Source organism: Molothrus aeneus, chromosome 3, assembly GCF_037042795.1.
Source record: "Molothrus aeneus isolate 106 chromosome 3, BPBGC_Maene_1.0, whole genome shotgun sequence".
In the NCBI taxonomy this organism is placed as follows: Eukaryota; Metazoa; Chordata; class Aves; order Passeriformes; family Icteridae; genus Molothrus; species Molothrus aeneus.
Genome location: NC_089648.1, coordinates 4185226 through 4327747, shown reverse-complemented (window position 1 = coordinate 4327747; position 142522 = coordinate 4185226). Strand labels below are relative to the sequence as shown.

The following is a 142522-nucleotide window of genomic DNA, read 5'->3' as shown; positions in this document are numbered from 1 at the left end:
CCAGGGCAGGAGGGGTGGGGGAAAAAGGGACAGTTGGAAAAAGGTGCAAGCTGTGGTCTGCAAGAGCTGGGAGTGATCCCCAGCCAGGAGGAGACAACAGAGGCTGTCAAGTGTCTTCACTCTCCTGAGTTTGGTAATATAATTGTGAAAAACGCCAGTCACTTGTCTTTAAAATTCTAAAAGTTTAATAGTAATAAAATGGTTATTAAAATGGTAATATAATTAGAGTAATAATAATTTGGACCATTTGAATTAGGACAATATGAGACAATAGAGACAAAGAGTTACGGACAGTCTGGGTACCTCTTTCTGGGCAAAATAAGCCCAAAAAAAGACACAAGTTAACAGAGGATTAACCCTTATAAATAACAGCCTGTTGCATATTCATACACCTCATACATGATGCATAAATTCCATTCAAACACAGGATTCTGTCTGGCCAGTGTCAACTTCTTCCTCTGAATCCTGACAGCGCCTTAGAGGCAGGAAGAAGTTCATTTGTTCTGATAATGGGGCAATAAATTCCCTTTCTCTGAAAGATTGAAGTGTCCTGTGGCTGCTATCTCAGTGCCAGTCCTTTCTTTAAAAAAAGTATCCTACATAGCAAAGTTTCTATTTTAACATTTTGTTATAACCTAAAACTATATTTAACACACTACTAAAGAGAACTAATACAGCTTTACTTTCTAACACAACACCTATAATATTCATTTTAATATTTGCAAAAAGCCAATCATAAAATATGCATTTTTCACATGGTAGTTGTATAGAACTGATATCTATAATACCTCCCCTACCATTTGAATTTAATCCTAGATATTTGTAAGTCTTTTATTTTAATTTCTTCATTAAAAATTTTGCCCTGTGCAAAACCCATGAGCAATGTTGGTTTTCCAAAGTATGATTAAAAAGCAAGTTTCCCTCTGCTTTTGGGGGAAAAATGAAACGTGTGATTGGATTTCTGTCATTGCACTTCTGTGTTAGAAGGTGGTGCTGCTTTAGGAAGTGCCACCTCAGCTCACACTGTGCCCAGTCTGGAGTGATGTGGCCTCGGGGCTGTCACGGCTGGCAGAGACCTTGGATGCCTTCAGAAAGGCACTCGGAGTTTGGGTGAGGGTTGCACAGGCATCAGCACCATCAGAGATGTCACATGCACACAAAGAATAAATCACACCAATTTAAGCAGAATTCCCATCCTTCCAATGACTTCAAAGGATGTTCCTGGCAAGTGACTTGTCCAAGTGGCTAATCTTGGAGGGGATTGAGGCAGATTTATTTCTAAGCCTCTGCTTTAATTGCCAGGTTTTACATTACCTCTCTTAGTTGTTGGCATGAAAAAAATGTAAATTAACCCCCACCCCTCCCCCAAACCTTAGTTTTCAGTTCTTATTTTCTGCTTCTTCCACATATTCTGCATCATAGAGATCATGTGCTTGAGTAGTTCCAGTCAGGGATTTTAATATGAATTTACATGAGTATGATGAACATGGTCTATAGTATAGAAATGTCCATTTTTCCTGCATCAGGATAGATAGAATTAAAATATAACTTAACTGCACCACATTTCCTCTTTGGGTTTATCTGGTTATGCAGGCAGGGACTCATTTTTCTGCATCACCTTGGCTTCTCACTACATGAATGACATTTAAAAAACGGTTTAAGTCATTAATAAATAAATCTTCCATGTAAATACATGGAGAGTGAGAAATTTCCTGCTTGATGTGTCATAGAACAACCTTACACAGAATCATGGGGCAGTTCTTATATTAAAACTTACTTTTTAGGGAATGTATCTGCTGAATCCTCAACTTGCTTACAAGTCTATCATGCAGATAAATTTTCCCAATATTAAATTATGCAGCTTAATTTCTTTCAATTATCAAAAGCACACACTTAGCCTGAGTGAAAACACAGGACTTTTAGAAATCATGGCCTATATTTTCATTGATTAAATATATCACCCTGTAAAGGTTAATCTTGCTGGTTAGAGTGTAAGTTAATTTGTGGGGGTTTGTACACTGACTGCAAAATGTTTCTTCTTCCCCCTCCTCAGTTTTTGATGATGAAGAAGAAAGCAAGTTGTCATACACAGAAATTTATAAGGAGTACCAAGCTCTGGTGAGCATTATTCACTATCTGTGCTAATTTCTAAGCAAAAGAATTTAAAATGTTAAATGAGTATTTAGATGAACTTCTGAATGGGTCATTGTTGTTATTCAGTATTTTTCTATGTGTTATTTAGAAATCCTGGGAGTTGTAGTTGTCATATGCATTTATATGCCTAAAGACCAGGTACACAGAAAAGAAACTGTGACACAGTCACAGCTCTTAGGCTGTTTTACATATTCATCATTAAAATTAATATATCCACTACCTCCAAGATGGTATTTATAAGCTTGATAATGTTATTTTCTATCGAGTGAAAATGACAACCAGCAGGATGTCTGAGAACACTCACAACTTGGATTTTGTTCACTAACGAGTCTGGAAATTCTTTTGAATTATCTTTCAATTATCAGAAAAAACTGCAGGAGATTTTTGGAGCTTAAATAGCTATAAAATAGTGCATGCAGATTTCTAACACTTTCTGTAATGAGGCTGGGGAATACATATTAAAATATTAAATGATATTAAAAAACTTGGACTGAATAAATACAAACCAGCATTCATTTCTGCTGTGACCTCAAAGGCTTTCAGGCACAGACTGGCAAAAAGCCTTTTACTTTCACCAAAAAGCCATGAGGAATACTAGCCAGGAGTCTGGGGAAAAGGTACACGAGTGAGGGTCCTGGAAATTGGAGAAGATACATTAAGGAGCCATCAAATTTAGCAATAAAAATGCTCATTTTGAACAGTTCACGAAAGCAAATAAATGTTGAAATCAGAAAAGTCAGTTATGCTATTGTAGTGATTTTCCTTGGAGTTTATAAACCACAGCAGCAGAAAAGAATAGACAGTAATGACAAAAATTCCTCTGATTCTCAGGGAAAAAGCCTTCGAAGGTAAGGTATAACCTTATGCTTTCTCACAGGTGGAGAGATTACTAGAGGACTACCTTAAAGAAGTTGGAATTAATGAGGAGAAGTTTCAAGAAGCTTTTTCTTCTCCTCTTGCAAAGACCCACACCTCCCAGGTATTTGCCTTCGTTAAGGAATGTATGGATTTCATTCTTGATGTTTTCCCTAACACAGCTGGCAGGAGATGAAACCTGGAAAAGTTTTCACGGTGAAATTGTAATTTTCAGTTGAACTGCAGCTGTAAGTTGACACTGGGAAACCCAATTTTATCATAATATTCTAATATTGTCAGAATGTTACTGCAGGCATATTGATCTAAAGACATAACCCACCAAGTTATTTTCCTGACCATGAGCTCTTCTTGGATATCTGGAAAAACAGACAGATAGGAGAATGAAATATAATTATTAAAAACATGCTCCCCAGAAACTGAAAAATCAAGCTAATTTCAAACAGACTGAGCTGGTTAGGATTTCTGTGGGGGTTTAATTTTGTGCATATCTTTCCTCCCACAGGCCATTCTGCAAACAGTGTTGGCAGCAGAAGATTTTAGGCTATTTAAAAAAATGATGGTACAGAAAAATATTGAAATGCAACTGCAAGCAATTCGAATCATCAAAGAGAGAAATGGTGAGCAGTGGTGAATGTGGGGGTTCTCTGAAGGATTTCAGTGTTCTTTTGCTGGCTCTTTAAGCCATGCATAAACGAGTGTGGAAAGCTGGTTCTGCTCCAGTTACAGGAAAACAGCCAGCTGATGGTCCTGGGACAGGGATTCCATTATTTGGTGACAGTGACAGCTGTCTGTACTGTGAGGGTAGCAGATTTTTCAGGTCTGTTTGTCTGAATTTCTCTGTGAAAATTGACTGAGTTTTCTGTTGCAGAATTTTGGTGGCATTTCTGAGTTAAGGCAGTCAGAGCAGTTCCTCAAAAGGAGCAATATCAACAGCTGGAATTCTGCTCCCTGCATGGCAAGGATATTGTAGTGCCTGTTGTGCTTACTGTGCAATTCACACTGAAAATCCATTCAGGAGGCTCAAGTTAAGGCCTTCATCATCCTCATACATGCATGAGAAAGAAGGAAGAGAAAATAATCCACACCCAACTTTGCTGCTCTGATGATGCTTCTGCAAGGATTTTAATCCCACTCCTTCCTTCCATGTCTTTCATTTTACTCACTTCTTCCTGTATGAGTGTTCTTCAGAGAATAATTTTTGAATTTCACCTTTCACATAACAGCTACATTTGGGAGTGGTTCAGGTGGCTGAATTGCAACAGGAAATGCCACAAATGTCAGTGCAGAGCTTGGCTTAACCTTTGATGTCAAAACTTTCATTGCCAGAAATCTTTGCCTTTTTCCTAACAGGATTTAGGACGTTTTCCTGTAGGATCTTCGTGGAAACAGTTCACATGGCTTTGGTTTTGTGAGTGTGATTTTGTTTGGGTTTTTTTTTTTTAATTTTCTTTTCTTATCTGCCAACTGGAGCACAAAATCATTTTCCTCAGAATAATGCATAAATCTTGTTTTCTTCCAGGTGTAGTGCCTGAGTGTTTGACAGAGGGTTCTGATGTTTTTAGTGAAATTGAAGAGGAGGAAATGAAAATACTCAGGGAGGTTCTAAGGTAAGAAATCAATCAGTCCCACTTTGTTATTTTCAAATACAGGTCTGTAGGACCTAACTCTTCCAGCCTTTTGCAGGAAACTGCCTTCATCTTACAGGCAACAGGAATATTCTTGTCAACATCCAGCCTGAGGGAAAATGGGTGGTGCTGGGCAGTGGGTGTGCTCAGGAATATTGAAATAGTGAGGGAGAACTGTGGCTGTGATCTGAGATGTGTGGTACAAATTCTGCAGATTCTCCCCCACTCCCAGTTCACAGACACAGAAACAAATAATAGCAGATTAATATAAATAACAGTTATCTAATATAATATATATAACCATTATATATATATAAAATATATATCCCATATGTAACCATTATCTTATATAACCATCCAGGTTATATTAGATAATGCTGTTTTCCTTCTGGATTCTGGGAATAATTCCCTTCCTGTCTTTAAATTAGCAAATGAAATAAAGGGATAGGTAAGTCCTGGAAATTCTTACACAATTATTTTAGCACAGAGGTAGCTGAGGACAGTGGGCTCTTGTGTGTTTATCCCAATTATTTATTTCTGTTAAGACTTAAGTCATGGAAATATTTTGGATACTGACAAATTCACATTACCTTGTAATTGCTTTGATAGTCCTCAAATATTTAAGCAGTGTTAAATTTCCCTGAAAATCACTACCACTAAATGAGTTTTGAGTATTTCCTCATGTTTATTGTTACAGAAAATCTAAGGAAGAGTATGAAATAGAGCAAGAGAGAAAGAGGACTGAAGAAGTGAGTGTCTTACCTTTGTGTGTGAGTTATGGGGATGATTAAGGAATGCCCTGATATTCTGTCCCAGATCCCTTCCATCAGTGCAATGCCCCACAAGCAGCACATTCCCTGCTCAGCACCTGAACCCTGAAATCCTTTCAGATCCAGGGAGCAGCTGAATTGCTGATATTGTCAGGATCAAAGAGCCTTCAAGGTGTAAGCTGCTTGCAGATGGCAGCACTCCTAATCCCACAGGAATTCCCTTCAGGATCACTTGATGGACAGTGTAGTTATTCATTAAATGTTCACAAGAGAGAACTAATCACCAGCACGCAGAAATCCTCTCCAGGAGACCATCCCTTGGTGTCCATCAGAGTAAACCACAGAGAAAGGAAACTGAATGGAAGTGGGGACTGTCCAAATTGTGGAATCATGGCAATAAACCCCCCTTGACTGGGAGAACAGGCAGTTGTTGTCCAAATCTCTATAGAACACCAAGAACAGCAATATTCTTGATAAACAAGCCAGATTGCAGAGCCCCCAGTCCAGTTCACCTGGCCAGAGAAGGTGATGGTGTTCAGTGATACATTTTTTGTTAAAAGAATGTTTCAACACAAAATAATTTCATATATTCATGAATGGTGTGGGGTTCTGACATGAATGCCATGGTTGATCAACAGCACAGACAATTTCTAGGCAGAAGTTCTCAGAGAAGGGCTGGATTGTCTGTAGTGTAAACAATGCAGTTTTAATTGGAAGTTCTTGTGGGAGATTCCTTTGTGTGGACAGTTCAGTACCTGGGGTGCAGTGCCAGGAAATGCAACTCTTGGGTTTGTTTGTTTTCTAATTCAAGGCACATGCTAAACACAAAGCTCCTGATGTTGCCCACCATTTCCCAGGAGATTCAAGAGAAGCTGGAAAAGTTAAGGAATCCACTGAGGGAGCTGAGGATTCTGAAGAAAGTCCAAAATGCCCATTAGGTAACTTTGGGGGGAGTGCAGTGCTGAGTGGGCAACGTGATGCTGGTTTTAAATGATTCAAGAGTCCACTTGTATCAAGATTTTAAGAACATGGCTGGATAAGGCTGTGGGTAAAGTGTATTTGCCCTGCAGGAATGCCTTCCAACATGGGATGTTTTACTATTCCATGATGTTCTTTTCTGATTATTTTTATCTCATGTATTTCTATTCTTTCTAATTGTTTTCTGTGTAAAATTACTTAGAGGGATCTCATAAATCTACAAAAGAAGACCCCAAACCAGTTTGCCCAGTACAAAAAGGAACTGAAAACTTACCCCAGCCCTCTTGTACCAAGGGGAAAGAAGACACTAAGAAAAGGTCTGCTGGGAAAGGTTCAGAGAACACAGTGCAAAAAGCTGGGGTGAAAGAACCTGTAAGTTAAAAACAAATTTTTAAAAAAGCCAAACATAGAACTAGAATGCAAAAAGAGAGGATTACATGTAGAATATATATTTAAGATAGTATTATATTTAAATACAGAATTTCTGTTACTGTAATCAGCTAGATTGGGGTTATTTTGGGTTTTTTAAAAAACAAATATGTAAACACTCATTCACAGTTTAATTAGCACAAATTCAGCTCATGATTTCTGATTTCAGAGTAGAATTCAGCATTCAGTCCTTTGGTAATTTCTTAGGAGACAGCTCTGATTTGAAGCCTCAACTTGGATTTGTTTGCACCTGGTAATTTTGGAAGCAAATAGGATATAAATTGTGCTTTTCTTGCACAGGACATTGATACAAAAGAATGAATTTCAAAATTTTAAACTTTTTCCCCCAGGATTTATCAGAAAGTGAAAAGCAGCAGCTGAAGCAACGTGAGGATTACCTAAAGAAAAAACGAGACCTGCTGCTGGCTACGAAGAAAGACTCCGGAAATAATGCACCAGCACCCAACTCTGATCAGAAAGAGGAGGAATCCCCTCCCAAAGAGGTGAAGCACTTTCATATAAACCCCCAGGCTTTCACTGCAGGTGTCCATGCTGCTGCTGAAGAGTGGGAATGGGTTAAAAAGAACAAGGGGGGAAATATTTCCAACTTACTGGTTTTGCAGAAGTTTCAGTGATGGAGTTGGCATTGGTTGGCTTCAGCATCATCAACCCTGCTGATTAACTTCAGTTTATGAATGGATAAAATGCCACTTTGCTCCTAGTCCCTGACCTGCTGTTCGGGCTCCTCAAATCTCAGGGATTTTCTTTTTCTTTTGCAAATGCTTGAAAACTCCCTGAAAAAAGAGGAAAATACTAGAAGACCTTAAACCCCTCTTACATTACAAAACAATGTAGTAACTATTCTGTTTCTAACCCAAAATCACAACTCTCCTTTATAGAGCAAGTACCTAAGGCTGTGAACTAAAGTCTAAAGTCTTTCTGTTGCCTCAAATATTTTTCAGAGTTGCTGTGCATTTTATGATGCTCAGAAGGTGCTCCAAAATCTTTGTGCCTGGGGAGCCTTCAGCACAATTGCTGAGCAGGAGCTGAACTTGGGGCTCCCAAAACACAGATCAGGGCAGTGGGAGGGCAGGGTGGTGGAGGAGCCCCATCCTCCACCCCTCTGATGCATGGTGGGGCTGCTGGTTGCTCATTGCAGTGTTGTTTTCACTCTGTCTTTAGGAAATATCAGAAGAGAAGCAAAGGCTGCTCCAGAAGAGGAAGATGCTTGCAGAAAAGCTAAAAGAAGAAGTCATTAATAAGCGGTAGTTTTAAGAGGCTCATTGCTGACCCCAGGAACAGAGGGATGGTTTAGAATAAATTATCAGTAAGTGAAGGGATTTCCAATCTTGCCCTGGGATTTATAGAACTCTCAGACAAGCAGCTCAGTACCTGGTAACTCCCTATTGCAAATGCCACTGAACCACACCATGAACACTCATTTTCAGAGTGCTGGGAACTCCCTGACTGTCCAAGGCTGTGCCATCACTGCAGAGCACAGCCCTGCTCCAGCCCTGAGCCCTGAGGCACCTGCAGAGCTGGGAAAGGAATTCCTGTGGCAACAGCTCCGAGCTCAACATTGGAACTTTTTCATGTCAACAGTGCAGAACGTGGTTCCTTTCACTAGCCCATTATAAACAAATGGCTCTTTTTCAGCTGTGCAGTGAAATAAAATCTGGTTTCACAAGGAAGTGTACCCTCGACCACCTCATTTGTGAGAAAGCCAATGTACCTTGGGAGTCAGTACATTCACAAATTAACTCCAGGTTACAGAGGTTTCCAGGCTTTTGGGGCAGTTTTCCAGGTCCCAGTTTGCAATAAATGCAACTTTAAATAAAAGGAGTTGCTTTAGTGCAAAGCTGAGACTCTTCCCAGCAATTCACTGCCAGAGTAGCAGAAATATTTTAAAGTAAGTCCTTTACTGGTTTGGCTTTCACAGACTCAAAAAGAATCCAGGAGAGGTCACCCTGTGCCATTGGTCACCCTTGGCCACGACAGGCCACAGCTGTCACAGCAAAGAGACAAACCCACCCCTTCAAGTTTCATGGAGTTTTTATTAAAATAGTATTTATAACTGGTACACAGGTGAACATTGGTTGGCAGATGTTCTGTTCTTTCCCCAAAAGTGGCAGTGGAAGGGCCCAGAGAGGAGAACAAACGTGGCTGCCCACGAGGGCAGACGGAACCAGCACCGAGGGGTGACAGCCCCAGGGAAAAGCCAGAGAGAGCTGGGTCTCACCTTCTCCTGGGATTGCAGGCTGGTGTTTAACAGGATATCTACTGCCACTTCAGCCAGTCCTTTCCTAGGAACTGTAAAAATTCATGCCATTCTTGGTTCTGCTGTGAAGCCAGCTCCTGTTTGTGAGTGCTGTTAAAGCTCCTGCTGCACTGCAGCAGCGTTGGCGCCGTGAGGAGCAGAGCAAGGACCCACACTCCTCGGGAGTCCTGGGGAGAACTCGGCTTGGGAGGCTCTGAAGAGAGTCAGGAACAGGGGGTCCATGCTCCAGGTGATGCCTCTTCTGCTCCTCAGGTGAGTGAAGGCACATCCCAGGTACCTGCTGCTTTCATGGCCTGGGAATCTTCTTTACTGATGGAGACAGAACCCACTGGGAAGCAAAGCAGCTCCAGAGTGAGCGCACGAGGATGGTGCTGCAGCTTCTTTACCAGCAAACACTCCCTTGGCTCTGGAGCTGATGGCTGATCCCTCAGAGTCCTGTTCTGGGTGGCCTGGAGCTCTCTGGGGACAACACCACTGTCCCCAGGTCCATCAGAGCACCTGTGTCTTGCTCACACCTTGGGAAGAGCTCACCCACTCCCTCTGGGATTCCATCCAGTGCTATGGAGATACTTCTGAAACCTTAAACAATATCCTACAACAGCCACATTGAAAAGTCTGAGTTCACTTACCATGTGTAACAAACCAAACAAAAGCAGTGATTATGGAATTACAGGGTCACATTTTAATTCCTGAATTTTACAGTTCAGCATTAATATCACCACATGTATACAAATGGTGTAAAACAAGTACAGTGGTATCTTTAATACAAAATAAACTTCTGTTTTATGGAAAAAACTATACTTCATATCTACACAGACAGCCCATCTTTTCCAAACAAGAGCTAAAATTAAAACTAACTACAAAAATCTCCAAAACAGAGAAACTGCTTCAGTTTAAACTATTCCAGGAGAAATGGACCCATAACATGTATTACAAGAGTGATCTATGTGGTGGATTGCAGCTGGTTCCATCTCGAACATCTCTGACACAGTCGCTGGGAAATCTCTCACTCAGTCATGATCTCAGATCACATATGGGCAAACTAACATTAAAATATTTACAGTTCATGTGCTGCTCTTGAAAATAAAACCTGGACTGTTTGCCTCTGTCACCTTGCCATGAGCTCCCCTATTCCTGTCACAGTCACTCACCTATGTGGAATGTGCTTTTGTGTTTTAAAAAAGCAGCTTTTGTACCACCCCAGGTTCAGGTGCTGCTTGTGGATTCCATCTCCAAGCCCTCAAGGTGTTCTCCTGGCAATAATCCTGTCTTGGTCCAAACTGACTCTGGTGTTAAAATGCTGCTCAGTCCATCACTATGAAAAACCTGTGAGTGTTTCTTATTCCCACCTCAAGCATGCGGCTCCCAAACAGGGAAAGAGCTGCTCCAAGAGGAGGCAGCCCCTGGGACACCACGGAGCATGTTGGAATTCAGGTTCTGCCCAAGCTGAGGCCAAGAGCTGAGGGATGTGCTGGGTGCAGCCCCACTGTGACACGAGCAGCTCCTGCAGACCCTTGGGAAGCCTCTGCTCCTTGCCATAGGTATTTCTGGACGTCTCACTGACAAAACAAGCAAAACCTTCCATTTTGAATCCAGCTTCCATTCTCTCCTCTTGGAAAATACAAATTAAAACTTATTTTAACTGTTTTAAACAACTCAACATGCACTATAACTGCAGCGTCCCTCCCTCCAATCATGAGAAATGCAGTTTAGTTGGTAATAAATGGTCCCAAAATATGGATTGTTCTTATGCAAACAGAGTTAGTTTTCCCTTAAATTTTTTTTAAAAGAGGCATTGCTAAAAGAACACAACTGACAGCACCATTACAAAATTAAGATTACTGGGTTCAAAATTTAAGCTTGAATTTTTTTTTCCTAGTTCTGTTAAACAATGGGGAAACCCTGCAATATTTTTAAAAAAGTGTTACCATACCTTTCCCTCCCCCTTTCCCTCCCGACACCTGAGACTTTCCTTGCTGAGAAGCCATCATCCAGGTTCTGAGAATACTAACCCACCTTTTTTTTTAATTTTTCTTTTTTTTTTTGACAGCCTGAATGGCAGACTCCTTACTTTCTAGAAAGACATTAAGTTCCTTGGAAGATTTGTGTTTACAGAACTAACCCTTTCTAGCTGATACACTGAGTTTCTTTTGCTACTCCTTGTATTATCTTATGTACTCATGGGAGAAAGCTTTCTGATTCAGATTCTTTTTAGCTCTTAAAACAGTTGCAGCATTTGAAACCCCATAATAAAAGTTCTTATTCCAAAGTTTTGGTTTCTTTTATGAACCCAGACGAGGTCTTTTCCTTGGAGATGTCTCCTCCTCTTCATCATCATCTTCATCATCAGGATAATCCACTAGCCCAACTAGACTTCCCTGCCAATTATAAAAAGGAAAAAGGAAGTTTTTATATTGAAGAAGTACCTAGAAAGGTGCAAATTTTGAACAAAACCTCCAGCCAACCCATCCAGGGCACTCCAGCCTTTGGCATTCCAAGTCCCATTTGTCTGGAAAATGGGTTTGAACCTCAAACTGCAAAATGTACTGGAGCTTCCTCACCGCTCTGGGTCTGGATTGGGAATTGTTTAAAAACCACTTCCAGCTCAGTGGGACAGACAAAAAATCCAACGTGCAGCTGACATCCCTTTGGTGCTCAGCCTTAGAGTGGGCAATCAGTTCCTGCTACACTGTCCTGCAGTGCTCAGGAGCTCCAGGGCTGAGGATTCCAATAATGCCCAGCTCAGTCAGGCACCACCCAGGGCTCCCTCACTGCATTTGCCTCCTCAAAACCACTGGGCAATTCCCCAGCCAGCAGGGCACTAACAGAGTTCCCACAAACCCCAATTTCCTGTGTACATCAGATACACAGAGCAGCAAGTGAGCAGGAACAAAAAGCAGAAACAGTGAAACGATGCAGAGGCTGTGGGATGAGACTGCACCAACAGAGTCCAGCCCCACTGACACCTCCCTGGAGCAGTGAGGGATTCACTGCAGGGCTCAGGGTGAATTTATCCCCCCAGGGAGGTGCTGCTGTTGCCCTGGACAGCCCCACACGAGTTCTCCCACCTTGGGGGCCGGCACCGCGGGGCTCAGGGCCGTGCTCTTGGAAGAGGAGCCGTTGGAGCTGGCTGGTGATGTCTGAGCTGCCACGGATTTGCTGTTTGCACCATTCGCACCGTTAGCTGCGCTGGCTGAGTGGGAAAAAGTGAATTTGAATCCCCCAGCTGAAGTCCTTTTTGGAAGATTCTCTTTGTCTTCACTCTCCTTAGCTGAGGGACAAACATTGCCACACTTAGGTATCAGCTGCACACCAAGGAGTACAATCCACATCACAGTGCAATCGCAGGAGACAGCCAGCAGGTATTTTGGTTCCAATTCTGCTGCAATTCTCAGTTCCCCAACCAAGCCCATCCTGAGCCCACCAGCAGCAAACTGAGCAGGGCCTGGATGCTGAGGGCACGGGGACGTGGCTCACCTGGAGCACACAGGCACATTCAGAGTCCTGCTTTTGGATACCATTTAAACTCGTTACTTTAATCCTAAACTGGCTTGTGAAGACACATTGGGATGTCAGGACTCAATTACATGGAACACCCTGTGCTGCTGCTCGAGGTACAGAGCACAACCACGGATTAGTTTGGGTGACACTCCACAGATCTGCCATGGAGCACTTCCAGTGCCAACAAGCTCAAACAGAGTAAATACCTTTTTTAGTCTCCATAAATTTCTCATAGCTATCTGGAAAATCATCCTCCTGTTTTGACTTCTCAACTGGAGGTACAACAGCTTCGCCTTCTTCCTCTTCATCTTCATTGAACCACATTTCTTCATCCTCCTCCAAGGCTCTGGCATCCCTGCGGAATCTATTGCTACGCAATATGGATGGGACACTGTAAGAGACACACAGGGATCCCAGCTTGGCTGCTGCTTCAGGCTCGGGATCACAAATGCCTCCAGAGCTTTAGAGGGAATTCTGTGCATTTGAGAAGGCAACGCAGCTCCAGCTCTGCTTCTGCCCTCACTCCAAGACTCACCAACACCCCAGCTGATGATGAGCCTGACTGAATCCCAAATCAGAGTGACAGACCAACATTTTGCTCTTCTCTTAGAGACTTTTCTGAACATAACATTTATTCCACTGGCCAACATCAGCTCTGCAACACTTGGCCACAAGGAAAGGCAGATGGGGCTTTCCTCTAGTCCAAGAAGTTTTCACCAAGAATGAAACCCAACCCGTCCCAGCCTCCTGCTCCTGCTGCCCTCTGGGAAAGAGAAAAGCAAGGAGAAGAGCACAGCAGCAGCTCCTGCCAGGCTCAGGGCACAGAAACTGGGGCCCACCTGTTCAGCTTCTGGCTTTGTCGGTCCTTTTCCTGCTCATATTTTGTCTTCAGTCCCTTGAACGTTTGAACATACTCAATAGATTCAAGTGCATTGTAGAAGTTTTCAACTATATGTGCAATAAGGGACTTAATATCTTCCTGCAGAAGAACAAAACAGGGTTTCAGCTTCAAATGGGCACAAGCAGAAGTTCAGAAAGCTTTTGAGTTTACTTTGGAAAGTAACTGATTTCTTGCCCAGAGCCAAAGCATTATTGTACAACATTATACAAATGTGAAGCATGAAATCAGATTTATCCTTAATAAAAGAGACGAGATTGAGAAACAATTATTAGGCTTCCCATAGAAACAGACAATCGATTCAGCAGTGTCCCAACTGTATTTGTGACACTTCTGTTAAACAAAGATCTTTTATTCTTTTATGTAGGAGAGCTGTGCCCTGTCCTCCCCACAGGCTCCAGCTCTCCCCAGTTCTCAGCACCTACAGCAGCTCATGTGGGACCAGGAACCTTTTGGTCAGTCTCTCACCCTATCAGGCAAATCCTACAATTCCTAATGTTCTTCTTGCTGGAAAAGAGAGTAGCTACCATCCTACAACAAAACCACCCTTCACTTTCACAGACCACAAAGCCTCCCACACATGAAGGCACTGGCAGCAGTGGCTCAGGAGCTGCTGCAAGTCCTTTGCCAAGGAGCTGGGTGCTCCTGTGAGCACTGTCCTTTGTGCCAAGGAGCTGGGTGCTCCTGTGAGCACTGTCCTTTGTGCCAAGGAGATGGGTGCTCCTGTGAGCACTGTCCTTTCCCCAGGAGCTGGGTGCTCCTGTGAGCACTGTCCTTTCCCCAGGAGCTGGGTGCTCCTGTGAGCACTGTCCTTTGTGCCAGGGAGCTGGGTGCTCCTGTGAGCACTGTCCTTTCCCAGGGAGCTGGGTGCTCCTGTGAGCACTGTCCTTTCCCCAGGAGCTGGGTGCTCCTGTGAGCACTGTCCTTTCCCCAGGAGCTGGGTGCTCCTGTGAGCACTGTCCTTTCCCCAGGGCTGGGTGCTCCTGTGAGCACTGTCCTTTCCCAAGAGCTGGGTGCTCCTGTGAGCACTGTCCTTTCCCAAGGGCTGGGTGCTCCTGTGAGCACTGTCCTTTCCCAAGAGCTGGGTGCTCCTGTGAGCACTGTCCTTTCCCCAGGAGCTGGGTGCTCCTGTGAGCACTGTCCTTTCCCCAGGGCTGGGTGCTCCTGTGAGCACTGTCCTTTCCCAAGAGCTGGGTGCTCCTGTGAGCACTGTCCTTTCCCAAGGGCTGGGTGCTCCTGTGAGCACTGTCCTTTCCCAGGGAGCTGGGTGCTCCTGTGAGCACTGTCCTTTCCCAGGGAGCTGGGTGCTCCTGTGAGGGATGCAGCTGCACTCACCACTCGGATGAACTCGAAGAGCTCGATCACAGCAGAGTTGAGCAGGTTGTAGCGAGTGCCATTGTCCAGCAGGGCGTTGATCACGGGCTCAAAGAGGTTTCCCTTGGTGATGTAACGGTTGTAGAATTCATCTTTCAGCCCGATTATCCTCCTCATAAAGCGAAGAGCACCTGGGGGAAGAAAAATTCAAGGAGTTAATAACCACATGCCTTGTGGAAAGAACTGAAACCCCTCATGTTACCCAGAGGAAGACAGGCCCCTGTCACAGACATATTTTATGAAAAGTCCTTTTGCTAGGATTTTTTCTCCTGAGAAGCTGAGAGGCCTCAGGAACAAAATGATTAAACAATGGTTATCTGCTGCTGTGGAATGCAACAGGTGCATCTGGGATTGGTCTCATGTGGTTGTTTCTAATTAATGGCCAATTACAGTCCAGCTGTCTCTGACTCTCTGGTCAGTCACAAGATTTTATTATCATTCCAATTCTTTTTCATTCTTAGCCGGCCTTCTGATGAAATCCTTTCTTCTATTCTTTTAGTATAGTTGTAATGTATCATTTACTTTTAATACAATATATATCATAAAATAATAAATCAGCCTTCTGAAACATGGAGTCAATATTCTCATCTCTTGTCTCATCCTGGGACCCCTGTGAACACCACCACAGGCCCCCAAACCCAGAGCATTGCAATCTCACCCACATCCATTAACACAAATCCCAAGTGTACACTGAACACCTTCCACACAGCTCCACCATGCCTGGAGGAAGGAAATCAAAATAGCTCCATACTCACACAAGGCCAGAAATGTGTGTTTTGAATTCATCAATACCAGCACTCTTCTTAGCAAATCTTTGTTCATAATGTAATTCTTGATGTGATATGTGTGGTGTTCCACACAGAAAGTAAGCAGCTCCAAAATTAAGGCAAGTAGTTGTGCTGTTTGGTAATTATCTGCAAGAAAAATGAACAATTTCAACTTTCAGTAGCAAAGCTGACTAGGAAAAAAACCCCACTAACTTCAAAACAGATGAAAATGTTCCTTCAGCTTCCAGTCATCTCAAGTGAATCAAAGCTCCTGCATCTACCTCAGTAAAAAGTATTAAAAGAAATAAAATATGGGCATGCCTAACTTTTTTTTTTTAATAGACTACAATACACAGCACACAAGACAAGTTTCAAAACTCAAAGTCAATTCAGACTTACCAGGACAAATTGTATTACTCTTAGTGGATCCAACTACTGCATCTGATAAAAAGAAAACAAAAACAAAAATCAGAAAAAGATTTTCAAAGCTTCAAAGCACTGTCAAGATTTAAAAGATCAGGAAAAACAATCAATTCTACCAAGTGGTCAGACTTTTCATCAGATCAAACGTTTGTGAGCTACAGGGACATAAACACACAGCAGGAATGCAGCCAGGTGAGATTTCTGTATTTAATAGTTTTAAATCCATCTAGGTGAAAAAGTATAACCTAAACCTTGAAAATATGATATAGAATAAAAGCACCAATCCTAAATTTTTCAAATAATGCATTAAAATGAGTGCATTTTAATTTACAGACACTGCATTTGAATTACAGACACCCTCTGCTTTACAGGAAGTATTTTTAAAATGCAATTAATAATTATATATTAGCATGATTAACATCAAGGAAGTGCATCTTGCACAAAGCACAGCAGCACCCAGAGCTGCAGGGAAGAGCTGAGAGGTGCTGCCCACAGAACCCTGTCCCTGGGGGAGCAGCACTTTTCCACAAGCACATTCCCAGCTGGCATCTCAGGCTGATCCCTGGGACCAGCACTGTCAGTCACTGCCAAACACTACAGGCCTGAAAGGAAGAAAAAGAAAATGGAAATATTCAGTACCTTTTTCACATTTATCCTCTGATGTATTGGCCAGAAGTGGAGCAGTGAGAACGTGCATACAATGGTTGTAGAAGAAATTGAGAAATTCACTCTTTTCTGTTTTCTAAAAGAAAAATAACTCTATTAAACACTGGGATTCATACACAGGCTTTTAAAGAAGAAATAACAGTAACACAGGAAACAGCCCATACAGAATTCCACTGGCTCCTTCAGGTCTGCCTGTATATTTGTTGGGCCTGCAGGACTGTCTTTGCTCAAGGTCAGCTTTTGCATTTTAGAGGAACTCACCATCACCAAAAAATCCCCACCATGCAAACATCTACTGAAAAAACATCAACAACTCAAAAACTTTGACAAAACTTTTGTTAATAAACACCTGCACAATGGCCCAAAATGGAACCATGGAGCTTATTTTTGGCTTGTTTAAATTCAGTATCAGAGCAAACACAGAGAATGTCAGGTTTTCAGCTCTGCTGACACAGTGCAGCATCTGCACCCCCCACACCTCCTTACATTGGCTGTGGCCAGCATATTCTCTGGGTCAATCAGAGTTCTCAGCAGCCCCATTAACTGAACAGCTCCCCCGAGCTCCGGATCCGTGTCGCAGATCATCTGCTCAATGACCACGTTGATGAGGAGGATGTCCTGCAGAAAAATCCCAAACAAACACACCACCCAACTGTTAGACACACTTTCAAGGGTGGAAAGCAATTTCCATAGGCTCCATAATTTTCTGAAGACAATGTTAAATGAAACTGAAGAATTGAGAGCTGCATTTGGATACAGAAATTCTGGCAAGCACAGCCCTCCACACCTACAACCCTTGTTAGTCAGATTTCCAAAACTGTAAACTCATACAACAGCAACATGCTGAGAAATTTTTCTATATTTTGTTTGTATATTAAACCTACTTTTTCCTGTACTTCTAGAGGTTTGTTTTGCTGTTTTGTTTGTTTCCTCCTTGCCCAAAGACTCAACAAACTGCAAACCACTGTGACTTACATCATCACTCTGCTGGGCCTCTTGCATCACAAATTCTCGGACCATGGATGGGCTAAATTCTACCAGATAAGAAAATATATCTGTAGCAGCAGATCTAACTTGCAGATCATCCATTCCCTAATAGAGAGAGAAATTGATTAGCAAGAACAAATTAAGCTGGTATTTATTATCAAGTAAAGCTGAAAGTAACAGGTAGTTTTGACTTTTGGGAACATCTCATTACCAGAGTTTCTATGAGAAGCACAGTAATAGGGTTCCAGAAAAACAACAATAAATCAGCAAAATGAATTGCAATGTTGAGGCAGCAACAGCTGCTCCAACCACAGGAGTGAAAGAAATTCTGTTTTCCCACTGCTGATTAGGACAGATTAATCTGCTAACGACAGGATTACGGGATCTTTTGGGAGGAACCAGCCAACAGTTCAAGATTATCTAAAAATACTTCTTGGGCCCTGGGCCAGCAACAACCACAACAACAATCCAGCTGCATAAAGAGCCTCTGCCAGTTTTTACAGCCCCTTGTCCCAAGGACTGTGCTGACCACAGAGTGAAAATGCCCAGAGCAGCCAGGTCAGGCACTTCAGAGCTGGGGGCAGCCTCTGCACTGTGAATGCTCCAATCAACTCCCAGCATGGCAAAACTGCCACAGAGGGGCTCAGCAGAGCCAAAACTGCCTCAATGGCTGTAGCTCTTCTCCTTGGTTAAAATTAGCTTGAAGTTTCACTCACCATTACAATTTCAAGAGCTGGAAGAATTCCCAACTTTGCCAAGGTTTTGAAAAATGCATCTCTGTTCTGAGGTTGTAACGTCTGAGAAAAGGCGCAGAATTCCTTGAAGAAGTTCACCTGTTACACAGGGAAAAAGTAATTCGAGCATTTGGGTCAGAAAACTCTCTGGAAGGATGAAACAGTTACATTTTGTGGCAGAGTTTGTGTGCTGGCTGATCGTACAGAACTGACCCAGAGCCCTGGAGGCAGCACAGGGGGCTGGCACTTACCAGTTCACACCGTTTGTCATCGTCTGTAGCTTCGTCTGTCAATTGTGCAAAAACTTCTGATAAAAACTTCTCATCTTCCTGTGTAATACACAAAAGGAACACACCTTACTTACACAGAGCCTCTGGAAAACAACTTCCATCCCTACAGGAGCCAACCCTGCAGCAAGTCCAGCTCTCCATCCAAGTCATCCCAAAGAGACAATGTCAGAGCACACACCCAGTGGGATCTCTCCCAGGGCACTGTTTCAGCACTCGCTCTGAGCAGCAGCAGCAGCTCCAGGGGAGCAGAGCCAGGTGAAGCTGAGCTCAGTGATGGTCCTTAAAACTGCAACTACAAAGTGCCAGCCAAGGGACAGCTTTGCAGCCATGTCCCCAGTACCTTACTGACAGTAAAACAACCTCTCCCACTTGCACGTGCTCTGCTTTGCCAAGCTGGGAAACTTTATGGACTATTACTGGATTTTCACATTCACATTCTCTGTTACCAAGAGATATTTAAGTATACACAGGAACAGCTCACTTCTTGCAAAGCATTTCAGTTACCCCTCAAGATCAAGAGGTACCCAAAACCCAGGGTGAACATCAGCATCTCTCAAGGGCTCAGGCACTTTCTGCCCTTTGGTTACAATGCACTCTTTCACATTGAAAATAATGTTGGAGTTCTCTCAAATTCAAATGTTTCTGTTACCTTTTAAAGACAATATAGATCTGACAGCAAACAGTAACATGCTACAGCTTTACAAAATTTTGCATCACTGTACCAATTCAACCCAATAAACTTGTGCATTGAACAAAAATGAACAGAACAGCAACATTCCAATAAATATACATGAACTTGACATTGCAGAACACAGAGTGTGCTTACCTCTCTATTTTGCTGTGTGCTGGCACTAAAATCTGTCTGCTTTATTACAGTAACAATACAGAAATTTTACAGTTACAGCAATGCCAACCAAAAACTGGCAAACCTTTTCCTGACAATTTTCAGATGTGGGGATAGAAGTGCTTTACAAACAAATAATACCTGGAATCAACATCACAGGGAGTGCCACATACACAGATTTAGTAGTTTATTTTAAGCTTTGCTGGCTTAAACAGCTTAATTAAGCCTGGTACAAAAAAAAATCCAAACCACACTACAACCAACAGCAGATAGAGTAGAAAATCCCTACTGCAGAACAGCTGAGCACAGAAACATCTCCTGCTTGTCAAGGGCTGCTGCTCAGCCTATCCTGTGTCCTGAAGCATGGGATGGATGGATGGATGGATGGATGGATGGATGGATGGATGGATGGATGGATGGATGGATGGAGGTTCCTTTCCCATGTGGCTGCCCCTCCAGCAGCAGCAGCAGCAGCAGCACTGGGCTCTAGTGCTCTGTGGCACGTACAAAGGAGCTTTGCTGCCTGGCAAACACAATCTGCTGCTGCTCCTCTAAACTGCCTCCTCCCTGGGAGCTTTGCCAGTGTATTTAGGGTAACAGGATGTCCCATGTGTTCCCCAAACCCAAAGGAGCTTTGGAGTTCTTGTGCCCAACAAGCTGATTTACACCACAGGCCTGTGAAAGCAGTCCTGGACCTGAGGTCCCCATGATCTCAAGTGGGAATTTTCCTCAAGTGTGCTGTAACATCTTTTCCATGTGTGCTTTCTTCTCAACCTGTAATTCTCAAGGGTCAGCATTATGTGTGAATCACCACACATCTCATTTACAGGCTATAGAATCAGCAGGCAAACCTGTGTGCACATACTCCATCCATGATGGCAAACCCAGCAAGGAACTGTCAGAGAATTTCAGAACCTTCTGCCAGGAGTACTTGAGGTAACAGCAAATCAAAATTCTCTGTTACTGCACAATTAAATATTCTGTAGAGCCCCAATGAAAAAAAAGAATTCTATAGACTTAAAAATCTCTAAATGCAAACAGGACTGTGGTCTCAGGAGCATAATACTGAATTTATTTTTAGTTTTTGAAAATATATGCAAAAGAATTTAAAGGAAAATCTTTATTTGACACAAAGCTAATAATTTTGCAAGAGGGATTTAATTTTTGGTTTCTTTCTGCTATTGAGCCACAAAGATAGTAGAGAGAAGCCAAATAGCTTACTCATGCAATTCTCTACAATTACTCAGCTTTATCTTCCAGTCCTCTATTAAACTCTTTACCACATTTCACCCATATCTGAACTCATCAGTATATTCCATATGGATATGTTATGTCTCCAGTGCCCCTTTCTTTCCACCATTTTTACTCCCTTCCTCTTTTCCTCAACTTTTGGTGTTTCACAGAGGCTCTCCACACTCACCCCAGGAGTATGGGGTGAGTATGTGATGTATCCTACACAAATGGACCATTTCTGGACACAGATAATCAGAATAAAGCCACTTGAGTACCCAGGAGTTTGCACAACACAGCACCAACTGAAAACCCCAAAAAGCCATGAATTCACCGAGTTCTTCACTGAGGCCCCTTCCAGGGTCCCAACCACCTTGGAGCCTCTTCTGACTACAAAGTGTGCAGGACAGTTTTCCATAAAGTAACAGCTAGGTTATTTATTAATTAATACTTCTGGATATCTATATGAAAAAAACCCCAGCAACCAGTTACTTAATCTTTAAGACAAGAGGAACATTTGAAATTAGTACCATGATGTAACAGCAGTGTGACAGGAATGGTTCTGAACATGCTCTTTTGAATCACAGATCCAGAATTTGTCACAAAACTAGCACAATACAACAAGTTGCCTGCTCTCTAAATACCTACACAAACTTTATCAAAAATTGTATGTTGCTTGGGAATCAAGGAGAAAAATCTTCAGCTTTACAACCCATTAAAAAATATTATTATACTCACCTGAAATGTACCTCTTCAAAATACAAAATCAAAGGTATCAGAGAGCAGGGCAAGCATTCAAAACATTGTGCACATGACGTGTGTGATTAACTGCAATCCATTTTGAAACTAGAGCTACAGGTACCTACAAACAATCCATCTAGACCATATGAAGAACCACTTACCTGCAACATACTGACAATCTCAACTTTGTTGAAGAAAATAAAGGAAGTGAGGGTAGAAAGAAAATTCTCTTCAAAAACAGATGGTGTCGGCAAGATGATGTCCTGAATATACTGTACCCTGTAAGTCTGGTGGATTTTTTGCCTGAGTTCAGAGTCTGTAATAGGAATAACCTCCTTAAATTTTGCTGTTTTGGTCAAGAACTCCCTGTGCCGTTTTGGCTGAGCCAAAGCAGGATCATACTCGAGGCATCCGACCACATCCATAATACACTCGTCAGAGAACATCACCTCAAACAGAGTTGCTTTGTTGAGGAACAAAATCCCTCGAATAATTTCATACAAATGATGCAAACCTTCGGTGTTCTCTAAATTCTCACAGACTTGGAAAAGCTGCAGCAGTTTTTTAATGTAGCCTTCGTTCTCCAAGGCCAGGGCCAGCTTTTCCCTACGGATGGGTGAGGAAAGAACAGAGGTAACTAGGTCAGCAATCTCTTCAAGTTTGTTGAGTTCACAAGTAGGAAGGTCAATCAGAGGACTGGTTTCAGGCATTTCCTCGATGTGCTCCTCTTCTGACTCGATCAGGTCCTGCGTGACTTCCACCGAAGGATCCTTACCCTGAACCTAAGGAAAGAGTGCGCACAGTTACTGTCTGATCCCAAAAATGAGCAGGTCAGGAACCAAAGTAACAACACATCCCAGCTGCAATGGGATCTGAGCTCTCTGGTTCTTACAGCACATTGGCAGTTCCAGTGCACTCCAACAAGGGAGAGCTGCTTCCTGAGGCCGGCTGGGAGAAGGACAATTAAAGCTTGGAACTCTGGCAGTCCCTTTCTAGTAAACACAATCACACCAAGTGCCCCAGAACACTGACCACCTGAGTCTCACCATTACAGTGATTTTTCAAAGGCCTGACATTCAATCATAAAAACAACTGCTGCTCTAAGCAAGGGCAATTTAAGACCTTGCACAGAAAAGAACAAATATTTGCTTGCTTTACAAGCAGGTTTAAAAAGGATGCACAAATACATCAAGGGCACATTAAAAAGGGCACAAATACATCAAGTCACAGAAGACACTAAAACACCTGGAAAAAACAGCATGTTTCAATTTACTGTACCTGGCAGATTTTTTCCCAAATTTCATCACAGCCAGCTTTTTCTTGAAAACTCAGTGCTAAATCATAGTTCTCTGCTTCTGACCAAACAATCAGGGTGTCCTGTTTGAGATAAAATCAAGAAAGTAATTGTTTCTGAAACAGGTCTGCAGTACATATTAACCTCTATTCCTTTAAAGCCAATGTCTACAGAATAAATAATTTTAATTCAAGTTACACTTGTCAAAAAAAAGCATAAAACACTGAAATATTATATCACCTGTTCTGCTATACATCAACTTTCTTTCTTGCTATTTTATGACCACTACCTTACACAAAACCCATTTAAAGATACTATTTTTCATATCCAAGCCACTTATGATGGCATTTTTCTGCAAGATACATTTTTTGAGCCAACAGTCTTGAAATGGGAATGCACACACTAGATTAAGAAAACCTACAGTATAACAGGTTAAGCATTTTCATATTTAGTAAGATAGAAACAAATCCCCTAAGATTTCAGTTTTTCCCTCAAAAAGCATTTAAGACAGCCCTAGCTAAGTGAGATATAATGCCTAGCTAATGCTCAAATATTCCTTTCTGAATTAAAAGCCATACAGCCCGAATAATACAAAACTCCCAAGTTCCTACTAAAGTTACAACCACCTTGCCAGTTATTTTCATTTGAGCCAGGTTTTTCTTCCCTATTGCCTCCATCAATTCAATTTGTGCACTTGCACAGCAGACTGGGAGTTTTGATGGAATTTCTGAACAGGCTAAAAGGTTTTTGGAAGAGGCTTTATTAGGACACTTGCTGCTGTCCTGTAAGGAATGCAAGGCTGCACTTCAACATTCAGTTGAATATATATTCCAGACAATACAGAGTGGTTGTGGTTTAACCCAGCTGCCAAGGAAGTACCAAACAGCTGCTCACTCACTTCCTCCCACCACGGGGATGGGAAGGAGAATCAGGACAAGGTGAAACTTCTGTTCTTGAGGTAAGAACTGTTTCAAAAATGAAATAAAGTAAAATATAACAAGCAATTATAATAGATACAGAAAAAAAAAAAAAAAAAAAAGGAAGGGGAAGAAAGGAATAAACCCTGACAGGTAAGTGATGCTCAGCACCACCTGAGCAGTGATTGGCCCCTCCTGGCCACCCCCAGTTTATCCCTGCCCCTGTTATCCCAGGTGTGGAACATCCCTCTGGCCAGGTCAGCTGTCCTGGCCAGGTCCCTCACAGCTCCCTGGGCAGCTCCTCACTGCCAGAGCACAGGGAACTCACCAGTCTTTGAGTGAAGGGAAGCACTGCTCAGCAACAACTACAACATCCCTGTGCTGTCAGTGTCATTCTCATCCTAAATCCAACCACAGCACTGCACCAGCTGCTGGCAGGGAAATTAACTCTGTCCCAGACAAAAGCAGGAGAACAGTTCCCCATCCTACAGCAAACTCATCTTCATATAAAAATATCCAAACTAAGCAACTCTCTGCTAGTTCTCCAGAATATTTGATGAGCTCCAGCAAAACTGTTCAACATTCCAAGTCTTACTTCCACAGTTACCACAGATTTTTAAATACTGAAGTGTTTTTTAAACACTAGCAAGATCTCGCTTAATGGTCAGTAAGGTAATTAATTCCCATATTTACAACATTCAGTATTCACCATACAACTCATCAAGGCTGGTTAGTGAACACAAAATATTAAGAGTGGTATCTTTAAGCTCAGCAAGGAAACCCAAAGAAACACCTGATGATATTCCTTAGGAAGCTTCAGGGGCAGTAAGTTTGTAAATGCAGTTATGTGGGCTTACACAGGTCAGGGAACATTGCTCTACTTCCAGGTGTGAGGGGACTGACATCAGGGAAGGACTGCTGGCATGGGACAGCAGGGTCCCCCTTCCATCAGCAGTTATTTGGAACACACACATCTGTCTCAACAAACACCACTGGAACACAAATTAACATCCCCAGCACTGATGCAGCATTAATTCTTCATTTCTACAGCAATCCTAATTCCTCAATATCCATGGGGAGTTGTATATCTTGGAGGTTTTGGCTTTGCCCTCTTTTTCTTCGAAAATACATTTAAGAAAAACATCACCATTGACAAATGCCTACCAATAGATCCATTTCCTTCTCCCAAAATAATCACAGGCCACACTAAAAACAATGGAATTTGCACAGACAATTTTCTTCCTTTCTTACTGTTTTACACATTTCTTTAGAGAAACAAGGTTTCTCTATGTGGAAAGAACAGAATTCAATGAGTGAACAGAGTTCACTGTGGTTTCAGCACTGTTGTGAGTTGTTTATTTATATTACAGTGTCCTATATTACACTTGCACTTTTCTCCTACAGAGAAATATTAATAGGGAGCCTCTCTGCTGTCAGGCTCCACTCACAACTGCTCCAAGTTCTTAGAGCTGACATGGTTTTCACTCACAGCTGTCCCCCCTCGTCTCCAGCTCAGGACCTCTGGATCTCTGTATTTACCTTGTGCCATTTCAGAGTCAACAACTCAGCTGGGCTTCAAGGGAAAAATAATAATTGTCAACTGCATGCACTGAAAAGCCTCATCAGCTATCTGATCTGGTTCTTGTTCAGAGATAATTAAAAAAATAATTCTTAAGTACAATTTGATGGCTGCTACAGAATTCCAAATCTGAAATGTTTACCTTGAAACATTCTGTGCAAGTACTGATGCCCTGACACTCAACATCAATGCACTGCAGGTAAGCTGAGCCTCAGAGGTGCTTCACTGAACAAAGCAGGACACACACACTCAGCAGCCCTATTCATAGCCCAGGATGATTCAAGTAAGAGAATTAATGCAGTAACTTAAAATGACTCCAGGCACCCAGGGACTGCAGTCAAAAATTTGTGAAAAATCTCCAGTTACTGAATGGTACTTGTTACAATCTGTACTGCCCACACAAAGCAGAAGTTATATAAGCTTTTCCAAAAATATTTCAGAAAGACTGAAAGATGGTTTCAACAGAAAAGAATTGTCCAAAACCAATATAAGACGCACTCATCTGGCACACGCTTCCTGCATGACCTCAGACAACCCGCGAAGAGCAGACAGACAGACACCTTCCAGGCCAGGCTCCACCACTCCCACCTGCTTAGAGGCCATGCTGCTCCATCCACCAGCAACAGCAACGTTCCTTAATTCACTCAAGCACCAGTAAAGATCAAAAAAGATTAATTCTGAACAGAAGCCGAAACTCAGAGCTGTTCAAACCCTTCTCCAGTGCTGGTGTGCACAGTGTCTGCTACTCCACCCCGTCCCCATGCCAGCAGCAGTGCGCTGCACAGGGAAGCAGATGGGGAACACGTGGGGAGAAAACGAATCCAGCAGGAAGACATGTTTCAACTGACTCAGTCACACATCTAACCTGCCTCTGGATGAAACACCAGTGAAGAAGCCCTCTGGCAACTGCTGGGGCTGGCTTCAACAGCAGCCCTGCAAATGTGCTCAAGCCTGGCCACCAGGAACTCCTATTCTGCCTTGAGCAAAGCGTTCTGTTGTCACACAGTGATGGCAACTCTGGGCAAAAGACAGGATCTGCACTCGAGCTTCATCTCAGGGCTGCAAACAGAGCACACCCAAGCAAAGGTAACAGCAGAAGGCAGCACTCCCAGTAAGGATTTCTGCAGCATCTCCACATCTTTCAGCCATGGACTCGCTCTCCTGCCAGTTCTGCCAGGGAACAGTAACCTCAAGCAGAGGCTGAAACACCAAATGGGTGTGGTGCCAACCTTTAAAACCACTCCTGCCAGAGCCTCCAGAACACATCTGAGCCTGCCCTCTGGCTAACGTGGGGTGTCCAGCAGAGGTGTGTAACTCCCAAAGCCTACGCCCCAAAATCCAGGGGGACCTAAAGCTCTTCAGCCTCTCATGTTCTTTGCATTCATCTAACTAGAGATAATTTACATTGTATGTTGAGCAGCTTGGCACCTGTCTGACCCATCCAAGCCCAATTTCCCTTGAGAAAGGGAAAGTCGTGATCAGAGTGTGCCCAACACCTGGACACAATGAATTCCCCAGGAACCACAAACTCGACTGGAGCAGGGAGGTAACAGGCCTGTCCTGTTTGGGGTTAGTCAACAGCTGCAGCAGGACTTGGCACTAACAGTGCAATACTGGAAGTCACAGACTGGTGCACAGCACCGAAAAATCAGTGCTGGTTTCCTTTTTTCACAGGACGCTGTTACACAAACCACAATGAAGCGTTAAGTACCCTCTAAGTCCAGTCAAGTCATTTACATGACAGATGTGTAGGCAGGGCATGTTTCTTTGCCATCCAGCTGCACTACCCTGCAGCTTTCCCCAAATCCAAGACCATCAACTCCCCCCAATCCAAGACCATCAACTCCCCCCAATCCAAGACCATCAACTCCCCCCAAATCCAAGACCATCAACTCCCCCCAAATCCAAGACCATCAACTCCCCCCAATCCAAGACCATCAACTCCCCCAATCCAAGACCATCAACTCCCCCAATCCAAGACCATCAACTCCCCCAATCCAAGACCATCAACTCCCCCAAATCCAAGACCATCAACTCCCCCCAATCCAAGACCATCAACTCCCCCCAAATCCAAGACCATCAACTCCCCCAAATCCAAGACCATCAATTCCTCAAATCCAAGACCATCAACTCCCCCAAATCCAAGACCATCAACTCCCCCAAATCCAAGACCATCAACTCCCCCCAAATCCAAGACCATCAACTCCTCCCAAATCCAAGACCATCAACTCCCCCCAAATCCAAGACCATCAACTCCCCCCAAATCCAAGACTATCAATTCCTCAAATCCAAGACCATCAACTCCCCCCAAATCCAAGACCATCAACTCCCCCCAAATCCAAGACCATCAACTCCCCCCAAATCCAAGACCATCAACTCCCCCCAATCCAAGACCATCAACTCCCCCCAAATCCAAGACCATCAACTCCCCCCAAATCCAAGACCATCAACTCCCCCCAATCCAAGACCATCAACTCCCCCCAATCCAAGACCATCAACTCGAGGACAATGCTCTGGGTCAACTAAAAGCTGCAAGAGGTTTTACAAACCTTAAGGAGCAAACAGTGAAGAAAAAGCTTTAGGTCACATGGACACAAAAGCATTAGTATCAGAAATACAAGCCAGCCAAAATAAACCTCAGCTTGAGTGTTTTTAAATTATGATCTACTTTTTCCATAAGAAAAATGGTAACAAAAGCTACTTAAGTCACTCGAAACTTTGCTACCAATTAAGTAAAAAAGGCCTACAATTAATCAGTTGTAGTTTCAGGAAACAGGGTGTGAAGGGAAGCATTTTAAAACTTTACAGCAACAAAATCTGCATTTGTATTTCACTATGTATAGGTTTCCTCCATTAAACAGGAAACATTTCAAGACTCTTGGCTTCTGGAGCTCTGCAGAGCTCCTTCCTCAGCATGGCTCCACCAAGGAAAGCCTCCAGCCACCAACCCCTAGCAAGTGAAAAGCAGAAAGCATAGCAAACAGCCCCTGGAAAGGCTGGCCCAAAACCCCACCTCACTCCTAACCCAAAGCGAGCCAACCAATGCCCACAAGATAACAAAGTCTCCTCAAATTCTCACACTGTAACTTGTCACTATAACAGAATCCTCAACGATGTTATAGATGTGTCCCTCTGTGACTTAGGAAGAACAAAATTACTGTTTTCTACAGTGCTGAAACACTCCTGGATACCATAACGATAAAGAACAAGTATCAACCACTGGAGGAACAGAGACTCTACTGTAGAACAAAGGAACAGAGAGAAAAAACTCCAGAAAACCCATGAGAACAATGCGGGCAGAGACATCAAAAATGCATGCTGAAAAAGGGAAAACAATAAAAGCAGAAGAGATTCAGTAAGCTGATTTTTTTCAGTGGATGAAACAAAAATAACCTATTAACACAGCTCCCAACCGTTTTACTTCGTTTAGCAAGAGGTTTACCCCTAGGAAAAGTAACTCTCACCATGGCTTGTGGCCTTACCTAGGACAACAGGAGCTTTCAGGGCTTAAAATAAAAACTAAACAGCAACAACAAAGAAAGGAGTCCCATAAAGGCAAATTCCTTCATGTTATTTCCAGAAAAAGAATTCGATAAATAAATAAATACACTTCAACAGAGGTGGTCAAAGTTTTGCCTCCCTAATTTTGCAATTATTTCAGATGGCCTGGCACGGGAGACAAAAATTACACATACATGTTTCCAACTATCCTTCCTGCAATGATTTCAATATTTCTCCAAATTGCATATATTATCTTCAAAGCCTGAAGTCTAAAATGTATTTTTCTAGAAGACTCACATATTAATTTCTAGAATGAGAAGCGTTCAGCACCCACAGGCTTCTAAGAAATTTTTCATCTCTAAAAAACACCTATAAATTCTTTCACCTATAAAACCCACCATCAATAATTGCACGTCCTCCTGCATTTCCTTTTTTCCTGAAAAAATGCAATTACTCCAAGTACAAAACAATTCCTCAGCACCAGCAACCAGAGAAAGCAAACCCTAGCAATAATACTTGCCTGCTGTTTTTGATATGCAGTATTTGGATTTATCTTCGATTCTAACAGTAGTGAACCTGAAAAAGGTATGAAGAGAGATTTACTGAATCCAACAAAACAAACATCTCCACACAACTCATCACACCACTGCCCACGTGCCAGCCAACAGACTCTCAGCTTAATCCAAATCTCACAGAAAATCCACAAGAACCACCTCCTTTAAATATAATTTCCTAAAATAAGCCAGGTAAAACAAAATTCAACAGGAATATCCCTATTAAAATACATTTTTCTCTTCTACTTTAGTCTAAAATCCACTGTAGCACTCTTTTTTTCCTGAAATCTGGTGCAAGAAGCAGCTTTTTTAGTGGTCTTTTAGGTCAACTATACAAATTCCAGCAGGTAATGTGCTGCCCAGCATAAAAATGTTTTTGTCCAGAGAAGCCACGTGGGCCACTTGCTTTTATTCCCTTCAGCTGCCCTTCAGAAGTGAATCATCCAGCTACTATAAACGCGGGGACTTCATCTTGTGTATGCAAGTAGTGTATGTCTCCTGGCAACAGCTCCGGAGCAATTTATACCAGTCTTAGGTGGTTTATTTAGCACATTAGCACCTGTCGGCTGACAAAGTGGGGAGCACGTACCTCCCCCCTACAAAAAGGACCCTTTAAGGTGACTTTAAAGTGCAATAAAACACAAAGGATGCCACCCGACTGGAACACAAGCAGGGAATTCCTGAGGAGAAAAAGAGCAACAAACAAACAACTTTTTTCACAGCAGTAAGGAAGGGAGGAAAAGAGCACCTGAAAAGCAAAGGATATTGCTCTGAAAGAGAACAAAATGTCCTCACACGTCACGGCTTCAGCTCTGTTCAGGCCAGGGAGCTGCAGCTGGCTGGGGTAACAGCATGGGGCTGGGTCAGGGGAGGTTTAGGATGGATATCAGGGAAAGGTTCTCCCCCTGAGGGTGGTCGGGCACTGCCCAGGCTCCCCAGGAAATGGTCCCGAGGCTGCCAGAGCTGCAGGAGCGCCTGGACAACGCTCTCAGGGACACGGTGGGATTGTTGGGAGCTCCGTGCAGGGCCAGGAGATGGACTTTGATGATCCCGATAGGTCCCTTCCAGCTCAGCATATTCCATAATTCTATCAACTGGGAGGGGGAAAGTCTTAAGACCACGGTAGCAAACGCTGCTGTGGCTTGTGCGGTAAGGAAACTCCACACGATCCGCAAGATAGGGAAGGCACGGAGAGTGGAAATAATAACAATAACAACAATCATCCTCTGGGGAGTCCCAAGGGAAGACACCACCAGCCGAGCCCGGCGATGGCTGGGGGCGGCCCCGGCGGTCAGGGCCCGGAGCCGGGCGTGGGGCGAGGGGAAGCGGCCTGGGCAGCCCCGGCCACGCTCTCACCGTCCGACTCGGCGCGCACCAGCAGCGACATCCCCTTCAGCCGCTCCACGTAGCTGGAGGAGACGTGCCCGGTGCCCCTGTCGTCCCATTGCCGATCCTCGTTGAGCGTGTAGACCTTCACCCGCCGGCGGGTGTCCGACATGGTGCAGCCCCGGGCCCGCTCCGCCTCCGCGGGGGCGATGGAGCGAGGGCGCCGGGGAGCAAGCGGGGCCGCCGGGCCGCTCAGGGGCACCGCGGGGCCTTTAGCGCGCCGCTTCCCATGGCGAGTCAGCGCCGCCGCGCCCCAGCCCGGGCCTCGCTGGCGCCGCTCCGCCTCAGCAGCTACTACAGCGCCGCCGCCATCTTGTAACCCGGCTTGGGCCGCCTTTCTCTTCCTCCCCGCCCGGGCACGGGCTCCCCTCGCAGGGGCTACGGCGGCCGCCCGCTGCCGCCGCGCCGCCGACGGGACGGCGGCCACAGGGGCGGGGCCGCGGGGCGGGGCCCACGCGCGCTCCCTCACGGCGGCGAGGCGGGAACGGGGAGGGGGCGACAAAATGGCGGCTGCCCTCACTCACAGCCGGGTCTGGGCGCAGCGCTGCCTTTGAACGCTCGGGGCGTCTAAAGGGGGAATTGGGTCACATGTTCCCCCGATAAACTTAATTTTGTTTTTTCCTTTTCGTTTTCTTTTTTTAAAGTCTGTCTACAAGCTGGTGCCACCGCTGAGGAAACACACGCCTCCCTCCCTCACGCCACACAAAACGACGGGCGAGCTCCACGCCCCGGCCAGGGTATATTTAAACGGCACACGCAACTGAAACAGTTTCAATTTTTAAGACGAAAAGGTGTCCCCTGCATAACAAAGCGGCAGAAAGGTTAGTGAGCGGCATCTCCTTACGGCAAAAGCCATACTGTAACACGCCGTCTGTGCCTGCTTTGTACATCTCCACACAAGGCTCGAAAGCCAAACTGAAGGTGAAGCTTCAAAAAGGACAGAAATGCGCTTAATTAGCCCTTACAGCGTACAGTTTAAGACAGACCACTTGCCAAGCATTGTGGAGTCTGTATATATCTTAAGTTTTCAACGCTAAACACTATCTACACATTTCCTCTGTACTACAAATAAAAAAATAATTACATCTCCGTGCTTGGGTGAGAATAGGGAAAAAGGACCCAAAAGTGCTCAGGGAGTAAAGCTGTGTGAAACAGGGGGAAACTGGGGACGAGGAGAAGCCTGACTGTATCTCCAAACCCAATTTCTGAGGCTCTGAAGGGAAGGAGGACAAGTTCTCCTGAGGCCAGGGTGTGCCCCATTCCCAGACAAAGCCAGACTTTCCTGGCTCTTGCCTCACGGTGAAAGCAGTTCCACCGGTAGGGCTCCTATTCACACGACTGGCATTTCTCTGCTCTCAGGTTCAAATGAGGTTCCAGAGGAAGGGAAAGAAAGTGTTTCCAACAAACTCTGCCACTCAAAGTAGCTAGCTGCAATTTGTCCAAACATTCTCTGGGCAGATTTAGAAAACTTTTAACATCTAAGTAACATTCAAGTTTCAGCTTTTGCTCTGATATTCATTGTAGCAGGCCTCTAAAGTTCAGTCACCAAGAAAATACAAGATACACCTCTGAGAATTATCCTATACACTTCTATTTAGCTGTATAGGAGCACACCTTGGGACATGTGCATCGTTATGGATAATAGTGAGTCAGTAACTATAAAAAGACCATGTTAAGTGATTTCAAAACCCTGGACTGAGAGTCACATGAACCAGTTTACAGTCAGGTTCCAAACAAGCCTTCCCTGCTATGTTTTAGTGGCCTTTCCTCACGAGGTATTGCAAACTGAGCATATTTCTACCTTAGAGAAAGCTCAATAAAAAGCAAACACACAAAAAGGAACACAAACCCCAATGGCCACAGCATATTTCTGCCTCAGGACATCTGCTGCTCATGAACTCTCCCCTCTGCACGACTTCTGTGCGTGCTTTTGGGCTCTTCAAACCAAATGCACAAAAATAAAAGCATGACTTGTACTCATGATTAAATGCAGCACTACTCAGGATATATAAAACAGCAAGAAACCACAGCAGAGTGTTTTGGAGCAAATTCTTATGGTGAATAGCTACAGAAAGGAGATACATGAATTAGAATTGGCATGAAAAACTGTTTCTCAGGCTTCAGCTGTGAAATAAATCCATGATCTCTCCAGGCATGAACTCAATGACCTCTGTGGAAAAATACCACTCCAGAACACACTGGGATTGCACTCACTCAGGTGTGGGGCTTCTCTTTGCCCAAAACAGCATCCAGGGGTTTGGAAAGCCCAGCACGACCCTGCCATCCGTACCCACACACCAGCAAGTCAATTCTGGGGGCTTTGCCTGGATAAGGCACACAATACTTGCCCCAAAAAATGTCACATCCTGGATTTAAACCAGGCTAAGACCAGGAAAGCAGCAGAGGCTCTGCTCTTTAGGACACACAGAAAGCAAAGCAATGTTTTCCACGGTGGTGTTGCACCTGCCAGCAGCTCATCCTTCCCCATTTACCACCATCAAGTTATCATCAGTGTTGAGGATTCTCTGTTCTTCACCAAAGCAAAGGATTTCATAGGGTAGACAGCAGACAGAGCAACTCACAAGTGTCACTACATGAGCAGCAGAAAGCTCCTTTTTTTGTTTTCCCAAGCAAGACAAGCAACTCATTCCAAAATCACTTAAAATTTCTTGGAGTGAAATTAAGAGACCGTATCATTCCCTCTGGCAGGTAATCCCAGAAGTACAATTAGGCCACCTCTTACACTTTTATGATAGCACTTGTAATATTTATTGCTGGCATTTAAAGATACCCCAGCTCCTGACTCTTTGCACCTGCATGAAAACTTCAGACTTGTTCAATAAAGGCATTTCTGGCCCTGCTGAGCTGCTGCAATGCTGCACCTGCCCAGCTCCACTCTCCAAGGCAATTCCTTTCAATGGCTCCATTTAAGACAGGTCATTACAGAAGCTAATTATGCTGAGCAGTAAGAAAGAAGAAATAAATCACTATTTCAAACACAAGAAACCACCTGCTGCAAAAGGACTGAGCTTGCTCTCTGGAGCACTCTGCACCCACCTGGTTTCTGATCATGGCTGAGCCCACCTGAGAGCCGAGCTCCTCCAGCCTGGGATGTCCTTCCCTCCAGGAAGGGTGAGAGCAGCAGCACTCACTCAACTCCTGGCTGCCATGGAGCTGCTCTCCCTCCTCAGGTAAGAGAGCTGCTTTCTGCTCCTCCCAGCCACTTCCCAATGTGCTCTTCCCCGCCCCTTCCCATAGGGCCTAAAGCTGGTTCCAGATGCAGAAATCCAGGCTGACTGTACAGGTTCTGCCACAGCAACATTAAAGTCATTCTGCTCCTTTATCATCATCCACCAACCAGACAATGGCCCAGCACTGCAGGAGCTGCTTTACTGAGAGCAGCTCCACCACACAGCCTCAGAAATTAGTGTACAATAAAGGCAGATAAACCTTGGAGGTCCATTTCTGGGAAGAGCTACCCAGAAATGTAGCTCTTCCCAGAAATGGACCTCCAAGGTTTATTATAACAGAAATATGAGTTTCTGTTCAGGGACTTTAACATTGACCTACATAATTTTATTAACACTACTCATATGTAACAATCATGTATTAGTCAAGTGTCACAGTAAGAAGTGACATCTGAATTCTTACTAAGAAATAGTAAGACACAGCCCTCAAAGAGGAGGAAAAGATTGCCAAGGAAATCCTTCTTCAATCTTTCCAAACTTTTTTCAATTTTTCAGTCTTGCATGATGAAAGAGACAACTACAGCATACCAGTCACTTCTTTCTTCTTTAATACTTTAACTTAGAATAAAAAAAAGGAGTAATTTTTACTGTACATTGCCACTTCTCCTCTCCCCAGTGCTTTTTCTTTCAGGTGGTTCAGAGCCCACCTGCCACCCGGTTGGAAGCTGATTTTCTTATTAGTCCTGCACACAAATTGTTGAACATCAGAAGGACCCTGTTTGATTTTCAAAGTCTGCACCTCACAGTAGAAAAATGAGTCATTCTCATGAGCTCCTGGGAAATGTTTTGAAGTCTAAAAGAGATCAGTGAACTCACTGATGCAACATAATTAATAGAAGGATTAAGACACTCCTAATGAGAGTGTTTTAAGCAAAGATTTATCACATCAATTGTTCATTCCAAGAAATGAACAATTTCTTTAATTTTAATGTTTTAATTATGCATTTTAAAAGTCAGTGCTAATGAACCCAGGTGATAAGGGGTGATGTTTCAGCCAAGCTCTGCTCAGATATTGTAGCAGGTCTGAACATTTTGAGAATGATGTATTAATCTAAACCACCATCCATCATGTTAAAGGTGATACTTCCACGTCTTTATGTCTTGCTCCAAATTCTTGTACACTGAAAAGCCACTAAAACTTTGGCCAAGTGTGATTCTCGACCAAGCATACAGGATAATTCTTTCTCCCACAAAAGAGTTGTTCAGCTTTTACTTCTCATATTCACAGTTTTATTTTGAGTGGATAACTCAAAAGAGAATAACCTTTAGCACTGAAATATCTTCTCAGTCCACAGAATTCCATGTTCTTGTATTCCCATCTCAACCTTGCTACATAAGATGAGGGCATTGCTTGTTCCTGGTTTTATTTTAAAGTTTTTAATCAGTTTGAAGGCTTTGAAGTTCTACATCACCTTTAAGCATAAATAGTGTCTATTTTATAAATATGATTCACTCCCATCCACCTGCAGATTCTTGAGAAGGTTCTAGCAAAGGTCACTTGTATTTTCACCAACTATCACACCTTTTTTCCTGAAAGAGAGAAAACACTTTGTAACCAACTCATTATATCAAGGTACGAGATTCAAAAACGTTTCTTACAACCAAGATTTTTTTCAGTGAATTTTCCCTTCTTTTTATGCTGTCCATCATTCCTAGAAGGCTGCCACAGATTGCCTTGAGTTCCCACTGGTGCCCCGTGCATTTACCAATGTTGCTGTGTAACTGCTCCTAAATTTAACATCAGACACCTTCCTGTTCTAGCAGCTTTCTAAGAACGAGAAAACCCACACAAATTTTGGGAAAAGTTGAGGCATGAGCCTTCTGACAGTCAAACACATGCTGGAAAACTACTTCTAAGGAAGAGCTTTGGCCATTTCATTAATTGACTGAAATCTTCTCCACTGTTAACTTAACCAAGAAGCAGCTGCTTTTTTGTTCTTTTCCAATACCCTCTTTGGGTTTTTTCTTTAAAAGGCAGAGAAAAAGGATGTTGGAGATGAACAAGGAAGTTTGGTTTGGACAGAGGGGGCTCTCTAGACTGCCTGAGACTGTCAAGGCCATTTGAACCAATTTTATAAAATCAAATTTCCTACAGCTACAACGTGTGAAGGGCCAGTTGTTAACAGAGGGGTGAGTGCTCACTAGAAACCCAGAATCCTTCAGCAGAGCTGGCAGTGCAGGCCTGAGTCAGCTGGAGCTGCTCTGCTGGCCTTACCTGTCACTGGGATGAGGTGGATGTCTGTGGAACAGCCCCTCCCAGGACAATGCTGTTCTTTTCTGTCAGGGTTTTCAGGCTGCTGCTGGCTGGGGACTGCAGGACTTTACGGGAAAGCCTCATTCTGCCATCGGTGGGATCACGGCCAAAGTACTTCACCTGGTAAGGAAACAAAGCAAAGCAATCTCACACTGAGCAACTCCAAGAGCTGGAAATATGATTTTCCTTTAAAGATTGGGGGTAGGGTTTAAATATTTATTAAATTTTTATCAGTTTGATGCTAGAAATGTAATAAATAGGCATCCTTTAGCCTATATTGCTGTCAAATACTAGTGCTGCCTGGCTGGCAAGAGGATGACATTAAATAAGTCTAATTTGAATGATCAGGCCTTTAACTAGCACAGAAAGGGAATCCAATATGGAAAAATATTTTCTTCATAAACACTAAATAAATAATTAGAAAAAAAAGAGGAAATTTTAAAATATGAACAGCGTTTTATTAGCATTTTAGAATTTAAAAAATCATTACCTGAATTTCTTGTCCAACTTCTAATCCCAGGGCACTAGGGTGTTTAATCTGGAACACAGTGTTTTACAGAAATAAAATTATTAGAGTTTGTTCCAAAAATCCCTTCATTCAGGGGTTCTTCCTGCTACACTTCAGCCCAGTGGCTCAGCAGTACCTTAGGAACAACAGGTTTCTGAATATTAATGGAAAAGGGTATTTCAGAGCCAAAGAACTTGGTGTACAAACAACTGCAGGAGTCACACAGTTGATTCTTTGCAGTTTTAAGTACAGAGCAGGAAGAATTAGAACAAAAAGGTGCTGCTAATTATCAGCTTTTAACCTGGAAATAGACTGTGGAACACAGTAAAAGTGTGTTACAGCCATGCCAACTGGGTAAAATAAATCTAATTGCCCATTTTGTACCTGTTTGGGGATGGCTCACCTTTCTTTGATCCAGCTGTGAGTTATGAAGCAATACTGGGGTCATGTTTGGGTACAGTTTTACCATCACTCCAGAATCTCTGCAGCAGCAAACAGCACAGTTATTTCAAAGTGCTTCAAGAAAAATCCACTTTTCACTCTGTATATTGTTCCCAAAGCAAGCACTTCTAAACTTCTCATAAACAAAATTTTACTCATCCCCTTTAAAAAATTTTTTATCCACCATAACATGTCCACTCATTTTTCTTGAACTGAAAATAGATGAGAATTTCTTATTTCAGGGCAGTATTTCAGTACCACCCAAAATGTAATTTTTACAAGACAAACATGGTGATGAAAATTGGAAAGCAAACTCATATCATCCCTTTCAGATTCAAAGATGAAAAAGGCCTTAACTTTTATAACTTAGAGATATTCCAAAAACAAAACAAACAGCAAAAAAACACTCCAGCTTTATCAGGAAACAAAATATTTTCACCTGAGTATCATAAAATATCAGAAATCACGCAGGTGCCAATATTCTCAGCATAAATATGGCACTCTTAAAAAAATCATGATTATTTTACATCATACTACATAAATAAGTTTCAACTCCAAAGCATGCTTTTTATACCTTATTTCAGTAATTGTGGCTGTATAAATTGCCCCAAATTCCAAATTAACTTCTTGCTGTAGAAGAAAAAAAAAAAAGAAACCAGTAAGACAAAGCCACAAAGAGCAAACTTTGGAGTTGAGGGCAGAAGTGTGAGCTCACATCGTCCTTGCAGATCTCCCCGATGAATTCCCTGGCCTCGTGCATTGCCCCTGGCGTGGGGGCAAACACAGAATAGGTCTCCTCATCCAGCTGGCTCACAGTCACACCTGAAAAGGGGAGTGGGGACACAGTCAGGGCACACTGCAGAGAATCACACTCAGAAAAGACTTGCTCACAGCAGAAGGGGTTTGCACGCTCATTAAGAACTCCGACTTCTAACATTATTTAATTCTTCATTATTAACTTCTTCTATCATTATTTAATCTTATTCAATTTAGGCATTGAACAACTGCATTTGGCCACCACCTCCTTGCAAATACCTCAATAAACTTGTGGGCCATCAAAGAACAGAAAGTTATTTTTATAATCCTTTAAAGGCTGCAAAAAAATCCTGAATAAATGTTGATGGTTATGAATCAATTTCCCAGAGATTTTTAATAATACTTATGTTAATAGCTGAGGGAAATGAAAGTTTTTTGGAGCCAGAATGGTAAAAAGTTCTTTGCCCTTCTGGAGTTCTGTGGCCAGACCAGACAGGCTTCCAAGCAAAGGGAAATGGGATTTTTTTTCTCCTTTTCTCCACCCCAATCCCCTGAGAAGCATTAATCAAGTTCACCACAGCATTAAGGGTTTCAGGTCCAAAGCAGAGCATCTCCCTGTACTCTACAGATAGCAGAATTTTTTTCATTTTCAGTTTGTGCTGAGCACTGAAACAGCTTAACACACAAGTCTGAAACAAAAGGAACATGTGAGGATAAATTATCACAGGAATCAACAATGTCTCACCAGTCTGTGCTTGAAGTTTTTTCAAATTGTAAGCCCCAGGACCAACGAATCTCAATCTTTTTGATAATGGAACGTGGATGGTTTCTGAAAGAACATTTAGAAATCCTTTGAAGTGCTAAATAGAATCATCTTGAAAGCTATCACACAAAAGGGCACATTCCTGGAGCTTTTAATCTCTTACAGCTACCTGTGCTATCTGCTGAACAGGGATGTGATTACAGGTAAGAACTGAAATGAATGAAGACACAGAATAAACTCTGCTGACTGTAAATTACCTTAAGCCATACTGATACTCTCATCTACATCGATTCTGATTTTATGAGAGCTTCACATAACCTCACTTAAATTGTTTTCTGGTGTGCACTGAAATAGGAGTGCTGGCCCATGTGGCAATAACAATCCCCCCAAAATAACCAAAACCCCTCCACAAATTATCCCCACAGGACGAGGGCAAATATATATAACAATAAATCATTAAAAAAGGTATTTTAAGCAGTTTATTGGTAAAAAGGTAATTATGAAAGCTATAAATTTACACAATAACATTACCTACAACTGGTCCACTTTCTTTTCTGTTAGGTCTGGGTTTTGCCAGTGTTTGGTTCATTATTTGTAAAATCTCTCTCTTTGCAGCTAGAGGGAATAATTAAAAAAAAATCAGTAATTTTACATATGATTAAAATTAATATACGAAGTTTTTGTTATACAGTAGAAAAACATTCCTTGTCAAAACCTGTCTCCTGCCTACTGGAGAATGTCAGGCTGAAAGTTTTCCAACTCATTAAATCCTTATTAAACCACGTAGCTTCACTTTCTCATGTGCTTCAAGAATATTTTAGCTGCACATGTCAGAATACAGATGGCAGCAAGTTTCACTGGTAAATATAGCTGAATTGATGTGAAATGAGAGGAAGTTTGGTGTCATTTTTATAACATTATCCTGCTGAATTTCAACAAAGTCATGCAACGTGTGTTAGTCCAAATCATGCAATGGCTGAAGTTACTTTGAAGTTGGTTTGGAGCTTACTGATTAAGCCAAACCCATTTCATAAAGACAGGAGCTTGTTTTTTTCCCACAATGAGAACAAAAACTGAATAGTTAATTGTTTAGTTTCATACAACTTAATTCTATTTCTAATTTAATAGAATGAAATGGGTGTAAATGCAAGAACAGACCTACCTGTAGCTTGCTGAATAGCTTCCACCACAATTTTTATTGGTATTCCTGGCAGCTTCAGATCAACCTGACATGAGAAGAATTAAGTGTCATCAACATGTCAGGAAAGCTCTTTTAATACTCTCTCAGAGTTTCATCTGAGGAAAATTCCATCTCAATACCTGCAGTGCTGTTATCCCTTTATTGGTGCCTGCCATCTTGAAATCCATATCTCCATAATAATCTTCAATTCCCTGCCAGCACAGACAGACAAATCCAAGTTGGAGCAATTTCATCCCAGTACACCAAAAGAAGGAATTACTTTTGATACTTCCAAGTTTTCTTTAGCATTATTTTGCTGTTCAGGATTAACTGTTAAATGTTCCTTTCTCTCCTTGGAAATCAAGAGCTTTTGTGGACAAGTTTCTGATCCACAGCTGATCTTGTGCTGTCAGTGGCTGCACATTTTCCTCCCCAGCCCCTCTTTCAAGTGCTTGTTCTCCACCCAACATGTAATGTCTTTCAGTAAATTATTCATCATTTTCTCCCATGAGCAAAGACAAAATTAATTGGAAGGAGAAAGTTTATGAATGCTTAAATAACTAAAAACATGAGAATAAGAAACACAACTGGACATTTCACACAAATTTTTCAAAATGAAGGGGAAATTTGGGAGATGAAAACAAAAGATGAAACAAATTTGTCTAGGAGTTGTGGTGGTGTTTGCAGGGGTCAAAGAGATGAGAATCTTGACTCCATGTTTCAGAGGGCTGATTTATTATTTTATGATATATATTATATTAAAAGAAAATGATATACTAAAACTATACCAAAAGAATAGAAGAAAGGATTTCATCAGAAGGCTTGAAAGGAATAGGAAAGAATGACAATAAAATCTTGTGATTACCAGAGTCCTGATCCAGCTGGACCTTTGATTGGTCATTGATTAAAAACAACCACATGAGCCCAATCCCAGATGCACCTGTTGCATTCCACAGCAGCAGATAACCATTGGTTACATTTCATTTCTGAGGCCTCTCAGCTTCTCAGGAGAAAAATCCCATCAAAAGGATTTTCCATAAAATGGGTCTGTGACAAGGAGTGATGTTCTGGAATTGTCTGGCTAGAAGGTTCCAGAAGCAGCCACAGGAGGTGTTTCTCAGCAGTGAGCAGCACAACAGAATGAGAGGAGCACTCACCAGGATGTCTGTCAGCAAGCGATAATCCTCAATGTCTCCCTTGCCCTGACTGCACTTGGTAACGAGGCCTATGGCTACACCTGCCACTGCATTTGACACTGGAACTCCTAGGAATGGCAACAAAAATACATTTTTGAAGCCTTTGGTCGTGTCCAGATCCTGTAGCACATTATCACATGTGCTTTATCCTTTTAAGTGCCTTATTTTGTACCTGCATCCATTAATGCTAAACTTCCACCGCATGCAGAAGCCATCGAGGAGGAGCCTGGAGTTGGAATACAGGAATAAAACAGGGATTAAACACTGAAAAATGGGTCTCAATACAAGCTACAGTTATTTTCCTCATCCTGTAGCATAAAAGTGCCCCCAAATACCATTTTGAAAGCTCCATTCTTCATGAACGTGCTTTTTATTTTAAAATATTTCAGGTAATAGTTGTAAGAACGTTTAAACTGAAATCTATTATTTAGCATGCCTATAAATCAAGTTTGTCAAAACAAAGCTTTTTAAGAACCAAATGTAGTCTCCAGCACTAGGTGAGAAACAAGAAAATCTTAATACCATTGGATTCTAAGACTTCAGAAGTAACTCTGATTGTGAATGGGAAATCCTGGGGTATAACTGGTTTCAAAGCTCGTTCTGCCAGTGCACCTGTTTAAAAAAAAAACCAAAAAACCCCACTAAGTGATCCATGAATAAAAATCGGATAAAATATTGGAACTTTAAGCATGGCATTTCTCTAGTCTGGACTTACCATGTCCAAGCTCCCTTCTGTTCATCCCAGTAACTTTGCCAATCTCATTGGTTGCATAAGGTGGAAACTATGAAACAAAAAAATGTGCAGACACAAAATTAACCTGCTTTTCTTTTCCATTTTAAAACATACACTTAGAAAAAAAACATCTTTGAGGTTTTGGTGCATCTCAAAGTAAATATGCATTAAAAATAAAATAATCAAACCACCACATGACTTCTATCAGTCACTTGGTTTGCAAGCCAGGACCAGTTTAGGTAATGTTTAGTAAATGTTTTACTTCCACAAGACAAAAGAGAATAAAGCAGTAGCAAGGTAGCTAAGAGAGAACACAAGAAGCTTCCTCCAAAGAAACTTGTCAAACAACCTAGCAGAAATGTTATTTCTGTCAGAGATAATGGAACAAGATCTGCCTGTTGCCTGTAGGAAATACTTTGGGCAAGCTCCAAAGGCTGAGAGATCCAAGATGTAAAAGCATTTATTTACTATTGCTGTGCCATATCAGCTGAACATATTAATAGAGTTTACTAAAAATAATAGCACAGGTTAATCCTGCTTTCAGTAAGAACCTGTTCTGAAGGAGCTCACCTCACGTTATGGCATTAAAAAGCCTGTATAAACTGGCAATTTACAAATTACCTACTGCTTTACAGGAAACCAGTACTTCTGCTCATATCAATTCATGCATGAATTAGCATAAATACATTTTAGCAAATCTAGAGCTAATTTATAACCTTGGAAGGGATTAACTGCACCTTTAAAAGCAAGACATGAAGCCCTTCTGTGAACCATGCAGAAAGTTGTAACACAGGAGAAGTCTCACCTCATAATGCAGCATGAAGTTTTTATCTTTAATTCCACTATTAATTAAAAACAAGACCATGTCAAAACAGGAGCAGCCAATCATGTGTTACACACAACAGATAATTCAAACTAATTACAAATGGACCCAGCCAAAACCAACAAATCAATACATTTGCTGATCACCCACAGCTACCATAATTAGAGAATATTACAAACTCCTCTAGGTAACAAAGATTCAACTACAGTAAAGCTGAGACATTAAAATGTAAAAGCTCCCACACTGGGATGAAATCACTGGGGTGACATCACTGCAATGTGGCTCCAAAGGGAACCAATTTCACTTCAGCAATGAACTGAAAGCACAAGGACCAGCCTGCTACAACCCCAGTTAGACTTTCCACAAATATTTTAAATATAGAAACCAGACTGGATGTTCCCTTTAACACTCTCCAGTTTCAAATGTGGGCTATGGAATTAATGTCAGCCTAACACAATCCCACTGCCATGATCTCTGGAAAACAGGCCACTTCAAAGTCTAATTTTACACATTTTTCAGTCCTAAAAAAGTATCTATATGGAAGCTCAAGGGGATTTGATCAAATGTGCTTAAATGCTCACCCTCTTGTTACTACTGCCAAAGCACCAAGACATACATACCTCACTGCTGTGGAGATAACATCTGATTTCACACTGGATTCTAGAGAGTCAAATGTAACTGTACACAGAACCTAAAATGAAAATGAGCTAAAATAAAAATCAACTCCTCTTAAACCCTTCCAGCCTTCACAAATGTCACTGTTCATGAAGAATCAAAGGGAATGAGTTCAGTAGCACGAGATGCCATCAGCTACCACTTGTAGAACCCTTTTTCTTTATCACACAAATTTACTCTAATCTGTAAAGACCACACATTCTTACAAGTAGCCCCATTTAAAAATATTAATTTAATGCTCCTTAAGTAGGAGCCAAGAGCAGTTTTCCCCTAAGAAACATTTAAGGGACAGGGCCAGCTGCAAGCACAATGTTGTTTGTGCCTGTTTCCCACATGGACTTGCAGTGGGTGTTATTTTTAGTGGGATAAGAGGGGACAACACTGAGGAGTAAATCACTGCCTGCCACTGCCACCCTAACTCAGTGCAGTAAGAACTCAGATCCATGGCTGACAGTCTTCTAGCAAAGGGAGCTATAAAAGTACAGAAGAGCAAATCTTGAATATGATCTTAATTCAATCCTCCCAACAGCTGACACTTTTGGCAAAGAGGAGGAAAAAAATCCTCTCATTATTGCAAATTTTTAGGTAAAATTTCCCTATTTGGCTCAGGTTGAGTATGAAGCTGCTTTTAAAAGATTTCTCATGATGTGCCCAATTTAGCAGTGTCCCACATACCAATGTGCTTCCCAACCCACACACCACTTCTGCTTATTGCTATTTCAATGCGAAGAACAAGGAAACCTGGCATTTAAATGAAAGGCCCAAATCTCTCAGCTTTTGATAATTCATTGATAATTTCTGATGTTTAAGTGACATTACCTGTGTTTGACCTCTTTGAAACAAGGCTGATCCATGAAGCATTTTGAACATGTTCACTTCACATTTAATGTCTCTGAGGGAAGTCAAATCTCTCCCATCACACCTGAAGTGACAAAGAGAGATGAAGAGATCAGTTCAACCATAGTCTTGGATTAAAAGCTGACAGAAATATTATCAGTAGGAGTTTGACACACCCACCTTCTATATTCATTTAGCACAAGATTTCTAAAAATGTCCTTTGAAACCACATTGAAAGATTCCATGATTTCGTAAGGCTCTGCCTCCGGAAATTTTTCTGGGTATAGAAAAGAAATTGTATCTGAAGTTGGGAAATTAATTTTATAGAACTTTTACTAAAATAGCTTGCAACAAAGAGTTAGATACTCTAACTCCAAGCAGTGCTACCTCCATTGAAGCATTCTCAAAATATTAACAAAAAATAATACCTTTCAGCTGTTCTTCTGTTTCAAGCCTTATTTTGTTGATTGCCTCATCTCTCGAAATCTAGAACAGAGGATTTGCAACCAGTTAACTCTACAGGGCAGAACAACAGAGATTTGGGGCTGTTTGCTTTAAAGATCTGCAAAAATTTAAGGATTAAGAAACAGAACTGTCACACAACTTCAAAAATCAATAATGAGGTGGGAAGGGACCTCAGGGGTTATGTGGTCCAACCTTTCTTGGCAAGAGGAGTCTAGCAAGATGGCCCAGCACCCTCCCCATCTAAATCCTAAAAAATGTCCTAAACTGGGCAATCCACCTCTTCCCTGGGGAGATATCCCAGTGACTGATAATTTTGATAATTTTTCCCAAGCAGAACATTGCTCTTGTGCCCAACCTGCACCCATTTCTCCTCATCCTCTTCATGTGACTCCTCCAGAAAAGGGAGTCTCCACCTCCACATAATACAAGCAAATATTCTGGGCAGGTTAAGAACTTACAGAAAAATTTATTATTATTATTACAAATAGATGCAGGGAAGGAGACAAGCCTAAATTACACTAGCACTGAGGTTGGAAAAGACCCCTGAGATCATCGAGTCCAACCTATGATCACCACCTTGTCAACCAGGCCATGGCACATCCAGTGTTTCCTTAAAACACCTCCAGGGACAGAGCTTAAAGAGCTAAAAGTACTCAATCCTAGTACATTATGATATTAATTCAAAAAATAATTATATCACATTGATTACTTACTTTATCATGGCTTGAATCCGTGAACACTGCATAGATCTTGTTAGAAGCAAGTCTTTAGGGAGAAAAGGAAGAAGTTTTGAAAACACAGCTTAAAAAACACTTCCATAATTAGGGGTTTTTTTGGGGGACTAAATATTTGAAAAGTATTTAGTGAAATACCAATCTGATGAAAGCACCAGACTCACAAACATTCCTCCATCTGCATGATTTGTTCTGAACTTACTTCTTTGCAAGTTCCACGATCTCTTCAGGAGCAATAAATAATTTCTGGACAGTTCTCTTGACCACACCCCGCTCCTTCACCAGCTGCTGAATGCCCTGAATGATGTGCTGGGTCTGCTTCACCCCCACTTTGATGGCATGGCAGAAATCTTGCTGCAAGATGTTCTCAGCAGTTGCTTCCAACATAACTGGCAATGGAAAGATAAAAATTCAGTGAATTCCTGTGGTATTGTTCAACAGCAATCTAACATTAAAATGCATGAATATGAGGGAATCTACTTAACCAAAAGTTACCCATCACTGTTGTATAAAAATCCACATTTCAAAGATAAGAAAACATCTGCAAAGATTTCCAAGCCCTCAATAGACAACAATTAACTTACCAACTTGACTTTGTGGAGCTCCAGCAACAATTAAATTTAGAGTACTAGAGGCCATCTCTTTCCTAGTTGGATTGATAACAGTCTCTCCATCCACCAGCCCCACCCTCACTGCACCTGCAAAAGTAAATGACTCCAGAAAGTCATTTATTATTATAATAATTAAGTTCTTTAAGGCATCACTGTACTTTGGGAGTTACACAGCTAATAACAATAATTAAAGCTGCAGACTAATTTTAAAATATCAGCACGTTGACTGGATATTAAGAACAAATCTAGAAAACAAAATTGCCTATTCTGTTTTTAATTTGAGTACTATTGCTAGGGAGGGCAAATAATGCCAGTATTACACACAATGCTGTGAGTGTACTGGGAGTTTTTTGCCATTTCAGCACATATTTTCTAGGAAAAAAAAGGCAGCTGAAAGGAAGACACTTGTTCAATATTTGTTCTTGGGTAGATCTTTCCTCTTCCCAGAAAATACTCACAATGAAATAAATCTCTTTTTGAATTCCTTGAGAAAAAGTATTCTGAAGCAGCTATTTTCCAAACAATGCTTTTCATTAATATGTTTCTCTTATGAGAAAATTAATTTATTGGTCTCTATAGTACATTATTTCTATATTTTATTTCCTCTCAAAAGTGCATTTAGTCCAGAAAAAATAATCCCTTGAAGTGCAATAATACTATCCATTGTAAAATTATTTACAATGCTTGAAATTTAATGTTTAGATTCAGCTTTTACTTAAAAAAAAAAACAAGTGCAACCTGTGATCTAAATCTTCCATTCCATTAAAATCACCCATAATTTAAAAATATTTACTTACCAATAGGACCATTCCAGGGGATATCAGACAAGGCAAGTGCTGCAGAAGCTGAAAGGAAGACAAAAATCTGGATTAGGAAAAAACTGATGTCATTAAATCCCACCAAAGCACCAATTCCTCACAGCCTTCTTACCTCCATTAATTGCCAGAACATCAGGATCATTGACACCATCTACTGCTAAAAGATTACAAAGGATCTGGCATAAGATAAAAGACAATGAATAATTTTGACCTATACATTTTTATTAACTGTCAATACACAGCTAAGGACAATAATAAAACCCAGGTATCTACACAAGTCTATGTTTCACATGGAAATTTTTTCAGGTTTTTAAAATAGAAAGCTGACAATAAAGCCCCATTAATGGATAGTATTATATCACATCATATATAAAATATTTACTAGCATCTTTCCTCTTTGCTAAAGTATTACTTAGCATCTTTCCTCTGTTGTACAGAGGAGATTTTTGTTCCTGTACCTTGACAACAAAATTTGGAAAGTAGGATGTAATAATCAATTATTTAAGACAAGGAGATGACAAACTAAAAAGCAACATTATACTTGTTTGTGAAGTGCAAACCCTCCTCGATGTTAACAAAAATATTTTTTCTTAAAACAGGGCCTGTATAATGACATTTTCCTTGGCCATATCCAAGTTTTCCATTTTGAAGGTAGCATGACCTACCTGTGTATCATAAAAGTAGCCTGCTGGGAAGAGAGGTCTGATTGAGCGATCTGCAAAGGAAATAATCCAACTTTTCATAAGAATTCATAAGAAGTTGGGTTTCAGTAGTTAATACTCAGTTTGTCCTGCAATGACCCCACAAGAAACTGACAAAATGGGGTTTTTAAACAAAAAAAAAAAAAATAGACAAAAGGTAGAGAAACCAGAAATGTATTTAGCATGACATATATAAGCTAAAAATTTCAATCACATTGATAAACAAATGACATGTTTGTTTTCTGACAGCATTATAAATGGCTATTATAAATGGTATTTTCAAACACTCACAAGAAAATCACAACATTTTTAAAGTACATTGTAAATAAAAGGTTTCAGCCTACCTATTACTCTACTTGTAAGAATTTCCTTATCAGTGGAACCAAGCTCTCTTCTTAGATAATTTGTAGGAATTCTTCCTGCTGCAGCAGCCTTCTGCCGGTAGTCAACCTTCCAAAAAAAATTCAGGCATTATTAATGACAACTGATTATTTACTGCAGAGCCACAGAAAGCCTCACAAGGGACCCTTGGGATCATCCAGTTCCAACCCCAATTATCAACTTCTCACCCTTAACAATCCCAGCCCTTTGAGTCTCACAATCCCACCAGTTTTCCACACAAGCAAACCCCAACGCCTGAGCTTGGGTGGTCTGGCAAAGTCCACAAGGGCTTGGAAGAGAGCCTTGCTAAAGCCAAGGCAGGCAACATCCAGGGCTCAACAGGGATCCTTTTTATCATTATCCTTTTTATCATTTTATTTTATCAACTGCAATTCTGAAGTCCAGGCTCTGCCATCTACTGTTTGCATTGCCCACTCCCCCCAGCATCCTCAACTCCACCGTTTAAGGACTATGGCTGCTAAGTTCATCACTGATTAGCACAAAACTAATTCTTAATACTTAACTAATCATTAGTACTTACCACTAATGGCATGAACTGAGATGGAGAGGGCTTGGTTTTGCTGACTGCTGTGACCATCACTGCTGTGTCACCTAGCTGGGTTAAGAAAAATAGGTAAAAACTGAAGTTACCTGAAAAGAAAATCATTCCCGATTTTCTAAAAACCTATTCACAAACCAGTAATTCTTAAGAATTATACTCTGCAGAAAGCCACCACATAAATCCACAGTTCATGCCCTGTTTTTGCTTTTCAAACATAATTTTTTCCTATAAATTTTTTCCTTCCCTTTGTTAGGGATGAAGTTGCCCCTTGACACCCTATATCCCACAGGCTCTGATGCCCAGACAATGACTTTTAAGAGACAGGAATTTTGAGGCTACAGAGATTTTAACTATTTTTTGTTTTTACCTGAACAACAGCAGATCCATCTGCAAACTTGGCAAGTTTTCCAGAAGACAGCTCCATCTTTCTAAAGGAAAGAAAGAACCTGTTACATAAATTTATAGTGAATTCATGCACATTTCCCAGCAATTTCTGCATTCATCTGTAGCCTCAACTACACAGAATAAAGGCTGTGCTTCACAGGAAATACAAAAATCCTCCTTAGATAGAAAAATTGAAACTCTTTGAGCAAAAGTGACCAAATCCACTTAAGTTTCAAGCGTCCTGCTTCCTTTACCTTGAAGCAAAGCCTTTTAATTATCCCTAGGAGTTATAAAGGTGGCTCATCACCTGTTCCAGCTGGGGTTTAGCCAGTGGCAAACACCCTCAAGGCTGAGGGGAGCTGCTTGCACACTTCCCAGCACAGCTGCAGAATATTCCCTCCTTTGTGGCAGAGAAAGGACAGCAACGAGGCAATGAGGACACACTTGAGAGCAATATATAAAAATATGGATTATTTATTCCAGGCTTGTGCTGGTTGCTAGTGCACAAGGCCAGCACACCCTTCTGACTTTCCATGCCATTATTTATACACAGAAATCCAGAGCTGGTCCCTTCCCAAGCACAGCCCCTCTATTATGACTAGTCAGTAATTTTTATACAAGTTATCCCAGGTAAATTGTTCACATGCTCAGGGGAACACCTGGGCAAGGCCCTTATGACCTGTAGGTGTGATTTTTATTGTTATAATGAACATAATTCAGCTATAGAGTAACAGGATGGTTTGGGTGGGAAGGGACCCTGAAGATCACTGAGTTCCACCCCCCTCCACTATCCTAGGTTGCTCCAAGCTCCATCCAACCTGGCTTGAAACACATCCAGGGATGGGGCAGCCACAGCTTCTCTGTGCCAGGATCTCACAGAGATTTTTTCCCTAATATCCCATCTAAACTTACTGTCTTTCAATTTTAACCCGTTCCTCCTTGTCCTGCCACTGCACACCCTCACAAGTGCTCTGCACCTTTCCAGGCAGCTCCTAGAAGGCCACAATTAGGTCACCCCAAAGCTTTTCTTCTCCAGGCTGAACAATCCCAGCTCTCTCAGCCTTTCTTCGCCGGAGAGGTCTCCATCCCTCTGATCAACTTGGTGGCCTGGAATGTTTTGCTAAGTTGGCAATGAACACATAGACATCCATCAACATCTTCATTTATTACATCCTTAGGGCTCCTCAGCCCCTGACTCATCCATGACAGGGCTGATCGCACTGCTCCGGGCTCCCTTCTTGCTTGCCAGGACACCAAAATCCGACACCAAAGAACGTCCCGACTGAGGATAACCTCAGCTATAACCTCAGATAAGCTCGACACATCCCGCATTATGCACCAGTCTCCCCTCATGTTTGCGTTACTCTCCAGCCGGGCCGGCGCTCGGCCCTGCCGCCCCCACACCCCTCACCTGCCGCCCACCTCCACCGTCACGGCCCGCCCGGGTCCGGGCTTGGGACCCGCCGCGGCGCCGCGGGCACACACCCAGGGCAGGACGGGGCGGCCCGGGGGCAGGAGCCGCCGCCACCGCGCCACGGCCCCGCCGCCATCCCGGGCCAGCGCGCCCAGCGCGGCGCCGCCGCAGCTCGTGGCGGCCGCCATAGCGCCCCCGGCAGGAAAGGGCGGCCGCGCGATTGGCTGGGGTCAGCGACGCCGCGCAGTAAGGGCGGAGCGGATTGGCTGAGGCGCCGCCGCGCTGCTTTCGGTTCCGTACGGGCGCTACAGCGGCTGGCGAGGGTCAGCCGGCGCAGAGCGTGCGAATGCGGCCGCTTCGCCGCTCCCGAATCCTGAGGTGAAAAGCGGCGGAAAAATGCCCGAGGCGGCGCCTGAGGCGGCCTTGGAGCCACTTCGGGCTAGAATCTGAGGAAAAGCCGCTCGAACGGAGCGAGGAAGAGGACACCGGCACCGGGCTGCCGCCCCAGGAGTCCGGGAGGCGCCCGGAGGGTTGGTAACGTCATTGCCTGAGGGGCCCCACCCTGCCTGAGGGGCCGCCCCGCGGCCGGCTGGAATTCGTGAGGGGAAAAATACCTGTGTTTGGGATTGATTTACTCTGCAGACCTTGTTCTGTAATACACCCACCAGAAAAACCCCCAAAACAAAAACAAACCCAAAACCAACCAACCAACCAAACCTCCAACAACAGACCCTAAAAAACAACAAGGAAAAAATACCCCAAACCCCCAATCAACAATAAAAAAAGAACCAAAAAAAAAACCCCACAAAAAACCAAAATAACATAAACAACAAAACCACCCCTAAAATAGAGAAACAAACAAACAAAAAAAAAAACCCCAAAAGAATCCCACCAAAGAACCCTCAAAAAACAACCAGAGCAGCCCCTCCTACCCCCCAAAACATCACTAAAATCCAACCAAAAATACTTTTAAGCCAAGAACACGAAAATAATCTGCAATGTACAAGAAGAACAGAACAAAGATATTGCTTGTCAAAAACTTCTTGTGCTCTTCTTACGTGCTCAGAGTGCATCAGAATGTCACTCGGGGACAGTGGTTTTGTTAATTTATTAATTATTCCTCAGTGTAATCCAAAATAGATTAGTAATTAGTGTTAGTTATGTCTCTGAGGTGAGTGAACAATAATGTGATTGTGAAGATCTGATCACACCAACAGAGATAGTTTATATTCATTTAATCCCACGTGTATCTGTCACACATCACCTTGAACTCATCTGCCATCTGCATTTAACAATTTAAATTTGGCAAGTAATTATTAAAAATCCTAATAATTTACTACTATTTTATTTCTAAAGCTATTTTGATGTTGCTTGTTTCCTTAACTTGAGTTTTCTGTCCAAGCTCCTTTTATAGGAAACAGATTCAAGACTGGGAGAACAGTCCAAGCAATAATTTTTCTTTTGTGCCAACATGTTTCTTATCATTTTGGCAAGACACAAAAGAGAGAAGTAAAATGATCAGAAACTTGGGATTTGGCCTGGGCAAAAGGGCTGTTAACTTTATCCAGATTTACAATTTATTGGTACAGTTTTGTTTGGTACAAGAATGTATTAGGTGACAAAACAGAAATGTTTCTCATATTCTCTTGAATTCACATTCAAAGTAAATGACAAACAGACAACTGTTTGGAGTGTTTTTTATGTAATTATTGCAATTGCTATTCTCACACTCACCAAGATGATAAATGAATATTTCATTGCTGTCATGGACTAACAGAATATGGCCATGGAACCACTGTCATAGGAAAAGGATGCCAGAGCTTGGATTTCATTCAAGATTCTAGGCAGCAAACAAAATTAATATCTAACATCATGAAAGAAAGCAAAACTATAGTTCATTTATTAAGAAAGCTGTGCACTTAATTTCCCTCTTCATTAAATTTTCTCTGTTTTTTTTTTTTAATTCCACTATTGAAAATTCAAACAGAAACCCCAAAACAAGCCACAAAAAAAGATAATTATTAAAGCTTTCAGGAGAGCAGCAGTAGTTTTTGAGCCTTTTCTAGCAGCCTCTGCCACACTGAAATAAACATATTTAATATCTCCCTATGACATTATTCCATGGTTTTATGCTCTATGGCCCTACAGGTTGTTAATAAAAGTAGGGGTTTTATTTAGGAGCAGCTGAAGCAGCTCCTTTTGGCCACTGTGTCTGTGCCCCCTCCTCTCCAGCTCACTGTGCTGAAGTTTTCCAAGTTCCTTGAGGGAATTAGTTATCATTCACTTAGCCTCAAGCCACTTGTTTATTTTGCCATTTATTTATTTTGGTCAGGGTCCATCTGCAGCTGAGCACCCAAGTCTATCATCCCCATCCTGCAGCTCAGTAAATCTCTCACTTTGAGTACTACTTGTAAAAAAATGACGTGTGGCTATTTTAAGGAATGGTAAACATGCAACCAAGTGGCCTAGAAAGAGGCTGTGACCATTTTTCATGTACTCTTCCACTGGATGGCTTCTTATGGCTCTGTTTTCTCCTAGGTTCAAGTTTTTCTGTCAAACAAGATTAATTTGAGCCCCTTCCATAGTTTTGGCATAAAGCTCTACACACTTTTTTTTCCATTTATTATAACTTTATTTTAAAGAGCAACCCATTGTACAGACCTAGCTCTATAAAAGCAGTTCAATATAGAGCTTAAACTAAAACCAAACCCAACAAACAAACAGCCTGACAGTGATTAATTCCCCCTTTTTCCCATCATTGCTGATAGGAAATTGTACCTGCAGTTGTTCCAGGAAAGGTTCCCAGTAGTGTTCCAGCCATTCCACCGTGCCCAGGTAGGGCATCCCCTTCTGGCTTTATTGCAAATTGTGAAGAGCAATTAAGGCTTCATTAAATAGTCCTGGGAGCCCTGGGATGCTGCACCTGAGCAAGTAACTTCTTTGGATGATAAATTTGTTTCAGCAGGGTACAGATCTCTCATGCTAACTTTCTAAAGTAGCTTTGGGAGAATCCATTGAAATTGCATGACTTGAAACCAACTTATTTTCACTTGGTTTTCTGTCCTAATTCCTGTCCTGGTTAGCTTTACTTTAATTGAATTTCCTGCTGTATCTCTTGGGATGGCTTTCAGATGCCACTGGATTTCCTTAGCTGCTGTAACTCCAGTGGCTCAGTGCTCTTCAGAAAACTCCTGTGGATGAACTTTGCAATCACAATGGCTGTGGCAGGTGGGTGAAATCTTTGATTTGAGTGAAATAAAAAGGGGAGTTGATTGCATTTAATGAATTGCCCATCTGCCTCCTGGATCTTGTTGGGGCACCTGTGTCTCATCCTATTTTAGGGCAGCACCACCCCTCCTTCCTTTCTTCTCCAGGTTCCTGGGGGTTCTGTGCTGCTCTGCTCCCTGAGCAGGGGTGAAATTGCAGCATTCCTGTGCCCTGGGAATGGAAGGTGGATTCAAGTAGAAGGTCTAGGTGAGTAAACTGAAGCCTGTGCTCCTCCCTGTCAAGGAAGAAGAAGAAGGTGTGGGTGAGTAAACTGAAGCTGTGCTGTCCTGCCAATTAAGTTGGGGATTTCTACAACCATTTGTTTTATGGGACTGCTTGAACACATGAGAAAGAGTTAAAGATGCAAATCCCCTTTCCCTAACCAGTGCTGTGGTTTCTAAAGTGAGCTGGGTGTATTGGTTTTGGGGGTTTTTTTACATTTTATTTTTGTACTCTATAAGGAACAAGTAAGGCAGAAGGTTGAATACTTGTCAGAGCAAACTTATTTTCCAGAAAATTTGTTTGGATGTGTCAGTAGTCAAAGTGCAAGTGTATATAAAGCCTGTGTGTTGTGCCCACAGTGTAATAAACACATAAGGTATCATCTTTTTTTCTTTTTAGCAGCAAACTTTGAAACTATTTGCTTCAAAATTTTTATTGCTGTGCAGCCTAAACTTAGTGAAGGACTTCAGGAAAACTGTTGCTCCTTTTTTTTTTCCTTCTTGTGGTAGGAGACAACAGAAGAATAACTAAAGAAAATATGAGCTCTCTACTTGAACTAGTGGAGTCAACTCCTTCATGTTTTCTTGACCTCTCTTTTGTCTTAATTATTATCTTAAGCTGAGAGTTAAAGCATCTTATAAATCAATAAGCTGGGTTCAGCCAAGCCTTCCTGCTGGTGTATGGGATGTAATGTGAATCCACAGGCCAGCTCTTAAGTGGCTCAAGTGGAGGAAAAACCCAGACCTGGGCAATTGGAGCTTCTGGCAGGTCAAAACAGGCTCAGCAAAGGGTGGGAGCAGCCTCTGAAACGGAGGGGCTGGAGTGGAAACCTCTGTGTCCAGCTGCAGGGCCTTGTAGCTGTGCTGGGGATTGGCCTCAGGCCTGTTCTGTGAGCTGGCAGGGGCAGTTCTGCAGGGTGCTGGGCAGTGGGACCCCTGAGTGAGACCCCTCCATATTACTCAGACACAGAGCCTCTATGTTGTTCTTCCTTCCAGGAGTTTTCAGTGTCCTTGAGCAGGTACTCTGCTCTCTGAGAGCTTTGGATTTGGGTCCTTTGACACTTAAAACCACTTGAATTCCCTTGTCCAGTCTGGATTGTGCTGAAAGAATTAGGTGCATTGTATTAATGTGTATTTCTATCTAATGAAAGGAAAGCTCTTCTGTCTAACAAGCCCTGTGCTTTTAAAGGTGTTACCTTTGTATTTTATGCCTCCTTATTGAGCTGCTTTATCTTTCACCACCCCCCCTGGAACCAGGAATATTCTGGGTGAGTGGGACAGGTACCATGTGGAGGTTCTGCTTGTATATATTTACTTATTAAATACATAGACCTGTTTGTTGTGGTATGTGAGATTCTGCAAGTGTTTCTTTTATTTGCAGTGTGGTTTTGAAGGAAATGTGCTTCATTTGAAGAGGTTAATATACTTTGGCAGTGGGTGTTGAGCTGGGGGTCAGGTGGGGGCTGCTGGGGGCTGCCCCTGCCATTGGACAGAGGGAAGACATTAAGAGATGGGCCTGGAACACTGCCTGCACCAGGAAATCAGAGGGATGAGCAACCACAGTCAGAGTTAATTTGTTTTTTTAGCCATTTCACTGAATAACAAGTGTTTGAGGCAGTGTGAAATATCACATTTTAATTGCCCCATTTTCTTGGGGGGGTCTCCACCATGCCTGGCTTTTCTGTAGTACAGAAACTGAGAATAATGTGCCCACGTTGGCAAGAAGCTCTCTGAACAGAGTAAAACCCCCAAGTGCTTGGTTTGGTGCGTGTTTATTGAAAATAACCCTCCGCCATACGGTGGCACTGGCGAGCTGGGCACGGCGCGGGCCGGGCTCCGTTCTGGCTGTTCCCTGGTGGTGCCTGCAGGGTGCAGCTCCTGCCCACGCAACCCCTCCGTGGCTCGCTTGGAAACTTCCGAGGTTCCCTGAGTACTTATGGAGTAATAGAAAACAACGGCTTGGTTTTCTTAATTTGCATGGGTGAGTGATTGGCACAGAAAGGATTTTTTTATTTGAAGTCAAGAGATAGATCTACAGAAATAGTAGATTTTACAGAATTTGCTAGGGACAGTGCTCTTCCCTTTTTGTGTGCACTGGGAGTGGAGAGGGGCTGAAGAGACCTTAAATTGATGGGTTAAGGATGAGCACCTAGAGGTGCGGTTTTTAAGCCTTTTCAGGCATTTCTGTGAGCTCTGATCATTCAATGCTGTGCCTTTAACAAAGGAGTTGAGCAAAGCTGAATGCAAGAGCACTCTGCATGTGAGGGGTAATGTTCAGATTCCTGCTTTCTAAACTGAACCAGCACCACTTCTAACACTACAAATGGCTTTGAATGTAGTGTAAAAAATGTAAGTGAACATCATGCACAAAGCTTCCTGATATGTGTGCATGCTCTCTGTCAGGTGAGTTCTTGGGTGCCCAAGTTAAAATTATTTGTAGTCTAGCAAACACTCCAAAATCCCATTAGAGGGCTCAGCACTGCTCAGGGCTCCTCTCTGTGGCACCCTGAGAGGCCCTGCAGACTTTGTTGGCTGTGGAGAGCCAAAGCTCTAGTATTAAATGCATCTGATTGGAATTATGGTACATACCAAGTAATACAAGAAGGTCTGAAATGACCCAAGGCCCTGAATTCCTTGAGTGATTGAAGGGCAAACTGTGATTGGTCTGTAGTGTGTGTTGAGTGATGGCACAAAATCAGTCCAAAAAAGTGAATTTGGAACTCCTCAAACCCCAAGCTGAAAAGCTGTGATTATTTACCTGTGGATGTGCCATTTTGCAATAGCTATTTAATGGTTACTTACACCATTAAAAACTTAGTGTGTTAATTTTAATAGGCATTTTCAAGTAAGAGAAGCAAAAGCAAGACAGTGATTCATAGAGCCTCTCTAACAAAGAACAAAGCTCTGGAAACCTCCAAGCTGCTGGAGGTGCCAAGCAGAAAGGTCCAGATAGAGGAGAGTTTTTTGACTACAACTTGTCCATTGTTAAACTATCTCAGCCACTAAATCCCTTTTTTCTTTGCTCTCTGAGAAGCCCCAGGGAAAAGCCTTTGAAATCTTGTTAGAGGTTGGATGTTGATGAGGTCTGGACTCCCAGCAGAGCAGAGTGTGGTGGACAGAACACTTGAAACAAAGCAGCAGCCTCGCAGCTCAGAGTCCTGTGGATTGTGGCTGTTCCCCTTTGGCGTGGTGCTTTGCATTTTTGTCCTCAATTTCAAAGCAAAACTATAAATAGGAGTTGGGAACTGTGTGGATGTGGTGATTGATATGGGTGGTTTTTTTACTGTTCTCACCCATGTGCCTTGTAAAGGAGGTCTAAGCTTAAATTAAGAGCCAATGATGAAGCAGTTTGTCAACCCATGCCATGTCCTTGATCCATTTCCAGTTTGTTTGGCTCCATCCTCTTGCTGTGACAAATGTCACTGGCTTCACCAGGGCTGGGTCAAGCTCTTTGTATAAAGGTTTGGAATTTTACCATGAATGCAAATATTTCCTCAAAATGACTCCTTGGAATCCCTAAATGTTCACATTAATTTTTTCTTTCCTTGGGAAAAAAAATCAGTATTATTTTTTGGGATATGAAGAAAGAGCTACACCTTGATATAGGTCCTCCTGATGAGAGGAGATATGACCTATAAAATGAAGGATGAAAACAGCAATAAAAAGTTTCTGGGCATGATAAAAATGTGATTTATAGTCAGGACCTAGTTATAAATCTCATCAGCACTTACTATAGCTATACTTATACATTGCTACCTTGTTGAAAGAAAAGTTAGTAAAGAATTCAGAGTGTGGTATTTCATTCACACAGTTACCTGCACAAGTTGCAACTGGCTTGAAAAATGCCAGTGTTAGTAAAAGCAGGAGAAGAGTGGTAATTGTTTATATTAATGGGGTATCTGCATTTTAAAACTATAGTCAACCCTGTTTTGGGGTCTGAAATGTGCAGAACATGTGAAAGTTTTATAGGGTAGTAGCAGCTGCTCCCAGTAACAGGTATTTGCTCCACAGCTGGTAACACTTCAGTGATTCAGCTGCAACCTTTGATTTATTTTATTGTCTCATAACTTCATACTGTGTCTTTGGCCTTGATCTTGTTTCAGGTGTTGTCTTCAGAGCATCCCCAACCTGATCTTTATAAGCTGTTTGTAAGTGTTTGTGTGGTGGGTGGAAAGAGCATCTGAAGGAAACCAGGAGTTTCTCAGTGCTACTCCCTGATCTTTAGCTGTGTCACTGGAATTATCTTTATCAACAACTCCCAGCATATGATTCCCAGGACAGGTGATACTCTGTCCTTCTGCCTTCAGAGGTTCCAACAGAGTTCTGGAAAAAACCCCACCATTTAATAAATGATTTTTAATTGTTGTTGGTGTTTTCAGGATATTAGAAATGGTTGTGTGTACAGGCAAATGGAAACACAAAGCCAGGGCAGCAATATCCAGGGTATCATTGACTCTGAGCTCTTTGCTGAATCTTCTCTCAGTGACTTTTTTCCTTTAGGATTGTACCTATTTTCCAATTCCAAGCAATTTTGAGTAGTTTCTACTTGTGAAATCCTCAAGCAGATGTAATTCTCTGCCTGCTATAGGCAGAAAAAAAAATCTCTCTTCTGTAAATCTTGTCTTTTCTTCCTGACCCTGATACTTTTGAGAGCAGTGGCACATGGCTGGACTTGCACAGCAATTTCAATATAACAGGGGTACAGTGCAAGATGCTGATGGGCACCAGCAAACTCACAGCCTCTAAGGAGGCTGTGCAAAAGAAAAAAAAAAACAATGCCAAGAAAATCCTCTCTTCACTTGCCATGCCACAAAATTTTGAGGCCAGGGCTGATTTTTTAACCCTGGGAAGAATTTGAAGCCTCTGAGGTTTGGGAGCCTCTGAGGTTTGTGAACTTCTGGAATAAAACCCAATTTCTTGGCTGACTCTGCAAGGTTTGGGGTTTGTTGGCTTCTGCATTGGGATCCCTGGCCAGGGCTGGCCCTGAGCACAAGGCCTTGGTTCCATGCAAGAGGGAATATGCTTTTGAGGATTGCAGTACAACACTGCTGAGAGTGCTTTTGTGCCATTTGGGGGCTGTTCAGCACCTGCCTTTAACTGGGTGGCAGTTAATGGATGCTTCCTTGTAGAGAAGGAAGAGGGGTGGGATGGTTGGGACAGACAGACATGAGAGATCTCTGAAGCCAGGTCGTGGAACTTGGGGTTTATTGCCAAGGGCCTGGGTGCAGGGGCCTTTGGGAACTTGGGGTTTATTGCCAAGGGCCTGGGTGCAGGGGCCTTTGGGAACTTGGGGTTTATTGCAGAGGGCCTGGGTGCAGGGGCCTTTGGGAACTTGGGGTTTATTGCAGAGGGCCTGGGGTGCAGGGGCCTGCTGGGAGCTGCCAGCCACAGCTGAGAGCAGGCCCAGGAGAAGAGAGGATGAGAGGACAAGAGGGTAAGAGAGTAAAAGGGCAAGAGAGTGAGGTTCCTGTTACAATACAATACATCTTCTTCTGTGTTGAATATTCTAATTCTCACTAACCAATCTAGTACAATATACAAATCCTATAGCATTTCCAGCCTATAGGAATCACTACATTACCATACTGTGTTACATTTTAAACCCTAAAAACTCCTCTTTGGACCCCTTTTGCCAAGCTAGTGGGGTCTGCTTGGACCCTTGGAGCTGTCTGCAAGCAGAGGGTATTGTTCCATCAAAAGGGGATCACCTTCAGCCAGCCACATCCTTGTTTCCCTGTTGTTCAGTAACTGAGGGATCTCAAAGCTTGCTTTCATTTCAATCTTGCTTATAGTTTCTATATTCTCAAAATCTTTTGCCAGACAATCATATTTATAAGGCTTTCCTGTTTCATCTTCCCCTACACTTCCTGAAGGGTTTCCCTTCTATAACCTGCCCATGGCACCTCCTGGGCTGAGCCTTGGAGCTTGGCATGGCCGTGCTGCCACCCCTGAATCCCTGAGGAGCCTGCCTGTGTCCCGTGCCTGCTGGCAGAAGGGAGGGCTGGGACACCCTGTGTGCCAACTTGAGCTGCTTTTGCCTAGCACAGAGTGGGCTCAACACCAAGCAAATGTCAGAGCAAAGCCTTGCACAGATTTATTCTCATTCAGGGAAATGTGCAAATCTTGGCTACATGTTTAGGAGCACAAATATTTGAGGGAAGGAAAATGAAGGATTAGTGCACACTCATATCATAACTGTGCCTCCAAATGGAGTTAATTATGGATTTGCTTCCTCAGCCCTCCTGCTCCCCACAGGTTTTCCTTGACTAAATGAATTGTGAATCCTGTTCCTGTTGTCCGAGTTAAGTGGAGTGAAACCTGCCCTGAGTAATACTGGGGGGAAGTTTCAGTTTTAATTTTTTTATGATGAGCTTTGCCATTTAACATCATTAAACTCAGTTATCACAATTAAGTTTGCTCTAGGGCTTTTCTTGGTGCTTTTTTTGGATGGTTATTTAGTTGTTTTACTTCAGTTTCCTGAATATATTGAGTTTTAATGTTCCTGGTTTTGTCAGCCTTCTAAAAAAATTCAGCTTAAAAAAAAATTATTTCTGAGAACTTCCCAGATCAGAAAAGCAGCACTCTTGATTTCAGCATGAAGAGTCTGGAGTTGTTAGTGATTAAACTAATGAGCTGTATAATTATAGCACAGATTGAGGTGCAGAGGTTTTGCAAACCATTCTTGCCCAGTTGCTGTAAAGCCAGTGCTTTCTGCCCTGCTGTTCCAGAGACTCTTTCCATGCAGGAATTGATTACACTTGCAAAATTTTCTTGTAAAATCTTTTCCCTTGTAAATCTATTCTTTCCACACATCCAATGCTGATTCAGTTAGAAATGGGTTTGCATTTAGAGGAAACTTTTTCCCTTGTTCCAGGTAGAGCCTTTCTCACAGGTCCCAGGCTGGATCTGGTAGGCAAAACCTGTGTATAACTATTGCCTTCATCATGACTCCTGGTCTCCAGCCCTTGTTGTCTCTGGATCATGGCAAACAGATGGTGTTCAAGTTTTATTTGAAGATCTGACTGCATTGGAAATGAGGCAAAATTCAGCCATCACTAATAGTAACAATGTCAAACCCTCAGGAAGTTTCTTTCCTCTTCTGCTTTTCCATGGTCTTCTTTATAACTCTGTTACACAACTGTCTCTTATGGATGGTTTAACCAATGGTTTTGGAGGTGCATCTGCAAAATGTTCTGGTGTTTTGTGAGCTGAATCAAGATGATTGTGGTTCCTGTGCACACAAATGCCCTTTAGGTCTCTCTATCTTGTTAGTGTGTACAGAAATTGGATTTAATGCTGGAAAAAAAAATTCTCTATAAAGTAGAATTACTGTTTACAGCCTTTTAATTACATTTATCATTTGAGCCCAACCATTTGTGTATTAGTAACTGTTTTCCTCACAGAGGTAACCAGCAACAACCACAGGCATTGAGCTTTGTTTGATCTAATTTTTGGAAAAATTGTTTAGCAATCACTGCTAATAGCTGGCTGATACTTGCATAGCATCCAAGTTCAACTGTACATTTGCCTTTCACAGGGCAGACTTGCAAACATGATCTGGCACCCAAACAGGCCTGTGCTAGACTAAAATTATTCATGTGTAGTTGGATAAATAAACAAATAAGGAATTTGGAGACTTTCAAGATTATTGAATATTTTTAATTGGGTATCTGCCTTTTTAACTTGGAACCACTCAAAATGGTCTTGAAACCAAGCTTTTAGGCTTCAAACAGCATTTATTTGTTTCTAGGTTGGGTATTTCTGGTTAATTAATTGATTTCATGAGCTCTGAGTGATCTTAAGAGGGGGAAACTCTTCTCCAGGATGATGGATATATCCAAGTGAACAGGTTCTGTACTCTTTACTGTCAGATTGATGCCCCTGAAGTGTTGATCTCTATGGCACTGATGGTTCTGTCCTGCTCTTCAGAAAAATGTTATTCCCTTGATGTCTGAAAATCTCAGAAAAGGTGTGAGCCCTTAAATGGGAGCAAGTGCTTTTGCAAAAGGTGACGTGAGGTGAAGAGGGGAAGTGGCAGCACAGGGGCTGTGCCTGCTCCTGAGCTGCAGAGCATAGCAAATGCTCCAAATATCAGATGTGTAAGTTGAAATTGCCTGGAGGCAGCTTAATCTTATAGGGGAGGAATTGGCATGGTGCATAAACCAAGCAGAAATGGGCCTTGGCAGCCGCAGAGCAGCAGCTCTGGGACAAGCTGTTCTGAACACTTTATCGCTCGTGGGCTCACGCTCGCTGCACTGCTGACCTGGGCAGCGTCTCCTGCTTTGATCTCCGCCTGATAGCCCCTCAACCAGGCCATCCTGCGCCTCATCCCAGCCTGGGCCAGCTTTCCAGGGAGTTCTTCCTCGCTGCTGGGATTTGTGGTGCTGGGGAGTGCTGTGAAACCACCCCGGGGTGGTGCAGAGGGTGGCTGAAGCAGCCTTAGAGCTGCTTCAGAGAAGGGAAGAAAACAGTGTCGTGGAAATAATGCTTTCCCAAATAAAGGCCATTCCCTGCCTTTCCCAAATATAGGCCATCCCCTTTTTTGGGGATGGGGTGGGCAGGCTCTGCAGCACCTCTGTGCTCAAATCCACTTGGGCAGTTTGGTGCCTCAGGACTCGTTTCTGCTCTGTGCTGGGACAGTCTGGAGGGGTCATTGGGGCAGAATTAAAAGCTTTTTTGTTGTTCTTCTGCATGGTTTTTGGCACTGGGAGAACCTGTAGCTCTTGCAAAATGTTCAGCATCCCTGAGCTTGAACACTATCGTAACATCAGACCTCACTGGATTTTGGCTTGGGGCTTGCATCCGGAAGTATTAAAATGCTTGTGTTAGACAGGAATGCTACCCTCGATATAAATTTCCATATAAAAACCTCGACTTGTCATTTCTCCATATATTCCCCCTGATTGTCTCACCCTGATTTCTTTTTATTGCTGTTTCTGCTTGGCAAACACCGCTGTGGTCCTAGCTGCATGTCAGCCTTCCAGGGAGCTCCTACAGGGCACCGAGGCTTTAAAAATTAACACAAATTAATATTTTAGGCTTCCCACGTGCTCTTTAAGGCTTGTCAGTGCCTGGTGAAGGAAATGTGTGAGCACTGAGTCGAGGGTGATGCAGGGGGAAGCCCACAGACTTCTCCCAGTGCCTGGGTGGCTACAGCTGTGGGCTTTCCCTGTGGGATGGGGCACCCTGTCCCTTTCCCTGCTCTCCCCTGGTGCTGCTGTGCTGGGTGGGATGGCATTTACACCTCTGAAGCCTCCTGAGCTCTGCACTGGCGAAGGGCTGTGTGGTTGTTGGCTCCAGCCTCGGTGCTGCAGGGCATGATTTCAACCATGTCTATGGAGACCAATTTTCAACATCAAAACAAACCAGCGTAAGTGGAATTTATATTACCTTTTAAAAAAGCAAGTCAACAGAGCTGAGGGCTCTGCTTCGAGGAAGCCTCTTGGGCTTGTTCGGGGAATTACTACAAATATTTTACATCCTTTTGGGGACTCCAGGCAACCTCAGCAAGCTTCTGCCCAGGACAGCTGTTGAAATACCCCAGGTTAAATAGCTGGTCACAGGGGGTTTGGGGCCTGTGGTGTGAGGCAGCAGCCCTTCATCACCAAATACCTTCCACTGCTCGAAAGCATTGTGTAATTTTCAAAGCCAGGCTGATCATTCTAAATTTCCAGAAAATATTTTCCCCTCTGAAGCACAGTATTTTCATTTTGGGTGATGGTGGACAGGAGCAAGCAGACCAAAAGCCTTGATTCTGAGTGTGCGCAAATCCAGGTGATCCTGGGGTGAAGAAATATTCTGCTGTGCAGAGCTAAAAAAAATCTCTGCAGCAGTATAACAGCAGTGGAAGGGTTAAATTCAAATAAGAATATGCTGTGGTGGAGGATGTGTTGTGGTGCTGCCCAAAGCCCATTGAAGAGGCAGAGTAAAGAAGGGCTGGGGGTGTTCCACCCTTCTCCAAAATGTGCTTGAACACTCAGTGCTCAAATTCAAAATAATCTTGTAAATTCAGTAATAGAGGCTAAAAACCAGAATCTGGAGATTTTATGAGTATGTTTTATTTTTTTTTTTCCTGAGCTAGTTAATGCTTATCCCAGTCTGGGGAAGAGAAACATACCAAGCTACTGGACTTAACATTTGCAAATAGCCTGGTTTAGGGATTTTGGCCTAGGTACAAGCATCAAATCATGACAAGATGAATAGTGACTTAAGTGCTTTCTTTTGTGCCAACAAGCTGCCAGCTTAGAGATGTGTTTCCATTACCTGGGTACCTGCAGGCAGGTGGATTTGGGTGGGATGTTGGTACTCAGTGGATCTTCATTTCTTTCAGTATCTCACACCTGTAGCTGGTGTGCGAGTAATCCTTCAGGAGAGCTTTATCTGCATCTTTGATTGCTGTGGTGTGAGTGTGGTGCCTCTCCAGCTTTGCTTTATGAGCTTCACTCATAGGCAAACAGCCATTGTGCAAAGCACAAAGTGAAGCTTCACAGGAATGGCACTGTGGCCTGTTAAGTTCTGTCACCCCAGAGAATGCAGGTACAAAAGAATTAAAACAAGTAAGGAAACATTCCTGCAAAATGTGTGCTTGTGTTAGAACTGAGTAGCTTTCAGCCTGGTATGGTTGATTGTCCATGGAATGTCAGTGCTTTATTGGACATGTTCACTGTACAATTCAAATCTTTCCTCCTCAGCATACCAGAGCAGAGGCAGAAATCTCCTGACCCCATTAAAGTTTCATGTTACTATTTTGATCCTTGTGATTTGGTTTTTAGTACAGAATCACAGGCCTTGCAGAGAGTTCTTGGCATGTTGGTTCATGTTCCTCTGCCTACCTTCCTCTGCCAACTTGTAGAGCTCTGCTGAAACAAAACAGCCCTACTAAATATTGGGGTGCAGCCTCTGCACTGATCCTGGGTTGCAAAATTGTCTGAAACCAGGTTTACTTTGGGGAGAGAAAGCAGCAAATGCCAATCTCTGTTTTAATCACTCCAAGGATCAATTCCTGCCTAATTAGTGTGTGCAGAAACAGCTTTCCTGGAAACACCATTGTCTGTGGTGCTCTGGTTCCTGCTGTCTTCCCCCAGGTAGTGCCTTTAAGCTGGGCAGAAGTGAAATTTTTCTCCCTTGAAGGTGACTTTTTTTGCAAACATTTGCTGCTGGCTGAGTTGGCTTTGATGCAGTTGTGGCCACTGCTGAGCTGGGTGTGATATTTGGGCACCGAAGCCGGTGCTGGCAGCAGCTACACAAAACCCTCACTAATGCAGGCATGGAGGCAGCACCAACATGCTCTGTGCAGGCTGCTCCCCTCTGCTTTTGGTGACATTTCCAGGTTTTGGGCATTTGGCATCAAAAGGGCTGGTGCTGACGGCAGAGCTCCTGGCAAGGGCGTGCAGCAGCTCTGGAGCTGCCGATGGCAAACTGGAAATGCTTCCCTGTCAGGGGAAAGGCTCCTGTCCAGGACAGCCACGTATTTAACGGCTCTTGGGAGGCTTTGCTGTGGGTGTGTGCACTTAAATCTCAGCCTGGTCTGGGCTTTAACATTCCCAGCATCCTGCTGTAAGAAGGGGACAGGACCCAAGCTCCAAGCTGTGTTTATGCTGCAGTGCATTTGCACAAGTGTGCAAAGGTTCAGCTTGATTCCCTGCTCTGATCCCCAGTTATTCCTGATGCTGGATTAGCTTTGTGGAGTTGTGGTTTCCTCTTTGCATGGTCTGCCATAACCCTGATGCTCTCCTGGGAGGTGGTGGTCAGTCCAGAGGCCTTTGCTGTTCAAATAAAGCTGGGATGACTTCCTGCATGTGCATCACTTTGCATTTATTCCCTTTGGTTTTATTTGGCATTTCCTGCTCAATACTCAGAGCACTGTAAGGGCTCTGTTTTCCAGAGGATGCTCATCTTTACCTGAACAACTGGATATCATTAGCAAAATGTTCTGTTCCCCTTCTTTTATCCACTTCTTGCTCTGGGGCAGGTCCTTTGATATGTTGCCTGTAAGAGCAGCTCTGGCACAGTGCTGTTGTGCCAAATTCCTCTTCCAGGCATGCAACAGAAAGTTTCACTTCATTATTTTTTGCCATGGCATTATTGTTTTTGCTTGTCCCCCTGATGTGTGGCCCCATGAGCCTCCTGGGATGTTGCTTTTGCTGTGACTGGGAGAGTTGTGATTTGCCAGTGCAGGCATTTGCAAGCTGCTCCTTTGGCCTGCCGTGTTTGTTTTCACCCCTGACCTTGCAGAGCTCAGGAACATTTCCATTTGCCGTGTTCATGTACAGCCTCAGCTTCTCAGAGAATGACTTATTGATTTTAATAATGCCTTTTACCCTGCTGTTTTGGTATGTTGGCTTCCCCTCTGCAGCCCTTGCTCCGAGCTTCCAAAATTTGTTTGTTTTCCTAGTTTCCATGCCGCCTGCAGGAATTTTGCTCTTTTGACTTCCCACTTGGGTGTTTGTTGTATATATTCTGTATAGGAAACATTCCTGTATGTTGCACAGAGATACTCCAGAAACACTCCAGTGCAAGAAGAAAACGTGACCCTCCAGAGGAGGTGGTCACAGGTTCAGATGTTTCTGGAGTGGCACTGGCAGGATTTAAACCTTGAGGTGCCTGTGTGACTTCCATGGCTGTGGTTTCAGAGTTTAACAGCATAAATATGTTGCTTTTGTCAACCCAGCTGGCAGGCTGCTCCATTTGAAAGCCTTTCTGTGTGCTTGTTCAGGTGCATGGATGGGGATGGGCCATGTCTTTGCTTTGGGAGTTTTTGTGGACCTGCAGAAGCTTTAGTGGGTGTCTTAAGGGTTGGGGGGAGAGAAAAAAAAAGAATGTTTTATTACAGCAATGCAATGAAGTGCAGGAGAGTGTGTTTGCAGGGCAGGGGCTGCTGGAGTGCTTAGCTGAGAGCTACACCTTTTGAATGTTTATCCTGTTTGAATATAAATGTACTTTGTGGTTAGGTAGAAGTTACAAAAGTATTATTAACATTAAAAAATACTAATTATCTAGATGCATTTCTGTGAGGGAGCAGGGATGCAGAGTGCTGATGTTGCTTCTGGGACCACTGGGATTCTGGATCAGAAAGCAAAATAATTTATCTCATGAGAAAGCATGTGACTGACAGAGTGAAGGTGTTTGTAAAAAAAACCTGGAGCTCACCTGAGTGTTTTGGTCTGCAGGAAGTATTGCTGTGTGTCTTGGTCCCTCAGCTGTGATCAAGGTGATTGCTGAGATAGCAGAGAATAAATCAGGGGGTGCCTTCAATGATACCTTGTCATGTTTCTGTGACATATTTGCAGTTTTTTCTACTGAACAAATAGAGTAAGTGTGAGACTTTAAGGAGTTAATTTTGAGGTCTCTTAAAAAAAATTACTTGTTCAATGCATATAATCAATATAAAACAGGATTTCATATCTTTTCCCATACAAAAATTACAAAAGCTGTTGTACTGCCCTTCAAATTTGCTTTGGCAACTCTAACCCAACCCTGTTTTATTAAACAGCTCTCTTTCCTCCTAATATATACAGAAACGTTTGCTGTATAAACATCTTAACTAGACATCTGCTTTTCCCCAGATATAGAGCACAGTTAACTTTTTGCCCTATTCACTGAGGCTGATCACTTTTTTCTGCTGGCCAGATGAAATAAAGTTGGGTTTTGCAGCAGATGCAGCCCAGTTCAGCTTTGCATGACGCAGGTGTTCCCCCAGCTGGGAAGTGTGGAATTGTGCCATTTTGCTGAGATGATGGGGAGGTTTAGATATGTGAGGGCGTTAAAAATAATTCTCTGTGTTAACAGTGGGCTTTGTCCCTGGTGGGCTCCATATGCTCAACAGCTGACTGGGGCGGCAGCTGTTCTATATTTTATTAGGAGACTTATAAAGTTAGAAACACGGATGATCATTCAAAACACAAGCAACTCTTTGCAGCCATGGAAACGGGGTTCAACAACAAACTTGCATTTGTGAGCCTTCCAAGCAAAATAATCCCACTGCACTGTGTTCAGGTGGTCCTGGGGAAGTGAATGAACTTACATTTTGATTTCCTTAAGTTCTGTTTACTCAGTCCCACTTTTCCACTCTCTTTTCTCTCTGTTTTCTGTTTCTGAGAAGATATTAAACTTTGCATGTGATCCTGATTTAGACTTTTCTCCAACATTGATAGATTTATATGAGAATCCTTCCTGGAGTGTGCTCTTGGTAATGGTCATGGCAATGGGATACAGAGAGGGCTGAGCAAACACTCTGCTCTCATATAATTTTTTGGGATTTTAGTGTCCCTTAGTGTCCCTAAGTAGCTTTTCAAACTCTTGTTGCATGTTTGCTGCACTTCCCTACAAATTGTAGGGAACAGGTGAAGCTCTGCTTGCCTGGAGAACTGGAGGACCTGTAGATTTCCCACCTAAAAGCATGCAGGATTTTTGGTGTACAAAAGCTCTCCTTGTTCAGGCTCTGAACCATCTTCTCCTTCTGACTGTGGGCTCCTTTCAGGCTCAGTCATGTACCCCACCCCTACCCAAAACAAAACCAGCCACCCCCTGCCAGTTTCTGCTCAGCTCCGCTCCTGTTTTGCTTTGGAGGGGCTGCTGTTATTCCAGCTCCTGGCTCTCATGGAAGTGCTGCCCACACCCAGTGACCACCTTCAGGCTCAACCAGCCTGCAGAACAGCGACACGTGGCTGGATCTGCACTCCTGAGCTGTGACAACCTCTGACTCGGCCACTTTGGGCTCTCAGTGGTCTGCTGGGCACATGGATATTGCAAACAGACAGGGAGCAGGGCACTGGTGTGTAAATCAAGTGGACTGAGCCAAGTATCCTGCACTGTGAGGTGTGCAGGACTGTGCAGGCTGAGCATGACTTGGGCCACCTGTGTGAGGTACAGCTGCCTCTGCTGCTTCTGCCCTTTGAGAGGTGTAGAAATATTTTTATATATAATGATCAATTTTGAGTTACTGTCAGATGAGCAGAGTTTTAAAAGGAAGGCTTAAAAGAGCTGTTGGTAAAACTGATATAAAAACTGATAGAGTAAATCCTTGGGGCAGAGCTTGGCAGCTTGGAGATTTCAGGGATGATTTGTGGTTCCTTAATTTGCACCAGAGACCAGCCTGGTGCCCTTCAAGTCTGGGGTCCTAAGGAGGCAAAGCCACTTGAGCCTCCTCTGGGCACCTCTCAAGAGAGAATTGCCCATAAAAGCACCAAAACTGATTTTCTTGGAGTGGGCAATGCTGAATTGCACAATTTGGAAGTTAAGAGTTGGTGTAAAAGAACAGTGCTGATGTTGAGGGTGGAGAGGGGTGTCTGAGGGGCAGCACAGCTCATGAGGACAGCCTGCATGGAGAGACAGAGTTAATTAGAGGACCTGTAGAGGTGAGCATGTGCCATTTGCCATGGGAGTTGCACGGAGGAGCAGGAGGCTGGAGGCATCTTGCTCAGTGCTTGTGCGGTGTGAAGAGTTGTCTTTCAGACCGAGTGGATTTGTAGCCATGACTGGGGAGGAAGGAGCTCCCTACAAGCCAAACTCTGTAGCAGAGACATTTCACCATGGCAAACCCCAGTTAAATCCCACTGCAGAGCAACTGGACTTGTCCTGGGGAGCCCCTCCCTGCTGGGAGGGATGAGGAGTGCTGGGGGTCTCACCCCAGTGCTTTGGGCCCCAGGCAGAGAACGTGACCCAGCACCAGCACCGTTTCCTGGCCTGTGCTGCAGCCACGTGCTCTGAGCCTTTTGGCAGATGAAGTGTTTGTTTAAAGCCACAAATGACTTCCTGCAGGAATGATCATTGGATAATGGGGTCCTGCTCTGCACTCTGCCCGGGCAGGGGGATGTGGTTGCCCTCAGCCACAGTGGTTGTGGCCTGCTCGAAGTTTTGTTCTGGAGTGAATTTTTGCTGTCAGTAAAACTAAATCTCAGTAGGCAGCAGGCTCGTTCTTCTACAAAGGAATTGTGTTGTGAGTCTTCCAAGAACTCATCCTGTACAGGCTGAGATCTGGATCCCTCTGACTGTTCAGACCTCAAAACAACTTTGCCAACTCCCACAGTACGTGACAATAGCAGCAGAAGTAACAAACTACCTCAAAAGAGACCAAATACAATATGGTAAGAGATCTTTATTAAAAATTTTGTACATCAGAGGATTAACTACTACATTTTAAACAAGAAATAAGATTTTACATATTACAAAAGATGTTATTAGTTCTTGAATTAGAAATAAATTTTATGAACACTGTACATGATACATCTGAGTTGTAAGAGCAAGAACAGGACCGAGTGCCTGAAAATGATATAACTTAATAAGAAAATGCACTCAATTCTTAGTATACAACGTAATATCTCTGGAAAATAGTATGTTAACTTCAGTCTGAAAATGCTGCCTCCCTCTGAGCAGTAACTACCAACAGTGTTCTCATGGACATTTGTGCCCTGCCTGGTGATTTCCCATTTGGAGTTTCTTTCTTTGTTGGAGACATTTTCTTCCTATGGTCTATTTTTCTTGGAGAGAGCGTAATATTATTCCATGGTATGGTTAACACAATCTACATATAAAAACCCGATGCAAAGCATTTCTCACAATGTCACTTTACCTCCAACCCAGATTAGAAAAACCAACTGTGCTAGCGCATAAATGTCTACAGAAATAGATTTTTATTTACTGTTACCTTTTGGTACAAAGTAGTTAAAAATAGGAAATATATTTTAGCTTATCAGATAACCGTTACTTTGCGTATCATTCGTACTACATAATTCTTTTCTTTTTTGAGATTCAGTGTAGCTGCATTAGAATTTAAAATAAAAACAAAACAGAAGATCACTTTTAAATTGCATGACCTATTTGGCTAGGAAGGGTGTGTGAAGCTTTACAGGATAGTATGAACATACAGTTCTCATATAAAAGCATAGTATGTATCTAGTCCAAGGTAATAAAAAAAAAGATTTAAATCTTTATACAGAAAGTGACAATGCCCATGTTATACTATGGAACACATCTACTAATTTGGAATTACAGGTGTAACGTGAGAATAAGAGAGATCAACTTACTAAACAAATTCTTTTAAAAAAGAGAGCAAAATCTATAAATAAAAATAGTAAGTGCTTTGTTTTGGGTACTACTCCTTGGCGGCGGGGTTGCTGCGGGCGCTAGAAGGCGTAGGGGCCCACGATGATGGTTAGCCGCAGCACCGAGCTCGTGCGGTAGTTCAGGCTGTTCACCGTCAGCATCTCCAGGTCCACGATGTGCTCCCTGGGGCCCGACAGGGACTTCACCAGCACCAGCATGGCGCTCACCGTGCTGGTTTGCTGCAACAATAACAACAGCACAGCCCGGCTCAGCCCAGCCCACGGCAACTCCCTGCTGCTGTCACTGCTGTGTCTGACTGCCCTGCCTCAGCACAGGCCTGCACCAGCACAGCTCACAGCAACTCCCTGCCGCTGTCACTGCTGTGTCTGACTGCCCTGCCTCAGCACAGGCCTGCACCAGGCAGCTCAGCTCACAGCAACTCCCTGCTGCTGTCACTGCTGTGTCTGACTGCTCTGCCTCAGCACAGGCCTGCACCAGGCAGCACAGCCCAGCCCAGTCCACAGCAACTCCCTGCTGCTGTCACTGCTGTGTCTGACTGCTCTGCCTCAGCACAGGCCTGCACCAGGCAGCACAGCCCAGCCCAGTCCACAGCAACTCCCTGCCGCTGTCACTGCTGTGTCTGACTGCTCTGCCTTAGCACAGGCCTGCACCAGGCAGCACAGCCCAGCCCAGTCCACAGCAACTCCCTGCCGCTGTCACTGCTGTGTCTGACTGCTCTGCCTTAGCACAGGCCTGCACCAGGCAGCACAGCCCAGCCCAGTCCACAGCAACTCCCTGCTGCTGTCACTGCTGTGTCTGACTGCCCTGCCTCAGCACGGGCCTGCACCAGGCAGCTCAGCACAGCCCAGCTCACAGCAACTCCCTGCCGCTGTCACTGCTGTGTCTGACTGCCCTGCCTCAGCACAGGCCTGCACCAGCACAGCTCACAGCAACTCCCTGCTGCTGTCACTGCTGTGTTTGACTGCCCTGCCTCAGCACGGGCCTGCACCAGGCAGCTCAGCACAGCACAGCTCACAGCAACTCCCTGCTGCTGTCACTGCTGTGTTTGACTGCCCTGCCTCAGCACGGGCCTGCACCAGGCAGCTCAGCTCACAGCAACTCCCTGCTGCTGTCACTGCTGTGTCTGACTGCCCTGCCTCAGCACAGGCCTGCACCAGCACAGCCCAGTCCACAGCAACTCCCTGCTGCTGTCACTGCTGTGTCTCACTGTTCTGCCTCAGCACAGGCCTCCACCAGGCAAGGGTGCTTTTAACACTTCCAAAGGGCCATGGCTAATCTCACACCTGGCTGTGCTGCAGGGATAACTTCACCTGACTGAGGCTCACAGGAATAAACTGTGCTGCAAAATCTGTTCCTGGTTATGCTGACTCCCCCAGAGGATGTGGGAAGTGGTAATCTATCCCAAGATGGTTTTTGCTTTAACCCCATCTACCAGGTTTTAAAATAGAGAATAAGTGAAACAAGAGCCCTAATGTCTTTAACAGTGAGGTGGTTTGTTCAGTGGAGGGAAACTCAAAAATCTCTCTTGTGGCTCATGCTCCAGAAGTTGTGCTGTCCTTGTAAATGCTGGGATTTTTTGTTACTGCTGTGTGCCTAGTGCTATCTCCATCTTGTTTTGCTTCAAAGCTCCTTTCCCAATCTGGGGTTATGCTGCTGGTTTGTCAAACAGCTTTGCCTTTTCCAGATGATGATAAAAGGGTCAGCTTTGTCTCTCCCTTTGCCTACTACAAATATTTTCTCCCCATGTCACGTGAGTTGGGTGCACAGATGAATCCAATCCATCTGCTGCATCCAGGAGCCAGCTCAGCATTTCAGTACAACAGTAGGAATAACTTCCAAGCAAGCTTTTGTTTACCACAGTCCTCTGGCAGGAATAAACACGTGCTTCCTTATTTAAGGCCTGGGATTTCTTATTGGGTGGCAACAGGAGGTAGGAACTGGTACTCCAAGGGTCAGTCTGAGGGCCACACTGGGGTCTAACCCAAGTGGGACCTGCAGTGATCTTGCTGTTATTTTAAGCAAGTAGCTGTTTGTATTTTGGGGATAGTTAGGGGGTTTTGATGTGTAACCTGTAATCCAGTATTTTCCCCTGGATTTCTTATGTCACAACAAATGATATATGGGTGAGTAGTTCCCTGCTCCCACCTTGGGTAAACATGGTGTAAATGGCAATACCACAGCTTGGTACACTTGCTGTACTATCAAAAGCCCATAATCTCCTGATTTGAAGGAAAATAATGAAACATGAAAACCTCCCAATTACTGTATTTCTGATAGAAGGTTTTTGTGCTGAATCTGTTTTACTGAGTGTAAAGCCACATATGAAGGGAAGGATTTCCCAGGAATTTGTAAATATTATAGGGGTTCAAGAAAATGAGATTTCTTCCCAAAAAACATCTGCTTAAAAAGCAGATGTTTTAGACACTCCCATTTATGTGTATCTACTTGAATGTATCCCATTAACAGGAAGTACTGCTATCCCAAGTATTTTGAACTTCCCTGGTTTTTCCTATGGGAAATAAAGGTTTAGTTATGTCTCAACACCACTCTAAGCTGGCCTGAGCTTAACTTTGGATGGGGCACAGATTTCTAGAATGCTGTTATTGATTTCTTCTTTTGCAAAATGAGAAATGTAATTAATGTAATTGTACAAGCTATCTTTCTATAATTGTGTCCTAAACAGATTTATCTGAGGTGTTGGTACAGAGAGGGAAAGGCAGGAAGTTATTTTGTGTGAATCTGACATGGCTGTCCCCAGGATTGCTAAATATTCCTGAGAGTTGGAGTCACAGTTTAGGCTCTTCAGGTAGAAGAGTTAAAGGCTTGTTGAAAACTGAAAACCAAGCACCCTTGGTAAGGAAGCACCAAAAAGCTGCCAGACTTTAGGGTGTTGTGGAAGCCTTCTGGGGACCTTTGGGGTTGTCACACGGACAGGACAGTGTCAAGACAGGGTCTGAGTGGCCCCAGTACTCACCCTCAGGTAGAACTCTCCGTTCTCATTGCCAGACTTGATCCTGAAGGTGTTGATGGTATTGGGGTAGATGCTGGTGGCCTGGATCTGGAAGATGTCGGAGGGCACGGTCCTGTCGGAGCGGATGCTCATGTACTTGTACACCACCGAGTAGGGCAGCTCCCGGCAAATGGCGTTGGACACCGGGCACACGCAGCGGCTGCCACACACACAGGGGGAGAGCACAGCAAAAGGCATTAAAACACAACGTTCTGCTTCGTTCCTTCACGGCCCTTCTTCAGGATGAGCCTAAAACACAAGATTCAGTTTTTCCCTTACTTCTCCGAGGTAAGGATGTAGGGCTCTTGACAAGGATTTCTGGGGTAACAACGGAACCCTCCGTGGTAATTCCAGCAGATTTCATCCTCTCTGCATTCATTAGTGGTCTCACACTCATTTATATCTAGGAATAAGGAGGAAGGACTGTGTCAAAGCAGATGGAAACAGGGTTGCTACAAAGGTACTACAAAAAAAAACCTGCTTGTCTGTTGAAACCCATCAGCTTTCCATGTCCTTGTCTAGATTTCTAGGACCTAACTAGAAAGGGTTTCTCTGTGCAGAAGTGGAATAAACTTGCTTATTGGCTGTTAAGCAAGACTGAATGTTTTTAGCTGATAGGAGATGCACATTAATCATATATAATGCAACTGTGGAAGTGCTGTCAAGTTTATAATTAGCAAAGAATGGTTTTACAGCCAAAGGTGTCCTGGAGACAGAGGAAAAAGGTCTCAAGGAAGAATTGTGATTACCTGCCTTTTGCTGCTTCTCAGTTGTTATAACCTGGGTTTCATGGTCTAAAGTGCTTCATTAATGGCCACGTTTTCACCAAAATAGCTTTAGAAGGAATAGTGAAAACTCATTTATTGTGCAAAGTAGAGCTGCTTCTGCCTGAGAAAAGAGCCCTGAAGGGAGATGGAGACTGTGAGCCTTGCACTGTATTAATGCTCTATTTCCTGTCAGTGCCAGAGCCCCACAGTCTACCCACATGGGCTCCTAAATTTCATACAGGCACAGAAAGGCTTTATCCAAATGCAATCTCTTGGAAGGCACAAACAGGTTTTTAGATGCTTAAATCAACCATCCTGTAATGCTCAGTGTCAGCTGCTGTTCTTCAGAAGGAAAAGAATCAGGATTTTGTAAGACAAAATACTGGTAAAGAAGAGTTATTTTCTCATGTTTTCTGGCCCTAATTATCACACCTCTTTATTTCTAAAAATACATTCTGTTAAATCCGGTTCTGCATTACAGAAGCAATAGTTCTTGCACTTAGAATATTGCTAATAAGATGTAGAGACTTTTAGCATCACTGAGAAAAAACCACAAACTTGAAAATCCTGGCATTTGGTGGCACCTGGCCAGAACATTTATTTTTCTACACACGAATTATCTAAGCTGCTGAAGGCTTGCATTTTTTTCTCCTTTATCAGAAGAAACATATCTTTAATTTTTACTGTGACTGGATTTAGGAATCTCTCTGAAAAGAAACATGATATAAAGCCATGTTTCATGTCTGTAAAAAATGACCTGGATTTATTCAGGGATGTTGATCTCAAATTTAGAGCCACTACCTTGACATCCAAGACAAGCTTTACCTGAGGGCTGCAAAAACTGAAATTTTTGTCTTAGGAATCCAAAGGACTTGGAGTTTGAGCTGAAGGACTCAAATGAGATTAAAAGATATTTAATGAATCATCAAGTGCTTTATCAACACATCTTCTGCTATCAGCACAGTAATCCTGTCATGCAATACAACCATTTAGCCAGCAATCACCCTTAGCCTGAAGTGGTGTAAACAATGCAGGGCTGAGCCTGCCAAGGGGAGGGCACTTACCTTGGCATGTCCTGCCTCCTACTACCTGGTACCCTTCAGGGCACACGCAGGAGAACTTTCCTGGCTCGTTGACACACTGGTACTGACATAAGTAACTTGAGGTTCTGCATTCGTCAGTGTCTGCAGAGAGCAAAAGAGCTTTGAGTTATTGGCCTTTAAAATGTACCTTGTTACAGAACTAAATATAATAGCTAAATGCTTGGGGGAAAAAATATCTAAAAAGAACTATCCAAAACCTGAAATGTGTTGCTTAATACCTTGAGAATGGAAGGGTGAGCTCTGCTGGGATTTTGTTAGTAATCCTCCAAAAGAAGAAGTTTGGATTTGAGGAAGCAGAAGCTAAATTAGACTTCAGAACAGGTTTGGGAAAATAACTCTTGAAATTGTGTGTACTTGCAGTATTCCAAAATATGATGACTTTGAGGAAAAAACCCACAGCTGTGAGATTAGTTACTAAGGCAAAAATGTTGCCTTTGTACTTGTGCCCTCCACTCGTGGAGTAGCTCTCTGGGAAAGAGGGAAAAGTCTTTTTTTTTTGTCTTCTAATAATAATCAGTGGATACCATTCTCCTGCTTCTTTATCCTTGTGTATCCATCAGTGCCTCGTGAGGGAGGCCTGGTGTGAAACAGAACTGAACAGTGCATGCCATCAACAGGAAATGCATTTAAACCCATCAAGAGGAGGGCTTGTCTTGGGAAGCACAGATCTCCCTCCTCCTACCTCTGAGCTGAGCCCAGCTCTTGGGCTGGGCTCAGGGTGTCCTTGGAGGCTGCACGCTTGCTGTTCCCTGCTCTGTTCAAATGGGATTAGGTTAAGCAGCTTGGTTAACCTATTATTATTATTATTATTATAATTATTAACCTAAGATTAGGTTAAGCAGAGGGAGCATCTGTAACAGCTCTCCCAGCTCACTGGGGAGGGCAGTGCTGAAGCAGGGACCTCTCTGCCTGCAAGGCTGGTAGAAAGGATGTGGGCTCTAAGGGTGAGGTCATCATGTGTCCAAAAGGAGATTAGGGCAGCCCTGTGGAGCCTCTGGCAGAGGAAATAAAGTGTTGATTGTGTAATTGTACAGGAGGCATGCTGTTTGTGTACACAGGCTGCAAAGCACCTCAAAAGCACACTTGTGGCCCCCTTAAAATCAGGAATTGGAGGTTTTGTTTTCAGAGGAGCCTAACAACACAAAAAATTGCCCTTGTTTTTGCTGTGCATTCCTTTCCAATTCATTTAATAATCATCAGCATTAGACCACCCACAATTCCAGGGAGTTTGTGCAATCAGGGTTCAGAAATCTTTCTTCCCACTTGGGATCTGAAGTGCAGCAATCTGTGTCCTGCTTTGCACTTGCTATAGAGAGAGACCCATTCCTACCTGTACCTGAAAGCAGCTGCAGCTACTCAGGTGTGAATTAGCCTCCTTTGTACCATAAAAAATAAATATCTTAAGGGTTTTGGCTACAACTCTACCCACAGAATGTCTCCACTTCTATTCTGTCCTTTAATTCACAGAAAGGCTTCAGTGCAAACAAAAACAACAAAAAAATTGCTTTTCCAAGATGAAAAAAAAGTCTCACCTTCACAGTTGATTCTGTCACTGCTTAGCTCAAAGCCTGGATTACACTGGCAAATGAAAGAACCCAGGATATTGTAGCACTGCTGTGCACATGGGTTGTTGGCATCACATTCATTTATGTCTGAAAGGAAAAAGGAGATATTTTGCTTGTGTAGGTGGTAATTAGGCTTGGTGGATTAGTCCTTAGGCTGGGCCTGTTGCTCAGCAGAAGCTCAGTTGGCTCTCCCAATGTAGATCTGCAGACACTGGAGCAATGTTAGAGCTGTGCTTTACATTCCATGTAAAAACCAGTATTTTTCCAGGAATGAGAGTTATTCTAATGTGTGATGAATTCTCCCAAAAATGTTTAATGTGGCTATTAAGCTCCACATTCCAGTGCCTTTTTTTCAGGTATGAAATGCCAAGTCTCTATAAATAATTGATATAAGGAACATATACTGATAAGGCCTCTCAGCATGCAGTGGTTAAGATTTATTTGAGCTATTTATTACTCTGAAAATTTTTTCTTTTAAATTCCATTGCAATTATAACATAAGCCTTTGAGGCCAGTAGAGTTCTGCAGAGCTCTAAGGCCTAGACCATATTGGGGGAAGGTATTTTTCTGTGCTACATTTTTCATGGTGTTGCCCATCCCAAGAACATTTTGAGGACACTGGTATGAGAAGAGAAGCAATTTTTAATGGGAAGTTTATATAAGTCTAATCACCTCTGGAATCTGTAGCCCTTGTTTGGCACAGACTGTTGATTAACTGCTGCTCCTGTCAGTCTGTGGATTTTAGTGTTTTCCCTTGTATTTCCATCCTGCATGTTTTCAATTCATGTTTGTGTTTATCAGATATCTCCATGAGCAGAGAGCTGTGCTTGGAGAAAAACCTTTGAGTTCATGGCTTATAAATGTCAGCAACACTGTAAATTTACAGATACACCTAAAAACTAACAAAGATGAGGCACTCAGAGAACTGAAACCAATGAAGAGAATATGAATTCTCTGCATAATCAACCTCCTAGTCCTGAAAATGAATGATAACAGGGAAAACTCATCACAAAGTCTTTTTTTCCCCTCTGAGTTCATTTCTGGCAGCAGTGCAAAGGATACACATCATTCCTCCTCCAATACTACCAGGAGGAATAAATTTGGTGGCCAAAGCCCCAGTTCTGTTCATTCCCCAAGAAATATTGACCCATTTTCAATAGAGGCAGAAGTCGTGACACAACTGTAATAGCTACAGCTCTAAGTGCTGCTGGGGCAGATGGGAGAGTTTGTCTTGAGGCAGCAATCATCTATTCATAAATCTCCTCCTTAGGCTTTCCTCCCCTTCACCTGGCAGAAACGTGCCTGATGATGCTGGGAGGCTGGAAAGCCAGGAAGGGGCTGTTTGGTGAAGTGCTGAAAGAATCCACCTTCCATTTGAGCCATGGAAAGGGACAAGTCAGTGACTTTTGTCACCTGGCTCTGTTGTGTCCGTGGGCCATTTTAAAAATCCTATGATTTGGTGAGAACCAAGCAATTCCTGTCTCAGTGCAGAGCTGTGCAGTGTGCCAGGGTGCTTGATGAGGGTTGGCAATGCTTGGAAGGGATGGTGGAAGCTGGAAAACACAGCCTGATTTTTCTATGTATATAATATAGATTTTATATACACAAAAGAGCTGACCATCTCCATCACCAGTCTCTTGATTTTGTAGCCATTCTCTTTGTGCTTCTGCAGACAGTTATCTTTTATTATCACTTTCATCCTTCTAGAACAGATGTTGTGATTTCTAACTGGACATCAGTCTTTAAAATTCTACTGTGCAGCTTCCCTTAATGTTTTATTTCTAAGGGCAACATCAGCTGAAAGGTCACTCTTCACAACCCTTGTTTACATTTTTAACTTTTCTAGATCTTCAAATGTGACCTAAAGACTTTCATTACCACGTGCTGAGGTAAATTACCTGTGATGGTGTTCACAGGGATCTTAGGATGAGGGAGGAGATGAGAATGTTGACTCTACGTTTCAGAAGGCTGATTTATTATTTTATGATATATATTATATTAAAACTATACTAAAAGAATAGAAGAAAGATTTTCAGTAGAAGGCTGGCTAAGAATAGAAAAAGAATGATAACAAAGGCTTGTGACTGACTGAGACAGTCTGAGACAGCTGGACTGTGATTGGCCATTAATTAGAAACAACCACATGAGACCAATCACAGATGCACCTGTTGCATTCCACAGCAGCAGATAACCATTGGTTACATTTTGTTTCTAAGGCCTCCTGGCTTCTCAGAAGAAAAAGTCCTAAGGAAAGGATTTTTCATAAAATGTGTCTGTGACAATTACCCTTAACTGCGGAGGTAGAGTATTGATTGCTTTGATTCCCAGTTCTGGCCTGTGTTGTGTGAACTGGAAATAATATAGGAAATAATAAAGCAGAACTGAAAGAACAATTCAATCTAGGATTAAATACTGAATATAAGGCTTTAGAATGTCTTTGGAAATCTGCTATGCCAACAAAAAAATTTAGAGCTTTCTTGAATGTCTGTTATTCTGCAACCCTCCCGTAACTCTCGGCTCACTCACAGAGGAGCCTTTCAGTGCAGTCTTTTCCTGGTTGGTGTTGATTTCATTTCAGTTTGTTCGTGGCAGGTGTGTGCTGGTGTCTGGGGGGCTGTTGGGGTCCTCAGCAGTGCTTACCTACGCAGGTGTGGTTGTTGGATGCCAGCTGGAAGCCAGCGTTGCACTGGCAGTAGTAGGAGCCGGGCGTGTTCACGCAGCGGTGGTGGCAGTACGGGGGCAGGGTGCACTCGTCGATGTCTGGGGCACCAAAAACACCAGTTAGTTCACGTGGAAGCACAGCACCTCCCTGCTGTTCTCGTGTCTGAGGGAAGTTAATTGCACTTGGTTAAAAGCAGGAGGAAAGCTTATGTGAGCTGGGCACTGCTTCCTTGGATATTACAAGATACACTTGAACTTTTCCTGTAAGTGACTGTTTTGTAACAAGCTTTTATGCTCCTTGTCTTCAGTGTGCATTCAAACTTTATTTTATTGACTCAGTCCTGCAGTAGTGCTTGATCTGGTTTATTTTGTGTAGGTAAAACTCAGTGTTTTGTTCAGCTTTCCCTGATCCCTCAGGATCAGACACGGTGCTGACCAACACAGCCAATGTGGCTTGGAGCTCATTTTCCCAAAAATTTGCATGCAGCACTCCTGGCACATACTAAATCTTTTCAGCTCCATTAGGAGCAGTCCAGATTTTCTGTGCAAGTACAGGGAAATGGCAAGGATAGATTAATGGACCTGAAAAGGAAACCGGTGGTTGTGCTTCCACAGGGATCCCCAGACCTTGCCTTGCTCTCCAAGGGTTTCCCATTGCTCCCATTCCCCCGGCTGCCTGTCCTGGATCCCTTCCCACCCAGCAGCACCACACCTGGCTGTGCATCTCGGGCACTGAGAGCCTTCCACAGCCTCTCCTTGCAGGTCAGCCCTGCTTTTGAGGTGGAGCAGTCTGTCTTTCCAAGAGTCAGCATTCCTGCTGTGCATCGGAGCAGGGCTTTCACCTGCCTGCCACACAGAACATGCACCACCCCCTTCCCTTACCCCTCTGCATTTTAAAAGGCTTCCCTTCATTCTGGAGGAGACAGTGGCTCTGGCTTTGCCTGGAAAACATGTTTTATTATTCCATTTTCATGTGTGTGTGTGCAGTGGCTGCCTTGAGCTGTGGTGGCTGGAGCTCGGTGAAGAAACCCAACGCTGTGCTTTGGGCTTGTACACAATGGGACATTTCAAAGGATCAACACTCACACAAATCAGAGCAGTATTCACTGGAACAAAGAAAGGCACTTCCCACATCCATGCCAGATCTTGCATTTCCCACCTCCAGCTGTTTCCACCATAGATGTGTTTAAAAAGAGGCCAAGGCTTTTTTTTTTTTAATATAATGAGGAAAGTGTTTGTTTTAATATCAAGTGAAAAAATAATCTTTACAAGTTAACTCTTTCTTTGTCAAATTTAGGGCTGAACTTAGTGGAGTGTTTTGGGTGATTATGAATGGATAGGCTTCTGCTGGAAAATTCCTGGCTATCCATACAGTAGCAATTGTCACTGTAACTCTTGTTGCAGAGAGAAATTTGTAAAGTGGAAATGGAATGAATTAAGGAGGCACAGTAGATTTCCATCCTTGACTTTTACAGGACTAAGCTCTTATAAGGAACTTAAAAAAATAGGATTATCCATATGAGCAATGCATTGGTACATTTATACACATAAATGCTTTCAGGATCTGGCTCTTATTCAGTGGGAATTTTCCTTGTGGGATTAGGCACATCAGCTTTGGGCAGATCTAAGGGCTGAGATTCATCTGATCAATTGGGCCAAATCTGTTTGAAGTGATGCTGGAAAACAAGTCATTCTCCCTGCAGTCATGCATTTTAGAAAAGACTCATTTGGCAATATGTGAACAAGCAAATTAAAAAAAAATTAGAAAAAAAGTCAGAAATTGTTAGTGAATTTAGATTAAAATCGACCAATTGTTAAAAATGTCTCTTTTTCTCCTTCTACCTTCAAGCCAAAATAGTCTGGAAAAATGTCTTTCAAATTTGAGAAACATTTCCTCCCATATGGAGAACCTCTATCAAGATCTGGCCCCAAGAACATTTTCTGGCTAAGCTGTTATAAAATCCCTAAAGACAGGCTTTATTCTGAAATGCTGACAGTACTAACTGTTGGGATGTACTTGTAATTTAGGTCAGTGTGTAATATGTAACACAGGTGTTATTCTTGGTTTTGACCTAAATAGGAGAAGGGAAATTTCACTTTCCAGACCTCTTCATGGATAGATTTAGATGCATAAATGTGTTCACATTTAAGTAAAAAGGTCTATCAGTCTCATTTCTTCTCACTTCTCCCATTTCTTTTCAGTCCTGTTTCCTGACTTTCATTTAGGACCATGGGTCTTGATATCAGAAGTGCTCTTGCGTGGCAGTAATATAATTTACCTGCTATATAAAAAAATCCAAATAAACCCCAGATATTAAATAAAATAAATGCACGACCTTCCAAAACTATTCATCTACCTACATTCCAAATCAGTCATCCTACTCCTGCACAGAGAACTGAGAGAAATCAGATACACCTGTGTTTACACCAATTTGACAGTTTGAGGCCTGATCTATGTCTCTTAGGAAAGAGATAAGAATTTTTATTCTTATTATTTCTACAGCCCTTGAATTGGAATCCTGAAGAAAGGGCCATGCCCAGAATAACTGAAGTTATTCTAGGTGTGTACTAAAATCTCAGTTTCTTACCTGTGGCCTTAGCAAGAAGAGAAGAGATTAAGAATAAAAATTTAAAAAAAAAGAATAAAAATTAAAAAATTCTTATACAGTTTGAAATGCAGGATGCCTGAAAGAGGAAAAAACCCCAAGCCCAAATGCTCTTCTCCTAAGCTGCATGAAACCAGGGCAGTGTATTAGAAGAGGCTGTCTCAAATATCACCTCCTGATGTGTAGGTGTGACTCTCTTCCTTCATAGTTGCTTTTATTATCTGACAAACCCAAGGCTTAAGGCTGGAGTGCCTCTAGAAGCATTTTATCCATTGAAATGGTGATTAAAGAGTGTCAGATGCAGGAACAGGGGGATGGCACTTTGGTGTGATGTCCCCACCTGAGGCTGGGACAGGAGAGACGTGGTGTTTGCCCTGCACTTGGATTTAATTCCATGCCATGCTTGCATGGCTCCCAAGGGTGCCAACAGCTTATCTTGGCATGGACAATAAAGCCTGGTGGGTTTTAGAGGCTGCAGCCCTCCTGTACCTGCATTCAGAGTTTCCATCTCTGTCATTTGTGCTCGGGAAGCCGAGTCCTGGAGCAGGGCTGGGGGCGCTGTGTCCCACGGACCTGGAGCTGAATCTCAGGGGAAGGTGCTTTGCTGCCATCAGGGACTCGTGGCAGTCTCTGGGACACTGGGCAATGCCCCAATACAAACAGTCACACAATGGGAACTATTAGCAGAACTCGGCTTGTGAACTCCAAGTGTTGATTATTCTTAAAATAGCTCCTCATCCCATGTTTTAGTGATTAATTACTGTGGTAAAGTGACTATTCCATTGCATTCCAAAGTGAGACAGCTGTTTCACACCACACATACCCGTCTGCTTTATGACCAGTATGAGGTTTGTAACTGTGGATAATGAAAGCAAACCATTGAATGGAAAGCAACACTCACCAACACACTGCTCCCCTCGTTTCTGGTAGCCTGGAAGGCACTGGCAGCTGAAGGAGCCTCTTAAATTGACACACACTTGGTCAGCTCTGCAAGTGTGGGTTCCAGTTGCACATTCATCTATATCTTTATAAAAAAGAAAACAAATGCAATATTAGTCATTACATTTACTTAAAGTATTTCCACAGGCTAAATACTTTACACATCTTCAAACTACTTAGGAGTGCAGGCAGAAAAGTTCAGATGCACTCCCAAGATGTCATCTCAACACTTGCAGCTATCAGGAATCTGGTAGTGTTTTAATTCTCATACACTGCCTTTGTAGATATTTTCAGATATGGTTATTTTAATCATTTGTTTGTCAAATGCCATTAATATTTTGCACTTGTCAGTCTAGAATTTTCTGTGAACTTCTTGCAGCTTCATCATATTTGAATCATTTGCCTGTTTTGTTTTGCTTTGGTTTTTTTCCCACGCTGGTTGGATGCTTCATGCTGAATTACTCCAGAAAATTTCAGCAAATGTAGTTCAGCTCTTTCTCAAGAAGGAAAGGAGTCAGAAATATGTTGTTTTGCTGGTACTAAAAGGACTCTGCTGATCTCTTGCATGGTTCCCGTGCTCCATGCTTTGGACAGGGACTTGGAACTGGGTATGTGGTGGCCTTCTCATCAGGAAGAGATCTGCCTCTTGTCATTCCCATGAAAATTCTCCTAATTCAGTCAATCTGTTCAAGTCTCTGGAAGCAGTTTATGTGTGTTTGTATTTGCTCAGTACAGCTAAAACTGCAAGTTCTAGCCCGATGCTTTTCAGAGTAATTCAGGCAGCTTTTAGTTTGCACTCAATGCAGGTTTATACAAGTATAAAAACAGCATTTTCATTTTGCCTGCTCATTATGACTGCTGGAGGTACTTAATTATAATTAAACTGCATGTGCTGACAAATGAATTGCAATTTGCTTTCTCATCTGAACATCCAAAATGTTGGAGAGCTTTTTATTGTAACATGACACAGTTCAGTGAGATGAATTTTTAATTTTGGCATCGTACACAATTTGGAGACTCTAGGCTGAATAAACAAATTCCTTAAAACTTATGATCTCTAGTTTACAAATCTCAGCTGACCTCTCTATTTGTATAGGCACTGGGGATGTTAGAACATCACCAGTGGCAGATTCTGGGTGGTGCTTTGGAAAAAATGATGGATTCTTTCTCATAACAAATGAAAACAAATTCGACCACAAGATTCAATAAAAAATAAACCATCAACAGTTTGAGTTAATTCTTAACGTTTACCCTCTCCCCAAATGTCCAAATATTTTACATACATCTTCCCTTTATTCTGCAGGGAAGTTAGGCTGCTCTTTGCATTTCTGCCCAGTGTCAGTCCTGAAGCTGCTGTGCTGGTGCAGGATTTGCTGGGCTCACTGCTGTGTCCTTACACTGCAAAGCACATTCCCAGGTGTGAAGAAGACTTTTGGGTCTGGCTACCTCCTGCCACCCCAACACCAGGCAGCTCAGGGCAAGTCTTTGCAGGGACCTCATGAGCTTTGTACTCCCAGTTCCTACAAAAGCTGGAAATAAAATACTTGTACAATTCCAGTCCTTTTTGTTGTAGACTGTGCTGGAACAAAGGAGGTTTATTTGATCTTTAGGAGCTTCATATATGAGTAAACATGAAGTTGCCTTTTAAGATAGATTAGTTAAAATGCATTGGATAATAAGCTACTCAAGCTAAAATGATTCATAAATTTACTTCTGAACTCATGGTTTTTGGCTGTTCCTGATGGTAAGTTCAGCTGGACAGCAAAACAATTATTGCCTGCTTGCTGCTTCCCCATCTGGAAACCCTTGGAGGGTTTTGATGTTCTGGCCAAGATGTGGGTTGGTAAAAGGTGTGGGAAGTGAGGCAGCCTCCTGCCTTCCCCAGGGAAGGGTGGTAAGGTTGCCATGCTTGGAGTGGGTCTGCTCCCACCTGAGCAGGGAAATCCATGCTGGTAGAGCAAGGCTGGTGGCCTAGAGGTTGTGTTTGAGGGAAACAGGGCGGGAGGAGAACAGCAGGCACCTGGAAAGGCTTCAGTGCTGGCATCTCCAGTGTTGCAATAGTTACAGATGTGTCCTACTGCTGTGACTGATACTGGGGTGAGGAAGTGAGTGAGGATTTCCCGGCTGCAAGCAGAGCCAAATGTGGATTGTGTTGGTGCAATCCCAGAGCAGCCCAGCCCTTGTGGAGTATGGGAAGGAGCTCTGGTGAATTTAGCAGCGATGCTGCAGCTCTGCCTGTGAGTGAGGCCAGAGAGGAGGCTCCAGCTCTTGGCACTCAGTGTGACCCAGATCACTGTCCATTACAGAAATAGTCTGTTTCCCAACTGTCCAGAGAGTCACTGGAGAAACAGAGGTGTGGGAGTCACCAGAGGGAAGCAACAGCAATATTGGAGCTTCCTTGGCATGTGGCAGAGCAGCTCCATTTCTCTCTGAGGTGGCAGAGGCAGAGTTATTTATTTATCAAGGCACACCTACTTCTCTGCCCCTGGGAAATGGCACCACCCCACACTGGGGTCTGGGGATTAATTTGGGATTCCCACAATTTGTTTGTGGCTCTTGAGTAGGCAGGTTGTCTATCTGCAGTTCTTCAAGGTCTGACCAAACTCAAGTTTCCAGGTTGTTTTCCCAGTTACATCCCCCCTGTAGGGAAATCGTTCACTCCCAGGTCTTCATTCCATAGTTGAAATCAGACTTTTCCAATCCATGAAATTCCTAGATTTACCATGACTCTCACAGTGCCCTCTGACCTGACAGTGATTTTGAGGCTCCATTAAATCCTGCTTTTAGTCTGTATCAAACATGGGAATGAGACAATCTTCCCTAAATTCTACCACCTCACTCCATTTGTTGTTTCTTGACAGAATCCCTGGTCTTGAGTGGGAACAGTAAATGAGGCATTGGGAATTCAAACTTTTGGTTTCTGCCTGGTGCAGACACTCATGGCCATGATTTGCTTTCTGAGAAGACACTGCAATGTGGGGCAAGGGTGTGATACAGGAACACCACAGAGCTCACCCGCTCTAATCCTGAGAGCAAGATAAAATTATCTGACCTTTCCCCTGCAGCACGAATGTTTAATAATGTGTTACGTGCATGTGTATTTATAATAATTAAAGAAATTAAAACAAGGCTCTCCACTGCACACACTTGTCCCTCTGGGGAGAGTGTGAGAGAACAAACATGTGACAGATGTTTGTCATGTTGCTTAATGCACTACTGGAAAGCACTCAAGATACCACAGTGATGAGTGCAGTATAAGAAACAGATCTAGAAAGAAAATATGGGGCTTTTACAAGCTCATTCTTGAGCATCTTTCCTCTACATCCTCTTTTCCAAATTTAGTGTCATCATGATAAAGTTCATCTCCAGAACTGTTTCAGCAGCTCATTCCACAGCTGAGGCTTCTGCCTTAAGCAAATATCTTGCCTGATAAGAAAACACCTGAAAACCCTCCCAAATCATTCCTCATCACTTTGTTTAAATTTCATTTCTAGATGTTGTACAAGCATTTGTTTGTCTAGGTAAGCCACATAAATTACACCAGTAACTAGTAATGAAAGTGATCTGCTCTTTTTTTTCTTTGTTTTCTAATCTCACTAACATTTCTAAAGGTTGTGCTGTTCACTACACATAAACAAGGGCTGTAAGTTTGTATTAGTTAAAAAACCTGAATGGTGTTTGATTATTGATGCATGCAACCTGTGAAATACAGGTTAGTTCTTAAACTCACTGTATCTCTGAGTCTGATTGATAAGGTTCTCAGATTTTTATTCCCAGACAGTTTTCCTCTGGACAGTTACATCCTGTGTAGGTGGAAAAACTTTTTTGAAATAGTCTGGGTGTCTTTAACAATCCTTTTGCAGATCAATCTTACTTAAAAATGGAGCTGGGTTACCTTCAGTGTCTTGATCACTGTACTGAGGGGACTATGTAGTCTTTCATTAGGCCACCCCAAATCGAATTTATTAAGGGATTTATTTGTACTTTGGTTAGAAAAACTATTTGCAAAATGGGTTCAGATTGACTACTTTAATTTCTGTCTGTTGCTTGTAAGTTACATCCAGAATACTGCACTGGAAGGATGTGACAGTTCTGAAGTTGAGGATTTTCAAAGCACAGAATTCAGGTTCCCTGAACACTTTGAGTTCAGATCCATAAAGCATCATAACAGAGTCTTTGATCTCACTCTGTTTTTCCTGCAGGATTGTGCTTGGGCAAACCTTGCTGTGCCCAGAATGGCTTGGGTGGTGTGAGCCTATATTAACTTGCTGTATAAAATCTTTGAATTAAAGTCAAGGTCAGAGTCTAAGGAGAAGTGGGGCAGAAACACAACAATTAGGGACACTATGTCTCAGTTAAGTGACATGTGAGCTCCACTGCCCCTCCAGAAATGTGAATGTAAATCCTCAGCTGTGCTGTGGTAAATAGGGCCTTCAGACCCCAGTGACTCACCCTGATGTAAATTCTGCCTTTGCAGCAATTTCCAGGGCTGCTCTAGAAAGCTCCTTCTGGAAGTCTGTGCCATCCATAACTCTCTGTGAGCTAAGAGAATGCTCTGAGTTGCACAGGCAAGTGTCTGAGGTTTGCAGGGTGCTACAGCCATGGTGTGAGAGCCATGGAGGGCAGCAGAGCTCCCTCCTGTATTCCTTCAAAATATAAATCAACTTGCATTTCATAGTTTTAATTCCACAAGCCTCACTAATGGCTATACCCAGTGATTCCCTCATTTTGCAAAAATGTGCCCACACTGCCTCTTGAAGTGATTTGCACCATTCTGTCCCTCCACTGCTGACTTTGGCAGCCTGCTGTGGATTTCAACCACAGTTGTGTACAAAAATTTTGTTTGACCTGCTTTTTAGCTATAGCTTTCCCTATGTATGGCTCCCTCTTTTAGAGATAGTTTTTCTGCTTCTCCCCTGCACTCCGTTCTCTCAGGCTCTTATCTAGATCCTTAAAATTTTCTTGCTAGTCTCTCTTTCTCAGCTCCAGCCCTGGCTCCGTTCCCTTCCCTCTGTGACTCACATTTCCCAAACCCCCTGACTCATGTTGCTCACTCACTTATGCAACAGCTTAATCTCTGCAATTTGCTTCGTATCATTAGAAGCAGCACATAAAACCAGGAGATGCATTTCACCAGGGCTTTGGACTTTTGGAGAAGAAATGCTATCCACATCCACCTTCATCTTACTTAGGCCACTTGAAGCTTTTCTCCTCCTTTCCAGCACACACCTGTATGTTGTGCTCAGAGCTGGAGAAATGTTTTCTTAACTAACTCAAGTGTGTCTTGCTCCTGTGACTGAAGTGTTCAGCTTCTTGCTGGCTCTCAAAACATTGCAGCATATATTACAGCATCTTCTTGCTCTCTGTGTACATCCTCCTCTGTCCAAACAAAATGTTTCCAGGTTGCTTTTCTCTATCCTGGTCCATAGCAACCTTAATATTCCACCACATAAAAAAAAAGAAGGCTCTTAAAATACTTTATGGGATGGAAATTCTTGTTTCTGTCCCCACTGAATGATTCATAGAAATCCAAATCCATGATGGTCCCACCAATGTCAGTGTTGCACTTGTCATGGGCTGCAGTGAACCTGTTCTCAATTTGTTTTGAATGTAAACCATAAATATTTTACTTAATGGGTTTAAATTTTTTGAGTTCTCAGTGTGAGTGAGGCCAGAAAATGACTTGGTCTGTTTTTCCAATGGATTCATCTGAAGAGCAAACATCAGCTCCCACGTCAGCAATGGCACCAGGCAGTCTGATATCAGCCACACAGTGATCTGCACGGGGCTGCAGCATCACTGACAATTTACTTAAACTCAGGCTTCTGTCAAAACTTTCCCTTTCTGACCACTTCATTAACTTCTGTTCTGTCTGTAAGATGTTTCATACTGGCATCTTTCAGAAAGAACCACCTGAAGATAACATACTTGGAGAAATTAGACCTCTACAGTTCATCCATGACTATGGGCTTGTTTTATTTGACCAAATTAAGTATTCTGTCCCTTATTTATATTCCTTATATTCTTCTTGCAACTGAAGCCAGCCTCACTGCTATGTAGTTTCCTGGATCCTCCCTGATCCTTTCTTACACATAGGAACAACATTAGCAACCTCCAAATTCCCTGGTTCCCTCCCCAGCCTTAGCAAGCTATCAACAATTTCTGTCAAAGGCTTTTCTATTTCCCTTGCTACTTCCTTCAACATTTGCAATGTTATTCATCTGGGCTGGATGCCCAGACAGCTTTTAACTCATTGGTGTTGGGAGGTTGTGCTTTATGGTGGTAGAGCCCAGCATAAGATCTGTTACATAACATCAGGGTAGGAGGCAGCAGGAGATGAAATATCTTGAGAAATTTCCCATTTCTGGAGTGGCAAAACCTGCTAATGCAGAGACCATCACTCCAAGTGCTGTCACTTTCCAGTGGTGTCATGAGGGACCCTCTCTAATTCTGCACAGCTCTGCAGCAGCCCAAAACCTCCCCCTTTTTTGCTGGTTTTTCCCTTTTAAATTTTCCTTTGCCCTTTCATGTGAGGTATATTGGCCCGATTGCCCTGGTAACAAGTTTTCACAGTTGAGCGAAGGTAACCTGCACAAATACTTGTTTGCACAGGAAAAAGAGATGTGAGAGCCAAGACCTACATTTAAAGCAAATAGGTGAGGTAGAATGTTTAAATTAATGAGATTTTCCTGAAAAACTGTGCTCCATTTGGTGTGCTGAAACATTTCCCCTCTCCCATTTGAGAGTGAGTGCAGCAAAGCAAGTTCCTTGTGGATTCATCTCCTCCTGCTCCTGGGGGTCATGGCAGAACACAAGAGAAGCAAAGGAAAGCATTGATGTGGTAAATCTGGTAAATTGATGTGGCAAATGTGCAAAAAGAGAATTGAATGCACCACAACTCATTGTGTGATTTTTGTATTTGGACTGCAAAAGTGTCCAGAGCAACCTCTGTGGATTTGGGCAAGTTACTCAAGCCCAGAGATTCCAGGAATAGGAAGGTACAGGAAAAGCATCCTTCTATGAACAGGCCAGAGTTAACAAGCTGGCCTAAGTGAGCCTGCCCTGCAGTTTTCTGTCACAATTATCTATTGTCTCTGGTATGTCCAAAGCAAATTGACTTATCACCCAGAACAGCTCAATAAAGGAGGGAACCATGGCTTTCAGCACTAGAACATCTCCCACATGCTTGTGAGAGGCAGGCAGCTGAGAAGGGAGAAAAAAATGAATGAAGCTATGAAGTGATGCATTTGAAAATGCTTTTCTTCCTTTCTCCTGCTCTTTCCCTCTGTGTGAGATGCTCCTTCCCTCTCCAGCACACACCAAGCACTCTGGGAGGTGCATTGCACATGGGAAATGGCTCCTAATTCCAAGATCCTTTGGAATTAGATGATATTAGGTGGATACCTCATTACCTAACCACAGCCACAGTGAATTAATGTGCCACATAAAACATTGGTAACACATTAAAATGATCACTGCAAGTGAGAGTGGTGTGGCTGATATGGTGTTAGTCTGAGGCCACAAGGCCAAAAACTGTTCCCAAAAGGATTTCCTATCCAATGTTACTCCACTGTGTATTGTTAAAATAAGAGCATGGACAATAATGTGTCCTTGTGTTTAAAGTTTCTCAAAGGGAAGAGCACTTTAATCCCCCATTAGAAGACCACATTGTTAACCATTAGTCTTCCCACTCATTGAAAACAAAAGTATTCCATGCTTTTGATGGATCTAAATTCATTTAAAATTTGTATAATTGGCTTTATTTTTGCTGGAGCCATAAATGGAGTCATTACAAGCCACTAATTCAGAGCAATGTATCTGCAAGTCTCTAAGTGCTTCAAAACATGAGTTGTCATAATGGTAAACTTTTTGATTTACATTTTGCAATAGCTTATTTTTACTTTCAGCAGAGTATTTCCTGCTGTTGCTTTCTTGTGATTTTATGCTAGAGGTCTAACAACTTGTGCTTTTTGGTTCATGCCTGCCCAAGTGGGGATCACCCACCCATGATGACCAATACACTTGGACTGTGCTCAAAAACAACAAGGGTGGATGAAACTATTCCATTATTGCAGATGAAAGAGTTCTCCCGACATCTGGCATATCATCTTCAAAACTGATATGGAACACTTCCATAAATTCAACTTAACATTGTTTTTGTGAGTGTTCCAAAGTATTTTTAACATGAAGAAATAGCATGCAAACTAATTTCCTATTTGAAAGTAAATGTCTTGTTCTTATTTCTAATTCACACAGTTATTAAAAAAAGTAAAAAATAAAAAAGGATGTTCAGTTAACTTGAAACATACTGGTTTGTTTACTTAAGTTAATGGAAAAGCTAGTCAGTGTTTGATGTAAAGCTGCCCCCTTGCTTGAAAGAAAACCAAACAACTGCTTATGAATTATGAATATCTCCTAATACTTTCCAGAATTATCTGAAGGATGTATTTTTTTCTTAATTACGTACACTTGAAAGTTCCAAGTTCCCTCTTCATTTCCATTTTGTTTATTTCTCTCCTTGGAAACCTCGTAAGCATTTTCCTTTAGCTGGGCTTGACTGAACAAAATATCACTGCTACAACCTGTAATATTGGGGAAATCAAGGCCTGAAAGCTCATTGTGGTTTTTAATTAGGAAGTTGAAGCTCATTAAAGCTTTGCAAGCATTTTCACAGCACTTACACTGGCAGCTGCTGGATCCCTGCAAAGGAAAATAGAAATATCTACCCAAAAAGTGAGTTCAGGGCACACTTCAAAAATCAACTTTCATTCTGACTTAGCTCAGAAAACAGCTCCTGCAAGAAGTGTTGGTTATCTTGTGTGCTGGCATGCCTTCCACTGGTTTAGTCCCAGTCAGAAGCACAGAACCTGATTTGGGGGGTTTTTTGGTAGTGGATGTGTTGCTGTCACAAGAAACAAGGGACCTTTAGAAGGAACTTCGGATGTAGGACAAGTGACTTAGAATATTTGATATGAGCCCCATTTTATCAATACCATCTCATTCCCCTTCAGCTTTTGCAGGCTGAATGAGCCTTTTTAGGAATTCCAGTTTCCAAGCTGAGAACATTTAGGTTCAAGCTGAGTTCAATAGCAGCTCTCCAAAGGAGAGGGCTTATCTAAATGATGATATTGTTTTTAGCACTAATCATCCTATCTGTTGGCAGTACCAACATGCTGCAATCTCCACAGCTCCCCACGTAAATAAGCAGATTCCTGATGCTGTTCCAGCTTCAGAAATGCCTTTGAAGGCATTATTTAGTTCTAAATTTTTCTTATGTGGTTATGTGATACTTTTAGCACGTGGCTGGATGTACCCACAGATGCTTCTTTTGAAGAAATGTATCTAAAACTTATTTAAAGTGTAATTGGCAGGCACTGGGCTGTGAAATAGAAATGGTTAAAAGAAATTCTCACTTTCACGCCTCCTACAGCTTCTGAATGATAGAAGAGTAAAAGCAAACTATGGAAATAGTACTTAAAAAAAGACACATCAGTTGATTTGGTCCAAAATATACTCTGGGGATGGGAGGGGACTGGAAGAGCTGGGATAGAAAAACACAATGTTCAGGTTGCACAGTTCAAGTGAAGTGAAAGGGTGTGCAGAAGTTAAGGTTTCTGTGGCAATATAAATTTGCCTATGCCAAAAACAAGCAGTGTTAGGCAGTTCTGATCTAACAAAACCATCAGGAACTGGACCTTATAAATTTTTGTTTGTCTGTTTTTCCCTAAGAATTCTTATTAACTGCCTCCTCCTTAGAACTTAAGTGGAAAATTCAATTTTCCTTGTAATTCTTCACATGAAGAGGGCTTAAAATTGAGTTTGAAGTTTTAAAAATTCTTTGTTTGCAAGAGAATAGATACAAGAGGCAAAGCCAGGCAGGATCAAAAGTGAGGCAGAGGCACCAGGGGAAAAGAAATCAATCCTTTGAAGGTAAAATAAAAAAAAAGAAAAAAAACCCAGAAAAAGCAGTATTGGTACGAATGAAGGAAGGAAAATGAACATGGGAAAAGCAAGACAGGAGCCCAGGGGAGGTTTTGGAAAAGGGGAGATGGATGAGAGGGGTAACTGAAATAAACTGAGGGTGTGCAGTCCACTGGAGTTAGTAAGTTACAGCAGTGCTTGGGAAGTATTTGTTGTTCTTTCAAAAACCTGACAAAAAAATTCTGAAAACTGAAAATTATTATTATTTTTGGCCCCACTCTAAGATTTTTCTGGGGTTTAGCCACATTTTTTTTCTGTGTTTGGGAACAAAAAAAAAAAAAGGAAAAAAAAGACACCAAAAAATACTTTGTTCTTTCAATGAGTCAGTAATAAATAAAAATGAACATTCTAAAAACCAGAAGTTTCCTTGGGAAGAGAGAGTTATTTTTTCTTCCAAATTTCCTTTGCCTTAAAATTGGGATGTGCTCTGCTCTCAGACTGAGGATCTGCCTTCCCAGCTGCCTTTAAGCAATCAAGTAGAAGTAGCAATTGGGACAGCTTTGCTCCTTTCTTTCTTTTATTTTTTTTTCCCCTGGTGTTTGGCTGGGAAGTTGCATGGGTTTGCCTCAGAATAGATGCTGTGCTACCATAATCCTGGCACTTTTCACTGCAAATGAGATTTCAGCAGTGTTTCCTAGAGTAAGTGGAGAACTCCTGAAGCATTCTGAACATCCAGCTGCAGGGCTGGAGGGAGGGGGAAGTGCAGCAACCTGCTTTGTTTGCCTGAGCATGTGATTTTTTTCTTTTTCTTTTTCTGGTGTTTTTTTTTTTTTTTTTTTTTAATACCTTGTGATCTTCACAGACTCCTGGCGAAGCTTAAAAGGTTAGCTTGAGATGGGAGTGGCTATCATTTGTTTAGAAAATAAATAGCAAAAAGTAGGCCAAATACCAGTAAAGTTCCAGTTTTAAAATATTAAACTAACACACAACATTGCTGACCTGGAAAGGTCACATGAAGTGGGAGAAAGGATGTATTTAGAGTGATTGCCAGGCAGGACGTGGGATCTCTCACTGACTTGGCAGTAGATACTTCAGCTCTATTTGCTGTTTCTAATGCTCCTTATTTGCTAAGTTCTTAAGTTTGACAAGATCCATGCTTTATTTGTCAGTATTTACATGGTATTAAGCAAGTGTGGAAATCCATTCAGAGGGTAACCAAGGCCTACCCTGCCTGCTTTTCCTGCTTCATCTTTGGATATAGACAGGATGCTCAGAAACCTGGGAGAAGGGAGGCTTGGAGAGGTTTTCCTTTGGGGACTGCTATCAGATAACAAGGTTACTTGTGACGAGTTTAAACTTGCTAAATCTGGTGGGATAGGTTCAGTGCTTCCAAATCTATCAGTGTGAGAGTGAGGAAAGAAATGACTGCTGAAATGACAATAGAGCTGTTAGAATTCCTTCAGAAGAAGCAGGAAGATTTAATGGAAATGTAAAGATGTCAGCATCCCTCTGTATGGCCTGACTTCAGGGCTCTTGGCAAGCGTGGAGGAGAAAACCCAACGCAGCAGATAAATAATTGCTGCCACATCATCCCAGCACATCATCATCACTGCTGGATGAGATGAAAGGTATTTACAAAGCAGAGGCTGCCAGCAGAGCACAGGCAGCCCCAGCTTGATCCAGCTCCAGCTGTAATCAATAGGAGCCTTCAGCTAAAGCAGAGCCTGAAGAACAAACTGTGAGTGCCTTTTGAAATGTCTTCCACGGTGAGCTCTGGAAAGCCAGCCTGGAGCTCAGCAGGAGCGGGGCATAGAGGGGTGCAGTGGAGTTTTGCTCCACACATTGTTTGGTGGGCTTCAAAATTATACTTTCCTTCTCTCCCTTAAATCTCCCACTCTTCTGTTTTTCTTTCCCTGTTCCTTTGGGTTCTGCCCTTGTAATTTTTCAAGGCAGAGGATGTGCCTTTGTTTGTGAAGAGCAAGGCGAGTTTATGGCACCCTATTCATTATATTTATGAATCATATCTAACTGAATTTTTCCCATAGCCCAAAGGTGGCTGATTGCCCAAAGGCACTGCTCCTAATGCCTGTGTTTTCTATTTATAAGGTGCATTTTAGTTGACATCAGAAGCTGAGGGGAAGACTTCTGCTTGATATCACTTCTGCCAAATGAAACCCACAGAGAAACCGTGGCCAAAGGAATTCTGTACAAAAGTTGTCCGGGCTCTGTAATTTTGTTCACGTGGGTGCATGGTAGTATGCACCAGCTGCCAATAAAAACACTCTAAAATAGATACAGCCCTGTGCAAGTCTCCAGATGATCTTAAAATGTACAGAACACAGGTAAGGGAGCATGGAGAGACAACCAGGCTTTGTCAGGACACAGCCCGGTGAGAAAATCAGCTTTTGCAAAGTGGTCATGAGAGAAAAGCAGCTCCTCCAACAATCTCTGCTAATCCCTGTAAGTTGATGAAATTCCTGAAAGAGCACTTTAGAACCAAATTAAAGAAAATTGTTGCTTTTGAAGCCATTTGTGGTTGTGACCAAGTGTGGGTGCTCCCCAGAACGTGTTGATGCTCCGTGAGCAGCAGAGCCAAGGACAGGCTCCGAGGAGGGAACATTGGTCTGGGCCATTGCTCCACCTCAGGAGAGCCCTGGATCTCTGGCAGGGCTTGGAAAGCTCCAGGACACAGGGAGAAGCTCTGTGGGACAATCATTAGCACTGGTGCCCGTCCAAACCAAGCTTTTGCCTCCAGAGAACGGCAGGAATAAAAGGAATTGCCTTTGCAGCTACCAGGGGGAAGGGAAGGAACAAGCCTTGACAGATTCACTGGACAAGTTTTTTTAATACTTTGTGGCTTGAGATGCTTCTCTTGCTTCTGGCCCCAGGAAGAAAGATGAGTGGGAAGCTTTAGAAACATAGAATGGCTGGAGGTGGAAGGAGTCTTAAAGCTCATCCAATTCCAACCCCATGTCACGGGCAGGGACACCTTCCACTGTCCCAGCTCGCTGCAAGCCCTGTCCAACCTGGCCTTGGACACTTCCAGGAATCCAGGGGCAGCCACAGCTTCTCTGTGCCAGGGCTCACCTCAAGCCAAGAATTTTTTTTTCCTGATATCTGATGTAAACCTACTCTCTCAATGCAAAGAAATTAATTGCAAAAATTTTCTCTCCATCTTTCTTGTAGCCATCCTTCCTGAAAAAACATTGAGGACCTTTTTAGTACTTTTTTTTTCTTTTCCCAAAGGGCTTTTGCTCAGTTCTTTGTGTGTTCTGTTCCCCTCTTTAAAAGGCATGAGATCCCAGATCTTTATGCTCTTGCAAATGGAATGTATGAGCCAAGTGCCAGGGATGCCTGCCTGCATCCAGGCACATCTGAGGGATGCCCAGGACATTGTCAGTACATTGTTTGGCACTGCCTGGCTGGCTGGAGCTCTCAGCAGACAGCCATGAATGTGTGATTAAAATCCACTGCAGAGGTTCATGGCTGGGCAGGATCCACAGGGAAACATGAGGGCCTCAGATGCTGCTGAACACAGGCCAGTGGTGGATGGTCAAAAGAAATTCTGCTCATAAATTCTTGCAGGATGGGAGAAGAGATTTCTCAATTTAGACTCTCATCAAAGCTATTGGAAAAAGCAGTCAAGGGTTCTCAGAGATGCCTGCCTGCCTGCCTGAAATGCCTTCCAGATGGATTTAATTCCAGTGCATTGATTGCCCACTCAGCTTTGTCATGCAGCAGGTAAGGGCAGCTCCACGCCATCCTCATTGAGCTGCTGGATGGCAACAAAATTGCCTGGTGGCTCTTTCCTCCTGCAAGTGCTGCCTTCCAGGAACTGATGAGGCAAGAGGTGAACTGGCAAAAGATGAATCTAGGGAAGGTTAATTATATCCAAGTAATTAATGCCAAGAGCAAGGAATAGAATGAAAAGGTGAAGGCAGGAGAGATGTTGCGGAGGATTAGGAAGATTTTTTATAGTGGAGAAAGAATAAATGATCTATGAGCACATTCATTTCTTACCTATAAGATAAAGGGGGGGGGGGATTGCTTAAAATTCTAAAGTTGGAGTGTTTAAAAGTAATTTTTAAAAGTAATTTACTAATCCTATTATTTATGCAATTGTAGTTGTTAGCTGGGATACCCCAAACCAATGTGTGCAGCACTAAGCCTTCTCCCAAGCTAATCAACCTCAAATTCATTGGGTGAGTTTGGGAGGTCCAGCCTGGATTTCTCTCTGCTCTTGGCTTTCAGAAGCTCTGGCTGTGGAGAAAGATTCCCTTGTTGTGCTGCTCCAAGCCCTGAACCAAAACCCAGGACAATGTTCAAGCAGCAAACAGAGAGGACAGCAAGAACCAGGTAATGAAAGTTGTGGGTTGTAAAGATTTTTTTTTTTTAAACAGCTTTTTCAAGATATAAGTTTTTATAATAGGGACTACTGAAGAGGAGAGGAAGTTTTTTAGCAGGCTGAAAACACTGGGGCTTCAGTAGCTTGAAAACTTTCATGGAGAGCATTTAACCAACTGCCCTGACTTGGAGGCTGGGTTTAATTAATCAGATGCTACCAATAAATATGCAAAACACCAGTGGAAGACTAATGACAAGATTGGTTTCTAGCAGTTAATTGAACGTCCTCTGTAGGGAGATCTGTATCTAAATTTATTTAGGATCTAACAAACTGTTAGTTTGCTTTGGGAATTTCATGGACAGGCAAAAAAAATAAGCACGAAAGAAAAGAAATAATGTCTCAGCCAATAACCAGAGGGTCTTCTGAAGGGATTTCAGACATTCAAAAACACCTCTGACAAATGAAATCCAAGTCATGAAGGTTATTGTACCCTGTTATTTTCTTGACTGGGAAGTGTTCAGTGTGTTTTAGGATCAAGTCCAAACAATTTTTAAGGAGTTAGGTCTTGTTTTCAATGAAAGGAAAATAAAAAGGAAGCAAAGTATAATAGATAAGTAAGGCTAAATACATATTAAAAACAAAAATCTTTTCAAAACAAAGAACAATGACCTCTTATCTAGAGAAGGTTCAGCAAACAGGTCAATTTTTCATATCGCCTTTAGACTCTTGGGCTTGATTTATTATTCCACTTATTTGTGCAGGAATTTTTATTTACCCCACAAGGCTCCACACTTATTACATGCACATGTACTTGCCCAAAATGTCCAGTGGTGGAGAGCAAGGCCCCTTGAGGCAGAAAAGCAATCTGAGAGGTTCCTGGAAAGATCTCTGGGGATGCACAGTTACATGTCACTCTGTCCCAAACCAGCCCCTGCATCCATCTGCTCCTCAGCAGGGACAAAACTGATCTGGTTTGCAGATCATCAACAAGCTGGAAATTCAACTTCCAGAAGGGATAAGATTTTACAGAGAAGATACTGAGGAGCTGGTTCTTGTAACCAAGCCAGGCCTCATTTCCTAGAGAAGTGGCACGAGGTATTTAGTGAGTAGAAGTGACAGCATGGCCTCATCTGGCACTGCAAATTCACAGTCCTGTTTGAGTCACCATAAATCATCAGCTGTAAAGTATCTGGTTCCCTAAAGGAGCAGCTTTATTTCATTAACTTTTTGAAAGTGACGTTGCTAATTGTACCATAATTTATCCAGGACCACAGTGTGAACTGCTGTTTTCAGTCAGGTTTTGGCCCTCGTTGCCAAGAGCTTAATAAAGAAAAGAGGAGGGGAGAGTAAGGAATTGAAGAGAAACAAGACTTGAAGGGTATCTGAAAGGGGGGCAGCATTGGTAGATGTGAGACAAGCTGGGATATTCAGCAGAGGGATCTGAAAAGTGTCCCAGCAATGGAGCTGCAAGCTGAGTAAACAGGCAATTCCTCCAGATCAAGGCTACTCCCTCCGATACTCTCAAGCATTTCCTACCCACCCATGAGCAGGATCAGCATGTGCCTGGTATTGCAGGCTTGCTCTGGCAAGTTTTTAGTGAGGGGTTTTAAAATAAAAGTTCCTAGCAACAACCTGATTGAGGCCAGCAGTGAGCAGTTGTGTAAACTGAGGCATGTGCAAAGGTGTCAGGGAAAATATTGGGATCTAAATGTGTGCTTTAAATGCTGGAATGCAACTGAAGGTGTCTTAATGTGACACTTCAAAGTACAAACAGTGGTTTTGTTTATTAAAATCAGTCTTGATATTCTCTCAGTGCTTTGAGAAGCTTGGTAGGCACTAGCTATGAAAATATCTGCAGTTATTCAGAGTTCAAGTAAGCACAGTCATGGATCAGTGAAACTTCCCTTCTCTCCTTGTTTGTGGATACACATTGATATTATTATCTTTTTGTTGTTTTTAACTGGAAATTAAAAAGCTGCAGAGATTCACTTGGAGTGGGAGTTGGGTCATGGGAGGTTGGGAATGACATTCAGCCAGTCTGCTCCTCAGAAAAATGTTTTCATTCAAAATCAGGGCTTACCTCCCCCTATGGAGAACACTTTTTCACTTACACATTTGTAAGGAAACAAACCTGCTTTCCCCCCAAGTCTGCATTTTTAGCACATCTCTTTTGTGTCTGTCAATCCAGGCTGAATTGTAAGGAGGGATTCTAGGTACAGGGAAAACTTTTTTCACCATTAGGGCAATCAAGGTGTGGAACAGGTGCCCAGAAAAATTCTGTGCTCTACTTCCAGGGGTTTTTCAGGCCCTGACTGGATAAATCTCCCAGGTCTGATCTCAGAGAGCAGAGCAGGATGTCAGGCTGGAGACCTTCCAAGGCTCCTTCTCACCTGAACTGGGCTGCTGTAAACATACTCTAAGCTATTAATCAGAATGGAGAGCTTTGCTACCTTTCTTTCCTCTGACTTTTCAGGCAGGAGTTGAGTGCAGTGAGGTTTCTGATTAAATCATGTGGAGACTGTCAAACAACTTCTTTTTTTTAATGCAACCTAACTAAGTTAGTTCAAACCTAGTAAGTAAGTTCAGCCCAGCTGTGAATTAAGAGAACTGTAAGGAAACCAGTTGGTCACCACTGGGCTAAACTGTGAAATGAGTGCTAAGAACAGTTAACAATGGGACATAAGCATTTAATTTTTCAATTAAGGACAAATGATAGGAATGGAAAAACCTGCATATTATCATTCCAGTTTTTAAGGGCTGTTGTGTGTGCAGCCCATCCCAAGTGCATCCCAATGGGACAGTAATGCTGTCTGAAGCTGGCTGTGTGTGACAGAGGCAGCTCTGGAGCTCTGGAACAGCCGTGTGTGTGATGGTGCATTCCATGGGGATGGGCTCCATCCAGGCACATCCCACGGCTGTCCTGCTCTCAGTGTTACAGCCAGATGAAAAACCACTTTTGGTTCCTGCTGCCTTTTTGCTGTTTTTCCTCTTCTTACACACTTGGGGTTTTTCTTGCTGGCTGAACTCCCCAATGACCATTGAGTATGTGAAAATCCCAACCAGTGCCTTTGGTGTCTTTAATGCTTTGCTTCCAGCTTCCTGCTGGGGGCTGTGGCAGGAGTGGGACCCCACCCTGAGGACCAGGCTGTGCAGTGGCTCCTCAGCCCCTCCTGGTCACACATGAGGCATTTGAATGGATCCCCTGGGGCTCCCTCAGCCTCACCAGCCAGAATGTGCTGAGGCCACTTTTTGGCTGGCTCGGACGTGACAGATACTAAAGCAAAGAATCAAATGCAAGGAATGATATAAGCTGCTCCTGCTGCTGCTTTTGTCCCAAATGCACCACTGAACACAGCAACTGTGGGGCGTGATGTGCTGGCTGAGTCACACACCATGGAATACTCTGAGTTAAAAGGGATCATCAAATCCAGCCCTAAAGGTAGGAGGTGCATGTCCCGTGAGGCTGGTTGTAGTGAAGGACAGTTATTTCTCCATGCACATGTTGTTCAGGAGAATGGGACTTGGAGGCCCCTGGAAGCTGTGCCAGTACTCAGTGTCACTGAATTTCAGTATTGCTTGCTCTCCCCCACAATAACAAACCCTGATTCCTGTGATGACAATGTTCTGATATCAATACCTGATTTCTTTTTGATATAGAAATTGCATTTGACAGCTAACAATCAGATTATTTATACACCACTTTGTCAGAATTACAGAAACTTTTGTCTGCATTTCCCAGTGGTTTTAATTTTTAACAAAACTACACTGATCTGTGCTCTCCAAAAAAGGCCCAACCTTCTGCAGCCTGTAGGGCCAGGAGTGGTTCCATTATGGGACTGAACATCTGATGTCCACCAGGCTGATTAGGCAGAGCTTTGGGGAATTGGCTTGATGTTCAGCCACAGATAGCAGCCACCAAATCCAGAGAGATGGAAAACATACTGACTCTGCTTTCTCAAAGTGGGCACTGGGACATACCTCAGAAAAGTACAGGTATCACCAGTCTGCTCCTCAACAATCAAACTCATCCTGACATCCATTAAGAATTGAGGACTGCCCTAAGCATAAATTAGGTTTGTTAACCTTTTCAAAAGTTGCTGCTTTTTAACTTCTGCTCTCACTGTATAAAATGTGCAGATCTTTGCTTGATCAAGTTCCTAAACTGTTGGCCTCACTCCCATCCCATGGCAGAGATTTTGGGAAGCAATTCCTTCTCCAACCATGCCACCTTCCAGCATCACAAATGCTCAAACTGTGAATTTCAAAGTGGGAAAAAGCAGCTACAAGCCTGCCTTGATTATTTCTGCATGGTTTTGCTATCTACTGTTAAAACCTCTCTTCATGCCCAAGCTGCTGCTCTCTCCTGCTGCTCCTATTTTTCAGTATCCCCCTGTCCCAGGCTCTGCAAACAGCTGCCCTGTTCCTGAGCTGTTTGAGAGGGAAGGAAACCAAGCAAGTGAATTATTCCTGCATCCCAAACAGCCCCTGCATGGCTCTGGAGCTGGGGAATCCCCCAGGAAGCTTTTAGGAGGGTGGAGAAAGCAGAGACAAGATCAAGACCAGCACTCTAAAGCTGTGCTTAGGGGAAGAGCTGAGGGTGTTCGAGGGTGTTGCTGGGTGGATCTCCTTGGCTGGTTTTGGGGTTTGGCTCTATTACATGGCTGTGCTTTCAATTTATTTCAAAGGTGCCTGGAGCCTTATAAATCTGCATACATAGTAAGGAAGAGATTCTCCTCACAGTGGATACTGAACTCAAAATGTAACCAGAATGGAGAGAATGTTTGGATTTAAATACATAATGAAGCAATTTTTGTAAAAATGTCTTGTCTAGAAATGGGAAATTTTCCCTTTTTATAGGCATAGAGAGCCAGAGTTTCTAACAGAGGAATACTTTGTCTTGGAACACACACAAAAAAGTTTTCTCTTCCCCAAAATCATCCTTTTTCACATGCTGATTAATAGATTAAAATCTATGAATACAGTTTCTGGATTGTTTAAATAATGGTCAGTGTTTGCAATGGGGAAAATGGGTGGGTGTTTTTCCTTCAGCCAAATTTTCCTGCACCCAACTTTTCCTGCACAAATGCTCTCAGGAGTGTGGTTCTAACTCTCTTCCACCTCGTGTTAATTCAAGCTGGAAAGTTCTGCTGCTCCTGTAAACACCAGAAAGCCAAGAGGTGCTCAGTGGTGTTAAGTCTATAATTTTTATCTGCTTGTACAGTGATTTCTGCTCCAGGGAAAAAGTGCTGGAAATGTCAGCAGTATCTTTGGGTATTGCAACCATCCCCAAATTATTTTCTACTCCAGTAACACATAAGGAGAGAGTGGGAAAGAAAATCTCTCTTGATGCTTCAAGTTAAGCCAGATAAGTCTGAGGAAGGTCTGGATGCAGAGTACATACAGGCAGGATGATGTCAGGGAAGAACACGATTTTTCTTTCCCCTTGGGAAGTGGGAATGACTTTTGGATTCTGCTCTCTTTCCTGATTTAGTCTCCAACAACTTCTGGGAGGAATGAAGTCAGGTGTCATCCACAGCCCACAGGGGCAGAGCAGGGGTTGCTCCAAAGCCCTGCTTATTTCTGATGTGATTCTGTGCTCACTGCCCTGTGAAATAGTCCTGTATTCCTGCTCTTAACTCACCCAACGTGTGACACACAAGTCCTTGTTTTACCCAGTCCTTGTTTTGTCATCTCCAAGTTCTGTGGAGAACTGGCTCCTGATAAGAAAGTCCCTTGAGAGCAAATTAATTTATGAAGAAAGTGCTTTAAAAACTACAAGCAAGTATTTGTTGCTTCCAAAAGGGTATTTAATTCTACCTACTCTGTATCCCAGACACTTAAAATTCTCCCCAGAGTAAGTTTAGACAGGAGAGAGGTTGTTTGTCCTGGTTTTTATTTATATAAGATAGGTCACATCAGCTAAAATAACACTTAAATTTCTGCTCACTTTGCCTTGTTTGATTCCTTTGCTCTGTGTAAGATTGTTATTAAATGTTAACTTGTTGGGAACCTCTTTAAAACCACACAGAACATTGTTACCTGTCAAAAGTCCTTGTATTTCCCAATTCTAAGTACTTCTGACAACAGTAGGCTGTTACAGTATTGATAAGGATTTCTTTCTAAATTTATAAAGCTGCAAGATATTCAGAAATCAGTTGTCCAAATTACTGCTTTTCTGGCATTATGGGGGTTTATATCCCATAAGATGCTCAAGTGCAGGGTCAGATTTGCTTAAATCATCTCACACTGGGTCATGCACCAGACCAGAGTTTCCTTCTGGTTAAATCCAGCTCGTAAAGGAAGGCTTAGCAATATCTTCTCCTGCTCAGAGCTCATCAGAACAGGCTTAATTAATGTCCACTCAAAGGCATGAATTTTGTAAATCAGGAGTTAATAAAGCCAGATTGAGAGTTTCCCAAAGTAAACATCTCTTCCCAGGAGCCAGACCTTCACACACTGAATCCTTTGTCATTCCATTGAAGAATTTCCCTTGGGAGTTATTTATTTAAGCCATTCAGCAACAGCAACAGACAAGGGGCTACTGAATATCTAATTTTAAAAATGCTTAATTAAGAGCTTGGGATGTATTTTGCCAGGAAAGCTCTAATTAATTTCTGAGCCTCAAGGACTTTTTCTTAGCACCGTAGCTTATAAAAGTGTGTGCAACAAATGTTTTCTTAGTCACTTTTTTCAGCTTTGATCATATAATTATACCTAACAAAAACTAGACATTTCTCTACTCTGCTTACAACAGGACCAACCTTTAACATGCTTTCAGATTAACAAATGAGACACAAATGGGAATGAGCATTAAAGGTATTTTATAATAACTACATGTGTGCTAAAATAGTTCAGAGCTCTGTAATTTGCAAGTCCCTCTTGTATTTTTAGAAAAGTTAAGAGGTAGATGAAAGAAGGTACACACAGCATTCCTGTATATTTAGTATAGGTTTTTTTTCAGGTTACATTTTGCTGTCTATTGAATTATGGCAAATAACTTTCTCTCCAAAACTGTTGCTAGCTGGCTGCTATGAAAACAAAATTTAGCAAATTAAAGATGAAACAGATGTTTCTTTGTGAAATTTTGTACTTTTTACTCATGAACTTTATATATCTGATTACCTATTCCATTGTCATAGAGAGAACAGAGATCTTACAAGCCCAGTTCAGATCTTCCAACCTTGTGGACAGAAGCATCTGCACCCTTTGACAGGTATGTGGCAAAATTCCCTTTGATAAGAACCTTTAGCCCAAAGGAGGCTTACATTTCACATGACTTATTCTAGACCATGCATAAATGATGACAGCCCAGAAAAAGCAGCTCAAAAAGCATCACAGAGGGGAAAGAAAAGAATAAATATTCTTTAAGTACAATGAAAGGAGCTGGTCAAGCTCAGCTTCCATTAATCCCAGTTAACACAGACACAGCACAAAGGGGTTGCCATGACAAAGTGCTGCACAAGAGCAGTTGACTACACCACAAAAAATGTGGAATGTTTAAGATGCAACCTGGTAGGTGAAACTCAAAAATTACACTCTCCTTGTGGTTTCTACCAGACCAAAAATATCTCGCTAGGAGGGAGTCCTGCAACACTCCCACTGGTTTTGACAGTAGGAAAATGGCAAAGCAGCAAGTCTGACCACCACTGAATGAATTCCTGCAGTGCTGGACACTGCTGGGCTTGGCTGCAGGGCAGCAGATGGGATTCCCTAGCAAAGGACAGGGAGAGCAGCACAGGCATCCCTGGGTGGTGCAGGAGCAATCAAAGAGGCCTCTGCTGCCTTTGCAGGAAGCTTTGTTCTTCCTGTAGGGCTGTTTTGGCACACAGAAACAGCAGCTATCATCTCCCCTGGCCAGCATGGGAAGGGAGATAGCACTTGGAAAGAGAATAAAATGAGGAAAATAAGCTTCAAATTTCAGCTCTTGAACTAGTTTTTCAGCTTCCTAAGTTGGTGTTCCATCACTAGGGATGCTCAAGAAAAATCTTGGACCTTTGAAAAATGTGTCTGCAATGCTGAGATCCTTCAGAAACGTTCTAGCAAATGTGACTCAGTAACCCCAACTACAAGAGTGAAAATAAAACACGGGTAAGAGCACTTCCTTTATACACTAATCTGAAGTAGGAATCAGGTTAGAAAAAGGAGGAAAAAAGTGGTGGTTGAGAGAAAATCATCCTGAGCAAAAAACTGGGGAGAGGAGGAGCACAGAGCCTTTCTCAGGAGGCTGAGGAGTGACAGTGCAGGAGACTGGGAGGAAACAAATGCTCAGAGCAAGCACAGTGACAACACCCCAGTGGCAATAGTGTCACCATAAAATTACCTGAGAGAGGTGCTACAAGCAGCTGCCAGGGTGCCTTGGCACTGGTGGGGGAAGTGCCTGTGTCACTGGGATGCTGTGGAAGGTATTCCTTTGAGAGCAGGTTTTGGCACAGGGAGCACAGCCTGTGCTGCCCCAAGTCCTGTTCCGTGCCCTCTGCTGCAGCAGGTGACAGCCCTCACTCCTGGTGTGGCTTTCCTGCCTTGTGGGATGCACAGATCTGAGTGTCTGCAACAGGTACAGGGAATTCCTCAAGAGAGAAAAAAGTGCTCTGAGCTGTTTAAAGGGGTGCCAAGTACTCTGGGGTGCCAAGTCAGGACCAGGCATGAGCACATTCTTCCCCTTTGCTATCTTGTGTTATTCCTGATTGCATTGTGAAAAAGACCTCCGGCTTAGAGAGAGGAATTCTGAAGGAGGACAGATGGCTGGAGTTTGGACTTTCTTCAGGCCATGTGCCTCCTGAATCCATTTGCTGTGTTTTGTCTGTCAAAACATGAGCCTCCTCTGAGCTACTAAGGCAACAGGCTTTAAAGTCAACAAATGCAGCCCACAAGGATGACAGCCGAGGTGACTACTGTGTGATCCCATTCTCCTGCTGCAGGAAGCCATGAGAACTGCTAATGAGTTTACTTCAACTTGAAGTCCAGTGCTTGCCTGCATAATCCCAATTCAGGAAGCTAAGGTAAATACAACTCAGGGAAGCTTGCTTGCCTCTAGCACACTTAGCACGATGAGCAAATGGGAGGAATCTTTAACTGTAACACACTGAGTGTATTCCTGCAGGGGTCAGGACAATGGGAAAGCAGTAACTGACTCAGGAAAGGAAAGCAGCTGCTAGTATTTATGCTTGTGATGGATGTTCACAGTAAAATGGTCAGACAGAACAGAGAATATCTCTCCAAGGTCTTGACTTGACACCCACAGCTGTGCAAATAGCACAGATGGGAAGATGATTCAGAGTGGCCTGATTTCAAAAATGCCCAAAACCAGGCCCTCAAAACAAGATGGGTTTTTGTGAACGCCCCTGTGGACCCTGAGGGCTGCTAAAGAGATGCTGCTTTGCAACAGAATGCAGCAGTTTCACAGATTAACAGCTTGAACAGTTGGTTGGGGATGGGCTGATGAAAGATGATCTCTGCATGATGTATCCAAATGTACAAGGAATTAATTGGAAGTTATGAACAGAGAGCTGTGTGAAAGTGTCAGCTTGTGTCCTTCTGTGGATCCTCTTAGACCTGCAGAATTCCTATGGCTTGTCCCAGTAATTAGCACTGAAGTGGCACATGCAACCAGGTCAGTCTCACAGTGGCTACAACTGGCAACAAGTGTTCCCCACTCGCTGGAGTGCTGCAAACACACGGCCTGAGGGAGCTCTTGGAGCTACTGCCATCCTAAACCACCCAACCAGTTCTTATTTTTCCTGCCATAGGCTCTGTCCTCACCCTATCCTCAGACTCAACAGGCCTAGTGCTGTTCACAGAATCACAAAATAGTTTGGGTTGGAAGGGGACCTTGAGGATCAGCTTGTTCCACCCCTTTCACTTTCCACTGTCCCAGGTTGCTCCAAGCCCCATCCAACCTGGCCCTGGACACTTCCAGGGATGGGGCAGCCACAAGGAGCCCTGAAGCATTTTTAAAAGCACTCCTTACCTACAGGAAGAGGGAAAACTTGGGATGATACAATATTTTACAAAAAGCTCTCAAAACCATTTCCATGGCTAGGGAACATCTGTGGCTGTATTTGAGGCTGTGTCTGTATTAGGAAATGGGTTGAGCCCATAGGAGCAGATCCCAGCTTCGTGCAGAGGCTCCAAAATCCCAGTGCATGCACTTCTGAGGCTCCCTGGAGTCTGGCCCTGAGGGCTGAGTGCTCATTAGTGGCTGTGGCACATTAGTGGCACCCCTGGGGTGCATTCCAGGTTGAGTTTCAGCTGGGCTGGATGTGGCTGCACGTTCCAGAAGCTCTCAGGGAGGGGAATCAAAGCACACTGAGTGGAGCTCATTAGGAGCTGCAGTGCCCCAGCCAAAATGCCAGGGAGGAGCCTCCTGCCAGGGCACAGCCAGGCTCTGCCAAGGGCAGCCAAGTGCACCTGCACTCACACACCTTTAATGTTCTTTATGTGCCAGCTGCACATCCCTGACATATGTAAATATATATAATATAAAGTGATTTTTCTATGGCAAACATAATGAACTGTTCCCCCTTGTCCCTCCCTCCTTAACCCCTCCCTCCTTAACAGGACAACAACCAAAAGGATTCTACAGATGCAAAATTTAGCCTTTTTTGACTTACTCACAATTAACTTCTTGAGTCAAAAGCATAGCTTGAGTATGATAAGTTACTTTGAAAAGTACCAAAAAAACCAAACAAAAAAAACCCCTTAACCTCTACCAGTGCAAGGATACCTAAGGTGATTTTGCAGGGGGAAGAATAACCACAACACAGAAAACAAATCCATTTTTTCCCTCCTTCCACAGAGGAGGAAAAAAGAAATCAATGTCCACCAAGTCTGGACAGAACTCTGGAAAAATGTCATTCTCCCACAGAAGCAAGCACTGATCTCTCATATTGCAATCTGTCTCCCTCCTGAATTTGACATTGCAGCAGCACAAAGGGTTACAAACAGGCTGGAGAAATAGCAAAAGCTAATCTAGCTGAGGAGCAAAAATGTTTGCTTGCTTTATTGCTTGTATTGCCAACATGATGGGAATTAAGGAAAATGAGTTCTTTTCCCTTCTCAAGTGTACAGGTTATTTGGTACCTTTTTTGGTCCCTTTTTGCATTCAAGTGTCATTAACATTCTAGGAGAAGCCAGTACTTTCTTGCAGACTAGGTTTGACAAAATTGAATTAATTGGGTGATTTTCTTTTGAATTCAATAGGAGCAGACTCAAATCACAGAGAGCCTAACAACAAAGTAAAATAAAACTCAGGCCTGAGTGCAGGCACAGAGTGCAGCTATTCATGGTTTTTATCAGGGAAAAAATGTCTGGGAACCTGAGTTAACTCAGTAATTTGTTTCAAATTATTTCTTACTCTGTTTTTTGCTCTTCCCCATTACAGTGATACCCTGGGAGGGACAGGGCTGAACATCCAAGTGGCTTCCTGAAGGTGTGACCAGGTGCCACATGTGGGAATCTCCCTTAGGGACCAAATTTAGGAGTGACAGTGAAGTGGGAACTGCTTGGGATGGGGGGGATTAGGTAAGGTCAGAAACTCAAAATTTAAGCACAGTTCAAGTCTTTATGTTGAAGCACAACTTTTTCCACATCAGAGACCTTTCTCCAGAATAACCTCCCTCATCTTCGCTTCAATCTGGGGGTTCCTGGCATTACTGCTCATAAAGAATATCTTAAGAATGTCCCAGGAAATGTTTGCTACCCCCACTTCTAACATCAGTGTGGTCAGACTAGAAGATGTTTCTGCTCACTAGTACTTATACTACTAGTTTATAACCAGTAGTTATAAAAATGTGTATCAGCACATCACTGGAGTGAAGTCCACCAGGACCAGGTCGTTTATGGGCATTTATTCCAAGCACAGGAAGCACTGGAGTGTGTTTGGCCTGTCATTCCCACACTGTTCCATGCTTGAAAAGGGAGTGGACACTTGTGTTAAAACAGAAGGCCCCTCACACTGCAGCATGATGTCAGTAATTCAGCTCCTTGGAGCATGTTATTGTTTGAAACAGAGGTCTCCACACTTTCACATTGGTTATAAAATACTTAGTGCTGCTGGACTGGAAGGAAAATGTCATACATCTGCAAACAATTAGAAGGAGCTGGACTTCATATTTGATTTACTAAACAATAAAACAAGCTTAAGTGTGACTATATCTGTAAGTTAAACTCCCTAGGAGCCTCGAGCAGTTATCATAGCAAAGTCTTTTAACCATAATTAAATAAATCCTCAGCGGGACCATTGCTGATCAAGATTATCTTTTATAAGATATTTTCAGCAGTGAAAAGCATGAAGATCATGAAGCTGAATGCATGCTTTAAGTGCTCCAAAACGCTTTTATCCTTCATTTCAAGCACACTGTCCACTACCCTTTTTCCAGCTGGAATGCATTCAATCCAATACATTTCAGCTTTTAAACACTAATATTTCCATGCTTTCTGCATTTAGATTGAAATGTTGGCATGAGGAAATGAGTAGCTTGCTGCAGTCAAGCCCAAGATTTCACCATAGCTTGTGTGCCTGCTGGTTAAAACTTCTGGTACTGGAACAACACTTAGTTGTTGTTATAAATTAACCAAAGATTTGGGAATAGAATAGAAATATTTAGTTGCAAGTTACAGGAAGCCAGAGCATGGAGTAAAGTAATAGTAATCTATCACCACCAATTTCTCCTCAACAAAACAGGAACCTTAACCAGTTGTCAGTCTCTCAGTTAAACCTCAACCTTTGTTTTTAGCACAAAATATGGCTACTAAATGCTGTCAAACTGCCCTACTGTATCCCAAATTTACACATCTAAAGCCAGCATAACAAAAGGGATAGTCATGTTTTGACATTTTCTAGCATGACTTGCATTTTTTATCAAAATAGAAATGTTATGTGCTGAAGTTGGAACAGTTTATTACAGTTCACCAGTGAAGAGTAGTGCCAGCAGCATCACCTGAAGGAGGGAGTACCAGGCCAAACCCAGCAGTTCTGCTCCTGCTTTTGCTGCTGCTTTGCCATGTTAAACTAAGTTTCCATCTAAGGAAAATTTTGATTTTCCCCTGATGACCCCCAGTGAACGCCCAGGGTTAAGGAGATCTGACCTCCTGTGGTAGGTTCTGTACTTGACATTCTTGAATCAGAGTGACAGAAATGTTGGACATGAGCAGATAAGCCAGAAATGCAACTCTGAGGCTTTGCCTACAAAAATAACTCCTCCAGCCTCCATGATGATTACTGTGGTCCAGAATGACAGGGAATTTACTTACTAGTGATAAATAATGTCCTGTGTACATGAATACCAGGGAGAAGGAAACTACCACTGTGTATTACAGCCTGCCCTGATTACAGTCCCTAAAGTACTATTTTATCTGATTATACTGCTACAGGCCACAAAGTGGAAAAGATGAACCATGGGGGGGTCAAGTTTTGCCCTCTCTTTGCACGGGTGTCCCTCCAATGTGCTTGAAAAGCAAGTTTGTGAGCAAGGGCTAGAATATATTTCTATGAAAGAAAACAAAACAATGGCCAAAACATTTGTTACTTCAGCAAGTAGAAGAGTAAACTGTTTATATAAAATAATAAATGAAACAGTCTTAGTTTACAGAAGTGCTTGTGAGGCTGGTTCCTGAATGCATACAATTAACATTGCTAATGCCCTGAGAATTTTTGGCACTGTGTGTGGTGTATGTACACTCAGATGAAAGCTCTTCATTGCCATAGTTTCAAAGAGTGGCAAGGCTGGGACTGGGAGTCAACTGGCAGGGTCTGCCTAGGGCTACTTCCACAGAGATCACAAGAGCACAGGCTGTTCAGAAGTTGGGTTCCTACTGCTGGAGGAATATTCCTCATCCACAGTAAAAACACAGGACCCTTCTGCACTGCAGCCTGCTCTAAGCAAAAGTTCATCCTGTGGTTATTTTTTGTTCATTCAGCATTCACTTACTGAGAAATACAGAGTTCTGCAAACCTTTCCAAATTGCTTATGCCTTGCTGCATTGCCCATTCATTTCAGAGCACTTAATACAACACAAAATGCTCCACTAGAGTAATTTTAAGACTTTTTTTAGGAGCTACAGACGACAGAATTAATTCAATTTTTTAGCCCAAAAGCAGATGGAACAGACTGTAAAGGCTGCAACAAACTGCACATTCTGATGCCTTGAACAACAACAGTGACATTTCTGTATTTTATTTTTGTATCTTTAAAGGTGTTCACGGAGCACCAGCCCCTTCCAGCCAGCACAAGGGCTACAGGCTGGCATCCCCTGGCTCTGCGGTCACCCCCACTGCAGCTGCACTGGAGCAGAGGGAGGTAAGCAGGCCTGGCTTACCTTGGCACACGTTGTGGTCACTTTGCTCATACCCAGCTGCACACTGGATTTGGTGGCTTGGGTTGGGAGTGGCGCGCTGGGGGTCGGCCGGGGTCCGGCGAATGACGCTGTTCCGACCACTTGTGGATTCAGCTGCTGCTTCTTCTCGCTCATTTACAATAATTTGCGCTGTTCTGGGTAGACAGAGGTATCCTCCATAGTGGTTAACACATTTCATCCCACCTTTACATGCATCTGGGACTATTTCACATTCATCAATATCTGTGGTTAGCAACAACACAAGTCATGCTTTTAACAGTCGAACCTTCTGCAACAGCCATTAACACAAAGAACACGACGAGGCATGCACGCACACCTCCGTGTCCAAAACAGGGGTGTGCAGTGAGAATACTTAAAGAATACCAGTGACAAGTCTGTCTTTGAAAATTATTTACTGTACCTTTGCACCGTTGCCTAACAGGATCCCATTCATAGCCATCTGTGCATTGCTGTGGAGAAAAAAAATAATAATTTGGTTACTCGGGATTCTTTGTTTTGGAAAAACAGTTGAGTGTATTCAGTGAGCTCAAAGTGTGACACAAAGGGAAATGCAATACCTTGGTAGGCTAGAAAAATGGCAATTGGTACATCACTGCTGTGCAGGAGCAGTAAAACCTGTGGTTCCTTCCCACTCAGAATGCTCTATGACACACAGAGAGCACCTCTGTCTCGGGACGTTCCCAAGATATTGTTTGTTGTGAGCAGACTGGGGAGCAAAGTGAGAACACCATTGCTTTCTCCTTCCCTTGTTCCTGTGCCCTGTGTTATACCATCTCTCCTTGGCTGAATCCTTGGATGATCTTTGGAGTGACCAAGCTGACCAGAATGAAAATCTTTTTATGAAGAGCAACAAGTTTTTCTGAATTTGGATCTCATTCCCTGCCTTTTAACAGGTGAACCTCTTTCATATTCAGGCTCTGTTTGCCAGAGGGACCAAGAGGACTCTGTGCCCCTGGACTTCATCCTCTCTCCCATTAGCACTCTAGCAATGGGGAAGGATCCCATGACAGCTGGAAATTCATTCACATGCTTTTTAATCATATGACTCCAGGAACTGCAGTCTAGGAAGGACAATTTATATTGTGAGACACACAATAAACGGTCAGAGTTTATAACAGCAGGACTACTTATTTATACAAGACTTTGCAGAATTCAAACAAGGCTATACTCAGCAGCTATTCATATCAATGCACACCAGCAAGTTCAGGAAAGATTTTATATAGTCTGCTCTGCATCTTCATTATTCCTCTGCCCAAAAACGTTAAATTATCCAGAGGGCAGTCACTTTAATCGCAGGTCACAGTTACAGAGACTGATTAGCAAAGTATCATGGTGCTACCAACTGCAGCAGGAACATTTTAAATACTAAAATATCATTGAATCAACCACACTGTGCTGTGTAGGTGCATCTAGGGCTGCTCAGGGTATTACTTTAATGGCCCCATACAAAAAAGGAATGGAGTTGACTAATGTAATTAGTGACAGTCAAGCAAGCTAAATCTTATTGCAACTCCTCTGCTGCTGAGGGACTTACAAGTGGCAAACTTGACTTTTTGATGCCAAGATCCACTTGTTGCAGGTCCTATCCTCAAGTTATTTTAAGGGACTTGTTACTGACAGACTCTGACTCAGCAGGAGGATTGAAAATATTTTCTTCTCTTGCAGGTGACACCAGTGATTTGTCAAATGTGGCAGCGAGTTGTAGCTTGGAAGGGTTTTTCTCCCCAAGGGGTAAGTGGACACTCTCTAAAGGATTGACTACATGCTGAGTTGACAACTCCAAAGTTACTGTAGCTATGAAAAGGCAAACCCAAAGGAAAACAGCTAATTCATGCATTTACTGAATCACCCAATTCCTGTTAATGCACAACAGAAGTACTGTCTGTTTAACTGCAAGGAGCCAAGTCCATCTATTACTGCAGCCAAAGGCTTTTACAATAGCAAAGGATTTGGCCCTCCATGGATACAATGTGTGCATGAGAAACAGTAGCATCCCAAGAGCAAAATCTCCCAAAGCTGGGTTTTTTGTTTCATTTTACATGATCAGCATTTAACCATCAGTGAAGCACCTAAGGGCTAAGACCTTGAAAATGGAGCATAGGTGCCCAAGTCGCATAGGCTTACTAGAAATGTTCAATTGGTATAACCAGAATTATGTGAAATGCTGCATAATTAACCCCCCCTCCATATAATAACTGTAGGAAAGGAGGAGGGTGGGATCCCTGTTTAGTCCAGATTTTCAAAAGGTACCTACATCTTCAGTTTCCACTTATATACAGGGACTTTAAAACAAAAGCAAATCACAGAAGCCTCTAAATAAAACTACTCCCAGCCTTCAAACCCTTCTAAAGCCCAGTGTTAAAGTATTTTATTACTGACTTCCTGATGCTCACTAGAGGCTTCTTTAAGCCCTGACTTCTACAAGAAGGTCCAACTTTGCAATATTTACTTGCTTGAGCCATCCCACTGACTTCAGTGGGATTACTTGTATAAGACACAATCCTGGGCTTTGGCTGTGGTTCTCTAACTTTTTGCATGTGTGCAGAATTTTCTGCTTGTGTGGCATTGGGCTGATGTGTGTGCACATATCCAGAGGTCCACCCATATGAAGCAAGTTGCAGGGATTACAGCTGTAATCAGATGTGAAAATGTGGGTTTTTCCCCAGCCCAAGCTGGGGTAATTGCCACTCCTTCCATGACAGGCATTATGCAAGCCAAGCACTGAACACAAGCAGATTGAAAAGAAAAAGCCTGACAAAAAGGCCTTTAAATCTCTTAGCCTGCCACTTGCTTGCAAGCACAACCTATTTCCAGTATTCTTGAACAATTTTATCAAGCCATGCAAAGCCACTGCTCAAATCTAGCTCACAAAAGAACAGTCCCATGATCACTCCAGGATTCAGATGCTTCATTAAGAGCCCCAAATTTGGAAGTACTTACATTTTGTTAAAAACAGCTTGAAACATCCATAAGAAAACACAAAAGAATGTTTGACCTAATTATCTGTCAAACTCCATATATTTCAATTTAAAGTCCTAGGGACCCTGTCTTTATGAAAATAGATTAAAAAATATCAAAACCTCCTAATTTTGTTCAGTCCCTCAAGCTGAGTACACAGATAAACTTTTCCAAACAAGCAGTTGTAATATATTTTGCTCAATCTTGTCAACTTGAACTTTTAAACACTGTTTGAGTGCAGCAACAGCTTATTTTATGGTTAACATTCAAACTCAGCGACCTCTGTAGCACATGCTATACATTGGCAAGAAAGTCGGTTTTTCTTAAGGGTCATTTAGCAAAGAATCCCCGCAAAGCAGTAATTATCTCCGAGTCTATTAAACCTTACCGTGTACGTTATGGTTTCCTCAGTTTCCTGTGAATGTACTGTAGTAAGAACCAGCGCAGCCAAGAACATAGCTGTCAACATCGTGAACCTTGAAAGAAAGGAAAAACAAATCAAGCAGGAATGCTTTTAGCGGTCTGCCTTGCTGGGAGAGGCTGCAGCACCCCTGGGACCGCGTCCTGCCGGGGGAGCCCACCCAGCCCTACCTGGGACAGGCGGCCCGGGCTGCCCGCTCGCTCCCGCAAGGAGAGGGTGAGGCTTGGCCGCGCTTCCCAGCGCGGGGATTTTATCCAGCTGGGAGCGAGGGGCGGAAATAACCAGTCAATGGAGTTTAAAACACCCCAGCGCTCACCGGCAGCAGCGCCGGACGAGGCGCGGGCAGCGGTACTGCCCGCCCGCCGCACGCTTTGGGGCGGAACAGTAATTTTTCGGTCAAAGAGAGGCTTGGGGGACGCCCCCCACCTGCCGGGCTCTGCCAGGGACCCGCTGGGGCAGAGCCGAGCCCGGGGGGCGGCGGGCACGGAGCCGCCGCGCTGCCCGCTCCTACCTGCGGGACCGGGCGAGCGCCGGTCTCTGCTCCCGTCCACCGCCCCCGCTGCGCTGCCGGCGGCCGCTCGCTCCCCTTGCCCCGCTGCCGCTGCGCTGCCGGCGGCCGCTCGTTCCCTTTTTCCCGGTGCCGGTGCGGTGCCGGCGGCCGCTCGTTCCGTTTCCCGCGGCGTCGGTGCGGTGCCGGCGGCCGCTCGCTATCCTTCCCCCCGGTGCCGTGCGGCGCCGGCGGCCGGCGATGCCAGTTCTCCCGCTGCCGTCTGTCGCTGTCTGTCCGTCCGTGCCCGGCGGCCGCGGTTCCGCCGCCGCTGTCGGTGCGTGCCCGGTGCCGGCCCCGGGCTAAATAGAACGGGCGCCTGTCCCGCCGGCGCCGCGCCCGCCCCCTGCCGGCGCCGCGGGAGCGCGCGGGGCAGGTGCGGCCCCGCCGCCATGTTGGGGCCGTGAGGGCAGCCCCGGGCGCGGCGCGGGCAGCGAGAGCACGGGAAGCCGTGAGGGGAGGGCGGCCACGGCCCCGGGAGCCGCTCCCTCACGCCGCTCCGGTACCCCGGCCCCGGGAGCCGCTCCCTCACGCCGCTCCGGTACCCCGGCCCCGGGAGCCGCTCCCTCACACCGGTCCAGTGCCCCAGCCGTGTCCCGGTTGGAATCCTCGAGGAAGCGCAGCACGGCCATCGTTTTGGTGTCTGTCGTGAGTCATGGAAGTGTAGAATCCTTAAGGTTGGGAAAAAAGAGTTTTGAGGCTATCGGGCCCGTCGCTACCATGTTCTTAATTGCAGCCGTGACCAGATGTGGAAATGAGACTGGAAAACTGGGTTTTTCCCCAGTCCAAGCTTGTGTAATTTTCTCTCCTTCCATGACATGCATTATGCAAGGCAAACACTGAACACAAGCAGATCTAAAAGAAAATAAATTCATAAAAAAGGCCATTCGATCTCTTACCCTTCACTTGGTTGCAAACAGAACTTACTTCCAATATTCTTGCCCTCAAGTCCCACATCCACACATTTTTGAACGTTTCCGTGGGTGGTGACTCCACCACTGCAATGCTGTTCCTCAGACATCACCTAAGTTCAGCAATCATCACTTCTAAAAATCTTTCCAGGCCATGAAATGCTGTTATTTCCCCACCCAGGGGGAAAGCTCATGGACAGAAAGAAGGATGAGGAGGCTTTGCAGGGGTTTAGAAGCTTTGGTGGGTTTGAGTGAGGAGAAGGTGTCCAGGAACGTGTTCTCTGGATCTTTATTTAATTCCCCAGTTTTGCTTCTGGGGGACCTGTGGCATAGTAGAGCAGCTCTGTTCTGTTGCTGCAGTTCAACAGGAGGTCTTTAGTTTTAAAATAAGTTTTTGCCTCCTTAATGTAGACCTTGAAGGGCCTGGAGAACTGGAAATCTGAAAAAATGTCTTACTCTGCTGGCCTAGAGAATGGCTTTCCTATATAACCCCATAATTCTTAACATTCAATTATAGTTGATCTTACCCAAAGCATGAGTTCTTTTTTGGACAGCCATACAGTGCTCATTAATTTTGTCTCTGAATCAAATCACTTCTTATCTATTCTAGAATCAGCCAAGCTGGTGGTTTTAGAATACTTGGAGCTGCAACCATATGTTGCCTATCTTTTGTTTTTTAGGTGAGAGAAGGTAGGATTTTCCCTCCCTCATTGCAGTTTCTGTGCTTACAGGTAAGTGGGACTCCTGAAAACGTACTTACAATCCACACACCTCACTGGTAAAGAACAGAAGCAACAACGTGGTGGAATAAAGAAAATCCAAGTTGACTGCATTACAGGACATTTTGCATGTACTTTTGTGTACATATTAATTTCATATTTAACAGGCTGTCTTTTGACATGTGTTCTCCTGCTCCAAAATGATTCCTTTAAAGCCTACATTCCATTATTTAGGGATACAGCTTCACAGTGTTAGATTGACTCTGAGTTGTTCACTTCTGTTGGTGTAAATTGGATTCCTGTTTGTGATGTGGTCCCTCATATATTTCAAACTTTACTGTTTCTTGCTTACAGAAAGAAATGCAGGTGTTTCTAATAATCTAATGACTGCAAAATAACATAATAATTGCTTTTATCTACTATACTCTATCTGGTGAGTATTGAATTGTCATTTCAATTGTGGCATTGTCATCCATGCCGTGCAAAGAGAACAAAATTTAAGTTGTTGGGTTTTGGATTAAGTAAAGAATTTAAAAAGTCTTGTCTTAAGCTACCACATAGGAAAACACTGCCTATATTACAGGACTGCAGTTGGTTTTTTTCCCTCTGTAAAGATGTTCTGCAGAGCAGAGAAGAGCAGGAACATCATTTTGGAGGGTGTCTGAGCGCTGGCTGAGCAGGGAGCCCCCTTCCCTTGGCTTCAGCCAGTGTCACACATGTGCTGAAATGCCCTGCTCTGCCAAGGATGGTTGTCAGTCCTTTGGTGGGAGGTGGGAGACTCAGTCCATGATTTGGTAGTTCAGATATTCCCTGCTGAGACAACTGGAAACGTGTGTGATGTGGGAGAGCAGAACTTAAACGCTTGGAAGTGCTGATGGGAGTGTGAGGTACGTGAATGAGCTGAAGGACAACTTATTTACAAATCTGGGGTGTCTGAGGATGTCCCTGTGGTCAAACCTCCCTCCATCCCTGCTGACCACGAGCAGCTTGGCACTGCTGAGGCCAACCCCTACAACAATTGAACAAATCCTGTCAGGCTGGTCCCTAATTTTCCTATTTTTCCTTACTTTTGGCTCCTTCTGAAAATTGTGCACTCTATTCCCTACTGTTTTAGTGAACTCTTTGTCACATCTCAGTTTTTCCTTTCTTTAAACCCCACAGTTTTCATAAATTCTTCAGCTCAAACGTGTTTATGACTTCAATGTTCACATTTTTTCTTCCTGGCAGGATGTGTTGCCACCCCCCATTGTCCTCAAAAACCCAAGGATAGGTAGGCTGAAGGAATTCTGTGTGTGGTTAAAATGTCACTGCACTCCCAACTCATTCTGGCTGCTAGAATTGTCCCTGGGGGGAGCAGACAGCTGGACATAATTTAGAGCAGGCTGAGATTGATACTAGAGGCTAGCCCAAAAAGGAGGAAAACAAAATTGCAGTTTAATCTCTTCTACTCCCAGATCTGACCCCCTTTTCCTGTTTCAAACATCCCTCCCTAGAACAGAAAATGAAGCACATGGAGAATTTCAACAACTTGTGTTTGTCAGCTCAGGGGACCATCAGTGTCAATTTAAGAGGTTTCTGTCCCTGAGTGTGTCACATGGAGTGACACTGGAGTTGTCTAAACTCAGAGCTGGAGTGCTGGAGATGCTATTTTCATGTTGGACTCACAGGAATTCTAGAACATAAATTATTTTGTTAACATGGCAGGCTGCCTTTCTGCCACGCTGCCTGCAAATGTCAATTTTTTTTCCATGTTCCAACTTGGAAGTGACATAATGGTGGTGAAGGATAAACTGTGAAGAATTAGGTGTCTGATTTTTTATTGCTGATTAAACATGACAAATGTTAAACTTTTATTTGAGGTAATATTTTACAAGTTTATTTATCTTCAAGGGAGGCATCCTGAGTGTATTGTATGTGCCATGAAGTGTTACTGAACTCTAAACTTGATTTGAAAGAAGGTCTGTGTTAGGAAATTACTCTCACTTTTCATATGGCAAAAATTCACCGTATCAGTTTCTTATCACAGGTGTTGAAATGACAAAAATTTAATAAGAACCAGAATGTCAGTAGCAAGGGACAGAGAACAAATTCTCTCCTTCTGCTTAATCCTCCCATTCAATCTAAACATATATTTATTGTTGTTCTTTGTTTATTGCTTTGCAGTAGAGTTCAAAGGTGACAGATGATGCCAACACAGAATTAGAGAAAACTGACAGAGAAAAGATACAAGAGTTGGATTAGAAAAATCTAGTAGTAGAATTCCAGCCTTTATTTTCTTCAAGTTTTCTCCTGTATGAGAGATCTTGCAGGAGTTTTGTTATGCTGAGGCCTCTGGCTAACTTGGGCAAACCAGTGCTTTCATTTTTAAATGTCTGACAATGCTCTGAGGATATTAAAGTATAATGTTGTTGCCATTTTTTATTTTGATTTTTGCTAAAGATCAAGCCTGTGGTCTGCATACAATTTGTCAAGCATGCAATTTGCTTGTCTGCTGCATTTTATGGGGATGTGATCCTGTGTTTTGTGTGTTTCTGTGGACTCCAGCAGAAATCTGGATGCCCAGATAAGGTGGTGACTATTCCCACTGGAGTCCTTTGTCAGTAAAAGAAACAAGAGGGAGAGAGTGAGTGAGTGAGTGGGAAAGGCATTTCCCAGAGGTTTTCCATCTTTTTTGTTAGTGCAGTTGTGCAGCCCTAATAAATTGGGAATTGAAGGGCTTTGGAAGGATGAGTGATTTGCAGATACAGCTGAAAACAACACAAGAAATGAGGGGGTGGTGGTGTGTGGGAAGGATGAGCCCATTTCACTTTCCATATGTGGTTCATCACCTCTTGCATCTCAGGGAATGAGGATTTTCCAGGGCTGCAAACCTCTCCTGGTGATACTCCTGTGTTATGGTTAATGGGTGTTTTCCCAGTTTTGTCAAGGTTGTAACTTTGAGGTCCATCTTACACAAGTTTACTCACAACCCCAGAATATCTGTTTTTATGGATTAACCCTACAGGTAAAGACCCTTTGATGTGGTAAGAATTTCAGATATGGCAAATCTGGGCTGTAACTTAAATGGTACTGTGATGATCTGCAATTTAAATATTCCTCCTCTCTGTAGCTTGTATTTCTGATTTCTTCCATTTTTATACTGTGCATTTTTAACTCTTTGCCATTCTCTAGCAGTGATTTTCTTTCTCTTTTTTTGTCTTTCTCATGCCAGATAAGAGAAACAGCAGCCCAGAAAACATTCATCAGTGTCAATGTGTGGTTTTTGTGACACTGGAGTTGTCATTTCTTCTCCTTTTTCTTCTGGAAAATCAGCATTGCTGCACATAGGAGTTGAAGTCTAATCTGTACTAGGTTTCAACCAATTTGGTTAAAATGAGAACTTTTTCCCAGAAATATAACCCAGCTCATGAGCAGACAGCTTTTCTGATACTCAAAATCTTAGCTGGAATATATACTGATTGTTGTTCTGATTAAGCTGTGCCAGTGCAGTTCCTTGCTCTGGCTGAGAGGCAACATAGAAATGCCAGAATTCAAATCCAGTATCACCCAGAATATGTTGGAGACAGCTTTCAACTCTAGTTTTGGCTTCCTGTGAAGCTTTGTGCAAATCATTTCATCTATTTCTTGGTGCACTCTCTCTGAAATGAGGAAAAGATGTGACTCTTGCCCAGGGAAGCAGGGTGGGTGCATTCACTTACCTGTGCAGGATTTCCAAAGACAGGGATTGGCTTGGATGCTCAGATCCCGTTCCAAGTCCGGGAGTTTGGATGTTTGTCTGTGAGGCTCTGGGCACCTCAGCATCCCCTCAAGGAAAGGAGAATCAGGCAGAACTCATCCACTGCAACGTTCGTGGCTGTGGATGAGAAAAAACTCTGTGCCCTCTCTTTATCCTCCCTCCATGCAGGGAATCCATTTCCCTTCCTCTGTCACTTCTGAGAAGGGCAGGTGTGGGTTGATATGAGTGGAACACCTTTGTGTGACCAGCATGGATTTCTGACTGGCAGCTCAACTCCAGCAGGCTGTTCAAGCCCTAGTTTTCATTTTTGCAATTTCCCAGCATTGTATTTAGCTCCAGATTTTGGGAAATAATGTGAGTAGTTTAACCTTTCTTAAGAGGATTTAGAGTATTCCTGATGGTCAGAAAGTGCTAAAGGCCTTCAAGGCAGACATTCATGTTTGAAACCCTTAACACAAAACTTTCTGCAGAGCCTCGTGGGCCTAAACCTGAGTGTGACAGTGCTGTGATCTTTCAGCACAACCAAACTGAGACCTCTCAGAAATGCTGTGCTGAAGGAGAGCCTTAGAGGAACAGATTTGTGAGGCAGAGCTCTTGCTAAGGACCATTTTGCTTTTTACAATTCAGGAACATAAGGATCAGTAGATATATTAAACAATAATTTGGTTCCATAAGCATCCTCTGAACTTTCTGAATTTTCCTTTATTTATCTTTTGAGAAAAGAAGTTAGTAATAGGGGAAAAGCAGGAATATTTCGTGTTTATATTGTGTGGGGGTGAACTTGGCAAACAATCTGCCTAGTTAACCTATTAATTATTGTCCAGAGACACAACTTTTCTGCTCAGTATCTGCATGTTAATACTACAGGATGTATATCAGAGCATTTGATTTCCCTGGAATATTAACCTTAGTGTCACACAGAAAGCAGAATTGAAATGCCAGTGGGGATTTTCCTCTCTGTGAGATTGATGGGGTTATCCTCTCACCCCTCTTTACAGATACCTGTGGTTGAAAGGGATCAAACTTCTGGAAGAGGCTGGAGGATGATACCACGAAAAGCTGGCACAGAAACGCCCATAACCCTGTATGCTCCCAAAATATGCTCTGTAGGAGTTTACCCACATCAGAGAACAATTCAGTTTTGGGAGTGAGGCAGTGGGAACACCACATCTCCGAGTTATTGAGGTGGAGAGGCTGCAGAACAGCCCCAACGTGTCATTTGTGTCATAGACTAACACATCACTTACTGTACATTCATTTTAAGTCATGTGTAACACAGGGATTCTTCTTTTCATTAATTGGTTCAAGTTCTCATTCTCTGGAAGCTCAAAGCCCTGGCAAATTAATTCCTGCTCATTCACCCATTACTGTGCTTGAACTGTTGTCATTTAGAAGTGATAAAGGCCCAAACTAACCTGATGGATACAAAAATCCCCCAATTCCCCTCTCCACCGCAGTGCAGAGCAGCTCAGCCTCTCCTGTGTCACTCCAGAGACCCTGGAGCTCCCTTTGGCCACCAATGCTCTCAGTGTCTCAGGGGCCATGGGCCTCTGTGGCACCACAGCTGCAGCTCCTAAATGCACTTCTGGAGATTGAGAAATTCAAATGTGCCTCTCTGGGGGCTGCACAGCCCAGCAGGGCCTGAGGTGATGCCTTGTGTCCCCTGGTGGCTCCCCGGGCTGGCAGGTGCTGCACGGAGCATACACCAAGAGCTTCCCGGGAGGCTTTGTCCTCAGCTGTGGTGTGGTTTGCATTTCCTCTGCCAGCCAGGGAGTCTTTGCTGCTTCAGGCTCCCACTTCCTGCAGAAGGCTCCACAAGGTTGGTGCCAGAGTTTGCTGAGCAGGAATTCAGTGAACATCAGGCAAAGGAGATGTAGATGCTTGAAGAAAAGCACTGGATGCTTTGTGCAGGAGCACTGCTCTGTCCCATGGCTTTCCATGCATTTATAGAATCCCAACTAAAAGAGGAAGAGGCATGTGGCAAAAACCACTTGCATCAGTGCAGAGGAGTGGAGTGGATTTACCTACTCACTGTTTTTACTTCCAGACTTCCTATTTATTACTTTTTATCCCATTTTGTGTAGAAAAGCTTTTTGATTTTCAGCTCCCTTACTCTTGGAAAAAAATGCCTTTCTCACTGTAATGTTTGACAGCACATTAAACAGTGAGCTGTGGTTGAAAAAAATTTTGACTTCTAGAGGCAATACTTAGTATGTGTCAGAGTTTTAGAGCTTGGTCATTTCTGCTCACGTTCATCCTTCATTTTTCAGATGTAGATCTCTTAATAGAGCTTTTACCATAGAAATTCCACTTCTGCAAGAAAACACTAGAGCAGAAAAAGCAGAATTGATTGAGCTTAAATCAAAGGAGAGCCCTTGGTTCAACATTTTGTCAGCAAATTGTGGCTGAGTTATTAATTATCTGTCTCAGTTTGTAAGTACCTGGAATCTGTAAATCTTTCAGGAAGGCCTTTAATATACAAATCTCTACATGTTACTGGAGCTCCTGACTGCTATCTCTGAGGAAGCTGTGGACACACAGAACTATGTCATCCTGAAGATGGATGATTTAAGTCTGTTGAAGCAGATTGTTAGATTGTGTGATTGTAAAATAGCTTTTTTGGCACTTGCTGCTGTAGGACTAAGGGTCAGATTCTTTCTCTGCCTTGCACTGGAGATGCATCAAAACTTGTGTGGTCTGGCTGCAGTGGGCTGGGAGCCTGTTCCATTTCTGTGGGTAGCTGTGCACGTGGCTTTTGGGGACAGCTCCTGTAGTTGCTGGTAAATTCCTCCTTGCTGCTTTAGAAGGAATTGCACAAAACCAGAGGAGGTGGCTTTGGCCTCAGGACTGTGGCACTGCAGTTGTTAAGAAGGACCTTTCCATGTTTTCCCCATGCTTTCCTTCAGTGGATTCAAAAGGACATTAGCTAAAAGCACAGAGAGAAATAGAATTTTGTTTCTCTGAAGGTGGAGGATTGAGGAGGTTTGCCACCTTCCTTTGGAGCTAATAATGATTCCAAGTTAACAGTCACATAGTATGTATACAAAACACTTCCATGTAGAGAATGTCAGTGGCATTTTTTGGATGGAATTACTCCAGATTCCTCATTCAATTGACTTTCACCTCCAGCAGGACAGTCATTATTTACTTAAACCCTTCTACAGTGCAGGAAATGTACCTGTGAGGAAGGCCTGAAGTGTGGCAAGGTGTGGTGTTCAAAATGGGTTTCAAGTGCTAGAACTTCATTTAGCATTGGTAGGTGAAGGGGAAGGACAGGATCCTCTCTGCTGCAAAACACATCTTTACTTGGTGTGGATTAACAGTTTCTCACTGTTAGAAATTTGGGGTTTTAGTGTGAATCTCAGGAAGGGAAAGAAGTGCTGTCCCAATACTTCATTTAGAGTCAGGAGGCCTTCTTGCACTGCACTGCTGCCTTTTCAGAATGACTTCCAGTGTCAGACAAAAATATCATGGAGGCATGGAAGAAAGTGCAGTGGATTTATTTGCAGTAATCTTTGGTAGAGAAAAACTCCTAATTTCCCAGGAGGAAATGAAGCTCACACACATTTCCTTCACAAAAAGGTAGGGTTGTTTTTTTGTCCACCTTGAGATCTGAATGAAATCCTTATTCCCAGTTGGCAGTGTGTGACAAAGCATACCTTTGGTGCCAGGCTGCAAAAGGGATTAATCATCTGGTGAATTTATTAACAGCAGTAATAAATTAGAGCTCTCAGGGATCCTCAGTGATTTACTAGCCTGAATTTAAAAATATGTGAATGGTGTAAGTGAATTGCAAGATAATACTAACTAGAGATGTTTGCTCACAATTGAACTTCTGCTTCTCAAGCTATCAGTTGTTTACTGGTCTGGACCAATGAAGTGCTAAAAGCTAAATACTGTAAAATGTTAAACTTTGATGAAAGATATGAAGACAGAAACTGTTTCTTTTGCCAACACTGTGGTCAACAGCAGTGCCCTGACCTGATTACTTAAGCTGATGTTTTTCCTAAATCTGTCATGAATCAGTAATTATCAAGTTTTGCAATACTCAATGATTCTCTTGTGAATAACAAAATTATTTGTTATTGTAGGTTGGTATTTTCTAAAAAGAAGTGTTCAACTCTTGCATCTGCAGCCTCTATACAGTGTGCTTGGGTTTTTTTTGGTGTTTTTTTTTTTTTTTTTTTTTGCCTGGAGAACTGTGGAATGCCACAACAAATCTCCTGAAGAGTTTCACAAAATGTGAGGAGAATTCAATCTGGTCTAATCTGGAAGTGACCCCTCTGGTGTCTTATAAAATAAACTTTGGTGTCAGCGTGTTTTTCCAGTCACGGTTGGAAGATTTCCAGTACAAGTATTTAGTTATGGGGCTTGACTTGTAGGGCTTCTAATAGGAAAAGGAACTTGTACAACATATTGTTTTTATTAGTGGGTTGTTCTCATAGAAATTTAATATGGCAGTGCCAGAAAAAATTCCCTCTTGCCTTGCACCAAGTGCCATGTAGTTGTGTGAGGTGGGTGTGCATGGGGACAGAAGTGGGCCCAGGTCCCTGAGTGAGGCTGGAAATTCAATCCATGCTTCCCAAGATTGTGGAGGCATAATACTAACAGCTGGCCTTGGAGCCCTAGTAATCCTTGCAGGCTGGCAGAGTTTTCTGAGAAATAGGAGACCAGAATTAGGGGAACTTATCAGATAAACTGAGTGAGAGATATGGTAAGTGATGCATTGTCTGTTTAGTCATTTCAGCAGAAAAGGTGGGGTGGCAAAACCTCTGTGTAGGGCTTATTTGGTGGATGTTTTGGGCTCTGCCCGTGCACATCTGTGGCTAATCCCCCATGGAAATTGCACTTCAAGCCATGTGTGAGGGCACTGTGGAGCTGCCGTCCCTGGATCCTTGTCTGGGAATGCCACTGAGGATGTGGTGAGTGGGACTGTGCTCCCCCCTGGCAGCAGGCAGGGAGAACGTGCAAACGAGCAAATCTAAATGCAAATGTTCACATCTAACACTGGTGGAGATTTATCCTAATGATAGGGGAGTTGATAGCAGGAAAATGGAAAAAAAGAAAAAAACGAGGAAATTTGAGCCATCCAGTTATTTTCGGGTGAAAATTGCTTCACTTAGATTTGTGGTTTTAAGTAAACGTGCACATTAAAAGAATGCTGACCTTTAAAAACGTGAGTTTAGATGATTTGCTATTGTTGCATATACACTTACAGGCAGCAGAAAATACCATAAGCCTTTGAGATTGGGAATGCACCATGGAAACAAACAGCACCCTGGCAAAATAAAGAGATGTTTCCTCAATGGAGCCCCATTAAAAAGCTCAGCTGAGTTCCTTCTGAACCCTGCACGAAGGGATACTCCAAACTTCTCAAAGAAAAATGCACAGCGAAGTGGGGAATTAAACGGTATCACCGTGCTTTGCTGTAAAACAAAGAAGGCTTTTGTGAGAGTCTTGAGTCGAAGTGTAAGTTGTGGAACCATTGTGTTGGAATGCGATGAAACTCATTCCTCTGGGAGATCAGGAAAAGGATCTGGAAATGTGGTGCTGCCCTCCAGTGGCGCCGTGAGCGGGTCTGTCTCCAGTGCTCGCAGGATGTTGGCTGGAGGGCAAACAGAAACGTGCAAATATCTCCGAGAGGACTGGGTAGTTACAGCTCAAATGTCAGGGCAGCGGTGGAGAAGAGGGGATGTGAGCCTCAGCCCAACTTGCCCTAGTCTGCAACTGCTGAATTGGTGGTTTGTCCAAGGTTATTGTCAGCCAGAGGAAAGAACTCTTCCCTGCATGCTACATTATTCCTCTTCACTTTTAGCTTGCAAAGTCTTCTGCTCTAGTTCACGAAGGAAGGAGTTCATGGATGAAATGGGCTAAAATTGTGAATTGCCTGAGCAGACTCACCTTAAAAAGTGGGATAATGTCTTTGTGGAGAGTGCCAGCAGAGTCTAACACATGCAATTAAACTAATTTTCCTCTTGCTTAAACTGTGGTAATAACTCCCCTCCACACCCCTTAAGTCGGGGGTTTGCTTCTTTGACATGGCTTGAAGGAGAAAAGAGTAAGTTATATAAGCCATGTAGCAAGCTGCTACCTACAAACATTGTGTCTTGTGTGAGGCTTCAGCAGCTGCCTTTCCAAAGGAATTACCAGTCCCTGTATGATATTAGGGAGAGCACAGGAAGCACAATGTTAGGGAATGCCTACAGAGGTGTCTTTCCTTGGGATCTTAGCAGCAGCAGGGCTGCTCAGTGAGGGTTAAACTTTTCTGTCCTGGTGTGGTGTTTCTGAGGTTCCTGCTCTATCTTCATCTTCTGTGCAAAATATGGTTTCTGTTTCCATTTGGTTAAAGTTGTGTAAGACAAATTCAGGAAAAGAATCTGAGTCTGGCAAGACTAGGAATCCTAAATACAACCACTTGTCTTAAGGTTCAGGTTCTGGGAATGCCAGAGTGTTTCAGATTCCCAGAGGGCACCACAAGGGACTCTAGGAGGGGCTGTGTTACTCCAGTGTGTACCTTGAGATGACAAGGGCTATGTGTGAGGGGAAAGAGTGAGATCCAGAGGGAAAGGGTATGAAAGGCTCTTGCTGAAAAGTTTCTTTGTGTGTATTAATATCAGTGCAGATAAAAGGAGAAGTAAAGACAACATTGATGGCAAAGAGTTTTCATCAATGTTTGTTGTCTGTGCAGAGTCTTCAAAGACGCAAATGAGAGCTTGGACTTCTGCTGGGAAAGTCAGTGTAATAGGCAGAGTCTAAGGAACACTGAGGAATCAAGCTTCCCTTTATCCATGCTTATGGGGCACATCTTCCTGTTCATGTTTCCTGCAGTCTCTTTTGTTCTGCTCTTAGTGAAAGCACTTCTGCTTGGAAGACAAAAATCAGTTCTGGTGGGTGCAGAAGCCCTGGAAGTGTGGACAGACCTGTGAACACACACATACCTGCACACACACACTCACACAGAGCCATTGCAGCTGTGTGAGGGCCTTTCTGGTGGCACCTGCTCTGCTTCCATGGCTTCTGCAGAGGCTTCTCTGTCAGCTGCACAAAGCAGGTGCTGCAGGTTATCTCTGGGATTAGGAGGTAGGAGGAGCCCCTCTGAACATGAACCAGCAACTCAGAGCATGGTGCTGGAGTCCACAGTCAGAGACCTCACTCCAGAATATCCTGGCCTTCTCTAAGTTGCTGTGAATGAGGCAAAGTCTTTTCCTTGGTGGGCTGGTGTTTGACTCCATGGCTGTTTCCCTCCAAGGAATACTCCCTTCTATTAAGGTAAGATTAGACATTGTGGCTCAGTTCCATTGGGTATTCTCTGGTCTGGGCTGAATCAGGTTGAATTCAGAGGCTGACTGTAGTGTCTGATGCTGGTTTTTGATGTAGAGAGAGATGCAGATACTCTGCAGAAGCTGCTTAGTGATTTTATAGACACTTGGAGGCAAGCTGGATGGAAACTTCCAGGGATAACTAAGTCCAGTTCCAGGGATACTTCCAGGGAAACTTCCAGAGATAACTAAGTCCAGTTCCAGGGATACTTCCAGGGAAACTTCCAGAGATAATGAAGTCCAGTTCCAGGGAAACTTCCAGAGATAATGAAGTCCAGTTCCAGGGAAACTTCCAGAGATAATGAAGTCCAGTTCCAGAGAAACTTCCAGAGATAATGAAGTCCAGTTCCAGGGATACTTCCAGGGAAACTTCCAGAGATAATGAAGTCCAGTTCCAGGGAAACTTCCAGAGATAATGAAGTCCAGTTCCAGGGATACTTCCAGGGAAACTTCCAGAGATAATGAAGTCCAGTTCCAGGGATACTTCCAGGGATAACTAAGTCCAGTTATCCAGTTATGGGCAGAGAGTAAAATATCATGTCAATTCATATAGTTGTTAATTAATATAGATGTTAACTCATAATCCACTACACTGATGTACATGTAATATTCTTATAATGACAGCCTGAGGCTTTAAACCTTATCAGACTTCTGAGCATAGAGGATTAGACTGAAGCACACAACAGCTGAAGCTGCTACGTATGAAACAACAGTGAAACAGTAATTTGTTAATATTTTGTTACATCTGTCCCTTTATGTGGGATATTTTGTCCCACATCACACAGTACAACATATCCAGGGGTAGGTGTTGTTTTCCTGAATATTTTGTTACAGCTGTCCTTTTATGTGGGATATTTTGTCCCACATCACACAGTAAGGCATATCCAGGAGTAGGTGTTGTTTTCCTTGCTTTTCCCATCTGTCCCATCCCCCTAACCCCACCTGGCTCTCCAGGGTTGTCCCTGTGTTACTTTGGTTCAGTGCTTCTCATTTAGATTTTAGTTCAGCAGGTGGTGTGGGATATCTCAAACAGAAGAACACTCAACAGAGGAGCAAACAACTGCTCTGTGCTTAGGGCCATCTTCACCTTTCATCAAGCCTTGCAGAACCGCTCTAGGCTGGAATGTGAAGTAATTGCTGGCTCCTCTGGTGTCTGTTTTATTTTGTGTGAGATACAATCTGTGTCACGGATGTTCCCAGTCTACCTTTGGAGGTTAATTTGCTTGAGAACCACACTTGCAGCATCCTTCAGGCACCGCATGGAAGGCAGAGCAGTTGGATCTCTCAGGAAGTTCTGCTGCCCTGTAGCCACAGAGCCAGGAACATCACTTTGCTTCCAGCACAGCCGTTCCCTCTCCTGCCCCAGGGGGAGTGTAACCCCTGCAGCGGAGCTCTCTGCCGCTGCGGCAGCGCGGAGCTGCAGGAGCCGGGAGCTGTTTCCCGACGGCCTTGGCAGATCCCCACGAACACCAGGTATCTGTCGAAGTGAATTTGCCAGTTCCTCCGGCTGCCCTGGGGAGCTTTGGAAGTTCCTTGAGCCTCATTCCTGCCCACATGGAAGTTACAAGACGTGACTGCCCTGCCAGCAGGGCTGGTAAATTCCAAGAAGCCCAGATACTGGATTCACAGAAATTACAGCCCTGCTGACCACACTGGTCGAAGCAGAAATGTTTTGGAGTTTCATGAGCCTTAGCTGTTTCTCCATGTAATTTACAAGTTCCAATTGTGCATCTGCGTAAGGGCTTTGGCACAGGCAGCCGGGGCTGTTGTTGGCTGCAGCTGCAGCCAGCACAGTGCACAGGCAGCTCCTGCAGCCCTTCAGTGCTGATGGGTTCCCAGCACAGCTTCTAAACCTGGTGGTCTCTGGCCAGGGTGATTTGGAGCATGTCCTTCCTGTTGATTTAGCAGCTTCGGGGATGGGATATAATCTAGCGCATCACTGATGACCCTGTGCTTTTATTGGAGCCTAAAATGAATGATTTGGGGAGATAATAAATTCTGCTTCTCAACCAGCGAGTTTGGAAAGCTCTCTGTAGTATCTTGATGTGGAGGGAGATTGGAAGTAAAGTCAAGTTATCAAATAATGAGAATATGATTTTTAGGAATTTTCTACAGAAATATTTAGATGACAGTTTCTAAATTCTGTTAGTGTTTTCCTCTGGTGAGACACCAGACATGATGTATTTAGATGGCAAAGAGGGAGGATTTTAGTTTTATAAAGTCAGGGTAAATTGGCTAAAACCATGTCTTATCATCATGCTTTGTCTCTCAGAATTTACAAGTGTCCTATCAACTGTAGGTACTGCACTGAGAAAGAAAAAACACTCCAGTTTTCTCAAAATATCTGACATTGGGAGAATTTGTTAGGAAAAAAATATAAAAGTGTGGAATTTTTTTTAATGGATAGTGGGCCATATATTGCACGAGCTATTTGGATCAAAAGGGTTCTAAATAACCTTGATGTCTTTCCCCTTCATGTTCTGTAGACACCATTGAGGTAGAAACAACTTTTTTCCTAATTGTGTAAAATGTGCAAGTTGAATCTTGCTACTTCATGACATTTGGAGCCTGGACTTTGCAACTTTAACATTCTTTCAGCATCGTTTTTAGGGGTGTAGTTAGAAATGTGAGTGTTCATCTATAATATACATTGATGAGAACCAATAGAATATGTGATATATATTTAAAAATAACGTGGCTGCCACAATAGATTGGAAAATGGCAGGAGGAAAAAATAAGTTTGTATTTGGTATTTATATGGTGTATATACCAAATAAGGAGAGTAAGAAAAATTTATCCAGATGGGATATTACTTATGTCTCTGTACATTACCACCCAAAACTGTGTCTGTGTCATCAGGCAAACAACAGTAACAATGGAAAAGGAGATTTCTAGTTGGGTCTGCATTTCCAGTGCCTTCCTTTGTGTTCCCTTTGCAAACATGAGCAGTTTTGCTCCGAGGGTATCTCAGTACGGTGGGGAGGTCAAAGAAGCTGATCAATCATAGAAAATATTCTGGAAATGCTTCCCTTGGTAGCTGACACATGGGTTGTTAATCATTCTCCTTTCCCTGAAAAAGGGAGTGTGGCAATCTATCTTTATGTCAGAGCAGTTTTCTGTGTCCAGGGTGTCTCACTCTGGCTCTGCACAGCACAGGAGTTGTGCCAGTGTGGCGTAGTCCCTGCTGATGTAACTCTTCCTTCAGGATGTTGTGGGCAGCTCCTCTTCTGGGTGCCTGCTCTGCACATGTTTTTTCCATTATATTAGTAGCAAAATCAACTGGCACTTGTGAATTTTCTTGCACCCTGCCCCCCTTGACTCTGCCTCTCGTAATTAGGCATTGAATAGAATTTGCTGGAAGGAGCAAGAGGGCAGATTCTGCTGATTTGGAAGTAGGCCTTGATGTGTGTGACTCTGAAGTTAATTTTGTCAAAGCCATTGATGAATAAAACTTTCCTCATGTTTTCCCTTTTTGTTTAAAGTTAACTCCTACTTTACAACCTTATTACTCACCTTGTATATATATCTCCAGTATAATGGTTGCAGCTGCTAAGAGAGTAATTAAACTTCAAAGCTTTGTTATTAAAGACTCAGCAAGGACACCCCAAAGCAGAAGAATTTGCAGTTTAGACTTTACAAATCCATCCTTAACAAGTCCTTAGTGAGTAGGGATTATGTAGCACAGGAAGAGCATTTTCTGTACGGAGGATCCTTGCAAAATCTGAACACAGTGAACTGCATGGAGTACAGTACACAGCTGAACGTTCCAGGATTATGATTTTGGGATTTTCTGTATTTCTTTTAATAGATATGGCTTTGCCTTGAAGGGCGTAGCTGAATATAATTTCAGATAAGCAGGACTCTGCAGTCCAGGATTTTGCCTGACAGTCATCTGTAAAAAATGTTAGTTGATGTTTCATTCCAAAATAATGAACAAAAGCCTTGATTCTGCTCTTAGATCTGGGTTTATGAATCATCAAAAAGTGCATTAACCTATGTGTGTGGGTGGCTCAGCTGCAGTGTGTGCCCCGAGCTGTTGCTCCATCAGGACTGTGGAGTCATCCAAAAGGGTGGACAGCTTTGTGCTCTTCCCTGTCTGTGCTGAGGAATGGGACAAGTGGGAGGTGCATTAACCAAAACTGGGAGCCCGTGGACCTCCGTGCTCGTTACTCAGAGCCTGCAGCCTGCACTGGGCATCTCTGGAGCACAGCTTTGGGTGGGACTGATTGCATGAGCCTGATGGAATAAATATGGCATCTGAACATTTCCAAGCATGCAGTCAGGGGACAAGGGGGCTGTCATTTAGAACGTCCTTTACTTGCTGAGATACTTGAGCCAAAATTCAGAGGATGTGTAAAGTTATCTGGAAGTCTTTTTTGGGTCCTTAAAGGAGGAATTACAAATTCTTTCTTTTGATACCATAACCTGTTTCACCACAGTCACCTTATTTTCTTTCCTGATTGCCAAGGCTTCATCCTTCACAAATGTTTTGTTGTTTCTGTGTTGTTTCTCCCATTTCAAGCAGTAATTGTGGAATAGTGTGCTGAAATGTACATGATTTTTGGGAGGAATTACTATTTTTCATGAGCACACTCGGTGAATAGATTTTCAGCTAAGGTAAAGCTTGAAGGAACCCCCCCTGGGCAGAGGTACAAAAAGAAGCGAGTCTGTAGATCTCCTTGCCTCAGCCTTTATGGACACTGCAATTTATGTGGGTTTGGGGGGATATTGGACAGGTTGGTGAACAAAACAATTTTTTAGGGATGCTAAATGCATGGAAACATATGTCCTAGGGAGTTCATGAGCTACAAATTGTTGGAGAGTATTTGGGAAAATACCTCTGATTTTACCTTGTACTTGCACCTTGTTTTAGTTGCTGCCAGGTTAATTAGTTGGATCTTTGGTCTGTTATCATTGAGATAAGTTTTGTTGTAAGGAATGCCTACCTCACATTATTTTTTGTTTGTATAGAGATTCCTAGGAAATACCAGTCTGGTTTCTATTGCTTCAAAAGCAGTGAGAGCAGAGGGGGAGATTAAACACATTAGTATTTAATTAATGCCTTATCAAATGCTTCCTCCTTGTTCTCTCTTCATTTTTCTCCCAGGTTGTCCTGTTGTAAGTGGATGTGGTGCTCTGTAGTTCAAGTGCAGCATCTCATCTGCACACTGTGCTCTGGCAAAGGCTGAACCAGGGAGTGGCAGCAAGTGATGGGAAGGTTCCTTTCCTTCTGGGGTGGCAAAGGAGTCCCAGGGCAAGAATTGCTGAATCCTCTCTTGGCAGTGAGAATAAGGGAAATAAGGAGAAATACAGTTAATGCCATTTTCTTGTGGCTCTCACTGCAGTAGCTGAACTGGGATAGAAGTGTGAAAGGGGAGGAAAAAATATGAAGGAGTAAATGGTTAGGCTTTTTTGCCTCTATCCTTTTTTCCAGAGAGGCTTCAGAGAGGGAACTCTGAAGCTGGCCATGAGCACTCAGCAGGGAGGAGGGAGGCAAAAAAGTTGTGGAAAAACGAAATGTGAGGACCCCATCACCTTCTGCACCACTCTGCCCTGACATTTCTCTGTGAAATGTCATTTTCAAGTGATGTTTCCAACCACATCTTTCTGTTTATGTTTCTTCCCATCTTTCTGAAAACCCTCCCTGGAGAACGCGTGGCCATTATTGGGGTTCTGAGAAGCTCATGGTTTGTTTTCCCTGCGAAGCTGTTCCCCTCCCTCCCTGAATCAGCTGCATTCCCCCGGGAGGAGGCTCCTTCCTCCCCCTTCCCCGGGCTGATCTCTTTGGGCTGTGGCTGCTCTCAGCTGATGCCGTGTGCTGCAGCAGCCGTGGCTCTTCTCTGCTGCAGCAAGTGCTGCCTCCTGACACTGCCTCCCCTGGGGGATCATTAGCAGGGTGGAGGCTCTTTGCTTTCCTAGAAACAGGAAGAGAAGAAGAGCCTGAGAGATAGGAGGCCTAAGCAATCTAGAATTAGATTACAGTATGAACTCCATGACATCAGCTCCCTTCAGTCTTCCCACCCATTGGCTTTCTCACGGCATTTCTGCTTAGGCTGATCTGCATCTGAAGATATCCATAATAAAATGCTAATTTCTTTTGTGGTCAAAGGGTCAGAGCTGCCTGTCCCACTCCCCATGACTGACAAGTCAGGAGTATGGAGAGCTGCACATGGAACTACACAGGTAACTGTATGTATCTAACAGGCCAAAATTCAGAGCACTTCAGAACTACTGTCAAGTGATATAGTCACCTTCAAGTGTTGTAAATTTAAATAAAACCTACAAGGAGTAATGAGGTTTTTCAATCCTTTGGAATTGGACTGCTAGGTCCTTTCTACAGCAATTATTCCTCACACTTTATATGTGCTTGGTCTGTGGAACGATGCCATTCACTCATGAATGATGTGCTGGATGCATTTTTGGCAGTAGTAAAGGTCAAAATAAGTAAAGCAATAAATAAAAATGTTTGGTGTATTTCCCCTTTAATACAACTGTTTAAAAATGATAGGTAATAGCAAGGAAAAAAATTAGTGCAAGACCAGTGTTTCTAAGTCTTGGTAGCTTTGAATTATTTTCCCAGGAAGGAGGAAAAAAGGGGCTAAGAAACCACTTTGGTTTCCTCTGGAGCCTTAGTGCCAGCTGGAGACAATGTGGATCTCCGTGTGCAGGAATCCAGGTTCTGTATGGATGTTGTGAATCTCCGTGTGCAGGAATCCAGGTTCTGTATGGATGTTGTGGATCTCCGTGTGCAGGAATCCAGGTTCTGTATGGATGTTGTGAATCTCCGTGTGCAGGAATCCAGGTTCTGTATGGATGTTGTGGATCTCCATGTGCAGGAATCCAGGTTCTGTATGGATGTTGTGGATCTCCGTGTGCAGGAATCCAGGTTCTGTATGGATGTTGTGGATCTCCGTGTGCAGGAATCCAGGTTCTGTATGGATGTTGTGGATCTCCGTGTGCAGGAATCCGGGTTCTGTATGGATGTTGTGGATCTCCGTGTGCAGGAATCCAGGTTCTGTATGGATGTTGTGGATCTCCGTGTGCAGGAATCCGGGTTCTGTATGGATGTTGTAGGTCCCATTTCCATGTGCTCCCAGACAAAGCAAGGTGTGGATTCTCCAGAGAGATTGGAATGAGTTCAGAGTCGCTGCATGAGCTGCAGTGCTGTGGAACTGGCACTTACCTCTCCAACCTTGCAGACAATATCTGCTTACTCAGGCTCCTTGTCTCACTCCTGGAATTCCTCTTGCCCCCAGCCATGTTTCCTGCTCTGGAAGGTGCTCCATGTCTCTGCACGTTCAGAGGCACCTCCAGACACCTTGGGATATGCAAATTCCTCTCTCTGGGGAATGGTTCACTCTGAGGATTTAACCTGTGCACCTGTGCCAGCACTTCTCATCTCCAAATACACGGATTGAGGATCTGAATACCCATTTAACTTCCTACCAATGGAACATAATGAAACATGCCTTTGGTTAAAAAATGCTGACAATTTGTGGGATGGAGATGAGTTCCAGATCCTCATTCTTATTCAAAGCTTGTGGCCAGACTCATCTCTGTGTAGAAGAAATGGGTAAAACTCACATGGAGACAGCCAGGAGGTTGCATTTCGTTTTTAAGCTTCAGGTCTGAATAGGAATAATGAATAAAACAATGTCTTTAACTCTGCTATGTGCTAATTATGTGCTGAGACATCCCCTTGCCCCTCAGAGAGCTGTGGAGGTGATGTTCTGTCTGTCAGACTGCAGGGAAGATTTGCCAGGTTGTCTTTTGGAGCAGTAGATACCAGCGGGTTCTCTGATAGAGTTGATATCTTGCTGCTTCCTTCAGCTTCAAGTCACAAAATTCATATGGGCTGGGATGCTCAGAATGGAGATACAAAACCTCCAACATATCCCTGGATGTACTGGAGGGTCCAAATGCTGTGCTCTGAGCCAATCTAAGCTGGAAAATCGTACTATGAATAGAAACTGTGGTGGTGAGGGCTGTGCTCTGCAGGTGAGGAGGCTCAGATTTCTTTTGGAGACACAAGAAGCCAAAGGGCCATAAAGTGTGTCAAATTAATATCTTGCACTTGCCCAGGTGTCCCAGCCCATTGAAATGGGCTAGCTTTGTTCAGTCCCTGAGGGAATTGGTGCATATTAATGTTACACACTGCCCTTTGCTGTGCTCCAGTTCCATGTGCTTCTGCTCCATCAGCAAACACAGGCTTCCTCTCTGCTTTTTCATTTGTCTCATGGAAACATACATACAAATCCATAGGTGTATTTTTGTGCATGTGTTATAATAATACAAAGCAGATTGTAAATAATTGTAATACTTTGAAATCATTTCAAGTAATTTGGAAATCCTTTGGACAGAAGTGACTCTTGCCATTATCACTATCTTTAAATTTTAGGTATGTCTTGTATGAAGAGAATACATTGTTGAAGTAACCACCTGAGTAAAGGATGGAACTCTTTTCCTTCCATTTTTTTTCTCCCAACCTGGTTCCAGGTCTGGCAGCACCCTACTCTGGGAGGGACTGAGGTGTCACTCAACAACACCAGTTGATTTAGATTTCCCACTTGAGCTAAGGCTGTGTTTTTGTAGGAAAGCTGTCCAGGTTTGGTGGGATGACATTTGGCTCCTGTGTCACCATCATGATATTGCAGCTGCTCCTGTTAGGAGCTCCTGGATGCTTGTTTAGATGCTGAAGGCAATGCATTAGGAACTGATGGTGAGTGATTATTATCCAATCAGTTCCTGATGCAGTATCTGCGACATCAAAAGCTCTGCAGTGGTTTTGGTTGCCATTTTTTAATTTTAAATTTCAAATGTTGAATCATAACAAGGTCAGTGTACTAGGAAGAAAAAACCTCCAACTTAATTGCACTGCTCAGTTTTTTAAGGAAATTGATACCTTTTATCTAAGAAATGCTAAGAATAAATATTACCAAGAATGACTCTGGGTAGCACTGCTGGAGAGCATTATACATCTTGTGCAAATTTTACTTTTAAGCTCTTCAAACCTGTTGTTTGGTGGTTGAATAGTTGAGCACAAATTAGTCAGCAAGTGTGTTCTGCTTCTCAAAAGGGCAGGAAATGATGCAGGCCTGCAGCAAGCAAGGCGAGTCTGCAAATTCACTGTGTGTGAGCTGTGAAATTCAGAGGAAGCTCCAAGCCAGTGCCAGCGTGGGTGGGCTTTCAAATGCAGCCTTTGGCACTGAGAACTACAGGCCTAATGTTACTGCCCCATTTCTCACACTTGTGCTGGGGCTGGAGAAAACACTGCCTTGGAAAGGAATCATCTACTTCCACACCTGAGCCTTGATAGTCCTGCTGTGTCCTCTGGGTGGGTGGGTGTGTGCCAGGGATGTTTGTCCATTTGCTGTAGGTCTGGCTGTACTGAGAGCAAATTGCACACCCCACTTTAGCAGCATATGGTCATCCCAGCCCTCAGGCATCAGCACTTCTGCTTCTGCCCACTTCTGTTTGGAAGTCAATGATTTTGGAGACAGTTGGGGTTTGTATTTCTGTTTCAGGCCTAAAAACAAATAATCTGAAATGTATCAGACTGATTTAGTGAAGCTGCTCTTCCCACAGGGGTGCCCTGGTTGTTTTTAACTGGGAACTTGTTCTGTTACTGCTTTTGTGGCACACGTGGTCTGTCCTAAAATACTCTGCAGTCACAGATATTTTCATTAACTTCAACTTTGGGTATGGAAGACAGATAATTACAGTGTACAGGGGAGTGTCAGGTGACTAATGAGAATGAGATTAAATCCATACAAATGTTCTGCTCAAGCAGCACTTATACATCAGGGCTTCTTCTCTTAGCAGTTCCTGAGGCAGCAGTGGTGTCCCTGCACCAGGGCTGTTTCAGACAGGGAGTTTTATCTCAGAACAATTTTCTTCCAAAATTCTGCAGGACTAAAAAGAACTCGGATCATACCCGGTCTTGTTGAGCATCAACTTCTGTACATCAGAGTGAGCCATTTTTTAGCAGGTTCCTTTGATCCCTAGTATAAAACAGGAAGATTTTCTGGCAGGCTACAGATGCTCCCTGGAATCTCACACATAAATAAAACTTAGGGATGTATCTCTAAGGATTGGGCATCTGGAGCTTTCAGCCACAAAACTGGGGTATAATAAATATATTTTATGTGCTCTGGCTATATATAATATTTTTTTCTGCTATGTATCCATAGGCTGACTAGAGCCATCTAATGTTAATGGGAATCTTGTATTGATTTCTGCATCTTTGGATTGTTCCTCTTGAGCAGGGAATCTTCAACTGCAGGCAAGTTGCAAGAATCCTGACTGGTTTGAATTGAGATGTTACCAAGGTCATAAACATGGGGAAAAGGGACTGTAATTGTTTTGGGTAATGGAAAATTCAGCACAGAGGGTGGTTCTGGTGGAACAACAGCCTTTGAACTGGTGAAAAGTCTGGACACAGAACTGTGTGTATCCTAAAAAAGTTGCAGATGAAAAGGATTGAGCAGAGAAAAGTCATTGCCAGCCCTATGGTTCAGGGCTAAATCAGTGGCTTCAGGAGATATTTTGACAAGTAACAGTTTCAGGGTGGGCAAAATGAGATGTGATTTCAGAAAGAGCTGTGAGCACAGTTAATGAACCCAGTTAATGAAGATTCTGCTGCTGCAGGATGCTACAGCAGGGAAGCTGGGAGAGGCAGGAGGTAGCAAGGCAAAGCCTGGAGGTCAGTGTATGGTCTGGATAAAGCCATGAGGTTCATCCTGTGTGTGTGTGGTGTGTTTGGGGTTTGTGCACTGCAGAAGTGTCCCCGGGGTCTGTACTGAAGGTGCCATGCAGGTCTGCTAATCCATTAGAGCCAAGAAATTGCTGTGTTTAGCATAATCCCAGCTACAACTGTGAGAGAGTTATTAACTGCTCACAGTTGCCAGCTGAGATTAAGCCAACTCACAGCCATCCAGGTTAGGCCTGCAAGTGGGTTCATGTCAGCTAAATTTCTTCCCTGAATGTCTTACACAGGAAAAAATGGCAAAATTCCACAGACAACACCTGGTGCTGTGGATATCTGTCATTAAAACATTTAGGTTCTCTCTGCATCTTCTCTGAGAGAACTATTATTAAGCAACTTGCTGAATAGCCCTGGTTTATTTGGTGATCTTTGGCATGCTCCAGACTGGGTGTGAACTGATAAAGCAGACTTGTTCTTTCTGGTTCAGCTTATTTGGCTCCCCTTGAATAATAAGGAATACAATAAAATCCCCATTCAAGGGAGTTCTCTGACTTCTGAACAAAAACCATTTATGTAAAACATCTGAAAATGATGTGCCTGTTTCTTCAGCTCCTTCACTTACCTCCTTCACTGCTCCTGGAACTCTGCTGAGCAGCACCCTCAAGCCAGGGTGGCACACCTGGGTAGGGAGCTCTAACCAACCCCTGCTTTCCTGCTGGGCACTAACTCTTGTATGTTTAGGGATAAAGTGCCAGAACTGCAAACAAGAAAATTGGATGTACTGGAGACAGCTGATAAAATTAGGAAAAAAGCAGGTATTGAGAGATTGTTGTGGACAAAAGCTGCACAAAAGTTTTCTGGGAGATGAAGTAGAACATCAAGTTGTTTCCTAGAGGTGTTTCCCTGCAGGACACAATAACAAGATCCTTCCCTGGGTGTTTCATTGTGCTTTGCTGCAAGCACAGCACACTGAAGCCAGGAGAACCAACTGTTCATTCCCTGCAGGAAGCCCCTGGCTGCTGGAGGGGCAGCTGTGGGCCCACAGGCAATTCCAGGGAAATCCTTGCCCTGCCTGAGCCCTCCAGCAAACTCAGGGCATGTGCTGGGATCAGGGTTTGTACAAGGCTCAGCTGCTCTCCTTACCTTGCCGCTAAAGCCACAGCCCTGCCCATCACTGCTGGGGAGCTGCTGGATTATCTCTGCAATCAATCCCAGCAGCTTTGGAGGGTACTGACAGAGGAGCGGCTCAGGAACACCGAGCTGCTGCTGGAACAAACCAGAGGCAGGCCTGGCAGGTGGGCTCATTATGTTTGCTCAGCCACTTCCACAGTATTTGCCAGACAAAAGAAGGCATCAGGTGGTACAGAAAGTCCTGAACAAAGCTCCAGATGAGCACAGACATGACCAGACTTCATCTGTTGCAGATCTGGGAAGGTGAAGGGGAAGGAGAAGGCACAAGGAGCAGGAGATGCATAGTTTCTGCTGGTTCATGTGTGGCAGGCTACAAAACACTGCAGTGGGGAGAATTCTGATTTCTTTGTGTTTCTCATGTAGTGCTTCGGCTGCTTTCCATTGGTGACAGAAGAGTTACAACTGTGTGGGTCAGTTCCTGTAGCTGCCTTCTTGTTTGGTGTTTTTGGCCAGTGCCCTTTCCTTGCTGCCAGCCCTGCATGCAGTGCTGGCTCTCAGGAAAATGCCATTTTGGCACAGCACTGAAAGCAGTCAGTTGCTGTGGGTGGAAGATGGCTCTTAGATTAGGATTCCTTCAAATCCAGGCCTCCAAATGTGTGCTTGTGGAACTTCTGTGGAAGCAGAGGCTCTTAAAGAGTAGGAGACCATTTCTAGCCAGGAATTTAGACAAGCCCTACAACACATTGATAAATAGATGTGGATTAATAGTACAGAAGGTCCCTGCACAGGTCAGATGTTTTTCTGCCTCATAGCTTCCCTGTGAGTGAGAAGGTGCTCCAAATTCCTGAAAGGCTGGACTGTCCTTTCTCTTATCTCTGGTGCATAAAAGCCTTGTGGTAAAAGAATGTTAATCTTGCTCTAACACGTGTAATCCTGTAATTTAAACTCTGTCTCATGCTGCAGAGGCACAGAGGGGACACAGCAATTGCACCCAAGCAACCTCAGCCCTGGCACTTGAACTTTTAATTGCTTGATGGACACAAGAGCACTGCTTTTTACTCTTATTTTACATGCATATAATAAGATTATGGAGTGAGTGCAAGATTGATTCAAAGAGAATTTAGAACTTTCAGCTCGAAGATCAAATTATAAATCTTCAATTTTTTTTTTTTTTTTTTTTTTGTCCTGTAATTTTCAGGGCAAACTTTCAATGAAAAGTTCAGACATAATGGAGTTTTGCTTACATTTGGAGCTGGATAAATAGGAGGTGGTGCTCCAGCTTTACATGTTGCTTAAACTAAAGATTCTGATTTTTTTTTTATTAGTAATTAAGAGATAATGAATCTTTGAAACCTGGCAGCTCACCAGGAAAAGAGCTCTCCATTCCCTGGTGACTTGCTGCAGCTTCAGATTTGTGTTACCAGTTTGCACACTCTCCTTACTGGTGGAGAGTGTTTAAGAATTTTCTTTCTCTTCTGCAAAAAGGGTTTTTTTAGTCTGTGCTATTTAATTTTCCACTTTTGCAGCATGATGGGTTCCAACTAGTTCCCTAGCTTTAGTGCTCATCCGTATGTCTTGTTTAAAAAGATTTGCTCATAAATAGGGAGATGGAAAGAAGTCATTAGAGGAAGGATGAAAGGCTTCTGGAATAATCCCATGGAAGATAATGCAAAAACTTGTCTTGATTTCACTGAGGCAAGATTTTATCCAGCAAATAATAAGTGCACATTATTGTCATTGGTGTAATTACTACAGTTTTTTGAAACTTGCTGAAAAAAATTGTTTTTCTTTTATTTTCTCTTGTTTTGGTTAATGCGATGGCGGCATTCTGAAGGTGAAGGTGTGAAGGGTAATTCTGGCAGGATGAAGAGAAGAAGAAGGATTGAAAATGGTGTCAGAAACTTAAAGCATACGAGATGAACCAAAAAAGCCTCTTAAGCAGAACAGTCATAAGAAGAAAATCATATAAAA

At 43.2% G+C, this 142522-nt stretch overlaps 4 protein-coding genes across 7 annotated transcripts in view; 1 reads left to right on the top strand and 3 right to left on the bottom strand.

Annotated features, from left to right (window-relative positions):
- The window catches only part of CFAP36 (cilia and flagella associated protein 36), a 10742-nt gene extending 2219 nt beyond the window's left edge, over positions 1–8523 (top strand). The window contains exons 2-10 of the mRNA XM_066546053.1: positions 2054–2118; positions 3032–3133; positions 3533–3647; positions 4550–4637; positions 5353–5404; positions 6237–6363; positions 6606–6775; positions 7183–7335; positions 8015–8523. Of these exons, the coding sequence (XP_066402150.1) occupies positions 2054–2118; positions 3032–3133; positions 3533–3647; positions 4550–4637; positions 5353–5404; positions 6237–6363; positions 6606–6775; positions 7183–7335; positions 8015–8101 (959 nt within the window). The 3' untranslated portion in view covers positions 8102–8523. The remainder of the gene's footprint in view (positions 1–2053; positions 2119–3031; positions 3134–3532; positions 3648–4549; positions 4638–5352; positions 5405–6236; positions 6364–6605; positions 6776–7182; positions 7336–8014) is intronic.
- Positions 8524–8866: 343 nt separating this feature from the next.
- On the bottom strand, positions 8867–31116 carry PPP4R3B (protein phosphatase 4 regulatory subunit 3B). 3 transcript variants are annotated; one of them, XM_066546051.1, is made up of 16 exons: positions 30767–31116; positions 29377–29432; positions 22844–22942; positions 21727–22347; positions 18712–18789; positions 18443–18559; positions 17715–17831; positions 17226–17357; positions 16713–16815; positions 16050–16091; positions 15639–15797; positions 14845–15014; positions 13451–13590; positions 12818–13002; positions 12179–12303; positions 8867–11488 (listed from the first exon to the last, which is right to left on the bottom strand). In XM_066546051.1, the coding sequence occupies exons 1-16, from the start codon at positions 30906–30908 to the stop codon at positions 11393–11395; spliced, it is 2382 nt and encodes a 793-aa protein (XP_066402148.1). In that variant the 5' UTR covers positions 30909–31116; the 3' UTR covers positions 8867–11392. The 3 variants fall into 3 exon arrangements, with proteins under 3 accessions (XP_066402148.1, XP_066402147.1, XP_066402146.1); XM_066546050.1 differs by having other exon boundaries at positions 12179–12381; positions 12818–12981; XM_066546049.1 differs by having other exon boundaries at positions 12179–12381; positions 30767–31112.
- A 3453-nt stretch (positions 31117–34569) lies between these two features.
- On the bottom strand, positions 34570–50468 carry PNPT1 (polyribonucleotide nucleotidyltransferase 1). The gene is made up of 29 exons (XM_066546048.1): positions 50278–50468; positions 48850–48910; positions 48462–48536; positions 47884–47989; positions 47504–47553; positions 46951–47014; positions 46818–46865; positions 45994–46107; positions 45612–45798; positions 45389–45440; positions 44639–44696; positions 44391–44487; positions 44193–44295; positions 43319–43389; positions 42681–42717; positions 41858–41924; positions 41665–41754; positions 41315–41368; positions 41104–41210; positions 40087–40158; positions 39929–39992; positions 39298–39381; positions 38749–38832; positions 37963–38069; positions 37822–37877; positions 37210–37288; positions 36789–36836; positions 36260–36418; positions 34570–35574 (listed from the first exon to the last, which is right to left on the bottom strand). Exons 1-28 carry the CDS (start codon positions 50466–50468, stop codon positions 36263–36265), a joined length of 2382 nt encoding a protein of 793 aa, XP_066402145.1. The 3' UTR covers positions 34570–35574; positions 36260–36262.
- Positions 50469–69844: 19376 nt separating this feature from the next.
- Positions 69845–116313, bottom strand: EFEMP1 (EGF containing fibulin extracellular matrix protein 1). Of its 2 annotated transcripts, none has more exons than XM_066546046.1 (11): positions 115995–116313; positions 115451–115538; positions 112505–112553; positions 112066–112326; positions 83446–83568; positions 79918–80037; positions 77245–77364; positions 75674–75793; positions 74122–74245; positions 73807–74002; positions 69845–71050 (listed from the first exon to the last, which is right to left on the bottom strand). In XM_066546046.1, exons 2-11 carry the CDS (start codon positions 115529–115531, stop codon positions 70892–70894), a joined length of 1353 nt encoding a protein of 450 aa, XP_066402143.1. In that variant the 5' UTR covers positions 115532–115538; positions 115995–116313; the 3' UTR covers positions 69845–70891. The 2 variants fall into 2 exon arrangements, with proteins under 2 accessions (XP_066402143.1, XP_066402144.1); XM_066546047.1 differs by lacking the exon at positions 115995–116313 and adding an exon at positions 115654–115773.
- Between the last annotated feature and the right edge of the window lie 26209 nt (positions 116314–142522).

Excerpts from the sequence above, each read along its gene's own strand:
- PPP4R3B (XM_066546049.1), bottom strand. The coding sequence starts at position 30,908 with ATGTCGGACACCCGCCGGCGGGTGAAGGTCTACACGCTCAACGAGGAT. Across the intron at positions 15,798-16,049 it reads GAGTAATACAATTTGTCCTG|ATAATTACCAAACAGCACAA; the intron begins GTAAGTCTGAAT and ends TTTTTCTTGCAG. Across the intron at positions 15,015-15,638 it reads ACACACATTTCTGGCCTTGT|GTGCTCTTCGCTTTATGAGG; the intron begins GTGAGTATGGAG and ends TTCTTCCCCCAG.
- PNPT1 (XM_066546048.1), bottom strand. The coding sequence starts at position 50,468 with ATGGCGGCCGCCACGAGCTGCGGCGGCGCCGCGCTGGGCGCGCTGGCC. Across the intron at positions 46,866-46,950 it reads TGTTCTGGCAATTAATGGAG|CTTCTGCAGCACTTGCCTTG; the intron begins GTAAGAAGGCTG and ends TCTTCCTTTCAG. Across the intron at positions 43,390-44,192 it reads TTCAAAGAGGTCAAACACAG|GTTCTGTGTACAGTTACATT; the intron begins GTAATGTCACTT and ends TTTTCATTTTAG.
- EFEMP1 (XM_066546046.1), bottom strand. The coding sequence starts at position 115,531 with ATGTTGACAGCTATGTTCTTGGCTGCGCTGGTTCTTACTACAGTACAT. Across the intron at positions 77,365-79,917 it reads CAACAACCACACCTGCGTAG|ACATAAATGAATGTGATGCC; the intron begins GTAAGCACTGCT and ends TTTTCCTTTCAG. Across the intron at positions 71,051-73,806 it reads ACGGAGAGTTCTACCTGAGG|CAAACCAGCACGGTGAGCGC; the intron begins GTGAGTACTGGG and ends TTATTGTTGCAG.